The sequence below is a fragment of the Schistocerca cancellata genome, chromosome 2, assembly GCF_023864275.1.
Source record: "Schistocerca cancellata isolate TAMUIC-IGC-003103 chromosome 2, iqSchCanc2.1, whole genome shotgun sequence".
Classification (NCBI taxonomy): Eukaryota; Metazoa; Arthropoda; class Insecta; order Orthoptera; family Acrididae; genus Schistocerca; species Schistocerca cancellata.
Genome location: NC_064627.1, coordinates 608,132,207 through 608,276,385, shown reverse-complemented (window position 1 = coordinate 608,276,385; position 144,179 = coordinate 608,132,207). Strand labels below are relative to the sequence as shown.

The following is a 144,179-nucleotide window of genomic DNA, read 5'->3' as shown; positions in this document are numbered from 1 at the left end:
AAACCGTGCTAAATTAATTGGAGAACCAATTATTGAACGTCATCTAATACGAGTCCTAATTAGTGGATTACCGTATTATGTAAAGGAAAGGAAAATGTTATTCTACGAATTATAGGTGAGCCTTTACTAGCTGCTCTACCTTGGCCACCAGTAAATGAGATCCAACAATGCATCCCAGACGAAAAAGTTTGTGAACAGATTGTTAAGAATGCCGAACGGAGAATTAAAAGTTATAATCAACATGCGATAGAACACTCATTTCAGGTAGGAGATCTTGTGCTAGTACGATCTCATCCTAAAAGTTCTAAGATCGGTAAGGAATGTAGAAAATTCTTCTTTATCTTTGAAGGTCCATATGTTGTACATAAGATTGTACATCCCAAAGCGTTACTTCTTATGGAACCTTCATCAGGTGTAATTAAAGGATTATATAGTGTTGATCAAATGAAACCCTTCATTCCTAAATAGGTTAATATTTAGTATGTGTTACACACGGAAGAGCATTCATAGTTTATTCATGTGAAGTTTTCGTGATAGATACGTGTTATTTTAAAGAAATAACAGAAAGCTTAAACAAGTGTTCTACAATAATCTACTGGTACTTCAAAAAGAGAAAGATAACCAAAAGGGGGATTTATATGGAAGAAATTTTGCTATTAGGTCAAGAGGAATTTTGTATATTTTATATTTACTCGGATAGTAGGAACCAAAGGGGATGGTCAATAATTTTAGGGACCATGGGCGTCCAGAGCTATATGGCTCACGGGAACATAGCAGAGTGAATTTAATAGAGGTTTGTAATAGTGTTAATATAGAACACACCAAACGGGGCTCTCTTGCATGTTTCTCCTAAATAAATTGCCATTACCCAACAAGGTGTCCGAAGGTAAAGAAAGCCATGCCGAGATTCTAAAGAAAGTTTTGCTTGATTTCTTCTTGACCTCAGGCATAAATAAGGCATTAGGGAAAGAATGAAGTAAAGTAAGTAGTACTATTAGTTATTGTGAGAAACTTATTAGTAATGTACATTTTTGGAAAGAGTAACTCTAGGAAATGAATAAAACTGAAACTAATTTATCACAATTTGAACGCTCTGTCCTAATGTAAACACGTGAAAGAACGTACTAAATTATTATTTACTAGCAACTATTAAATGAAGAGGAGTAATCTCCATATATTCAGTTATGAATTACCATAATAGCACAATTAAGAGTAAATGACAAATAGTCACAACAATATCGTATTAAAAGGATTAAATCTATCTGAGAACAAGGACTCTAGATTACGTAAAATATGAGGAAAATGTATTAACAGTTAAATATGGTATATAGAAAAGGTCTTATTTTCGGTTAAAACCTGACAAACTGAGCTTGTGGGTGGGGTATGTAGTGGGACGCGAAATTGAAGCGTCACCCATCCACCAGTGTCAGCCCAGTTTGCAGGTGAATATAAGTTTAATTTAGTTTTGTTTATGTATTTTTGTAATATTTTTGTAATAACTGTGAATTATCTAAAGTTTTTGTATTTTTTTGTATGTTTCATGTACGGAGAGGGCGGCGCAACAAACGGAGACAGCATCTTCGCTGCCGCGACCAGAGAGGAAATTGCTGGCCACTATACATCGCGGGTCGACAGCCAAAGAGCAACAGAAGATCCTGGAACCGAGTTGTTGCGTCGTGCTTCTAAAAATTGAAAATGAAATTTTGTACTCTTTTTGTATAACAATGACGTCATAGAGAGCTTAATCTTATTGAAAATGTCAGTCCTGTCGTATCAACGTTCAAGTTCACAACTGTATGTAGGAAGCTAATAAAATAGTGGATGTTACTAAAGTTGAAACACGTGTTCTGAGGATTTATTTATGAAGAATTATGTGAATTGATTAATAGTATATTTGACAAGATTATTGAATTTTGACAGTGGTCATCGCAACTTTGAATCTAAAAAGTTTAGTCAATGTGTGATTCTGATATTGATTAAGTCAAGATAACGTGTGTCAATATAAGTTCTGAGGAGAAACAAACGAAATTTAAATTTAAAAAGTTTACGAAAACCAATTGGCCCAAGTGACGAAATTCTTTGCTTACGACTCAACTGATGTTTTACAGTTTCGTTCAAGAACCATTCTGTGACAATTTAAAAAGAATATAAATCATTTTGAAGTGGGTTGTAACTGACGTAGGTGACAAAGTCTGCACATGGTCATATATCAAAAGAAAACCATTTATAAACAAACCTATATGTCGTTACACTACACCAAGAGTGCCTACTAGCTCTGCGGGTGATGAAGAGACTGAGGGTGTGTGATGAGATAAAAGAACTTATTCTGTAACTTAAAGCCAACAAAAATTTAACTGTGGCTGAGGACTGGAATTCAGAAGTAAGGAAAAGGAAGACAAGGAAAAATTTCAGAAGAGATGGACTGGGGGAAACAAATGAGAGAGGTAGCTGTCTTGTAAAGTTTTGCTCAGAGCACAATTCAATTATTAAAAACACTTGATTTAAGACTGAAAGATTATTCTTTTAATTATAAGCTTGAAGTTTATTAATTTAGTTAACTTCGGTCCTTAGAACAATGAAATTAAGGTTGATATTGAAATTAATCCTATTGTTGAAATTATAACTCTTATAAAAAGAATGAATCTAGATTTTTGAGACTTCATTTTTATTGATCATGAGTTCTCAATGTATGATATAATAAGTGCTGAAAATCTAATTTGTATGTTATAATAAAGTGTAATTCATGACAGAAGGGAACATTTGTAAAGGAAACATGGAGACTGGAAGGCTTTCAGATAGATTAGTTTCTGGTAAGACAGTAATTTAGAACCAGGATGTTAAACAGTGATATAATTCCAGGAGAAAATGTGGACTCCGAATATAACTGATTAGTTATGAAATGCATTTTAAGCTGAAGAAATTGCAGAAAGGTGGGAAATAAGGAGATGGGACATAAGCTGAAACAATCAGAGGTTACTGAGAGTTTCAAAGAGAGCATAGGCAATAACTGACAATACTGTATGCAAAAGAAATACAATGAGACTCATGTATATACATGGGAGGATAACAATCCAAGAAGTGCTGAATTAATTCAAAAGTAAAAGTTTGCCAACCAGTCTGACAAATAAAACTAAGAATTCAATAGCAGGAATGATATCATCATCTATTCAATTGTTCAGTGACTATACTGACATGAAAATGGAAAAAAGACCAAAGTACTCAACCTAACATTCAAAGATTGTTTCATCACAGAGGATCATAATAGGGTTGTTCTTCTATGGTCATATGAACACTGCAATAGTAAATATCAGTTGAAATCACTCAACAGTGGAAAGGCATCTGCAGCAGATGAGATACATATGGAATTCTAGAGAGATTATGAAAAAGCACTTGCTTCCCTTCTAGCAGCAATTTATTGTAGTTTTCTGGAGCAACAAAGGGTACCAAGCAATTGGGGAAAAACTCAAGTATTATGACATTTTCAGAGAACAAAAATCTCTTCTATGAAAATCAACATTGATTTGTAAGCAGAGATCTTCTGAAACATTCTCTGGTTTCTGCATGGCATTTGATACAGTTCAGCACTGTCAGTAACTGATCAAAATAGTAGTTTACCAGGTTTTGGTCCAACTACTCCAACCACTCCAACTACTCGTCTTCTTCAGTCCAAAGCCTGGTTTGCTGCTGTTCTCTACAGTACTTTATCCTGTGAATCCCTCTTCATCTCCAAATAACTATTGCAACCTACATCCATATAAAGGAGCTTCTGAGTTTATCCTCAAAACTTTTCTCTATGAGCAAACTGATGATTCCTTCAAGCTTCAAGCTATCAACAAGTCTCTTATTTTAATCATGTTGTGCCAAAAATTTCTTTTCTTCCAGTTAGGTTCAGTACCTCCTCATTAGTTACTCAAGCCACCCATCTAATCTCCAGCAGTTGTTGCTTTTCTTTTCTGAACTAGCTGTCATTCATCTTTCACTTAAATTGACAAGGTTGACTGAGTAATGATAATTTTGAGATTTGTTGTCTATGGAAAGGCTGCAATCACTAGAAGACTTTACTAAAATGCAGGAAGACCTGGAGATGGGGGACTGATTTGGAATCTTTAGCTAATGTAAGGATTACCATGAGAGTTTCTTTCAATTACAGGCTGCATCCTGTGCATATGCATTATCTGTCTTTAATGCAGTCGTTGCCACTGCATTCCACTGATCCATTGATCATTGCTGATTTCACCTTTTAGTGGCAGTTTCCTCACCCCAAGGACAAGAGGGTGCCCCCAATCTCTGCCCAATCCTCTGCCCTCTTTGACAAGGCTGTTGGTAGTATGAGGATGGGTCCTTATACTGGGAATGTTTGGCCACTGTTGCTTATGACTTCCATTTGAATTGAAACAGTTGCTGGGATCAAACATGGCACCTAGGACTTCAGTCAAAGACTCTACCCATAGACAGTTATGAGAACTTACAAGGTAGAAAATGGAAAGGACACACAGTAGATGAGAACTTTAATTCTTTTGAAAAATTGTCTTACAACATTCAGGCTTAAAGACTTTGTAACAAACTCTAAGAAGTCAACCTTGCCTACTGGACGAGTCATAAGTGGCAGATAGTGAATGTTTCATCAGATATAGTGGACAGCTGTGAATACAGAATAAGCAGTCCTGGACCAAGGCAAAACAAAACAAGATCCACTTTGTGTCTGTCTTGTAGCACATGGGAAACTGGTCAGTGTCTGTTCACCAGTGGTGCAGCTGAAATTTATATTCTGAAACTAACCCTTCCTGTCTTAAGACTCTGAGTTCACTCAATGAGTCTATCCAACCCCATCTGAATCCAGGTACAATCATTGTGGACCACTTTGATGATCACAATATTACGCCAGGTGGTCAATCCACTGCCAATATTACTGTTGCAACTGCTCTTTTGGATTCTGGGGCAGCTAGGTTAAAATGCAGTGTGATTCAACAGAGGAAGCTAGAGTCCTCTGGCTAACTTAAAACCAAAACAAATACTTTTTTTGCAATACTTAACATACAAACACTTTTGAAACCAAGTAAACTTCATAAATTGGGAGATACATCCCAAGAACAGAAGATTCAAATTTTGGCACTTTAAGAAACACAAATTATGGACAATAACATCATGGATATCACAATTATTGTCTTTTTAAAGTAAAACTGATAAAAAGAGTAGTTAATAATACATCACAGCTGGGAGTTGCTTTTGGAATTTAAACCCATTAATAATAGACTAATGACAATTTCTCTTCCATGTGCAAATAAAGCATACACTTTAATTAAAGGACACACAGTAGATGAGAACTTTAATTCTTTTGAAAAATTGTCTTACAACATTCAGGCTTAAAGACTTTGTAACAACCTTGCCTACTGGACGAGTCATAAGTGGCAGATAGTGAATGTTTCATCAGATATAGTGGACAGCTGTGAATACAGAATAAGCAGTCCCGGACCAAGGCAAAACAAAACAAGATCCACTTTGTGTCTGTCTTGTAGCACATGGGAAACTGGTCATACACCAGTCAATGAGGATAACCATAAAAAACCTGAAGAAGTTAATGAAGCTTAGGAAACATTAGAAAGCATCTTCTCGAAAATTTCCTCAAACCATATTAAAATTTTAAATGGTGATTTTGAGGCTCAATTAGGTAAAGAGAAAAAATATAAGAAAAGAGTGGGTGTATTTCCTGTGCATAAATGGACAAACCAAAATGGTCAAAGACTTGTTAAAATGTGCAAAAATTTTGATCTTAAAATCATGTCAACACATTTTAAAAAGAACTGCTGTGAACAAAAAGCTTGGTGGGCACCCAATACACTTACTGGAGAATTTCAAATCAATTGTGTAGAAATTTCATGCCCTAACTACAAATAAATTTTAAATTTCCATATTAGGAAAGGGGCTAGCATTGATTCTGACCATTATTTAAACATGAATAAAAGTAAAACTTCAAACCTCAAAACCTCTTCAAAATAAAAAAATGTTATCCCAAAATCTGACATTGTCAACATAACCTCAACTCTAACAAGTGAAGTTGACAAAAAATTCCAGCAATTGACAAAGTCTAAAAGAAAAGTTCATCAAAACACAAAATTTAATTCCGCAAAGAAACAAAAACACCCTTGATAAAAAGTGGATTGTGAAACAGCAATAAAGTCTAGGCATTAGGCATTCAAAAATTGGAATAGGAACAAAACTGAAAATGTGTACAATACCTTAACTACAAGAAAAGAAACATCTAAATTAATCCAACAGACTAAAAGAAACTATGAAAATGCCCTACTTTTAGAAATTGGAAAAGACATCTAAAAGAGCAACACAAGAAAGTTGCAGAAAACATTCAAAACAAAACTAACCATTTACCAACCTCAAATTTCAAAAATTAAAATGGTTGTTTGGCTCTTAACAACCAGAAAATTGTAAGGTATTTGTAAATTATTTTGAAAATCTGTCAGACTCTCCAGAACCAGCAAATAAATTCCAGCCACAGCAAAGTAATAATATAAACCCTGACTCTAAAGAACCTGACAGAATCAAAATAACTATACAAATTAAGAGACTTATAAACAATAAAGCAACTGGAGAAGACAGTCTAACTGCAAAACTACTAAAATCAGCTGGCCCTAACATGATAAGAGAGATCACTCAACTAATAGGACATATCTGGCAAACTGAGAAAATACCTGATGACTGGACACCTGCCCTAATTCATCCACTGCATAAAAATGGGATAGAATCAATGTTAATAATTAATGATCAATCTCTCTTCTCCATGTCACACACTATTCTCTTGCAATGTTTACTTTATCAGGACTTAGAACAGTTAAAACCTAAAATTGGTGAATACCCAGCGGGCTTTAACCAAACAGATCATGTCCAGAAGAAATCCTTCATTTAAAACTAATCCTTAGGCAGCAAAAGATTTCTAGTAACAATATTGTATGTACATTTGTGGATTCTAAAAAGGCCTACAACTGTTGATCATGAATCTATTTTCCAAATTTTAGAGGAACAAGGGCTAGGTAATACAGTTCTAACACTGATTAACGAAACATTAACTGACACTAGCTCTAAAGTTAAATTCATGGGAGAAATTTCTGAACCATTTGATATAAAACTGTTTAACCGTGTCTTAGAAAAGGTAATAACAGAATGACGAGAGCAAAAGTTGAGTCAAAATATAGATCAATGAATCAAGTTAGGTAGAAGTAATACTAGAGTAGATTGCCTTGCCTTTGCAGATGGTTTGGCAGTTTTAAGTAGGGATACTAAAACAGCTCGAAAACAAATTGAAATTGTCAAAGAAGTGGTAAAAAAAGTAGGAGAACAAATATCATTTGAAAAAATGGAATATATGACATGCAACAAACAAGCACCAAAGTTATTGAACATGAAATATGGAAAAATAATAAGGGGCTCTCAATTTAGATGCTTGGGAGAAATCATGACAAGAAACTGGTCTATATGACATGCAACAAACAAGCACCAAAGTTATTGAACATGAAATATGGAAAAATAATAAGGGGCTCTCAATTTAAATGGTTGGGAGAAATCATGACAAGTAACTGGTCTGGAAAAAGCTGCAAACAAAGTACGCTGTAAAAAAAAAAAAAAAAAGAGAGAGAGAGAGAGAGAGAGAGAGAGAGAGAGAGAGAGAGAGAGAGGCACCTGCATTCAGATCAACACAAAATATTTATAATAAAAATTCACTTTCTAAATTCAGATAATTTATGCATTACAGCACTGTAATCAAATCTGAATGTGTTTATGGCGTAGAAACTTTAATTTTAAAGAGAAAGACAGATATTGAAGAAATTCAAAAGAAAGAAAGAAAGATCAGTATGAAAATATTAGGGCCCCAAAATTACTGATGGAGAAAATTATAGGCTGAGAAGTAATAGGGAAATAAAAGAATACACAGACATATATGATACCATGAGGAAACAAAGACTTAAATTTTGTGGGCACTTAAAAAGAATGGCAACCACCAGGTTGACAAAACAAACAGCAGAATTCTACGGAAACAGAATTAAGGCCCAAAACTGAGCCAATTAAATGGATTGCTGCAATTAAGGAGGATCTTAAAGTAGCTGGTATAACTCAGGCAGACGTTACAGACAGAAACACATTCAGACAAAAGATATTTGATTGGAAAGTCGGCCAGAGGGAAATTAGAAAACGGACTGGAACACTGTAGTCTGATGAAAGAGAGAGACTTTATTCTGAAAAGATGAAAAATTTGGACACAAAGGAAGGCCAACCATCAAAAGTGACATTGATTGATTGATTGATTGAGCCTTGTGTGGTCCCACTGGATCCACATATAAATGTGGGTAATAATAATAATAATAATAATAATAATAATAATAATAAACCCCGTGGAGGCCCGGGAAAAGAATAGGTCTCCGGTATGTTCTGCCAGTTGTAAAAGGCGATGAAAAGAACAAACCACTAATAGGGCTAACCCCCCTTTTAGTGTGATTAGTTGGTTCAGGACAGAACTAATGAAGCCTCGGACAAGTGCTGTCATGGTCGGGGATGATGATTGAACCCTATGCCCGTCCACAATGGTAACGACACTGCTAGCCACTCTAGAAGGAAAACAAAGACAGAGGATGAGATGATCAGATGAAGTTAACCGACACCTCATGTTCTGTTATTATGAAGCAACAAACTTAGGAACCAACACAACATTTATTACCAGATACCCAGAATTAAAATTTTTACAGAACAATGACTAGCTGATCAGATTCGTGTACAAAAAAAAAAAAACAAAAAAAAAAAAAAAAAAACAGGATACCCCAGTCAGAATTAGAAAACATCAAACAACAAGTACAACAAATACTGGAACAAAATAATGTGCAATCAGAAGAAGAAGAAAATACATTAATGGACATCCCAGAGCAAACAAACAAAGAACAACACGCGTCAATTAAACAATCAGAGGAAAACGAAATCTTAAGACAGCCACCAGAACAAGCACAAATAGAACATGAAGTGACACATGTTAGATACAGAAGAAAAATTTCAGTTGACATATATAGAATACAAACACACAAATACAGACATTAGACCATTCTTGCATAGACCACCAAATAACCCACAAGTCGAAACAACAATAACAACTATCAACACAATCATACACAACAAAATAAATGAAAATACAACTATGGAAGAGTTACAACTACTACTTTATATAGGAGAACTCACTACACTAAATATACACACTAGGCAGAGATCAGAACCAACCAACACACAGAAGAAACCCACAAAACCATCATGGCAACACAGGCTACAGATCAGAATAGAAAAACTGAGAAAAGACATAGGATAGCTAACACAATTTATAAGAAATGAAATATCGGACAAAAAACGAAAAAGGTTAGGTAAAATCTCACAACAAGAAGCAGTAGAGCAAGTACATGAAAAGAAGCAGAAATTGCAAGCATTGGCCAAACAACTTAGAAGATACAAAAGAAGTGAAAATAGAAGGAAACAAAACCAAACATTCAACACAAACCAAAAGAAATTTTACCAGACAATAGATAACACACATTAAAATAGACAATCCACCAAACATAACAGACATGGAACACTTCTGGAGCAACATCTGGTCAAACCCGGTACAACATAACAGACATGCACGGCGGATACAAGCAGAAACAGACACATACAAGATGATACCACAAATGCCTGAAGTGATAATTTTGCAACATGAAGTCACCCGAGCAATTAATTCTACGCACAATTGGAAAGCCCCTGGAAATGATAAAATAGCAAATTTCTGGCTAAAGAAGTTCACCTCAACACATTCACATCTAACTAAATTATTTAACAGTTACATTGCAGACACATACACATTCCCTGATACACTTACATATGGAATAACTTATCTGAAACCAAAAGATCAAGCAGACACAGCAAATCCAGCAAAATATCGCCCCATAACATGCCTACCAACAATCTACAAAATATTAACTTCGGTCATTACACAGAAATTAATGACACATACAACACAGAACAAAATTATAAATGAATGACAAAAAGGCTGCTGCAAAGGAGCCCCAGGATGTAAAGAGCAACTGATAATAGATACAGAGGTGACATATCAAGCTAAAACTAAACAAAGGTCGCTGCACTACGCATACATTGATTACCAAAAAGCTTTTGATAGTGTACCCCACTCATGGTTACTACAGATATTGGAAATATACAAAGTAGATCCTAAATTAATACAGTTCCTAAGCATAGTAATGAAAAATTGGAAAACCACACTTAATATCCAAACAAATTCAGATAATATCACATCACAGCCAATACAGATTAAGCGTGGAATATACCAAGGAGACTCATTAAGTCCTTTCTGGTTCTGCCTTGCTCTGAACCTACTATCCCACCTGCTAAATAATACAAATTATGGCTATAATATTACTGGAACATACCCACACAAAATCACACATTTGCTATACATGGATGATCTAAAACTACTGGCAGCAACAAATCAACAACTCAACCAATTACTAAAGATAACAGAAGTATTCAGCAATGATATAAATATGGCTTTTGGAACAGACAAATGTAAGAAAAATAGCATTGTCAAGGGAAAACACACTAAACAAGAAGATTACATGTTGGATAACCACAGTGACTGCATAGAAGCCATGGAAAAAACAGATGCCTATAAATATCTAGGATACAGACAAAAAATAGGAATAGATAATACAAATATTAAAGAAGAACTAAAAGAAAAATATAGACAAAGACTAACAAAAATACTGAAAACAGAATTGACAGCAAGAAACGAGACAAAAGCTATACATACTTATGCTATACCAATATTGACCTACTCATTTGGAGTAGTGAAATGGAGTAACACAGACCTAGAAGCACTCAATACACTTACATGATCACAATGCCACAAATATAGAATACATCACTTACATTCAGCAACGGAAAGAATCACATTAAGCAGAAAGGAAGGAGGAAGGGGATTTATCGACATAAAAAAACCTACATTATGGACAGGTAGACAATTTAAGAAAATTCTTTATAGAACGAGCAGAAACTAGCAAAATACACAAAGCAATCACTCATATAAATACATCGGCTACACCATTGCAATATCATAACCACTTCTACAACCCTTTAGATCACATAACATCAACAGATACGAAGAAAGTAAACTGGAAAAAGAAAACACTACATGGTAAGCACCCGTATCACCTAACACAGCCACACATTGATCAAGATGCATCCAACACATGGCTAAGAAAAGGCAATATATACAGTGAGACGGAAGGATTCATGATTGCAATACAGGATCAAACAATAAACACCAGATATTACAGCAAGCATATTATTAAAGGTCCCAATACCACAACAGATAAATGCAGACTTTACAAGCAACAAATAGAAACAGTAGATCACATCAGAAGTGGATGTACAATACTAGCAAATACAAAACACTCCAGAAGACATGATAATGTAGCAAAAATAATACATCAACAACTTGCCATACAACATAAACTGATAAAACAACATGTTCCCACATACGAGTATGCACCACAAAATGTACTGGAGAATGATGAATACAAATTATACTGGAACAAAACCATTATAACATATAAAACAACACCATATAACAAACCTGACATCATACTCACCAATGAAAAGAAGAAATTAACACAACTAATCGAAATATCCATACCCAGTACAACAAATATACAGAAGAAAACAGGAGAAAAATTTGAAAAATACATCCAACTGGCTGAGGAAGTCTAGGACATGTGGCATCAGGATAAAGTTGACATTATACCAATTACACTATCAACTACAGGAGTCATACCACACAATATCCACCAGAACATCAATGCAATACAGCTACATCCAAATGTATATATACAACTACAGAAATCTGTAATTATTGATACATGTTCAAGTACCCGAAAGTTCCTAAATGCAATGTAACATATACCGTACAGTTAAAAGGAAGTCACGCTTGATCAATGTCTGCGTCACTTTCCATTTTTAACCAGACATAACATCTGAGAAAGGAAAGAAATAATAATACAATAATAATAGAACAATAGAATAATAAAATAATAATAACAATAACAATTCTTATGTTATGAATTCAGTTATCCCTCACAAGAAGTCAGGAACATTTATAGTGTGTGACATTGCAAGTTAGAATTATTCCATCTGTCATGGCTTCAGTCCCTGTTAATAACTAAACTTTTTTTTCTTTTCATATTTTTCAAATCTTCTACATTTCTAAATAGTGTACTGGTATTTGTGGAGGGTGTTCAAATATGTCAAAATGTCAACTAAACAGTTTCCCACTGGATTCATTACTCAAGGTAATTTTTTTTGATTTGTCGATTCTAATGTTGCACTTAGTTTTACTGGGAAATCAGTCAATTAGATATTATATCTAACTGAAGATTCTAGTACATGAGGTAATAAGAAAAAAATTGTGAGTTAACATGTATTTCTGAGCATAGTGGCACCATCTGCTACAGAGATTGATAGTTCAACTTTTAGACATGGTATTCCAAATTCTGTGAAACTAATTAATTTATGAGTTCATTAATATCTAGTTTCAGAAGAAGCTACACCTTCCATTGCAGATTTTGCCTATGGAGTTGTTAAATTCTGAACTTTGCCATTATGCTTTTGTAGATCTGAATTTTATGCACTGGATCACATCTTTCTTTAATTGATTAAGTCATTAATTAACATTTTTGCATAATTTACAATAATTTTCAATGTGGCACTTGTACTGGCAAGGAAGATATTTCAAATGCAAAAGCTTACAGTGATTCCAAAAACTTTTTTAAATTTCTAGATATTCACTTTTTAACCAAATTTTCATTAATACTTACAGCCTATTCTGACTACTAGAAAAATTTAACATAGCTATTTTTCAAATAATTGTGGAGTTTCTGAAATAACAATTTTTTCATATGCTTGTCTTTAAACAGTCCGGCATCACTCAAAGTTTGGAGTCTGCATCCAGTCCTGGTTGAGCTAACAAGCATGTAACACGTATGTTGAATGTGCTCCTGGTGCATGCTCATGCAATAACTATAAGCTATTTATTGAAGGAAATTCATTTCTGAATACTTTCAAGTGTGAAAGTTTTTAGAAATTGATGTTACTGTTTCCACATACGTCAGTACATGAATTTCCATCAATAAATAGCTCATAGCTACTGCGTGAGCAAGTACCAGGAGCATATTCAACATATACGTTACATGCCTGTTTTTGTGACTCAAATTAATGAATAATTTGTCTGAAATGTGTTGTGGTTGGTAGGAGGCTTGCACTGTCAGTAATTTGAAAGAGCTACTGCTGAGCATGGCGTTTGCATTAGTGACTGAGCTAGTAAATTATTGCAGTGTGCTTTTGCCTGATGGACTGCTAGAAGACAATACTATGTGACCTATGATGTTTACTGTAAACATGAACTGTGTTCTGTGCCACATCTGAATATTTGGTTGGTGATATTTTAGGCCTACTAATGTTGCTGTAGGACAGTGGTAAGTGAAAAAAAAATTTGTACTTAGGGAGGATAAAAAGTGAAAACATTGTGTGTGGTATGAATGAAACAAAACTGAATACAAATGACAATAATGAAATTAATAATGATACTGTGTAGACAACTATAAACAGATGCTGTCATGGAGAGGACTGCAGCTGACGTGTGACAAGGAGACTGATGTCATTCATGACTGAGAGGCAGCCAATGAGATCCAGCTTGGAATCTAGTAGTAAACATTACAGACCAGTGCAGAAGTACAAATGAGGTGACACGGGAGTTAAAAGGAGGAGCAGTAAGCACAACTACAGAGATCAGAAACTATAGCAGAGACAGTTTAAAGGTAAAGTCTTCTTGTTATTGAGTGTATTAAGTGGATGATGAAGAAAGAAAAGACCGTTTGTTTAATAATGAGAGATGTGGAGCAAAAATCTGGAGTGAATCTGATGATGACAGTATGTTTGAAGATAAGGGGGGGGGGGGGGGGGAAGAGAGTCAAATTTGTAGTGATTACTGTAATGTGAATGAAGAAGAGGATAATTCTCAGCTGTTGGAAAAAGGTTGACATTAAATAGAAGTTGCTTGAAGAAATCAGAGGTTACAGGAAGAGTTGGTAAATGAGGACTTTTGGACATGGTTCATGAAATTTATGAATGAGAATATGTGTGGTGACATTAGTGGTTTAAGGGAAGAAATGAATGAAAGGGTAGTGAAATTAGAAAGGAATTTAAAAATCTGAGCAAAAAAGTAAACTCTTTATAAATTAGGAAAAAGAGAAAACAGATGAGTCAGCAGAAAATATAGGATCATCTTAATATGCCTGCATTCAGAATCGCCAAGATGGTGGAAATGAGCTTGGGGAACTACATAATGAGGAGAAGGAAGTTGTCAATTTTTGTTAGAATTATCTAACAGATGTAGTGCAAAACTACTCTTGCAATGATAGTGATGAAATGCTTTTCAATGCAAAGCAAGTGCATGATGTTGGCATTTGGGATCTACGAGTTGAGAAGGAAGTTGTTAATGTAAATACCGATGCATTTGAGGGTCTTGATACAGGGTGTGAGTGAACTGATTGATAATGTAGGAAATGATAGATTGCTACTTACCACAAAGATGACAAGTTGCAGACAGGCACAATGAAAAGACAATTACACAAAAGTTTTGGCCACAGCCTTCATCAGAAAAAGAGAAACACACTCCATTCATTCACACAAACAAGCACATCTCAAGCACACATGACTGCCAAAGCCAACAGCTCGGGCCAGAGTGCAACTAGCATGCAGGATGGAAGAAGCATTCTGGAGGGGATTGGGAAGGAATAGTTGTGTGTAGATGGTGAGAGAGATGAATGCTGTCTAGCAGGATGTGCAGGGACTAGAATGCCAACATGCAGAGCATCAGGAGGTGGTGGGGCAGGGAGGGGGGGAAGAATAGGGTGAAAGGAGAGGAGTGGGCTGGATGGGTTGGTAGGGGTTAGAAACTGTTGGGTGGAGAATGTGGGGACAGTATATTACCATAGGTTGATGCCAGGATAATTACAGGAGTGAAAAATGAGTTGTAAAGGTAACTCCCATCTGTGCAGGTCAGGAAAGCTGGTGGTGGAAGAGAGAATCCAAGTGACTCAGGTAGTAAAGCAGCCGTTGAAATCCATCTGGATCCTCCCCTCCACCACCAGCTTTTCTGAATTGTGCAGATGGGAGTTATACTTACAATACATTCTCTGCTCCTGTAATTTTCTCGACCTCTAACATACTGCCCCATGCCCCCCACCCAACAGTTTCCACCCTCTGTCCTATCACCTCCACCCCATTCTTGTCTCCTGCCCTCTTTGTTTTCCTCCTACCAATGGACGCACCCCACCTTTCCCCCCTGTTTTTCTCCTTTCCGCTTCATTCTTCCCCACCTCCCTTCCCCTCACACTCCTAATACTGCACCTGTTGGTGTTATAGTCCCTGTGCACTCCACCAGACAGCACTCCTCTCCACCCTCCACCCCCACCCATACACTGCTATCCCTTTCCCTGCCCCACCCCCTCCAGTTTGCTGCTTCCATTCCACGTGACAGTTGCATTCTGGCCTGAGTTGCTGTAGTTGGTGCTCATGTGTGCATGAGGTGTGCTTGCTTGTGTGGATGAATGTCATCTTTACGATAAGAAGCAATCTACCATTTCCTGCATTGTCAATATTCCTACCTGGAATTTCCATTGTTCGAACTTATGGATAAAGAGGATGACAGCATGGATGAGTGTATGTTAGAAAGAGACTAAGTCATTAGTAACTAGTAGCAATAGTAATGAGATGCAATTAATAAAAGCTAATGTAAGTAATGTTAACATGAAATGTGGACAGGCAAAGAAGGTGGGAGATGAGCCAGGTAGAGGATGAGGTGCTGACATAAGTAAAGATGTGACAATGGCTTATATGTTGTGTTCAGTACCTCAACTGGTAGCTTGTGAAAGGCAATGGTCCCTGGTTTGAGTTCCAGTCAGTTTATTTACCGGTAAGTTTTAAAGCAAAATTATCAGCAGTTGCTAGAAGTTGTGGTATTTTCAAAGATTTTGTGTGTTTTACATTGGAATGGCAAGTATTTTGAATAACAGAAGTGATGCAAATTTAGATGAAAGGGCAGGGCCTCAATGTAACAGTGAACCTACCAGTAGGTAGGGGTTCAATGCACTTTAATGAATACATTATGTGGTGACTAATGCCTCCTCAGTATGTGCAATTCTATTCTTCCTTTCATATATCGCTTGATCCTCTGTCTATCTTATCAGTAGAAAATAAGGAAATGTTATTATTTCTAAATAAATCTGCTGAATACAAATATTTTATCATTGGCTTTAAGTATGGTTGTATTACTTATTAATGACATGTGAAAATTTGCGATGGACATGCAAATACGTATTACATGCCCAGGTGAGCAAAAGATGATAGTACCATTGGTCATGATTCCTCATAGTGTCATTCTCCCTGGCACAGGACCCCGCAGTAATGCTGCAAGCATCAAGTGTAACTTGATACTCACAGCATTGCTCTTGATTCTCACACCAATGAGAATGAGACTATGAGGAATCACAACCAATGTAGGAGACTATAGTACACGGATGAACACTGCGTGACATATGGAAGTTTGGATAATCTTGGAGGCATGCAGGGATAGACGGAGTGATTTATGTGATCAATCGCTATAAGCCTTAAACCTAGGTTTGAGTCCTTTTCCAGCACAAATTTTCACACGTCACTAAGAGGAAGTATAACTATTCTGTAATACAGCCAATGCCAAGATATTCACATCCAGCTAATTTATTTAGAATTAATTTCCTGTGGCTGTCATTCATCAGTACAAGTAAATATAACCATATTATACTTTGCTCATTTCTCAGGTTTACTGTTTCAATGATTGATCTTTTTGTGTGTCAGAAAATGCAAGTAGTATGTAAGAGATGGGGGCTGAAACAGTTAATATAATGTCAGCAAAAATTTCATGAAAAATATTCTGTGTTTGGATTCAATGATGTTGAGAAATTTGTGTAAGTAGTTTCAGATTTTCTGATCTCAAGGTGCAATTTGTGAGGTCAGGGGCGGGGGGTGTTTGGCGACAGGTCTCAGTTCGAGGGTAATTTCAGTACCCCAACTCTTAGTTAACAAGATAGTTGTAATGTCAGATATAATAATAATAATAATAATAATAATAATAATAATAATCATGATCTCTATCTTGTGAATGATGTAATATGTAAATGTTTATGAAATACGAACATATCAAACTTATGAAACTCCGTCAATAGGTAGGAACATATGTAATTGTATTTGTTTTAACTAAGATATAATCAAAACGTGTTATACCATACAAATAATTTTTTTGTTTTGTCCCCCAAAACACTTTAAGCAATGTTTGGAGTAACATGAGAACTGCTTTTATTCAGGCTTTGTATCTAATGTATGTAACAAAATTTACCAAATTTCGAAATAATTATGAGACTGCGAAATAATAAAACCCAATACAAATTTTCGAAAGATAGTTACTGTTAATACTGGCCAAAAACTCGAATTAAAAGTATGCCAAAAACATGGTAGGAACTACTAGAGTACACGGTAGGGATCACTTGCAAGCGGGCTGTGAGCTGCGACAGTAATTCGACTCCCCACATTGCATTGAAGCTTATAGACACATGGTGCATACAAGTTTAATTCATACGCAGATATGAATATAATCGAAATTTCCCATGATTTAGTGTGTTATTATTATTCTCTATATTACGCTTCTATTATTTATTCCTTGCTTTTCTTCTCATTTCCTTTTGGTAATAAAACAAATTCACGGGTTATTTTTTTCTTGTTCTTTTTATTTCTCATGAAAGCTAACAACGTCTTTTTTGAATTCTATTAATAGCTTTCAGATTCCAAAACACTGAGTCTTCAAAACCTGCGGATAGCTAAACTGCCCGAGGCATCTTTTAATAGTGCTTTTACTAGGAAGACGATGTTTCAATACGTTCCTGTCATAAGACAACGCTTCTTAAGTTACGGAACGTGAAGTCGCAGCCTTTGCAGTATCTTCAGATGACGAGTTAGTACACTGTCCTTTCATAACCACCTTTCGTGGACAGTAATTAAAAGAGCCCTGAATCACTTTTTGGAAATGTTTCGATTTCAGTAACTCAGCGCTACATCGCTCATGCAAATCTTCGGTTTCCATTATTTCTAATTGTAGGCGTATGCACGTATTGCCAGCAGTGTGTTTTTTCACGGTTAAAGTTTTTTCGAGTAGTAATTTCTTCATTGGTTTCTAATATATTTATCCGTAAAATATCTTCTACCTTTTTTTATGGTAGCTTCGTTTTCTCGTCCGAATATTTTTGCCTTTATTAGGCTCATTACCACGCCATGAATCAGCACTGGAGGATGTTAGATTTATAGTTGGAGCAACATCAGTCTTCAGCTTGCGTTTGGAAGTAATATTCGATAGTGCACTTTCGAACTCCCTTTCATCACCAAAATCAGTCAAATGAGTTGAGCAGACATGAGCATTTTCAACTTAAAACGGATCTGCTCTTTTTAAAAGCATTTATCCATTTTCATTTTGTCTCATTTTTAAGAAATATATGAAACTAAGTTCCTGACTTGACTGTTGGGGCTAGTAAAACTGGGGATCATGCAGCAAACCATTATTTTTCACTTAGAAACTTTCTCTAAAAAATCCCTCAACACAATGATACATACTCTGTGCTCAATCGCCAGTCACTGAAAAATTCCCACTGCCGTAAACAACCTTACTTTCGCTCGTAAACGCAATTACAACGTAATACATTATGGCAGTTGCACACTACTGAGCGCTTGTTGGGTTCACTCTGACGTCAGCGGCGCGGTTTGCTGCTGGACATACACCTAGTGATTCCTAGGTGTATTCTGCTACCTGTGATAGGAACACTGTGCTAAATTTTGTTATTGTATAATTATTGAAACTGTAAAGATTGTACATTCCGCATATTTGACGTAAACCTAATAGAGAACATTGTTTTCTGGCTGATTTGTAGGTATGAAGTGAATAACAGTAATTGTTACATTTATACACACATATCAATTTCTCTTCATGATATATTTTTAATAGTCATATCAAAAAATTGTAATATCAAAAATGAAGTAATTTGCTCGAAAGTGTATATGTAAGTTGGCTGAGTTAGTAGAGAGATTTATGGACAGACTGTTGGTGTGTGTGTGTGGTTGATAGTGCTGTTAAGAGCCTGTAACAAATTGTGGTGGAACGAGGACCACTGACCACTAATAAATATGCCACATCTGGTCATAACGAACAGAGCCTCATATCATTGCCTTCCACATGTCTCTACAAATACCACAGTTCTCCCTTCTCTGAATTCAGTTGGGAGTTAAGATCGATGGCGTTCATGCTGAAGCAGCTCGACTGAATGGTTATAACAGTGTAGTTGCATCCATATATTAGATGTTCCAACACTTCTTGTGAACACACTGCTTGCCATTCCTGAGCTGACAACATACAAGTAACTATGCCATGCTGCTCGTCGGGACTTTGCACGTACCAAATCACTGATGAGGAGACTGAGGGTCTTCAAACGCCAGTACATCTTGCCCGTCACCACCACCAACTGCTTGTTTAATGGCCTTGGCTACCAGCATAGCCTAGCCGACAACAGAAGTCGGTGGAATTCCTCTGTGTCATTGGCATGAGGCATCAGTCGAGGCTGGCGAGAAGACATGGAACTGTGAATCTGAATGAATAAATAAATATTAACTTGCAAACCATGTTTTATTAGGGCCAAAAGACGCTCTGGAAGTTGCCGAAGACCATCCTGACAACATAGACGTGTCTCCGCTTAGCAGTCCTACAGCAGTCTCGCTCCAGTTCTTAATTGTCACCATTTTCTGATGATTCAAGTGATACATTTATGCCAACAGATTTTGTAGGCGTCCAAAATACTTTCACGGTACAATCTGATTCATATACCATTGCCTTAACACCCCTGCAGAAATGCACTCTGTGTCACAAAGTTCGCCAATAAAAACCTATGGAGATTTTGAACAACAGTGAGGAATGATCCAGGTATTATTTCAAAGGTGCAGACACGTGAATTGTGATACTTATGCCTGCTTTCTCGATTATCAGAAGGCTTCCGACAGAATAAAACACCAGAAGATTGTTGACATTTTAGGAAGCATTGTTTTGGATGATAAAGACTTACGTATAATTGTGAACCTATATTGGAACCAGTCGACTCCTGTGAGGCTGGACAAAGAAAATACAGAAGATAGACATTCTACGAGGTGTAAGGCAGGGCTGTATATTATCCCCACTGATTTTCAACATCTATTCATAACACATCTTTAAGGAAACTCTTGATGAAGTAGAGATGGGAGGGCTCCTAAACGGAAAATATATCAACGTCCGATATGCTGACGACACAGTAATATTTTCTGATAGGGAGGATAGTTTGCAGTACCTTGTCGATAGACCTACACCAAATAAATCTGAATTATGGTCTAGATGTCACCCTTCAAGAAACGAAAACAATGATAATAAAAACAGAGTCCCTGCATGTCACATTAAGATAGGCCAAAATCACACAGAGCAAGTACAAAAATACACTTACCTTGGCTCTATAATAAATGACCAGTGGGATGTTTCTGATGAGATGAGAACTTTAATTGGAAAAGCCAGGGCTGTCTTCAGTAAGACGTGTAACCTATTCAAGAATCGTGGCTTAGCAATGACGACGAAGATCAGACTTCTATGCTGCTACGTATTTTCCACCCTCTTCTATGGTGTTGAAATATGGACTCTGACAGAATCGTTGGGTAAGCGACTGGAGGCTTTTGAGATGTGGCTGTACAAGAGAATGTTAAGAATACCGTGGACAGCGCATGTCACGAATGTCGAGGTTCTACGTAGAATGACGAAAGAGAAAGAAGTTCTGGCCACCGTGAAAGCAAGGAAGATCCAGTACCTGGGCACAGCATGCGGAACTACAGCCGATACCATCTCCTCCAGACAATCCTGCAACGAAAAATATCAGGGAAGAGAAACGTTGGTCGGAGAAGAATATCCTGGCTTAACACCAGAACGTGGTCCTCTAAAACATCTACAGAACTATTTAGAGCTGCAAGTGACAGGAAAAGCACTGCCAAGATGGCTGCCAACAGCCGGAACGGATAGGAACCAGAAGAAGAAGAAGAAGAAGAAGGAGGAGGAGGAGGAGGCATGATCGTCATTTCAAGGTGCGGGGAGACTACAAATTTCTATGCACCAGTGTCTAAGAAGCAGAGGATGATTAATGCAATGTAAGTCAGAATGGAACAGAAATATTTTTGTGTGATATAATTACATTTTAACTAGTTTTGGATTTTTTTTCTTTATTTGCACTGTGAAAAGTAGCTTCTTGTCAAGTTTCGTGATTGTAGGTCAACGGAAAATACCCTTCAGGTTCTGATGAGTTAGTTTGCGAGTAAGAAGATGTGTGACGTAAATAACCTTATGTTTTGGTTGCACTGACCTAGAAGCTTAAATGTTTTGCATTACCATTGGGACGTAGACTTCAGTATATGACATAAATTTGAACTTGATGCGCCAAGCAGTTGCTGAGAGAAAGTGTTCTTACAGTCGGACACACGCACAGACAGACAACAAAGCGATCCTAAATGGTGTCTGGTTTTACCAACTGAGGTACGGGACCCTAAAAATCGTCAAATACTTGCGAATTCTTACTTAAAAAGAAAAAAAAGGTTCAAATGGCCCTGAGCACTGTGGGACTTAACAGCTGAGCTCATCAGTCCCCTAGAACTTAGAACTACTTAAACCTAACTAACCTAAGGACATCACACACACCCATGCCCGAGGCAGGATTCGAACCTGCGACCGTAGCGATCGCGCGGTTGCAGACTGAAGCGCCTAGAGCCGCTCGGCCACAATTCTTACTAAAGACAGTGTAAATGTCACATCGTTCTCTTGTGAAGTAATATATACATTAGGAGGTATTACTTTTTGAAAGATTACTAAGCAAATGCCGATGCTCCATTTGGAATACAGTGCTGTGCACGGTGTGTTGTGTAATACTTGTGCGCTGGACGGCGCTGTACGCTGTGTCCACGCCTGCTTCACGACCTTTAATGAGGCACGACACGCAGCGCCGTGTCGCGCGCTGTTAATTGCAGCGTCATTCATCAAGTCTGGACAGATACTAACGACGCCGGCACGCTGGCATCTGACTGCCTCGCTGCTTCTGCCACTTTCGCTCCCAGTCATCAGGGCTGCGACGTTAGCCCTTCGTCAAACTCACAGCAATCCACAACTTTCCCTCCCAACCCCCCCCCCCCCCCCCCCCCCCCCCCCCGCGGTCTGCACGTGTAGTCTGTGGGATGATTCCTCTGAACCCGTGTGGTCTGTTACATACTTTTCGAACCACATGTCGCGCCCAGAATGTGATCTAAGTGGGCTCTTTCGCGTTGTCGTTTTACATTGGACTTGGCTCTTAACAGTTCGTTTCATGCACACATTTCGTCTTTTTTTATGTTAAGCCTAGTTTACACGACGACATTGGGTTGCGCCACTCGTTGCGTAGAATGAGTTGCGTTTCATATTTGACTGTAGACACGGCGAAACCAGTATACACTTCAGTTTCGTCGTTTTGTGGTTTCTGAGTCGTGTCTGAAATGAAAATTTTGGCAGCTGTACGTCGCACGAGTTGTGATGGAGTTAAAGTTTGTTGCGTGGAATCACTGCATAAAATAAAAAAAAATAAAAAATGAAAAAATAAAAAAAGACGTGTTTCGATTCCCGACTGGGTGAAGAAAAGACGTCAACCCGGTTGCTCAGCATCCTTGCAGAAATAATTTGTAATGGAAGACCCAAGAAGTTCTTTTAATTATCTTAGAATGTCACCAGAACTGTTAACGTTTCTTCTAGAGTTAATTATGCATTATGCGATAAGGAATAAAGATATTGTATTGCATGAAGCACTGTCGCCAGATCTGAAATTACATATCACATTGCATCGGGAACACTCGGCATGCTGTAAGATGCGGTTTTAGTTGGTGATGACGCTTTTTCATTAACACCAACAATTATTAACAGTAATATTTATTAACATTAACTGCAGTAATTATTGGAAGCAGGCTGCATTAAGAAGAGAATGGTTTGCAAACTACTCTCTTTAAGATAGAATTGTAGTGGCAATAGCTTCAGTCTGGAACCGAGCGACCGCTACGGTCGCAGGTTCGAATCCTGCCTCCGGCATGGATGTGTGTGGATGCCCTTAGGTTAGTTAGGTTTAACTAGTTCTAAGTTCTAGGGGATTGATGACCTCAGATGTTAAGTCCCATAGTGCTCAGAGCCATTTAAACCATTTTTGTAGTGGCAGTATTTCAAAATTCAAACATATGTGAATGGAGAGCACTGCTGCGACGTTTTAAATAGATGAATATTGAATAAGGAATATAGCTTCTTGATTTGTGTAGCCTTCCCTCCTGTCAACAATTTTTTTTTTTTTTTTTTTTTTTACGTAAAAGTCGGCTAATTCGAACGATGGGATTTTGGTCTTGTAGACAGACCATTTCTACATCTAGAATGACTTTTCTTAATTCGGTTGTATGTGTGCTCCTAATTCAATAAATTTTCCCCCGCAGCTCAGATATTATCAAACTATCTACGCTCTAATCGCACGTGACGGTCTCAGGAGCAGGAGCTTATTTTTGTAATTAGCATCACTGAAATCTCACAAACACCTATGTAAAGCATAGATATCCAAAAGCGAATTTTATTTTCCGTTCCCCACTTCATATTTCAGTTTGTCTACACTCTAAGAACACAGGTAACCTCAAAAGTCATGCAACTAGTGTCGCCAAAGTTGGCACATGCCGAAACTGTTTAATTTCACCGACGAGTTGCGCAACCGCGCGGCGCGGATGCACCGTGGCCGGTAGCGCAGTTGCCTGTAACCTGGTGTCGTCGTGTAAACTAGGCTTTACTTGTGGGTCTGAGGAAACTGAGTTGAGCCAGAAAAACTAGCTGAAAAATATTACTGTGTTTTGTACTTCTACAGAGTTACATAAGATTTTCGCGGCTGTCCAGATGAGCGTATCCCCAGAAATCTAACTGTAGTGCCTAGAACACGCCTGGCTTTGAAGAGATCGAAACTGGCCGCTGAGACGGGGCTTTCGGTGATGATCATAAATCGGCATAAATATGTTCACGGCTGTCCGGAAGTGGAAAAACGTTCGTATTTCTTGATTGTATACATTTTCAAAACTATCTACAGAACAAAGCAAAGCAGCCGGCCGAGGTGGCCGAGCGGTTCTAGGCGCTACAGTCTGGAACCGCGCGACCGCTACGGTCGCAGTTTCGAATCCTGCCTCGGGCGTGGATGTGTGTGATGTCCTTTGCTTAGTTAGGTTTAAGTAGTTCTAAGTTCTAGGGGACTGATGACCACAGATGTTAAGTCCCATAGTGCTCAGAGCCATTTGAACCATTTTTGAACAAAGCAAAGCTTCACGAAGCATTCGGCAAACATCAGCGTACAAAACGTTTAATTACGTAAGTTCTGAAACCGATACTACACTTAAAAAGTAATAACTCTGGAAAAATGTCTTTCACGGATAGGGATTCTATGAGAGTGAATCAGGGGCTGTGAGGAAAGCCAGGAAAGAAGACAAGCATCTGTGATGATGTGCTATAGAAGGATGTTGAAAACTGAGTGGACTGATGAACAATCCTTACAATTGGTCTGATGTAAGAAAGCCGGCGAGAGAAAGAAGAATTCCCAACGACCAGGAGACTTAACAATAGAATCCACAGCCGACATCAAACTAAGTCAGATCACTGCTGGCGGATACGGAACTAATGGAAGTCACTAGCCATCCTCCTGCCGGTACAACATCTCAAGGACTTGCTCTCGAACGACACCAATAGCCATCTACGCTTGCCAATAAAATACCTCGGATCACAGCCCAGTACTTTGGACGCTGCCTGTCGCTGAACTCAGAATTGAAGAAACACGTTAGTGGACCTATCAAGGCGATATTCAAGGGCGATACAGTCAAGTATCATTTTGAGTCACTAGCAGATCAGTGTACTGGACTACGACTCTTTCAGGAGACCATAATTCCGTTTTCCACTCACCATTAGAAAAAAAACACAAAGTAGTTGTTAAGTTCTTTCCAGCTGGGATAACCGCTGAGGAAGTTGAAAATGAACTCCGAACCAAGGGATTCACACACGCCTTCGTTCATCAACTCAGTTCAAACGACAAACGAAACAGAAATCTAAAGGCGCCAACTGTGAACTGCATTTCACTTCTACCTGGAACAGCTAACCACTCTATTTACGACGTTCGTCACCTCTTGAACACTGGACACCAAGATCCAGGTCGAAATGTATCGTCCGAAAGATGGACCACCACAATGCATTGCCACCACTTCTTTTGTACGGCCAACTATTGCTCACTGCAGCCTGGATGCATCAAATGCACCAACCACCCGCCCAAAAACTGCACACAAGCTGAAGTGAGTGAACTGTGATGGCGGCCATCTCATCACTTTGAGAGGATGTCCCACTTTGCAACAGGCGCTCAAAACTTACACTGCACAAGGACAAGCTGCTTAAGCACGCCAGTAACAACCAGTCACCGCTCCTCTGTGACCAAAAGTTGACAACCAGGAGTATTGTCCTACGTTACCTAGCAGGACATCAGCACAACGTATTGGACGACCTTCAGCCCGAACTAGTGGCTACGATCCATCTACTATCTCATCTTCAACACAGGAATCGTCCGACTTAGCGACATCGCTCACATGTTCTCTAGCATATCGGAATTAATAACACCACCCCGCCAGAACAACATCTTTGCCATCTTTAAGATGCACCAGACAAACTCTCAGAATTACCTATGCTCTTGGAATGTGCTATCATCTTCAACACCAATAATAGCCCATAGACCTTCACAGCTACAAGATCTCTCACCCTGTATATTTGACGCCAATGGTGTTAGCACTAAGAAGCACGAACCAGAAGACTCTCACTCGACGTAAGGTGGCCATCATGTGCTTAACAGAAACTCGATTGCGACCAAGTGAAACATTTAAATTTAGGAAGACGATTGGCTACAGAACAGACCGAGTGAATGGCCAGAGGTTGGTATGGGCGTATTTCTTTACAAAGCCATCACGCAGGTAGCACTAGCGCTTCTTCAGTTCACGTCTCTCGAGGCTGTAGCACCTATTTTCGACCTAATTTGTGTCCGTATCGATATTTCTATGTCAATTTGTAGTGTTGCTTATGTAGAGTGTTGTATCTGTCATGGATATTCTTTGAATATGTATGCATAGTTCAGTTATGTGAATTTTTTTGAAAGATGGTGTTTAAACCGTGCTTGTGGATTTAAATAATACTGGAATGATTGTTATATGATGCACTGCAAAATGACTTGGTCCATAGTTAGGGAACGCGGGATTGGCTGTAAAAGGTGTAGGGAAAGCCCCGCAGTTACGGAAGTAGCTTGGCGGAGTGGAAAAGGTGTGGTTGGTGCTCAAGTGGCAACTCGTCCTTTGTGACTGGTAAGGAGTCTGAGCTGAGCTGAGCAGTGCTGTGGTTAACATCTCGCTAGCAGTAGCGGATCATTGTGGCTCATGTTCTTGGAGTTTTGAGGTCAGAGAACTTTAAGGGCAGTAGTTGTGGGCCTCGGATGCTGCATTTGGTGATATTATTATCAGGGCTTTTTTCTTTGGCCCTATAAAGGTATAATTCTGACACCAAGATCTGTAATTTGACGAGGCCAACAGTACTGCTATGACTGCATCGCCGCCAGTACCACCAACCTTCCACTAAATTTTTTATATTTGGCACTCTGTAAATGGACGAGGTATTTGTGAAATTTGGTTGATTGTTGTGGTGTCACCGCCAGACACCACACTTGCTAGGTGGTAGCTTTTAAATCGGCCGCGGTCCGCTAGTATACGACGGACCCGCGTGTCGCCACTGTCAGTAATTGCAGACCGAGCGCCACCACACGGCAGGTCTAGAGAGACGTACTAGCACTCGCCCCAGTTGTACAGCCGACTTTGCAAGGAACGGTTCACTGAGAATTACGCTCTCATTTGCCGAGACGATAGTTAACATAGCCTTCAGCTACATTTGCTACGACCTAGCAAGGCGCCATTACCAGTATAGATATTGAGATTCTATTAATGTATCATCAAGAGCGATGTTCTACAAATGTGGATTAAAGTTAAGTATTCCAGAAGCTACATACTTTTCTTTATAGCATTCATTACGTATCCTGTTTCAGACCTCACGCCAGCCTGCGTGAGTTTAAGCGCGTGCCTTTCGGCTTCCTCTCATTGTGTCTAGGCTGTCTTGTCTAGACACAACAATTGTAATAATAATCCATGGTGTTGCTAAAAACTATCTTACAGCCGTGATTACCAGAAATCACAAACCTGGACAGGAATCCTATCCTAGTGAGTTGAATTCCGAGTGCCCTAATTTATTATGGAGAGAATTATTCGGCAGCTGTAAAAAAGTTGTGCTTTCTAATGTGCGGAGTTATAGCGTTTAAAGTCCAGTTTTATAGTTTGAGAAATACTCCACTTACAGTGCAGTTTTAAATCAATTTTCAGTCTTTTCTTAAATAATTTGTCTTACTTGGAAAGCTGCCTGAAAATTGTAAAGTTGATCTGAAGTGAAAGAGATTATTAATTGTTGCATTTATGCACTTGATCAAAATTACAAAGTTTTATCCGCATTCATTTCATGAGGAAGTGTTTGAACTTGAATTTAATGTTGCGTTCGCATCTGCACAACCAAATATATTTTGAGGTTAAAAGAATGCTTATCAAAGCAAATTTGTTATTTAAAGAGTTATAGCTTTTGTGTTTTACTTAATAATTATTAATGAGAATACTTACCATTTCTCATAAGCACTTGTGTAGTTTTGTTAATGAGCATGGTTCCTCAAACCATGAAATTTTAATGGCCCTCATGTACTAGAAAAGCAAAAAGCAAAAAGGCAAAAAGGCAAAAAGGCAAAAAGGCAAAAAGGCAAAAAGGCAAAAAGGCAAAAAGGCAAAAAGGCAAAAAGGCAAAAAGGCAAAAAGGCAAAAAGGCAAAAAGGCAAAAAGGCAAAAAGGCAAAAAGGCAAAAAGGCAAAAAGGCAAAAAGGCAAAAAGGCAAAAAGGCAAAAAGGCAAAAAGGCAAAAAGGCAAAAAGGCAAAAAGGCAAAAAGGCAAAAAGGCAAAAAGGCAAAAAGGCAAAAGCTCCTTTCAGAGCCAGTGTAGTTAGATTTACATTCTGTTTAATTGCTTCAAACCGAGTTTAAGAAAGAAATATTTACTGAGTTAGCTATTCTAATGCAAGTTGGTTAAAGCACAGGCAGAGACCCTGTACTAAGCAATGATGTTATAGAGTATGATCATTAACAGCTCCTCTGATTTAAATCAGTATCATTTCATGCCCTTGGCTGTTTAGTATTGCTACTAGTTTTGTGTGTATTGGTGATTGGTTCTATAAACTGCTGCATTTAGTTCATTTAAGGTATGTGTTGCTGAGAGGCATATGTTACTGTTTGCTACATCATTGGCCATTTGCTTGTCTGACTTCCAAGTTAGTAGTGCATTTATCTGCAAGGTTTGGTTACTGTGTTTTAGTGTGAACAGATCTAAAGAAAGATTTGTGTGTGTGTGTGTGTGTGTGTGTGTGTGTGTGTGTGTGTGTGTGTGTGTGTGTGAGAGAGAGAGAGAGAGAGAGAGAGAGAGAGAGAGAGAGAGAGAGAGAGAGAGTGTCTCAAGGTAGGTTAGCCTTAGTGCCTTCTGCTTCTTTATATTGCTTGACACAAGACTGCGTAATTAGGCTGGCGACTGATGTTAATATGTAATGTTACGACTTAGTTCTGTGCTGGGAGAACGTCTGGTCCTGACCCACCTGTTTACTGTTGGTTATAATCTTCTGGAGTGTTTCGGAAACGAATCCCAGTTTGATTGTTCTCCTCCCATTAGGTTATCTCACGGTCACAACTTTCTCAAAAATTCCTCGCAGAGGTTTAACATTAGCATCGATTGTCGTTTGGCGATCGCGGTGGCCGTGCGGTTCTAGGCGCTTCAGTCCGGAACTGCGGGACTGCTACGGTCGCAGGTTCGAATCCTGCCTCGGGCATGGATGTATGTGATGTCCTTAGGTTAGTTAGGTTTAAGTAGTTCTAAGTTCTAGGCGACTGATGACCTGAGATGATAAGTCCCATAGCGCTCAGAGCCATTTGAACCATTTTTTTGATTGCCGTTTAAGGTGGTGGGTGTTACCGTTACAAGGCAGTGTCTCCATTTCTCATGGCATTGCCACGATAGTATCTGCATGCTTAAGCCCACAACGACAGTTCGACGAATAAGACCTTGGCGCAACAACCCAAGAGGAATAAAACTCTTCGACCTTGAAGAATGGTTAGAAGCCATTACCTTAGGACCTGAAGACCGACGACCCAACTAACCCAAACCATCAGCCAGATGTCCTGGATGTTTTAGTATTGAAAAACCTATGACCAGATCTATAGCTCACCATTGTTATGATCTAACTTTGGGTCATCACCCTGTCATTGGCTCCGTCCAGGAGGCTTTTGCTTACCTTCGTCAACCTACAATTCTCGCAACAAACTGGGCTCAGTTCAGTTCATGGCTGAATAAAAATGTTCATTGAGCGACAGATGTCTCCACCACGCCAGTCATTTATGAAGACATCTCAGTTCTAACCAGCAAAATCAACAGGACATAACAAGTAAGCCTCCATACAAGCAAGCCACGAAGTGCACCAATACGAGGCATTTTCGCCATTACTTCTTCAAGATCTCAAGACATTTAAGACCAGCGCTAGTAAATGGTGGCAAACGACCGCAGTTTAGTGGATCACAGAGTGAGGTACCTTTCGAGAGAGGTGGACTTCCAAGCCATAAAACACTGAATAGAGCACTGGGAAGACATGGCCACCTTAATCTTGCAATCGAGGAACGAATGGAGCCTCGTGAGGACGTTGCAGATCCTAAAGGACCCTGCTGGCTACTGATATGTCTTACTGAGGAAGTCTAAATCTTTACCAGTATATACGAGGCACGAAACAACTTGTCACTGGATGAGAACAATGAGAAAGAATCACGGATCAGACTCAGGCACAAGACATTCCAGAGTTACGCAAGCATCTGACACCCGAGCTCACTGCACTGGCGGAGGTCAAGAAGTTCATCAGCCGATTATGAAATCATTCCGCCCCTGGTCTGGATGGGATAAGTAACGAGCAGCTGAAGCGCTCCCGAAGAAGTCACTTTTATTGCTTACCCGCATCTACAGCCTCTGCACGTTGCTACGGCACTTTCCATATTAATGGAAGACAGCTCAGGTTGTACCATTGCCTAAAGCAGGCAATGACCTCACACAATCTGTCAATTACCGACCAGTTAGTCTGCTGTCAACAGTATCCAAGATCATAGAACGAATCATACGCCAGCGAATCAGGCCACCAATTCTGGAAAATATTTGCCCTAACCAGTATGCGTTCAGCCTGCATTATCGGCTGAGCTGCAGTTGCTCCATGTCTCAGAACATATATAGCAGCTTACAATTTACGCTACTCCAGCTGCATTGCAACAGTATTCCTGGATGTGGAGAAAACCTATGAGAGAGTCTGGATGGATAAATTACTGCTCAGGCTTCAGAACCTACGAAATTTACCAGATAACTGTCTACTGCTCATTTATAGTTCCTTCAACATCAGAGAATTTTAGGAAAAATTTATGGACAACGTTTTGATCTCGTACAGGCGTCAGTCACCTCACCACTGCTCTTCATTGCGTACTTGAACGATCTCTCGGGCTTCATACAGATGTTATTCACTCAGTTCGCCGATAACACAGCGCTTCTCACCGGCAGTCGACGAGTGACTGCAGTTATCACGTACTAACAACGGCAACTATCAGTCACTGAGCGATGGGTAAAAGAAAATTTGAACTCTCTCAAACAGGGGCAGTAAAGTTCGCTCGGAAGCATCCACCGCTACGCGACTGACTGATCCTCAGTGTCTGAGAAATCTTCTGGGCCAACCATGTCAAGTAATTAGGTGTCATACTGGATACTAAAATACTGTTCAACCTTCACATTCAGGATAAAAGGCAGAAGATTTTACGGCTCATCGTCCAACTCAACCCTACTAGCCAGGACAAACATGCAAGCGAGCACTAAGCTTCGCTTCACCAAGCAACGGTCCTCCCGGCAGTACTGAGTGGATATTCAACTTCAGAGGAGGAGGGGGGACCACTACCTCAAACCTCAAGCCCATTCAGACGGTACAAAACCGCTCCCTCTGCCTATTTTCAGGGGCATCTAGATTGGTAAGAGGTCGCGACTCGCGACCTTCACGACGAACTAAATCAAGCAAACGATTCAGGACTCCGTCGCCCGCTCCACGCAAACTTACCGATAAAATCGAGGCTTCATGTCCCATATCCCATCATGTAGAATACACAGGCTCTGTCTGGCCTGATTGCTGGAACTGGGTTCAAGTGTCTTATGTTATCATGGAAATTCTGCAGTGTCATGACACCTAAAGAAGAACCAACATAATATTATGGCTCCAGGATGTCGGGAAACAGCCTCTAATTGGCCTACAAAAGCGACATCATGAACAGCACATGTGCGCCGCTCGAGATTTTCAGCATATTCTCGCTCTCTTAACGATACGGCCTAGTCGGCTACTGCATTAACATGATTAACTTCAGCTTTTCCGTGAAGGTGATGAAAGAAAAAACACTATTGTACATATTGTGCAAAAACGAAGTTTCAAATTTAATGCTTACAAGAGCAGTATTTTCATAGTAAAAAGACTAGCCAAACAAAATGATTTAATTGTTTATGTTGTTGAAATTCACAATATTTTGAGGTATAATTTACATAAACGTCAGTTGTACATTTTTTAATTGCGAGATCAAGGGGCTGTGATATTGAACCAGTTAGAGGGCATTTCTCGACATAATAGACCGCAATTCTCCTACACCAAATTTTTCCGTCTCTAATTCTCTAAACCATTTCGCTATGTTGTAAACAGTTATCGTTTACACCCTGTTTATAGTGCCGAATGTCTGGATACGGCCCTAACGCTCTGATCCTCCGACACCCACCGTATTGGGAAAATATAGCTTCTGGAACTGCTGTAAGCTCCGTATCAGTTGTCTTCCAGTCACCGTCGTATGTGACGCATGGAGTAATTTCCCTAGGCCGATGCCTAGCAGGAACGTTTCCTCTGTTTTGGAACCGTCGCCACAGTCTGGAAGTTACATTCTGTGGCAGATTCAACGCTGCTCGGCGAGCTCTGGTCGGCTAAACAGGGTGCAGACGATGTTTTTATGAGAACAATCTTGTTGGAAGAACAATCCTGTTCTGCGCTCATAGGCAGCACACTTCGCCTCGTACACACAGTGCTCGGGGACCACAGCACAGCTACGATACCTGAAGATGGGCTTATAACAGTCCGAAACAGGCTGTGTTGAAATAAAGAAATATACAGCTGAAGCGGTATTTGTCAACATCTGCTGTGATCTCTTTATGGTATTACTCGTAGTGTAAACATCACTCTGGCAACAAAGTGCATTCAAACTGAACATTATGGGTGTTATGGACTGATCTTCGCTATTTTCTATCATATGCCTGTTCATAGCAAGTAGTGTTCCTTTTATGCAGAGACAACGTAATTCCGGGTTGTCGGACACTATTTACAGTGATAGCTTATCTTTTTCATTCTCCATTTCCTCTATCCCCGACTGTATTTAATTTTAGATTTAGTCTGTACGGCATCTATCTTACATCTTAACAGTGGTGACTCATGCTTAATACAAAAGGTTCAAATGGCTCTGAGCACTATGGGACTTAACATCTGAGGTCATCAGTCCTCTAGAACTTAGAACTACTTAAACCTAACTAACCTAAGGACATCACACACATCCATGCCCGAGGCAGGATTCGAACCTGCAACTGTAGCGGTCGCGCGGTTCCAGACTGTAGCGCCTAGAACCCCTCGGCCACTCCGGCCGGCGGTTAATACAACTTACGGTTGTATTAACTTACGGTTGTATTAACTTACGGTTCACATGCAAATTCACAGTCGCCCATGCTTATGCAAGTCATTACAAAACTTACATAATTCACAGTTTTATTAAATAGACAACAACAAGTAAATTACACTCTTGGAAATGGAAAAAAGAACACATTGACACCGGTGTGTCAGACCGACCATACTTGCTCCGGACACTGCGAGAGGGCTGTACAAGCAATGATCACACGCACGGCACAGCGGACACACCAGGAACCGCGGTGTTGGCCGTCGAATGGCGCTAGCTGCGCAGCATTTGTGCACCGCCGCCGTCAGTGTCAGCCAGTTTGCCGTGGCATACGGAGCTCCATCGCAGTCTTTAACACTGGTAGCATGCCGCGACAGCGTGGACGTGAACCGTATGTGCAGTTGACGGACTTTGAGCGAGGGCGTATAGTGGGCATGCGGGAGGCCGGGTGGACGTACCGCCGAATTGCTCAACACGTGGGGCGTGAGGTCTCCACAGTACATCGATGTTGTCGCCAGTGGTCGGCGGAAGGTGCACGTGCCCGTCGACCTGGGACCGGACCGCAGCGACGCACGGATGCACGCCAAGACCGTAGGATCCTACGCAGTGCCGTAGGGGACCGCACCGCCACTTCCCAGCAAATTAGGGACACTGTTGCTCCTGGGGTATCGGCGAGGACCATTTGCAACCGTCTCCATGAAGCTGGGCTACGGTCCCGCACACCGTTAGGCCGTCTTCCGCTCACGCCCCAACATCGTGCAGCCCGCCTCCAGTGGTGTCGCGACAGGCGTGAATGGAGGGACGAATGGAGACGTGTCGTCTTCAGCGATGAGAGTCGCTTCTGCCTTGGTGCCAATGATGGTCGTATGCGTGTTTGGCGCCGTGCAGGTGAGCGCCACAATCAGGACTGCATACGACCGAGGCACACAGGGCCAACACCCGGCATCATGGTGTGGGGAGCGATCTCCTACACTGGCCGTACACCACTGGTGATCGTCGAGGGGACACTGAATAGTGCACGGTACATCCAAACCGTCATCGAACCCATCGTTCTACCATTCCTAGACCGGCAAGGGAACTTGCTGTTCCAACAGGACAATGCACGTCCGCATGTATCCCGTGCCACCCAACGTGCTCTAGAAGGTGTAAGTCAACTACCCTGGCCAGCAAGATCTCCGGATCTGTCCCCCATTGAGCATGTTTGGGACTGGATGAAGCGTCGTCTCACGCGGTCTGCACGTCCAGCACGAACGCTGGTCCAACTGAGGCTCCAGGTGGAAATGGCATGGCAAGCCGTTCCACAGGACTACATCCAGCATCTCTACGATCGTCTCCATGGGAGAATAGCAGCCTGCATTGCTGCGAAAGGTGGATATACACTGTACTAGTGCCGACATTGTGCATGCTCTGTTGCCTGTGTCTATGTGCCTGTGGTTCTGTCAGTGTGATCATGTGATGTATCTGACCCCAGGAATGTGTCAATAAAGTTTCCCCTTCCTGGGACAATGAATTCACGGTGTTCTTATTTCAATTTCCAGGAGTGTATATTGACCAAAAGTGAAATCAGTATAATCTGTCTACGATAGAGAAACATACATACATACATTTGATACTGGAGTGCAGTTTTTGTACACTAAGTCCACTGTGTGTGTCTTTGAATCAAGCAAGTCAGTTGAGCTCTCGCTGAAATTAAATATCTACTGAATCATGCCTTCTGTGCTGAGAACATACCTAAGGCACACAGTTTAGTCGAAATCGCTGTGTTTCTTAAGAAATGTCTATCTCCCTCAGATTTGGGAAGTACACTGAGGTGACAAATCATGGGTTAGCGATATGCACGTATGCAGATGGCGGTAGTATCGCGCACACAAACGCCAGTGTATTAGCGGAGCTATCATTTGTACTCAGGTGATTCGTGTGTAAAGGTTTCCGACCTGATTATGGCCGCAAGCGGGATGGTAGTTGGAGTGAGACGCATGGGGCATTCCATTTCGGAAATAGTTAAGGAATTCAGTATTCAGAGTTCCACAGTGCAAAAGTGTTCCGGGAATACCAAAATTTCAGGGATTACCTCTCACCACAGACAACGCAGTGGCCGACGGCCTTCACTGAACTGTGGAGAGCAGCGGCTTTTGCGTGGAGTTATCGGTGCTAATAGACAAGCAACACTGTGTGAAATCATCGCAGAAATTTATACGAGACGTACGACGAACGTATCCGTTAGGACAGCGTGGCGAAATTTGGCATTAAGGGACTATGGAGCAGACGACCGACGTGCCTTAGCTAACAGCACGACTTCGCCTTAGCGCTTCTCCTGGGCTCGTGACCGTATTGATTTGGTCCTAGACGACTGGAAAACTGTTGTCCCGATTTCAGTTGGTGAGAGCTGATGGTAGGATTCGACTGTGGCGTGGACTCAGTTTGTCAACAAAGCACTGTGCAAGCTGGTGGTGGCTCTGTAATGGCGTAGGCTGTTTTGGCATAGAATGGATTGGGTCCTCTGGGTAAAGTGAAGCGATCATTGACTCTAAATGGTTATGTTCGGCTACCTAGAGACAATTTGCAACCATTCATGGACTTCATGCTCCTTAACAACGATAGAATTACACGGATGACAATGCGCAATGTCGCCGGGCCACAATTGTTTGCAGCTTGTTTGAAGAACATTGTGGACAATACGAGTGAATGATTTGGCCACCCAGTTCGCCTGACATGAATCCCATGGAACATTTATCGGACATAACTCAGAGGTTAGTTCGTGCACAAAATCCTGCACCAGCTACACTTTCGCGATTATGGACGGCTATAGGGGCACCATGGCTCAGTATTTCCTCAAGAGACTTTCAACGACTTGCAGAGTCCATGCCACGTCGAGCTTCTGCGTTACACCGGCCGAAAGGAGGCCCGACACCATGTCAGGTGGTGTCCCTCAGCCTTAGCGGTAATCACAGGTATCGAGCAGAGCATTGCTAGAACGTTGTTTCCAGTTCTGAACTGAAGAAGCTCGTTAGTGCCTTTCATTATTTTGAATTCTTACCATCTGTAGATAACTACTTGCTCAGTTTTCTTCTCCTAGATATGTCTATGCGTCCATTGCCAAAGAAATCCACTTAACAGAAAGCTTCCCTTATTTATCAAAGATCTCTGCTTCAAAAGCGGATCAAGCAGATTTGGACAATATTCGTATTTAAGAAGCCAGCTCGTTAAAGTAGCTCACTTCACAGCCATAGCACAACTGTGGTTGTAATATTGCTGGAGTTTCTACGAGCTCGTGTTGGAAGAAGGAAGTCCAGCGGCTTCTATGACGGTCACTCCAAAAGAAATGCACACTTTTTGTAAAATACAGTTGTCATTCTGCATGTGTGAAAGTTTTACAGTGTGAAGAAACATCCTTCCCGCTTGTTTACAAACTTAGTTCAACCTGTTCCCGTGAGTGGCGCCGTCTCAGCATGTCTTCAAGATGGCTGCTACAGTTGAAGTTCGTAAGAAGCAACGTACTGTCATAGAATACCTGTGCTGTGAAAACGAGACAGTGGGAAACATCCACAAGATGTTTAAAAAGGTGTATGGAGATGCTGCTGTCGATCGTAGTTCGGTTAGTCGGTTGTCAAGCAGGTTACGTGATGAAAGTGGGCACGGCAATATTGAGGATTGTCCTCGCACCGGCAGGCCTCGTACTGCACACACTCCAGACAATGTGCAGAGAGTTAACGAATTGGTGACTGCTGACAGACGCATCACAGTGAATGAATTGTCACGCTACGTTGGGATAGGAGAAGGAAGTGTTTGCAGAATACTGAAAGTGTTGGCGTTAAAAAAGGTTTGTGCCATGTGGGTTCCCAGGATGTTGACAGTGGCTCACAAAGAAATAAGAGAAACGGTATACAGCGAACTTTTGGAACAGCACAAGAATGGTGGAGATGAATTTCATGGAAGAATTGTGACAGGTGATGAAACATGGCTCCATCATTTTTCACTAGAGACGAAGAGGCAATCAATGCAGTGGCATCAAGAAAAAAATTCAAAACCACACCTTCTGCTGGAAAAGTTATGGCTATGGTGTTTTTCGATTACGAAGGACTCTTGCTTGTGGACATCATGCCAAGTGAAACCAGCATAAATTCTGATGCCTTTGTGACGACACTGAAGAAACTTCAAGCTCGACTGAGTCGTGTTTGACCACATCGGCAAAGGCAGGATGTTTTGCTGTTGCACTACAATGCACGGCCACATGTCAGTCAAAAAACCATGGAAGCGATCACAAAACTCGGATGGACAACACTGAAACACCCGCCTTACAGTCCTGACCTGGCTCCATGTGACTATCATTTCTTTGGGAAACCGAAAGAGACTCATCGTGGAACAAGGTTTGAAGATGATGACTCCCTTGTGCCTTGTGCACGCTGCCAAACAGTGGCTCCAATAGGTTGGTCCAGAATTTTACCGTGCGGATATGCAGGCGCTGGTTCCAAGATGGCGTAAGGCAGTTGAGAGGGATGGAAATTACGTGGAGAAATGAAAATATTGTTCCTAAAGGATGTATCTACACACTGTAAAACTTTCAAACATGTAGAATAAAAGATGGATTAAAAAAAATAGTGTGCATTTCTTTTGGAGTGACCCTCGTAATACTCCCTCTGAAACTTCCCACAACATCTGCTTATTTAAACTTATCCACTTCCCATCTTCTAAATTGTCTATCTTTTTGTGATTTCTGCTGTTTGCATTTTATATCCAGTAAAGGATGGTCAGAGTCCTCATCTGTCCCTGGAAATATCTTTCAGTTTGAAATCTGGTTTCGAAATCTGTCTTACCACTGTATAACCTGTCTGAAACCTGCCCATGTCCCGAGATCTCTTCCACATATAAAACTTTCTTTCATAATTTTCGAACTAAGTGGTAGCAATGATTAAATTATGTTTGTGCAAAATTCTATTTGGCAGCTTCTTCACATTCCTTTCTCCCAGTCCATGTTCTCCCATTATTTGTCCCTCTCTTCCTACTGCCAAGTCCTGTCACCCATCACAAATTTTCATCTCCTTTACGTAGCTGAATAATTTCCTTTCAATCCCTTCGTCCGCAGGGCTAGTTGGCAAATTAACTTGTTTGCAGTACGGTGGGGCGGGGGGGAGCGGGGGGGGGGGGGGTGCGGTGTTGGCTATGCGTCAGTCTTAGCTATTCTTGCCACCTCACTTCACTAATTCCCACTGTAACGAACTTCAATCTACCCACTTATCTTTTTAAATTCTCTGGGTAGTAGAGTAGTAGAAAGGTTTTGTGGGCGCACGACAGCAAGGTCTTCAGCGCCCGTTCAGTATCATAGTGAGACGGGTGTCAAGAAAAAAACTCAGAACATTTACATCAAACGGAACATAAAACACGGAACAATCATGGAAAAATATGTGCTCACCCACACCGAAGCGTGGGATGAAGCAGGGCGTCAGCAGTAAAACATGGACGACACAGGAAGAAACAGGTAGAGGGAGCTAAAACAATGGAGCAGATGGAAGTGGCTGGCTGACCGCAAGGAAAAAAGGGAGGAGTCAGCCACTCTGCCATACACTAAAACCGCCAGCCTAAAAGTTTAGGCCAGAGTCCAGACACATCACAAAACTTAGAAACCCTAGACACACATGTCTCATCGTTAGCTAAAACACAGGGCAGATCCCCATCAACTTGTGCTTCTGCCCTTGCATCACGGTATAAAACGCAGTCTGTTAAAATGTGCCGGACAGAGATGTGCACACCACAAGCATCACAAAACGGAGGATCCTCCCCCCGTAATAAATAGCTATGTGTCAGAGGACAGTGCCCGATCCGAAGACGTGTGAGCGCCACCTCTTCCCGCCTGAGCAGCCGGCAGGAGGAACGCCATGGCCGAGTGGTTGACTTTACCGACCGCAGTTTATTGGCCGTCACCGCCAGCCATTCGTCCTCCCACAACTCCATGCACTTCCTGTGGAGTGCAGCGATGACTGCAAGGGGATAGGACACTGGACCACATCCTGCTCTCTGCAGGCCTCCTTGGCAGCCCGATCAGCCTGTTCATTGCCCCATATGCCGACATGACCAGGCACCCAGCAGAAGGATATCTCTTTACCCCGCCGTTGGAGCAAGTACAGTTGGTCAGTATCAGCTGGACCATCTCTTCAGTCGGGTACAGGTTCTGCAGTGACTGTAAGGCACTAAGAGAATCGGAGCAGAGAAGAAATCGATCGCCCCGAACACGATGCATCTGCTTCAGTGCCGTCAGGATCGCGTGGAGCTCCGCTGCGAAAACGGTATATTCAGCAGGGAGGCGAATCCGGGTAACATGATCAGGGAACACCACAGAACAGCCAAGGAAAGTCTCCTGTTTGGAGCCATCAGTATAAACGACAGTGAAACCGTGATGCCACCTAAAATGTTAAAAAACAGAGATTGGAACGTAAAATCTGGTGTGCCAGCTTTCTTAAAATTAGTCAAATCTAAAATAAGTTTGGGTCTCCGGAGGAGCCAAGGTGGAGATCTGCTCCAACCGCGACGTAAAACACGAAGACCAGCCATAGACATCGCACCGAGGCAATCCTGTGCGCGAATCCCATAGGGCTGCGTCGCACGTTGCCGGTTATGAAACAATCGTGCCAGAGGAGGCTGAGCAACGGTATGGTATGCAGGGGTGTATGGTGTGGACAAAGTTTTATACGCCTGGCGCACTGTAAGTAGCCGTCGCCGCATATGAAGTGGCGGTTCACCAGCCTCTGCACAGAGGCTGGGTATGGGGCTAGTTCGGAATGCCCCAGTGGCCAACCGAAGCCCTTCATGGTGCACAACGTCCAACATTTTTAAGTAAGAAGGCCTCGCAGACCCATACACCGTGCACCCATAATCGAGCCGAGACCGCACAAACGCCCTGTAAAACTGGAGCAGACAAGTCCTGTCAGGTCCCCATGTACTGTGGCTGAGACATTTTAAAATACTTAAAGCCGTAAGTGACCGCCGTTTCAGGTCTTTAAGATGAGGTAACCACGTGAGCTTCGAGTCAAAAATGAGCCCCAGAAATCTCACCGTGTCTTTAAAAGTAAGAATAGCGTCCCTCATCCTCAACTCAGGAAAGGTTAAAATCGAACGAGAACGGTTAAAAAGAACACATACAGACTTCTCGGTGGAAAACTTAAAACCACTCTTCTGCGCCCAGTCATCCAAACGCCTAATCGAAAGTTGCAACTGACGAGTTGTCGTCGCAAGGCTTGCAGAAGAGTAAAACAAGGAGAAATCATCCACAAACAAAGAACACTGGACAGGACTTTTCACTATGGACGTAATGCTATTAATAGCGATGGCAAAGAGAGTCACACTTAAAACGCTACCCTGAGGGACACCATTCTCCTGCTCAAAGCGATCAGACAGGACGTCACCAATCCGGTATCTAAAATATCGTGGCGAGAGGAAAGACTGAATAAAAAGAGGAAGACAACCACGAAAACCCCATTCGTGAAGCTGCTCCAGGATGAGACGCCTCCAAGTAGTATCGTAGGCCTTCTCGAAGTCGAAAAATACACCTAGAAGGTGATGACGGCGTAGGAAAGCTTGTTGTATAGCCGCCTCCAGGAGGGCAAGGTTATCGAAGGTGGAACGAAACCTCCTGAACGCACACTGAAAGCGACTAAGGAGTTGCCGGGATTCTAACATCCAGACAAGGCGGCGGTTGACCATCCGCTCCAAGGTCTTCCCTATGCAACTAGTGAGGGCAATACTACGGTAGCTACTTGGGCTCGTGCGGTCTTTCCCAGGTTTTAAAAAAGGGATTAAAACTGCCTCACGCCACGCGTCAGGAAAGTGACCCGACGCCCAAATGGCATTAAAAAGTGCGAGGAGGATTTCTCTGTTGCGCATTGTGAGGTGCCATAGCATACTGTAATGGATACTGTCGTGACCAGGGGATGTGTCACGAGCCCCAGACAATGCAGAATCCAGCTCCCACATAGAAAATGGGCAGTTGTAAACTTCATGAGAGGTGGACTGGAAGTTCAGATTACATCTCTCAGCAACCGCTCTATGGCACTGGAAACCGGGATCCTGACTGGTTGTCGTAGTAACTGTGGCAAAATACGCTGCCATAGTCTGGGCAATGTCTCGCGGATCCGTATGGAGAGTGCCATTAGTCATTACAGCAGCTATGGGGCACCTCCCTCCTCTGCCAGAAATTCTCCTTATGGTCTCCCACAGAATGGAACTTTTGGTGGAACGATTAATTGTGTTCAGGAACGTTTTGCCACGACCTCCTCTTGCTCTCACGAATAATGCGGCGACATCTTGCCCTCGCCACCCGAAAGGCTACAAGATTCTCAGCAGTCGGCCGACACTAGAACCGACGCAGAGCCGCATGCCTGGTCCTGATCGCAGAGCGGCATTCGGCACTCCACCAAGGCACAGGTGGCCTCTTCCGGTGGCCTGTGGACTGTGGAATGGATGCTGCAGCGGCGTGGTGGACCGTTTTGGTAATATGATCCACCCACACCTCAACAGTCGCACAGTGTTCGAATTGGGCCAACTGGCTATAAAGTGTCCAGTCAGCTCCACTGAGCACCCATCGTGGTGGTCTCCTTTCGGAGCCCACGCCATCTGGCAGGTGAATCCAGATTGGGAAATGATCACTGCCGTGCAAGTCAGCGACCACTTCCCAGTGAGCACTGGCGGCAAGAGCTGGAGAGCAAAGCGAGAGATCAATGGCAGAGAACGACCCAGTCGCTGTGGAGAAATGAGTACTCTGTCCTCCATTGAGCAAGTAGGCACAGGATGACAGGAGAAGCCTCTCAATTGCTCTACCCCTGGGGCAGGTAATTGCAGAGCCCCAAAGCACATTGTGGGCATTAAAATCACCACAAATAATGAATGGCTGGGGGAGCTGGGTAAGAAGGTCACTGAGGGCCGCTTCATCAAGAGCATCATTTGGGGGCAAGTAAAGTGAACATACAGTCAATGGATGACGCACGTGCACGGACACAGCGACGGCCTGTAAAGTCGTCGTAAGGGAGAAAGGCGAGGAGTGGTAGTTCGTCCTGACGAAAATACCTACGCCTCCTCTAGCTCTCTCTCCACGCAGGTCGTCCTTTTTGTGGAGTGTGTAGCCTCGTATCTCAGGGGAGTATGATGGATGGAAATACGTCTCCTGGAGACAGAGACACAGTGGTCTACCCTGAGAGAGTAGACGAAGTTCCTCCACATGCGTCCTGAACCCTTGCAAGTTCCACTGGAGTATGGGAGCCATCTATGTTGGGGGTAGCACCTTCGTCCTGTCTCTCCGACGGGGCGGGGAGACCGCAGCAGGTGGAGGGGCAGGCGTGGGACGAGATGATTGCCCCACACATACATCATACTCCATCAACTCTGGGGAAGAGTCAGATGAAGCCTCACGTAAAACAACATCCGCATGGTCAGATGGTTTACCACGGGATTTGACGCGCTGTTGCTGCTGTACAGTAGCTTTCTGTGGTTTGGTGGACTTTGGGGGAGCTGATGTGGGAGTGGTAATTGGCGCACTGGGCTTGGGAACAGCCTCAGCTGTTGGAGGCGCCAGGGGCTGGCCCAAGTTCGCCACTGTACCTTTGTCTGTCGTTCGAGTAGGGGCTACTGGCTCTGAAACACCGGCTGCGTTGCAAGTGCACTGACAGCTGCATGTATTAGTGCCAACACTCACCACCTCTGTTTGTGTCGAGGCATCGACTTTTGGAGTAGGCTTCTGAACCAGGGAGGCAAAAGATGTAGCAAATGTGGGAGGTTGCATTGACTTAAAGATCTTCTTGGCCTCACCATAGGGGATACGCTTAGATGTTTTTATTTCCTGGACTTTGCGTTCCTCTAAAAATATTCGGCAGTCCCTACTCCAAACAGGGTGGCTCCCAGAGCAATTGATACATTTGGCTGGAGAGGAGCAACCAACTCCTTCATGAGCAGCTTTACCACAGTTGCCACAAGTCGCGTCGGCTTTGCATCCTAAGGTGGTATGCCCAAAACGCCGGCATTTGAAACAGCGCTTTGGGGTTGGGAAATAAGGCCTCACACTAAGGCGAAGAAAGCCAGCTTTCACATGTTCAGGAAGTTTCGTACTACTGAAGGTTATAATAAAGGAGTCGGATTTGACAAGATTGCCATCAACCCTCCTCATGATATGTTTAACATCAACGATACCTGCCGGAGCCCACTCACGTTGCAGTTCTTCCTTGGGAATGTCAACTAGATCCCGGCACGTCACAACACCTTTGCTGCAGTTCAAGGTGCTGTGCAGTTCAGTGTCTATGGCAGACTCTCCAAGGCATTTAGCAGACTGAAGTTTAGTCGCTTGCTGGGAAGTGGAAGTTTCCACTAGCAAGGTCCCATTACGTAAGCGCTTTACCGATTTTAAGGAGCCACAGATTCCCTCCAATCCCTTTTGTATATAGAAGGGCGAAACCTTCTCGAAACTACCCTCCTTCCGTTTCACAATGAGAAACACATTCGGATTATCAGAATGCATTCTGTTACCTAAGACTGGACTTTTCAAAGAAGCGCCGGAGTCAGGGGGACTGACTGCACGGGCCCTCGTAAGAGACTGGGTGTTAGAACCTTCCAACGGACCACCCTTTCCACTGGGAGGAAGAAAAGAGGATTTCGAAGGATCCATCTCGGTCCCACGAGCAGCTAGGGAACTAGAAGTCCACCTAGAGAGAGCCCCGCGTGGCTAGGTAAGCCTTATACAACTGAGGTGCGGCAGGTTCCCCAGAGGTTGCCCGCTATCGACTGTTCCACCTCAACAGCCATGCATCTCATCAGCGCGCAGCACACCTTGAGACTGAGGGTTTTTTTTTATAGAGGTTTATTCCATCCTCGCGATCTGGGCGGTCAAGCCAAGATCCCCATTCCCTGAGACACACAACGTTCCACCGCCGCGCCGCACGGTGGTCGCTGAAGTATGCTCAGAGCTTACGGTGAAAAGGGACTGGTGGCGCGTACCAGTCCCCAGCTCAGGAACCCCGGGGTCGCCAAGCCCGTACCCAGTAAATGAATGCGGAGCCCCTGGGGGCTTTAAATTCTCTAACCTACCTACTCAATTAAGATAGAGATCCGAATGGTTCACTATTTTACCTCCGAATGTTTTAGCCAAGAGGATGCCATCATCTAGCCATATGGTAGAGCTCCACGTCCTCATGAAATATATGGTTTTAACTTCCCCTAGCTTTCAGCCATTAGGCGCACCAGAATAGCAAGGCCACATTGGCCAATGTTACAAGGCCAGATCGGTCTATCATCCAGACTGTTCGCCCTGCGACTACCGATTAAGCTGTGCTCCTCTCCAGGAATAAAGGTTTTGCCTGGCCCCTCAACAGATACGCCTCCGTTGTCGTTGCACCTAAAGTACGGCTATGTATCGTTGAGGCACGAAAGTCACCCCACCTCGGCAAAGCCCACGATTCATGAGGTGGGCGGGAGAGTTTCCTCCCTACACTTCGTTATTACACGACGCCGAAAGAGAATGTATCGCAACAGATGATATTAAACCCATCAGTAGAATGCAATCAAAATATTGTTAGTGTCAACTTACTGCTTTTCTTAATGTCTCATTGAGGCTCACACTGTTCTGCTTTCTTAAATTACATGACCTCCAATAACACAATCTAAATAACTGTAACTCAACAATACATCCCATGAATAACGTTAACTATTAAAATGAAACTTTTGTTCAGTGTTAATGATTGTACAATAACCTTCCATCTGATGGTTGTCGCTATTTGGGCTTTATAATTGTTGAATTCACTGTTAATGAATGAGCCTTCCAAGTTATTAAGACTTCACAGAGCTGGAATTTTCATTGTCCAATGCCTAATACTGTTACAGCTCAATCTTGAGCTAAGCATTTGGTTATGAAATAGTACTCGAAACTTAAATTTTATTACCAACATTGGGAAGCTTCAAGTAAAAAACAATGGAATACAGCAACAACGAAGGAAATAGTTTGTGCAGTTAAGTTTTTAGTTCTTTTTATACCACCACGATTTAATTCCTGAAACAACCATTTCATTACTGGAAAAACTATGCCGACTAGCAACACACTGTTACTTGGGCGGACGTTGGAACAATATTCTCTGTGGGCCAAGAATCTTTTCATAAACAGCACAATACTCTACCAATGCTGAGGCTACATCATTTTCGGGCCTTTACCCTCACCTTCCTCACATGTTCCACACTTATCACATAAGGCAATTTTTCGGCACAGCGGAATTTTTCACTGCGAGACAGAATTTACCAAAGAAAATAATTTAATGATCGCACGTTGTTTAAAAATTGCTAAACAAGGTTATACAACTATAATGGTAAGATAGATATTCCGAAGCCAGACTCTAAACTGAAAGATATTTCCAGAGGCAGATGTGGTGTGTAACGATACTTTATTTTTTATGAAATGTAATGAGCAGAAATTTAAAAAAATAGGAAAATAAGGAGATGATATTCAGAAGAAGACGAATGTGTAGTTTTGAGAGATGAAATAGGGAAAACAGCAGTTGATCTCACATATATAAGACGACAAGGTCATGTAGAAATCCCTGGATAACTTAGGAGAAATGAATTTAATGACTAACGGAGAAAATTTAAAAATGCGGGAAGTGATTCAAACAAAAGGAAATATAGATGCCTATGCCTAAAAAAGATGTCACGAAGTGCAAAATGGCTAAGAAATAATGTAGGCTATTGGAAAATTATAGGCCTTTGGAGATAAGAGAAGCAACTGTTTGAATATCAAGAGCATAGATGAAAGGTCAGTACTAAGCAAAGAAAGTAGAAGAGAAAGTTGAAGGAACATAGAACGGTTTATGTAAAGGGAACAAACTTGAGAACAATATTATTTAAAGCGAAAAGGAAGTTGGTGATGACCACATGGGAGGTATGATATTGCGAGAAAAATTTGACATAGCAGTGAAAGACCTAAGTGAAAATAAGGCCCATGGAGTGGACGGTATTCCATCAGAATTATTGGTATTTTTGGCTGAGAAAGCCATGACAAAACTATATCACTTGGTGCGCAAGATTATGAGACAGGCTAAATACACTCAGATTTCAGTAAGAAATAATGATTCCGATTCCAAAGAAGGCAGTTGCTGGTAGGTAAGAATACTACCCAACCAAGAGTTTAATAATCATGTCTGAAAATACTGACACGAATTATATACAGCAAAATGGACATGCTGCTAAAGGCCGATCTTGGAGAAGATTAGTTTAGATTCTGAAGAAATGTTGGAACTCTCAAGGCAAAGATGACCCAACGACTCATCTTAGAAAATAGGTCGAAGAAAGGCAAACCTACGTTTGTAAATTTAGAGAGATCTTCTGATACTGTTGACTGCATTATACTAAAATTTTGAAGGTAACAGGGAGAGAGCGAAAGATTATTTACAACTTGTACAGAAACCAGACAGCTGTTAGAGTCGAGGGGCGTGAAAGGTACGCCATTGTTGAGAAGGGAGTGAGACAAGGGTGTAGTCTATCCCCGATGGTATTCAATCTGTACATGGAACAAGCTTTGAAGGAAACCATGGAAAAATTTTGAGGAGGAGTTGAAGTTCAGGGAGCAGAAATAAAAACTGTCGCTTTCCATTGGCATTATAATTCTGTCAGAGGCGGCAAAGCACTTTTAAGAGAACTGTAACGCTGTGGGTAGTGTTCTGAAAAGACAATATGAGATAAACAAGAACAGAATCAAATAAAGGTAATGGAACGTAGTCGGATTAAATCAGGCAACGATGAGGGAACCGGATTAGGAAATGAGACGCAAAGTAGTACATGAGTTTTGCTGTTTGGGCAGCAAAGTAACTATTGATGGCCAAAATAGAGCGTATATAAAATGCAGTCTGCAGTAGTAAGGTAAGAATTTATGAAAAACAGTGTGACGGAACATCCTCCTCTAGCATTACTTTTCCGCAACAGTTGTTGTAGATACCAGTATTATTTTTCGAATTTTGGGCAGGTCTCTATTATCTCAATTGATTTTCTGAAAACTTCATTTGAGTTTATACACTGTATGTTGTATTTAAAGCAAAAATTTATGGGAAGTAATAACTTCATAAAATACTTTAGTTTCGTTGTTGTAATCAGTAAGTATTATTTCTGATTGTTCATTTCAATTATTTGTTTTAGAAACATTTGAAGTTACGAAATATTTGCACACTTAAAATTTCTTTTATTGATTATGCAATCCTGTACTGTTTATTATGTTTATTTATGGATTAATTTATGAAATAATAATGGAAAATAATAATGTAACAAAAATAGTAGTTCATTTGTTAAGAAAAATTGTAAACCCTTTGGAATATTATTTTCGCATAGTGCAGGGAGTAGTAAGCTTGCCTCTGATGTGATCGGGCTACTTTTGTATAATAGATGCGAACAATGTAATTTCTGCTTTGTTGATGTGAAAAATAAAAGTTTTGCGCGATATACTAAAATGTGATAGAATCAGTGGAAAATATATTTACGTAAAAAAATTCTGCACCAACACACTTCAAATTTATTTAGTTCAAACGACCCGTGAGGACGTGATGTTATAATTTCAGCTTCAAGAATATGACCCGTAGACAAGGAGAACTGGAGCCATCTCAACATGACAAGCTAAGTACTCTAAGTTTATTGTAATCTTCGCCCCTCTCAAATCTCCATTAAAGATTGTGCTTATTAATTACTTCGACTGGGCACTGTTTAATGTGGACAATAGGGGGAAGAAGGAAGGAGGAGGGAGATGACAAGAGGTATTTTTTATTTGTTTCTGAATTTAACAAACTATGAACCGCTAAGAACTTAAGACTCCTTGGCTTTTCTTCTCTTCTCCTCCCAGAACCTGTTCATTCTTTCACTTCTTTTTCTCCTCTCCTACACAGAAATAATCCATTTGGACCTACTGTTTGGTGGTTTCTCTTGAAATAATTTTATATTTTTTACTCTGCTTCTGAACACACCTCTATTGTGAACCATCTATTGCGTAATTTCAACTGTCCTTGCATTCTTCTTCGTATCATCTACCCATCTAGATGTGGCCTTCAACCACACTTTTGGTCAGTCTGCACTCATTCATCCAATCCTCTTTCGTAGGTGACCGTAGAACTTCAACCTCCACTTCCTCATTGTGTCCGTGATCTTTCCAGAGTATCCGTGTTCGTTTTCCGTCTCCTTCCAAGCCCCGCCAGTAGTCTTCTGCAGTCCGGGTATTTTCCTCAGAATCTTCCTTTCTTCCTTTTCGAGTTCTTGAAGCTCCATTTTTGGTTTAAAACAACAGACTCCGAAACGTACCATTCTTCAGGCTGTATTACCGATTTACAATGCCTGATTTTGGCCTTGTATGATTAGGCCCATTTGTTTTATTTGTTCTGTGTTAGCTTGTAGGCCGGGTCTAGTTTCCTGGCTTTGCCTTTGTTTGCCTCATTCAGTCCGCTGAGCTGGATCCATTTTCCCAGGTAATCGTACTTAAAATTCTGTGTCCTCTTAACCTTCCGAATATTTACTTCTGTACATCTCTCACTTCGGTGACCGTACTCCATATGTTCTGTCTTGTTATAGGAAAGCACTATTTTTTCTGCGATTTGATGAAGCCTCACGCATTTATGAATATCAAATATAAATTTAGCTGTTAGGAAGGGTTTTCTGGAGATATTTCTGTGGAATGTAGGCTAGTGCAGAAGTGAAACCCGGTCTATAAGTCATGTAATCACGATGTAATGACTTGTACATTGTTAACCTTAAGGCTGATGGAAGCCACCAAGGCCACTCCAAGACAGGAAATCAGAGACATAATGAATAGAGCAGGCAAAAGTGGAAGCGTTTATGTTACCAGAGGAGCCCTGTGAATTTCAGACCCCCTGGGCAGCTGTCCCAGGCGAGAAGTTTCACTTCGGCGAATCGACTGGTAATTCCACCACCTACCACCCTATTGTAAGGGCTCACAGTAGAAAATGGCCACAAGAAGACACGTCTTAACAGACGTAGCAAGCTTGATACGTGCCCATGAGAACCGGAACGTCCGTAGGTTGACTCTGGTTAGAGTGCTACAACAGCGGTCCAAACTCATGAAAGGCCTCTGGGCAAAGCCGAGTGACGTCAAACATGTTGCTTGCCATAAGAGGGAGGGCAGTGACGTCTAGCTTTCGGCTGAATTCAGTTGCTACCAAACTTACAGTTCGTTAATTTTTTTTTTGCTTTAGACCGCAAAAACAACCGAGGCCTTAAGCGCCCACATCATAAACTTAGAACACCAATAAGTGAAAGAAGTTACTAGTAAAAGTGACTATTCGCTAAGCCCAATCAACAGAAGGGAAGAGAGCTAAAAACATGGACTTCCCCTTGGAGAAAGGTCCTCAAATTAAGCTGCAGAGACAGCGGAGGTCCCTAACCAAAGATTAAATGCCCTTCACTATATAGTTACAAAAGATAAAAAGTAAAACGCTATCGACGACCCGTGCATCGTTCGCTAAAACGGAAAGGCGGACAACTCAGATGGTTAACATACACTGAAACGTAAGTGGTTAAAAAAAGGGCATTGTGTCAACAAATGGCGAACCGTCAAAGGTTGATGACAATGAGTACAAAATGGTGGGAAAACATTTAACAAATGGCGATGGCAAAAACGACAGTATCCAATATGCAACCTATTTAAATTGATCTCATCTCGACGAGAGGGCCGAGAAGAGGCCGGCCAAGCCGTTGGGAGAGGTTTAATTCCCTGGAGCTTGTTGCCGTGAAGAGAAGACCAGTAGTGATGCCAAAGTGACTCCGTCTGCCGACAGACGGCAACACGATCTTACGAAAGAATGGAAGAGCTAGCAGGCCGAGGTAGGAGACTGCAGCTTTGGCAGCAGCGCCAGCAGTCTTGTTTCCCGTCAGACCGACGGGACCAGGAACCCACTTAAACATTATCGTGGCCCTCTCAACAGCGAGCAAGTGGAAGCTTTCTTTAACCCAGTGCACTAAGGTACGGACTATGTACACAGAGGCTCTGAAGGGCACAGAGAGAATCGGAGCTTATGACAATTAAAAAGCCCGTGTCGCCTGACGTACAGGGTGGCCCGATAGAGGGCGAAGAGCTTTGCTGTAAAAACTGAGCCGTCTTCTGGAAGCCGATGCCGAAAATGGTCGGTGCCAATCACGAAGACACCATTGTAGAGCCATCAGTGTACGCGAAGGCGCTATTGCTAAGTTACGTGCGAAGGTCGAGAAAGTTACAGCAGTGGATCAAACCCGGAGTAATGTCCTTGGGAAGCGAATGAAGTCCAAGACGGACACGGGCCGCTAAACCAGGCCAAGGCGGTGAAGGATACACACCCGTCGGGAAAGTGGCAGGTAGCGTGAAGTTAAGCTGCGGAGCAGTAGCCGAAAGGAAACTCGTGGAGTTAAGAGAAGTGTGCCCCCTGTACTGGCGGTCAAGGATGTCATCAAGAAAGGGGGGGTGTAGGATTGGTGGCTGAGCATGGAAGACAAACGGCATGCGTAACCACTGGAAATGACACCACGCTGGTATGACAGTGGCCTTTCGGCAGCTTCTACATAGAAACTCTCAACCAGGCTAGTGTAAAAGGCACCAGTGGCTACGATGGCAGATTGTGCAAAGACTGCGTAAGATTGACGGACGTGCAGATGAATGAACGAAACGCACATAGCCTAGTTTCGAATGGACAACATATTGTTATAAATGGAGGAGAGTGGTCCGATCCACACCCCAGGAAGTATCGCTTAGGATAAGTAGGACACTGAGGGATCGAATGCAACGTGTGTTCAGAATAGACACGTGGGAGGACCACGAAATTTTCCTATCAAGCATGAGCCCCAGGAATTTCGTAGTGTCAGCTAACAGAAGAGCAGCATGTCCAAGGTGTAAAGACCGTGGAAGAAACCCATTGCGCCGCCAGAATTTCACACAATCGGTACTGTCAGTGGAAAAGTGAAAGCCATTGTAGCTGCTCCACGACTAAAGACTGTCGAGACATCGTTGAAGACGCCGCTAAGGGAGCCGTAATAGATCGCAAAGTCGTCGAAGAAAAGGGAGCCGGAGATGCATGGCGGCAGACAGGCCATAATGGTGTTAATGGCTATAGCAAAGAGGACGACACTCACGGCGAAGCCTTGAGGCAATTCTCCTGTATAAACATGTCCGGCAAGGCCAAATCCGCATGTACCTTGAAAACTCTGTCTTTTAAAAATTCTTGAAGGAAATGGGGCAGGCGCCCTTGGAAGCCCCACGTGCATAAAGTACATGCTCCAGCAGGTGCGTAGGCTTTCTCCAAATCAAAAAACACGGCCGCAGTCTGGTATTTCTGCAGAAAACAGTCCATGAAATGGGCTGACAAAGTGACGAGATAGTCAACTGCAGAACGGCGTGTAAGAAAGCCACATTGTGCAGTGGTTAGTAGATTGCAAGACTTGAGCCAACATACCAGCCGGCCATGAATCATATGTTCCATCACCTTGCAAACACAGCTGTTGAGGGATATGGGGCATTATCTAGAAGGAAGGTGTTTGTCCTTAGAGTGCTTAGGTGTGGATATGACTGGCCTTACGCCAGAGTCTGGGAAACGTGCCATCTGCTTAAATGTGATTGTACATATGAAGGAGAAAGTGCTTGCCTGCAAGACAGAAGTGTTGCAATGTTTGAATGTGATCATCATCCAGCCCTGGGCGGAACATCGGGATGAGGTGAGGACACGGTCAAGTTCCATCATAGTAAAGGCGGCATTGTAGCATTCACTATCATGAGAGGAGAAGGATATCATCCGTGCCTCCTCCATTCGTTTCTGAGGGAGGAAGGTGGATGATGGTGGGTGAGGCTCAAAATCTTCGAAAAATAGAGGCCCAAAGTGATTGACATAGAAAGAGTCCACAATGACATCATCTGCTATGGTCAGGCCAGAAATCAGGGAATGAACCTTGGTCCCAGAGAGCAAATGGGGGTTGCCCCACACGACGGAAGAGGGAGTAAAACTGAGGCAAGAACTAGTAAAGGGAGCCCAGCTAGATTTTCTGCTATCCTGAATAAAGTGACGACAATGTGCATGCAACTGTTTGTAACAAATACATTTTGCCATTTTAGGATGATGGTTAAGAACGCACAGAGTACGTCTCAATGCGTGAATCACGTCGCGGCACGCCACAGTCCACCAAGAGACCGGAACATGGCGTGGTGTAGTAGTAGTGTGAGGTATGAAACATTCTGCAGTTGTAAGGATAAAGTTCGTAAGATACTCTACCTGATAATCACAACTGGGGAAATTTTGTTCGTCAAATGTTGCCAGGGAGGCGTAAAACCTCCAGTCAGCCTTAAAAGCTACCGATTGGGTTAGACACAGGTGGGGTGGAAGTCAGCAAATGGCTAATGCACAGGAAATTGTATCTCGAGTAGATATTGGAGAGAGTGAACTACACAAGACGACAGGCGAGCTGGGCAGTAAGTAACAAGGTGTCCATAAGGGAATAGGTGTGTGTGGAGTCTGGAAGTTATGTGAGTGCTCCCGTGTTAAGACAGACGAGGCTGATTGACAGAGTAGATCAGCCAAGGAGGAACGTCTCTGACAGATTTTCAAGAGCCCCAAAGGGAATTAGTGGGCATTAAAATCGCTGAGCAGCAAAAAGGGAAAAGGTGTGAGGGAGCTGACCAATAATCTGGAGAATATCTGCCCTGAGGACAGTGAATGACGAAGGGCCGGGGGATCACGGGCCGGGCGAGAAAAGGAAAATATGGAAAGCAACAGCTTATAGCTGTGGTTGATGAGATGGCTTGGCTATGGACGTCATCCCGAATGATCAGCGTGACTCCACTATGAGATGTAATGTCGTCTTCAAGGATGGGAAGGTCAAAATGTATCTGAAGGAACCGCTAGAGGTCAAAGCAGTCGTGAGAACGCAATTTTGTTTCGTGGAGGAAAAAACAACCGGTCGCTGCAATTCCAAGAGCAGCTGTAATTCCTCCTTTTTGGATCTAACATTTCATTGGTTCTGACATTTTATTGGAGAAGAGTTTTAAAGGGAAATGGGAAGGAGAAAAAAAACAAACGAAGGGCAGTCGCCTCCGCAGCTGCCGAATCCGTCTTTGAAGACTTACTGCTATAGAATCCAAGGGCTGGAGGATCCAGTTCCATGTGATTTACACAGACTTTGGCTTTCTCCCTGGATTGGCCTGCAGACTCCAGGGCAGAAAAACGGTTGGCAGTGCACATTGGCGAAATGGAGGTTCAAAAAATGGTTCAAATGGCTCTGAGCGCTATGGGACTTTACTTCTAATGTCATCAGTCCCCTAGAACTCAGAACTAATTAAACCTAACTAACCTAAGGACATCACACACATCCATGCCCGAGGCAGGATTCGATCCTGCGACCGTAGCGGTCGCGCGGTTCCAGACTGTAGCGCCTAGAACCGCTCGGCCACCCCGGCCGGCGAAATGGAGGTTGACCGGGCCAAGGGGATCACACAGTGGTGCAGTTGAAGTGGATATCTGAGTCGGGGAAGGAGAAGACCATTTACCTTTGTTCGATTTCTGAGAGCCTTTACAGTTGGTAGAAGAAGACTGTTTTTTGGCTGGAGGGAAGCAAAATGTCTTCACAGGAGTGTTAATTTTGTCCTTTCTGACCTGCCGGTAGTGCAGCAGGGGATTTCACCGCCGAGGGCGAAGATCTGGTGGCTTGTTGTGCTGCTGTAGGAGGAGGAGATGGGGATGCTACCGTGATACTGGATGATTTCACAACTGCATTACTGAACTGCACGTCGCAAGTCTGCGTGGCCATGACTTGCGCGGAGCGAGGCGTACCAAGAGCAGTGCTTTAAGTGATAGATGGTAAAATGCAGGGCTTTCGACTAGCCAACAACTTGTTAATATCAGGATAAGGCACTCTCCTGAACGGCCCGCTCATCGAGATATACGGGACACTCACAGGAAGCGGTGGCGTAGTCCTCATTACAGTTCATCCAGTGTGGAGAAGCAGGCGGGCAGTCGCCCTCAAGAGCACCTCTACCACAAGTAACACGTTTGGCCACGTTTTGACAGGACGTGCGAGTGCGGTTATAACGTTGACACTGGCAGCAGTGCAACGGGTTTGGAACGTAGGGTTCGACTGTGATGACTTCATAGCCTGCCTTAATCTTCGATGCAAGCACTACTCGCTCAAATGTGAGGAAAGTGCGCGCATAGGCATTAAGTTTGTGTCAACATTTTTCATTACCCAATGGACCACAGTGACGCCCAGATCCGAGAGATAGTGTTGGATTTCCCCCCTCCATCAGACCGTCAAGCAGCCGAGTGTAAATAACATTATGCAAAGAACATAGCATATCCAGCAGGATATTTGTGGGGGAGTGAAGCTGCAAGCATTTGCTGTGCTTGAAAATCACAGTTGGTCTCGTGAAACTAAGTATCATTACGAGCGAGAGCAGGACTTCACAGGGTCTGCAACTGCATCGAACATGAGTAATAAACGGATTAACTGTAGTAAAAGACTGATCTCCTTCGGTATGTGACACCATGAGGAATTGTTATGCAACTGGGAGAGTCATTGAATCTGCAGCCTCATTCCATTTACTGTTATTAGACGTAGACTGAGAAGATTATTGGCTCATTGCGAAAAAATCTCTCATGGTTGTCAGCGTCTCCGATGACGCGCTGCTTCCGACTGTGGGCTCCCTCAGCGGGGGCTCACCTGCCTTAGGTGACAGTTCGTACCTTAGGTTTCACCTCCCAAACTCCGGACAGAGGAACAAGCTGGCTATTGGGAAGGTAACAGTTCAGGCAGTCACCTCTCTTTGGCCATGGCCTGTACCAGAGTACGTGTGAACCCTACCTATCGACACGGGGTTAGAAATTACGTTTTACCCAGCCACCTGTTACGCGTCAAACGCTTAGGTCGGCCTTCAGGAGCACGCAGGATGGACGAAGAATGAAAGACAGATCTCGAACGTCGAAGCAGAGGAAGGCTAAGAGACGGAGAATGCAGAAAGAAGGAAAACACAGGTGAAGGAGTGTTCTGTTGCTGGGCTACCCAAACTTTAGAACGCATTCTCGAAAATACCAAATATATGTTCCCCGAGGGAGTGGAAAAAGAATAGCAGGATGATAGACATGCAGCAGGAAGAGGAGGAAGAGATGCAAAGGCTTGGGCCCCTTGGTAGCCAAGTACGATCTCACCAAAGAGTGGTGAGCCCCCTAAGGGGGAGGGGGAGGGAGGTTGTTAATGTAAAGTCCAGATAAATCCCTACCTACCGAGTAGGAAAAGGAGAAGATTCTGAATGTGGTTGGTCAGAGGTGCCCAACCACATGTTAGATTGGATGAAGCCTATGAAGTGCTCATGGATTGCTGGGCCGATTCTACGAATGGAGAAGTAGTGCCACGCCACAGTCCTTTAAAAACCAACGTTTTTATCTTCAGAGAGAGTTCTCAGTCAGATCATCGGTTCACCAACCCCGTATCGCTCTTTGCCAGGTTCGCTAACTTCCGGTAAGATTGTGTGTCTCATTTTTTGTGATGCTCTCAACGTCTGTATTTGCAATTCTACTAGTGTTCGCTGCTTCTGTCATCTCTCACTCTACAGGGTTAGACACTGACTTCTGTTGTGCAACCAGTTGCGCCATTTACTGTTCAAATGTTTAGAATTAGCCTTCAGTATAGTCGTTAGTTTGGTTGCAAATAAACCGTGTTAATGAGCAGATCCCGAGTATCGTTGAGTCTCCTACCGCGAGCATCTTGTCGAGTCTTAAAATCCGTGCCTCTCGTAGGTGCTTTGTGACAGTATTAGGTGCTCCTGAAAACAATCAACCTGTCTTCACTGGAAGTTTGTTTTGTGTATTTGCTCCCAACAGCTCGAAAATTGCCGGCTGACCGGTAACAACTCCCTGTCTTCCCTCTGTGTTGGGACACGACATATATGCATTTCAGGCAAGAAGGGAACAGAAGATTTTGAAATGTGATTCTGTAGAATTCTTAAGATTAGATGGGTAGATCAGGTGACAAATGATGAGGTACTGCATCAAATTGAGTAAAAACTTAATCTATGGTATATCTTGACCAAAAGAAACGATTGGTTGGAAAGACTCAGTCTGAGATATCAAGCAATTGTCAATTTGGCAATGGAAGGAAGTGTGGGAGCGTAAAAATTTTAGAGGGAGACCTATAAGCAGGTTTAAATGGCTGTTGATTGCGGAGGACAGCAGAAGATATAGTTGCATGGAAAGTTGCACCAAACCGGTATTCGGACTGGATAAGGGGACAAAGCTATGGCGAATACTGCAGGCTCTATAGCACTGGGAATAGCATGAAGTGGCACGAAAAAGGTAGGTGTTGAGGACGACAAACTGACCGAGAAGACACGGGCTGTGGAGAGCAGAAGTGATTAGCGAGTAGCGAGGCCGAAAGCATGTTTAATCGTAAAAAAAAAATTAAAATGCTGGAGTCGTGGAAGGCCATAATTACACCTCGGTTTCACGGCAGTTCCACGAGTGATAGATGGGTCTCAACTACCATTAAACAGCACAGTCATCACCACATGGAGCACACACCCTTACACAGCTGCTTCCTATTGCAAGGTAACCCCACCACCGTTCACCCCACCACCGTTCCCACAGGACTTGCCTCCTGCTGTTTGATAAGCTCTCCTGGCCGCGTAAGTGGAGCTAAGCGAGATGTAAGCATATTTTTAACTGTTTCATAGACTAGGGAATATTTCATTTGCCAACCATCGCATACTCAGATAATAGTTTATAAGAATGATGCTAAGCAACAATGAGCCGTGGCATTGGGCTAACTGTGAAATCACGAGTGAATTTGCACCAACTATGAAACTGGAACTGTGTGTTAGCATTTGATCATGTGAACCAAATTTAACGTTGTCTGGTTGTCTTTACTGAAAAATGTCTGGTATACGAGGAAATAAAAATCAGATAGTGCATGGTAATTGTAACAAGCGAAACGAAGATAACCTTGTGTTCTATCTGTGTACACATCTGAAATTACGTTACAAGCTGAAGGCGCTAACTTCATGAGAAAGGAATAGAAATAATTGATTTATAAGAATACATCGATTTACTATCAACTTAAATCAGAAACCTGCACCAATGCTTCGTTGATACTTAAATACTTACACGTCAGAAACGGTTCTTAACACTGATTAATTTTTCACCCGCCGTTCCTCTGACGAGTCTCGTCTCTAAACACTTATTTTCTGGCCTCCTGCGTTGTTGTAACTTCAAACATTAAAATCTGTAATAATGCTCATAGGACAATTTAAATTCAACAAAGTAATTTACTTCCTTTTTATTGCAGCCAAAGCATACAATACTACTCTTTTATATATTTCTACCGACATTTGTGGTTGCGTACACATAGTAGCAGTAACTGATTAAGAGAAACGATGTGTTATTTTGCATAGTTGCTACTGACAACTTCAGTAGAATAGTTCACTAGTTTTGAATACTGTAACTGAGATCTTCGGCGCAAAGATATTTGTTGTTTCGTAAACACATACAGCTTCCTGTGCAGTTTGTTTTCCGATTCAGTTGGAATAACATTATCTTGGAAAGAGGTCGTGTGCAGAGCGACGGAATTAATTTAAAATTTGTAGGTAATTTCTGCAACAATTTATTAATGAGGTAGATAAATATAACATGTATACAAATAAAATTTATGTAATTTTGACGTTCTTTTACAAATGGACAGTGACAATGTGAGAGACGTCAGCTTATGCAAATGCACATTTTTGTAACTTAATGAATCGTATGGACTCTTCAGGGAACATGCTTCTGATGAAAAAAAAGGGATTAAGAAGAACAAAAAATGGCTCAGGAACTTCTGAAATGTTTTTACTATTCGAAGTAAGACAATTCCAGGAAGATGGCAGCTCTCTGCATCGAACATGCACCACATAGCAATTACAGGAACCACATTTCAGGATCAACTGTTACTTCATGCTCAGCATGCTTACAACACTACAAAATGTCGGTAATTGATGCTAATTTCTGCTGCTCAGTGAAAGTCAGTGTCCCAAATGGAGTAACCGTCGAGGCATTGTAATTGCAACTTCAGTTAAAAATTCAGCAATTGTCAGTTCACTCCAAGAATGAGAAGACGTCGGGATACGTTCCAGCAAGGCGAAGACTGAGTCCACAAGCAAATTGTTGAATTAGCACCATCCCTCGTCTCACTGACAGTTGACGTTTCTGGTGTTTCTTTCCGTAAATCTTTTGTAGTTGGTGGAGCCACATCGGGTTCCTGAATTAATGGAATGTGTGTCTACATGTCACGCGAGACGGATGTTCGTGAAGTGTCGAAAACTTAGGCTTTTTGTACAGTTGAAAGTTCACAACTATAACGCCTTTACTGCCTCACATGCGGTATTCGAAATAAGAACGATCTTTGCTGTCGAATCCGTGTGTGATGAACTGTGGTCGAGGGCAGAGACAGGTTGAAATGGAAGTGGGTGTATCCACTGCGACAGTCTGCACCACCGTCGTTACGAGCCGCACGCGGAATCCGCGCCCCTCCTGCGCGCCGTCGCCGTCGTCGTCAGGCGCACGTGTCCGTAGTGTCGACGCCGAGCGTGGCGCTGAGCGTGGCGAGGCCTCGCCTGCGCATGCGCCTCTCGTGCTTGCTGAGCAGCTTGGCGCACGCAAAGTGGCCCGTCTGCTGCGCCAGGTCGCGCGCCGACCGCCCGTCCGCCATGCGCAGCGCGACGTCAGCGCCCGCGGCCAACAGCTCTCGCAGCACGCCGGCGCGCCCCCACGCGGCCGCCACGTGGAGCGCTGAGCAGCCGTCGGCGTCCTGGGCGTTCACGTGGGACCCCATCGAGAAGAGCAGCCGCTGCGTCGCGCCCTCTTTGCCTTCCTGCGCTGCCGAATGAAGCGCCGTCCACCCCGTGTCTGTTACCTACGAACACATTTTTACCAGCCTGCTACAGATACACAGAAATCCAAGTGTGGAAATACAGGGTGAGCACAAAGTCTTGCCCTGGTTATAAAAATTTATAACTGAATAACCGTCTGACATAATAAGTTACATTTGATACCCGCCAGAGTAGCCGAGATCGCTAATGCGCTGCTCCCTGGACTCGGGTAGGCGCGCCGGCCCCGGATCGAATCCGCCCGGCGGATTAACGACGAGGGCCGGTATTCTGGCCAGCCTGCATGTGGTTTTTAGGCGGTTTTCCACATTCCGCTAGGTGAAGACCGGGCTGGTCGCCAAGTTCCGCCTCGGTTACACGACTCACAGACATGTGAAAACGTTCGCACTATTTCATGACTTACACTAGACGCAGACAGCTGGGGTACACTAATTCCGTCCTGGGGGATACGGGGTGGCAGCAGGAAGAGCATCCGGCCATACTTTGCCATTAACACTGCCGAATCCGTCATAACAAAGCCGACCCCGCGTTGGAGCGGGACACAGGCCCGAGAAAGAAAGAAAGAAAATAATAAGTTACGTTTGATGCCGTCACATAGGTTGATGTTATTAGTTGTGACCAGTGGATGGCGCTAGTGCTCCACAACACCGACGCTGTCTGTTAGATCATGTTAGTTGTGGAGAAATGGCGTCGAAGCAGGAAAGCCCAAGTGTGGTTTGGTTTCACGAAACGAAATCGCCCATCAGTGTTCAGCGTAAATTTCGGGCTTCTTATGGACGCAGCCCTATTGACGTAAAATCAATAAAGCGATGGTATGCAAAGTTTAACGAAACAGGCAGCGTTGAAGATCGTCCTCGAAGTGGCAGGGCTCCTGTGAGTGATGCAACAGTTGACCGTGTTCGGCAATCGTTTCAACGGAGTCCGTCTAAATCAAGTCGTCAAGCATCACGTGAACTTCAAGTACCGCAAGCAAGTCTGGTGAAGATTCTTCATGAAAGGCTTAGGTTGCATGCTTACAAAGTGCAAAAAGTGCAAGCCTTGCAATCGAATGATTTGCTGACACTTGCTGAATTTGCAACTGAGATTCTCAACATGATTGATGGCGCTAACGATAGCTAAAATAGCATATGCCTCACCAATGACTCCACCTTTTATGCCAGTGGAATGCTAAGTAGGCATAATGTCCGTAAATGAGGTTCAGAGTCTCCACATGCTACTGTACAGTTACAGTGATACAGCGAAAAAGTGAATGTTTGGTGCGGCTTCATGCATAACAAGGTTTTTGGACAGTTTTTTAAAATGGTTCAAATGGCTCTGAGCACCATGGCACTTAACAGCTGAGGTCATCAGTCCCCTAAAACTTAGAACTACTTAAACCTAACTAATCTAAGGGCATCACACACATCCATGCCCGAGGCAGGATTCGAACCTGTGACCGTAGCGGTCGTGCGGTTCCAGACTGAAGCGCCTAGAACCACTCGGCCACACTGGCCGGCATCGTTTTTCGTTCGATGAAAAATCCATTACCTCTAACATTTACTTAGACGTTTTGCAATATTTCATTGGGCCACAGTTAGAAGAATGTCAACTATGGATGCTTTTTCTGCTCAGTCTATTTCTCCAAGCACCCTGATCATTATGATTTTAAAACTCCAGATTGGTCCTTGAAAATATCAGAGGTTTGAGGAAACACTGTTTAATCGAAATGGGGTCACCCATCATGTACAATAGTCAAAACATTTGCAATGAACACTTATCAGTTATCACAAACGCAGGTTAGTGACAAACACAGTAACTGAAATTCAGTCGGCAACGTGACATAACATGGAGCCTATGATGTTAGTCAATATGAATTGGGAAACATTTGTACAAATTAAAAAAAATACAATTGCATTCCAGCTTGACAGTAGCACCCACACAGACATGTATTATTGTCCATATCACAATATGCCTTACTGCACATTTTAACAAAATTTGTAGGACATCTGCAACCAAATTCTGCAGCCATACAACAGGTTCCCAGAGAGAAAAGAATACAACAGTTCATTTGATGCAATTTATCTTTATTTTATACAAGCTGAACTCAGCCAATGCTGGGTCAATATTCTGGCAGCGAGCTTATTTGACAAGTCCAAATGCTTGCCAGGTCGATGCCCTGTGTAATGGCAGATGTTTCCTTTCTGATGGCTCGATAGGGAAGACCGTGCTTGCAAAGCGACACCATCTGAAATGAGTGCCAGAGGGCCCCACCAGTTGCAGCCGGTGCGTATACTTCTCTGGCGGCAGGTGCATGATTCGCTCGAGCCGTTAGGCGGGTTTCAGACGGTTTAGTGACGTGACAGAATTGAACCATCACAGTTCCTCTCGACCGAGTTTTACTATCTGGACATAAATTTTCAAGTAAACAGCATTTTGTGACGGGCAGAGCGTGATGAACTGGCATCCTCTCAGTTCGTTAAGGTGCGACTGGAGACCCTTGGACGGAAAGTTATTTTTGATGTACAAGGAATGTGAAACTCTCACAGGACATAGGCGACAAAATCCAAGAGGAAAATTGACAAAGGAAAGGAGAGATGAGAGGGATTATTGGGCACAGATCAAGAACCCCGCTAATCTTTATGACTCTTACCAAAGCTCTCGTACCACCGGAGGAGAGGATGAGGAAAAGAAGTTTTTAGATGGACATAGGCATGAGGTTTTGGAACATTCTCCCATATGTCGTGGACTTGAGGAGTCTTTAGTCTGAGGCTGATGCAGACACCTCTGAGCCAGCCGTGAAGGCAGCGACAGCCGCTCACACAGTGTACACACGCCAGAGGCCAATTGAAGACAGCAGATATAATGTTTGTTTTCCGACGAAGCATTGATGCAGTGAGCTGGAAAAAGGACCAGATCGGTAGTTGTGAGCAGGCGGTGTTAAGTACTGGAGATGTAGCTTTTTTTGTTTTGGTTTTAGGGCGCAAAACTGCTATGGTCATTAGCGTCCGGTCCGTGACTTAGCAAACAGTAAAAAACCGAAAATGGAAACCAGCAGCAATGGGAACGAAACTCAAAAAATTGGAGAAACTAAAAGCAGAAGGAAGGCTTAAACATCTGCTACAGAAAGGGGTTGGTTGTCCCCAAAAAAGGCTTCAAATGACTGACATCATTTCACTGGCACTAATAAACTCGAGAACGCGATCGGCCGAGCGCGTGTCATCTGCTAAAATTGACGATATATCAGGCGACAGCTGTAGACGGGCGCGTAACGGAGTAAAAAAGGGGCACTCAATTAAAAGGTGTCTTACCGTCCACAGCTGAGAGCAGTGGGGACAGAGTGGGGGAGGATCGCCGCTTAATAGATGTCGATGACTAAAAAGACAGTGCCCTATCCGGAGTCTAGTTAAAATTACCTCCTCCCGACGACGCGTTCGGGAGGAAGAGGTGCAAGGAAGAGCTTTCACGTTCCGCAATTTATTACGGGGAAGTGTCGACCAATGTGCATGCCATAAAAGAACAACACGACGACATAAAACGCTCCGTAGATCAGCGAAGGGAATCGATTGAATAGCTAGCCGAAGAAGAGAGACTGCAGCCTTGGCCGCTATATCGGCCGCCTCATTTCCACAGATACCAACGTGTCCCGGGAGCCAGAGGAACGCCACCGAGACGCCCCCCAGGTAGAGCAAGCGCAGACAGTCCTGAATCCGGTGGACCAGAGGGTGGACAGGGTAAAGAGCTTGGAGACTGAGGAGAGAGCTGAGAGAATCTCAACAGATAACATACTGTATCCGCTGATGGCGGCGGATGTAGTGGACAGCCTGGAGAACAGCGTAAAGCTCCGCAGTATAAACCGAACACTGGTCGGGAAATTGATTTGGGGTGTCGCCAACAATATAGGCACTCCATACACCAAACGATGGTTTTGAGCCATCAGTGTAAATAAATGTGGCTTCCTTCATTTGTGCACATAGAGCAGAAAATGTCCGACGATAAACAAGTGAAGGGGTACCATCCTTGGGAAACTGACAAAGGTCACGGAGCAGGCAGATCCGGGGACGGAGCCAAGGCAGTGCTGTACCCCAAGTTGTCAAGAAGGTTTTAGGAAAGCGGAAGGAAAGAGAATGTAGCAGTTGACGGAAGCGGACTCCCGGTGGTGGTAGGGAGGAGGGGCGGCCTGCATACCCTACATCAAAGGAGGCGTCGAAAAAAATGTCATGGGCTGGATTAGCAGGCATCGAAGACAGATGGCTAGCATAACGACTCAGAAGGACTGCTCGCCGATTGGACAGCGGAGGTTCAGTAGTCTCAGAATAAAGGCTTTCCACAGGACTGGTGTAAAAAGCTCCAGACACTAAACGTTATCCACGGTGGTGGATAGAGTCGAGACGCCGAAGAATAGAATGCCGAGCAGAGGAGTAGACTATGCTTCCATAGTCCAATTTCGAGCGCACTAAGGCGCGATAGAGGCGGAGAAGGACCACTCGGTCCGCTCCCCAGGAGGTACCATTCAGGACACGGAGGGTGTTGAGGGATCGCAGACAGCGAGCCGAAAGATAGGAAACGTGGGAGGACCATCACAGTTTTCTGTCAAACATAAGACCCAAGAATTTAGCGACGTCCGAAAATGGAAGGTTGACAGGCCCTAGATGTAAGGAGGGTGGAAGAAACTCCTTACGTCGCCAAAAATTAACACAAACGGTCTTACTGGGAGAAAAACGGAAGCCGGTTTCTATGCTCCAAGAGTGGAGGATCGAGACATCCTTGAAGACGTCGTTCAAGAAGGCTGGTCCGTTGAGAGCTGTAGTAGATCGCAAAATCGTCCACAAAGAGGGAGCCCGAGACATCAGGAAGGAGACAATCCATAATTGGATTTATGGCAATGGCAAACAGTACAACACTCAGCACGTAGCCCTGGGGTACCCCGTTTTCTTGGGAGAAAGTACGGGAGAGAGTAGTGTTCACCCGCACTCTCAATGTGCGCTCTGCTATAAATTCGCGAAGAAAAAGGGGCAGCCGACCTCGAAAGCCCCAAGAGAACAGTGTGCGGAGGATGCCTGTCTTGGTGTCTGACTTTTGGGCTCGAGATTTAGCAGAACCCGATGAAGGGTGAGACAGAGTGGGCAGGCGAAAGTGGTAAGATTGAACGGGCGATCATTGCGCTGGCAGATCTGACGACCGTGGCACTAAAGGTGAGGTCGCAAGTCTGCGTGGCCGCCTCCTTTGTTGGCCGAGGAGAAGCAAGGACAGTGTTGTATTTTCCTGTCTGAGGCACGGTGGGCTGTCGACCGGCAAATAATTTTCGAGCAGCAAAGGTCGACACCTTTTCCTTCACTCTGATTTCCTGGATGAGCTTTTCGTCTTTAAAAACGGGGCAATCTCGAGAGGAAGCAGCGCGGTCACCCATACAGTTGATGCAGCGAGGGGATGGAGGTGGACAAGCACCCTCATGGGCATCCTTGCCACATTAACACATTTGGCCGGATTGGAACAGGACTGGCTGGTGTGATTGAACCGCTGACACCGATAGCAATGCGTAGGGTTTGGGACGTAAGAGCGAACTGAAATTATCTCATAGCCTGCTTTGATTTTCGATGTGAGTTGTCAAGAAGACAGTGCGTGTTGGAATGATGTTCGTGTCAACCCTTTTCATAACTCTATGAACAGCCGTTACGCCCTGGTCAGACAGGTAGTGCAGAATTTCTTCGTCAGACAATCCATCGAGGGAGCTTGTGTAAACGACTCCACGCGAGGAATTTAAAGTGCGGTGCGCTTCAGCCCGGACAGGGAAGGTGTGGAGCAGTGAAGTACGCAGCAATTTTTGTGCCTGGAGGGCACTGACTGTTTCTAACAACAAGGTGCCATTCTGTAATCTGGAACAAGACTTTACAGGACCTGCAATTGCGTCGACACCTTTCTGAATGATGAAAAGGTTGACCGTGGAGAAGTCGTGACCTCCGTCAGACCGAGAAACAACAAGGATCTGTGGCAACGATGGAAGAACTGTCTGTGGCTGAGACTCAGTGAACTTACGCTTGTGAGCAGACATAGTGGAAGGTGAGGAAACCATTGCAGAAGAATCCCCCATGATTACCGGCGTCTCCGATGGCGCGCTCCTCCCTTGTGGGGGCCCTCTCTGAGGGCACTCCCGCCTTAGGTGATTGTTCACACCTCAGGTCACACCTCCCGACAAACGGACGGAGGGACCAATCGGCACTTTCGGAAGGTATCAGCTCGGGTAATCACCCCTCCCTGGGCCTGGCTGTTACTTGGGGGTACGTACGTGTCCTACCTGTCTACCCGGGGCGGGGAATTACGCGTTACCCCGTCACCGGCTACGCACAAAAATGCGTGGGTCGGCCTTCAGACACGCACAGAGAGGAAGAAAGGGAAAGGGAAAAACAAAGAAAGGGAAAGGAAAGAAGAGAGGTCTCAAACGCCGCAGCAGAGAAAAGGGTAAAGAGAAGAGGTAAGGAAAAGAGAAGGACAAAGGAAGGATGAAGACATACAAGCAGAGAAGGTGAAGAATGCGTTACATTTACGAGCGTCCGTCTCCGGATGTAGGCACAAACCATACTCCCAGAGGGGGAGAAAGGGAAAGAAAGAACCAGAGGTGAGGGGAGGAGGGGCGAAGATGGGGGATAGGGAAGGATGCGGAAAGGGAAGGTATGCAGCCCGGACAGGAAGGAAGGCCACATTAGCTCGGGGTCCCATGCTCGCTACGGACGTATTCACAAAAGAGTTGTGGACCCCCTGGGGGTGGAGGTGTGGCTGTAGTGTGGCAAAATTGTTGCGTTACGAACTGCAATGGAGCAACATCTCTAAATCAAGTATTCAAGATATTCTGCAGAATGTTTTGAAGAAAAGAGTGTGTGTGTGTGTGTGTGTGTGTGTGTGTGTGTGTGTGTGTGTGTGAGAGAGAGAGAGAGAGAGAGAGAGAGAGAGAGAGAGAGAGAGAGAGAGAGAGAGAGAGAGATGGATGGATTGATTAGGATCTATAAATCTGAGAAGCAGCACTCAATGGATTGTACCTCAGAGGGACTTCTAGCCGTAACACTCTCCTCCTTCCGCTTAGGGTTGGACAGTAAAGCTCTGGTTCATAAAACATTTTATCTGGGCCAGGCGGCAATCCGTCGTGAAGGCGGCCAGTTGGCAGAAAGTAGGTGGAGGAAGCCATTTAAGACAGACTGTTGTAAACTGAGCCTTTGTGCAAATGGTGGGAAGGTCATAAAACCCCCGTGCATTCTCATGTTAGAAGCTGTGACAATGTAGGCAGGGCAGCTTGTGCACATGTTTAGTGAAGGCAAGACTGACTACCCTGAGGCTGGGAAGTCACCAGGGTCTTTTAGCGTGCGGAAAAAAAAATTTCACGAGCATGACTGTCTAGGAAGCCTAACAGCCTTCTTTCAAAAATTGGAAATGGTCAGCCCAAAAAGATTAGGTCTTTCTGTAAATGAGGGACAGTAGTCCTCTCTAGGTAGACTTTTTTTGCCGAAACATGACCATGCTTACTGTGAGAACGACACCTTCATAGTATAAAATAATCTTTTTCAAACAAGAGAGATTTTAAGTCGCTGATTGTCTCCTCTCACGAAGTGGAGGCATGCTCCTCCAGCGTGGGAACACTAGTGCTCTGCGTGGATTATCTAACAGGCCAACAGAACATTCAATAGGGGAGATTCAATGAGTGGAGGGTAGTTCGATTGGTTTGTGCAATGTGGGGGCAGTTTCATTTTTGCTAATTCGGCTTCCATATCGACGCTTAGTGGAATGTGTCTCCTCAGTCTTCTGGTCCTCCCCTGACGGAGAACTTCAGGTCTTTCCGTAGTGTGCGAGACTTGTAGTCTGTATCTTGTGGTGGACTAAGAGACATGGCAGTTTCCAACTGTATCGACAGAGGAACTGCACATTATCTTGGACGTATCGTGTGTCATTAGGGTGAAGGTATTTGTCCTGAGTTGGCTGTATGATGTCTGACAATTCCAGCACACACCGTTGTGCCTGAGAGTTAAATTGCGTTGGCCAGATCAGCGAACGGGTGCACCTCACATTGAAATATGCCGGGATTTCAGTGCTCTGATAGGGAAGTTTACCGCATTCTGATAATCAGAACGCCAGACCGCGTAGTTTGCAAATGTTCGTGGATGCGTCAGAACATTACAGCTGCTGCAGTGTTTCGCTCCTCGCACACAGTGCGTCGTTGTCTGCTGCCGCGTGAATCAAGGTGAAAGGTCAAAATACTGCTGTACCAGCGTAGGATTGTTAAATGATATCCACAGATCCCTGTTCTCAGGTGAACCATAGTTTGTGGTATACTTGGTTGTTGTGTCCATTTGAATAGAGTTGGGCCTCACAGCGGATTCATACAGATTGCGTTGTAAAACGGATTAATACAAGGAAGATTTTTGTACATCTACCACCACAATGTATTCTTTGACAATCAGACACCACAGCTTTTCTGACACGGTAAACATTCACGCGTTCCATGCTGACCTCAAAAGAGGCTGACAATGACTACCGGAAAACGTGCCTGTTTTTAGATGACGCTACGTTGCTCACCTATGGACAAGTGAAACTCTTCAACGTCAGGATTTTTGGCTTATAAAACCCACACCATGCACGTGAATAGGTCCGTGATAGTTCTAAGCTTAATGTTTAGCGTGGAATAATCCACGATAAGGTGACAGTTTCATTTTTTTTCGCAGAGAAAACGATAAAGAGAATGTTTCTCTGGGCCAGCTCGAACAGTTTCTGCTATCACAGCTGGAAGAGATGCACCTTCTAGTCATGTTACGTGCTGAACGACATTTCCTGAGAGGTGGGTGGGTCGTGATGGTCACATCGCATGGCTTTCTCACTCTCCCGATGTAACGCCATTGCACGTCTTCTTGTGGGGTTACGACACCGTTAACGTGTACACGATAACAGCCAATAATGTTGCTACCCTTCATGCACGAATCAATGAAGCAATCAGAACTGTCAATGCTGCAATACTGCCCCGCAAAGGGGCTGAACTCAAACATCGCCTTGATTTATGAGCAATGAGTAGGGCGCACACTGAAGTACAGCTGGACAGGGGACAGGGGGAACTTTGAGGGCTGTTAAAAGCTTAACAACAAATCACGATACTCTCTCTCCAACATTCGTAGATCCAAAGTTAAGATTTTTAGTAATGATAGCACGACTTTATCGTCATCCCATATATTATGAGTTTATACACACAATTACAGCGACTGGTAGGCAGTCCTACCTGCTTGGGGTCTGCGCCGGCGGTGAGCAGCAGCTGCACGATGAGCACGTGGCCGTCCTCGGCCGCGACGTGCAGCGGCGTGTAGCCGCCGGGCCCCGGGGTCCCGGGTTTGGCGCCCGCCTGCAGCAGCGTGCGCACCGCGCCCACGTGGCTCTCCTGCACGGCCGTGTAGAGCGCAGTGAAGCCCAGGTCGTTTTGCACCTCCAGCGGCGCGTCCCTCGCCGACGCCAGCAGCTGCACGCACTTGATGTTGCCTGCCCAAAGTCGAAACGCAGGTCACACTCGCTTCCTCTCCGTCCCACTTAACGAGTATATTTACCTGCTCTTAATCAAATACATTCTTAGTTGGAAAAAGCACTTTTTTCCGATGTGGTCTCTATTTTGTCCAGTATTTTTCCACTCAGTAGAATGCATATTTTAAGAGTGGGCCTGGAAAATCTGCTAAATGGCGACCTGCAGCTTCGATGACTTCATTAGATTCAAAACATTTTGTAGCCACTATTTCATTTATTTGATCTATATTCAAAAGACGATTGTGTCCGTATGTCGGTGAAGTTGAAGCAAACAAACGTCAGCATAGAATGGATGAATACCCGAGAATACTACACGGTCCAGTCAGAATGTGACCACCGCCTATGTTCGACGTCAGCATGCAGTGCTCACACTCACACGGCAGGTGGCAAGTAGCAATACTATCGGCGGAGGATATATAAAGCATGTTGAGGGAACGCGGAAAATAGTGCAGTCGTTGTCGAAATGCGGGAACGGAGCAATTTATCTCATGCCCTAAAGGGAATGATCATTGGCTCTCGGTGGAAGCTTTTCCTGAACGGCTTAGTTTATAAAATGTGTGCGTGCCGCCGTGGTTGAAGTACACCGTGAATGGCGAAATGGCGCTAAACAAAACTGGCACCGAGGCAACTGTAGTGTATGTACCATGGGCCATAGAGGACAGGAGTGAACGACGGCTGTGGAGATGTGTACAGGTGAGCTGACGGGCAACTGTTGAGCAGCTGACCGCCCAGATGAAAACCAAGGGCCTACCTACAGTGTCTCCTGAACTAACGTTCAGCGAACGTTTCTGTTTATGGGCCTCCGTAGCTGGCGCCTAGTTCATGCACCAACGCTGACTGCTGTTCTTCGGCGACGAAGGCTAGAATTTGCACTCCAGTACCGCAACTGGACGTTGTAAGGTGCCTCTCACGCGAGGAAGACATTTTTACCAGTTTTAATAAATTATTGTCTCTTATTGATGTATTCACGATAGTTAGGAAGTGCTGTAGTCAGTAGCCGGCCATGAGTCGAAGAGCATTTCCCACGCTGGCTGGTTAGGTGACGGAGCGACCATAATGTCGTGCGTAGTGGGGTGGGGCTCGGCGCTGGACCGTAGCAACAAGCGTCGGCCTGGGAAATAGTACATGACGGGAAGTACCACCATCTTGGCGCCAAAGTCACCGATTTTGTTTATTTATATTTAATAATTAAAGTCATTTATGACAACGTGAGTACTAGGAGGAGCCTCTGGATGTTTAAAACTATTTATCATAATTTTGCCTCGTTAAAAATCACACCCGTTCATTAACAAATGCGTATCTTAGTAAGTACGAACTTGATTGGAAATCCACGAGCTATGACGAAACTAGTAAGAGATATGGACTGCGCGCCGAAGTCGGCAGTCGGCGTTAAGAGCTCTTCCTGTCTTGTTCGATGGTAGCTGTGCTCTCGGTTATGAGTAGTTTGTGACACGAGTGTTTCATTATTGATCTAATAGGAATAAAAGTGATATTACGGCATTCTGAATGTTAATTTCGAGTAAATAGATACCCCAAAGTTGATCGACAGCAGTTTCAGATAATTAGCTTCCACCGACAAAGACATCCAATGCGCCAATGAAGAATCTGCACGGGACGACATTTACGAGAGCTGCACCACGCACAGGTAGGAGGACAATAGAGATTTGGAAAAATCTCACTGAAGTTGAGGGGGTGACTTACATGGTAAAAAAATAAGCCTTTTAAAATAATTTAATTCCTCAACTGAAATGAAAGACAATGTCATATCCATAGAAAAATGCGGAAAATACTATAAAGAACTTTCCCAACAAACGTTACAACATAAAATGTGATCAGTTGTTGAATTTCTTCAAGTAACAGCCGAGAGACATGGCCCATGTATAGTACTTGTACCTGTACACCAAGTCATGGAAGCACTAAAAGGGTTTATTAATATCAAGTCACCAGATAGAGACTATTAACGAAGAACTGGGAAAATACTGTTCCAAACTTATTATATCGGCAGTATCACGGGTGATAGCAATTAAGTCCTTCTTATAGGAGTATTTAAAAAAATGAGAAATAATTTTTATAATTATCGAAATATTAACTTACTTAAACCGTGATTATACACTCCTGGAAATTGAAATAAGAACACCGTGAATTCATTGTCCCAGGAAGGGGAAATTTTATTGACACATTCATGGGGTCAGATACATCACATGATCACACTGACAGAACAACAGGCACATAGACACAGGCAACAGAGCATGCACAATGTCGGCACAAGTACAGTGTATATCCACCTTTCGCAGCAATGTAGGCTGCTATTCTCCCATGGAGACGATCGTAGAGATGCTGGATGTAGTCCTGTGGAACGGCTTGCCATGCCATTTCCACCTGGCGCCTCAGTTGGACCAGCGTTCGTGCTGGACGTGCAGACCGCGTGAGACGACGCTTCATCCAGTCCCAAACATGCTCAATGGGGGACAGATCCGGAGATCTTGCTGGCCAGGGTAGTTGACTTACACCTTCTAGAGCACGTTGGGTGGCACGGGATACATGCGGACGTGCATTGTCCTGTTGGAACAGCAAGTTCCCTTGCCGGTCTAGGAATGGTAGAACGATGGGTTCGATGACGGTTTGGATGTACCGTGCGCTATTCAGTGTCCCCTCGACGATCACCAGTGGTGTACGGCCAGTGTAGGAGATGGCTCCCCACACCATGATGCCGGGTGTTGGCCCTGTGTGCCTCGGTCGTATGCAGTCCTGATTGTGGCGCTCACCTGCACGGCGCCAAACACGCATACGACCATCATTGGCACCAAGGCAGAAGCGACTCTCATCGCTGAAGACGACACGTCTCCATTCGTCCCTCCCTTCACGCCTGTCGCGACACCACTGGAGGCGGGCTGCACGATGTTGGGGCGTGAGCGGAAGACGGCCTAACGGTGTGCGGGACCGTAGCCCAGCTTCATGGAGACGGTTGCGAATGGTCCTCGCCGATACCCCAGGAGCAACGGTGTCCCTAATTTGCTGGGAAGTGGCGGTGCGTAGGATCCTACGGTCTTGGCGTGCATCCGTGCGTCGCTGCGGTCCGGTCCCAGGTCGACGGGCACGTGCACCTTCCGCCGACCACTGGCGACAACATCGATGTACTGTGGAGACCTCACGCCCCACGTGTTGAGCAATTCGGCGGTACGTCCACCCGGCCTCCCGCATGCCCACTATACGCCCTCGCTCGAAGTCCGTCAACTGCACATACGGTTCACGTCCACGCTGTCGCGGCATGCTACCAGTGTTAAAGACTGCGATGGAGCTCCGTATGCCACGGCAAACTGGCTGACACTGACGGCGGCGGTGCACAAATGCTGCGCAGCTAGCGCCATTCGACGGCCAACACCGCGGTTCCTGGTGTGTCCGCTGTGCCGTGCGTGTGATCATTGCTTGTACAGCCCTCTCGCAGTGTCCGGAGCAAGTATGGTGGGTCTGACACACCGGTGTCAATGTGTTCTTTTTCCATTTCCAGGAGTGTAGATATATAGCAATATATTAGCAGGAAGACTGAATTTTGTATCAGACAAGATAGTTTTAAAAAACCAACAAGACTTTGTAAGAGGATGATCCTGTACAGCTTGTGTAATTTGTTATGACACAATTATGTGAAAAAACAAAAAAATTTAACATATAATCGTAGCCCTGATAGATTATACTGAAGTTGATGACTGGGTGGTTCGACAGACAGTAGGAATTTACGAAAGAGAAAGGCGTTTCAGTCTACTTGCACATTGCCAAGTTTAGTGTTTTAGTGTCGTGGAGGTAAATGGAAAAAAAGGAAATAATTTTAAATCAGTCTATCATAAAAGGTATTCCTCACCACTTTCATCATTTAACTTCTATGAATATGGTATTTACAACTGGAAAAACGTATGGGCTCTGAAAGATAATAATAACTATCAAATATGAACTTACTCATAGCTGATGAACAAGTACTTAATAGAAAAACAATTTGAAGTTTATATGCATAAAACTGGGAAATCATTCACTGGATATCGGTTGATAAGAGCAAAAATCTTAATACGATGCAAACCTGTGGAACAGATTATGCTTTTTAAATATCTTTATCATAGTTTAAAGAATGCAATTCGAGTAACATGGAATCGAGAATTAATCCGTTCTCTATTATGAAAGTGAATTAAAAGAACCTTCATGGCAAAGCCAGTGTGGTGCCAGTGATAAAATTTTATTGAACAGTACACAATATTTTCTGGTGTTGTTTTGGATCTTGAAAAAAGAAACCAAAAAGAATCCAGAGATCAGAAATGAGGTTTCCACGATCAACTTTGAGATACGCAAGACCAATCACATCTGAAATGAAGATGTAAGACTCAGATTAGGTGTGAAGAGTACACTGGAAGAAAGTGAAACATTTCAGATGAAAGAATGACCGGCGACAGATATTCAAAAGTATTGTATAACTGCAAAGCCATATAAAAACGTATTAGAGGAAGACCAAAGAGGAGATGAAAATATGAATTTTTAGATCCTTGAAGATAGAATAAGACTTATACTTGACGATGTTGTTGTTGATGTAATTCCTTTGTATATTTAAACAGCTGAGCGTTGGAGTGAAACCTCTTGAATAGCTAGGATGCTCCAAGGATTCTCGTTTCAGAATTCATAGTTTTTCCATACCGTAGTGACACTATGGGCAGGCGTAAGGTCATGCTAGATAAGTTACGTTTTGTTTTGTGATTCACGACTCTTTCACCAATTTGTCCAAGATGACATTAGTAGTAATGATCACTTATTGTTTTCATCTTTATAAGGTAATCAGAAGACTCAGTCACGAATCTAAATAACATCAAGTACGGCCACTGTAGCCCGCGTGCTTAGCCGTGCGATCTAAACGCACTGCTTTCCGGGCGGAAAGGCGTGCCGGCCCCTGGCACGAATCCGCCCGGCCGATTCGGGTCGAAGTCAGGTGTGCCGGGCAATCTATGGGTGGTTTTTAAGGCGGTTTTCCATATGCCTCGTGAATGCGGGATGGTTTCCGTTATTCCGCCTCAGTTACACTATGTCGGCGATTGCTGCACAAACACTTTCTCCACTTACGCTTACACCATAATTACTCTACCACGCATACATTGGGGTTACACTCGTCTGGTGTGAGATGTTCCCAGGGGGTCCACTGGGGGCCGAACTGCACAATAACCCTGGGTTCGGTGTGGGTCGGCGGTGAGGTAACTGAACTGCTGTAGCCTGTTGTTGGGTTGTGAACCACTGAGGGCTACGGCAGGGACGAAGCCTCTCCATCGTTTGTAGGTCCCCAGTTCCATACAATACAATACAATACAATACAATAAAAACGCGCGCGCGTGTGCGTGTGCGTTTTGGTACTTACGGGCGCTCAACGTCGAGGTCATCAGCGCCCTGATACACATTAAAGGAAACAGGAAAACGAAGTGGACAAACTTAGTAAAATGGAAGCATACACGCACAGAAAGCGGAAAAAGAAGAAAAATGCCGAATAAGAAAATAAAAGATAAGGAAAACGAGAAAGGAGCGCCAAGAAAGCCACAGGAACTTGTCATTGGCTGGCCACTTACACAAAATATGGGCATGCCGATCACCCTGTGAACAAATTAAGACCCTCTCCCTAAAATCTTTGTAAAAACATTTGACAGGTCACAAAACTTTAAAACATTAACCTCATTCATTTGAGTATTTCCTGAAAGAGATGGCCGATCCGCCAGCGTATGGTCTGAGTGCTGCTTCAGTCATGAAAGAGGGGGGGGGGGGGAGTGAACTCACCTGCCATCCACGAAAGAAATAGTCACACTTACATATACACTGACGGAAAAATATCGCAACACAAAAAATAATTAATACAGAGTAATGAAATTTCGGGAATATATTTAACGTATTCAAGTGGCTAACGTTGCAAGATCACAAGTTAATGTAAGTGCGAGTTAGGCGAATACGTATGTGAAACGCTGGTACATTAATAACCCTTGTAAACGTCCGAAGTGGAAGGGACGCATGCAAACGTACATGCATCGTTTGGTACAGGTGTCGGATTGTCGGTTTGCGGGATGGAGTTCCATGCCTGTTGCACTGGTCAATCAATACAGGGCCAGTTAATGCGGTTTGTGGATGGCAATGGAGTTGTCGTCCGGTGATGTCCTTCATGTGCTCATCTAGAGACGGATCTGGTGATGGAGCAGGCCAAGGTAACATGTCGACACACTGTACAGTATGTTGGGTTACAACAGCGGTATGTGGGCGAGAGTTATCCTGTTGGAAAAATTTCCTGGAGTGTTATTCACGAATGGCAACACAAAAGGTCTAATCACCAGACTGACGTACAAACCTGCCGTCGGATAACCACAAGTATGCTCCTGTTGTCATACGAAATCTCACACCAGATCATAACAGTGCGTCTAGAACACGGACAGGTTGGTTGCAAATCCTCAACTGGCCTCCTCTTAACCACCACACGGCCGTCACTGGTACAGGGGCAGAACCATCTTTCATTAGAAAACACAACAGACCTCCACCATGCCCTCCATGGTGTCAAGCGAAAGATCATTGAAGACGTTTAAGTGGCGGATCTGGGGTCGGTGGAATGCACGATACAGGGCTTCAGGCTCGGAGCTGTCTTTGAAGTAACCAGTTCTTAACAGTTCGTTGTGTCAGTTTAGTGCCAACTGCTACTCACTTTGTTGCTCCAGATGCAGTACGATGCGCCAGATCCATACGACGAACACGATGGTCTCTGCTCTCGCTGGGGACACGTGGCCATCCAGAGCCAGGTCTTCTTGCAATTGAACATTTGCGTCACCACCGCTGCCAGCAACGTGTGCAGTGGCTGCATTCTTGCCAAGTCTTTCTGTAATACTGCAGCAGGAACATCCAGCTCCTCATAGCCCTATTATAAAGCGACCTCGTTCAAACTCAATGAGGTGTTGATAATAGCATTTTTGTCGCCTCAAAGGCATTCTTAAGTAAGAGCAACTTACAACCTTCAGTCTTAAAGGTAACTCGACAGTTGCATCATGTATTTGAAGCGAACCAGATTTTTATCCTCATGGAGGCCCTTCTAGCGCCCCTCTTGTGTGACTGGCACAGAAACTGAAGAGAGATCTTTCAGATGTAGAAAAACGCTTGCCAACTTTCGTTTAAGTCGCACAACAACTCCTTGGTGTTTCAGTTCTTTTCTGTCAGAGTTGTAAGGTGTCAGGCAAATCCAACACCTATGAAAACCCTGACATGATAGCAAATCCGGCAATATGTCACATAGCTCCGAATAAATCCTGACATTAAATTAACCAAAGTAATACGATCAACGAGTGAGCAAATGGAATACCACAGATTAACACAAGAATGCCTAAATGCGTGTCATACCTTCCCACCGTGAAACAGACGCAGTTCCGAGGGGAGAAACGAGAACAGAAGCCGAGAGCAGAGCCGTGTAGGCTAGAAGACCCTATGATAAGAGCGGGGCAATGGGACACCCACATTGCCGGCTGACCACCGGGAGGTCCATCTCCAGCCCATGTTAAAAGATAGAGCCCTCCAGAAGAACAGTATAGATCTTACGATAACACTAAAAGGGCCACACCAGCTGCAAGTTTTAGCGTGAGACTATACGCGTCTCTGTTACGCAGCAAACATTAAAAACATTGCCCCACCACGAAAAGTATAACGTTACTCATTGGATAGACAGAATTTTTGTAGGCGGAGCTTACGGTTAACATTGAGACGCTGATTGGTCAGTTGATAACACAGGCAGATACCTTTTTCTTAAATCAACTTCGGTAAATAGTAGTAAGAAGAAGTTCGAGAGAGTTGCTACCGAGACGGCGAGGTGTGTGGAGCTGCGCTACCCGCCACCCCTGACGGTGCCTAACCACCGACAAGGTAATAAATGCACGCGATGCTGCGTAAGAGCGCATAAGGCTTCACTCAGAACTGCAGAAGTCTCATCTGTTACATCCCCTTTTTATGTAATACTGGCGTCGATCATCAATTAAACTTCGTGGTATTCACATTTGCTACTTGAAGTTAAAATCTGAAACGCAATGATTTTTCTGTAATACGATTATTGAGAAGCGTCATCAGCCACTGTAATTTACAACAAGTTAAATAAGTAATTAAAGGTAATTGAGGGTCACTGTAGACAATTTTTGATAGTTTTCTCTTTTATGAAACTTAATTTAAACCTAGATTATAGATGTGATATGGCATAGGTCATCCTTCGATCCATTATAGAACTTTGAAACCCATTCAGGGAATATTCGTTCACATTTTTGTTGAACGCAGTTGGTTTTTATCATCCTGTATTAAAATATTTCCTTTTATCAATAGTACAATTTATAAACAATGTTTTGTGAGTAGAATAAAAATTCTAGTGGTAAACTTAGCTGCTTTTTCGACGTTATTTTAGCAGCTAACTAAAAATAGGAAAGCCTTGAACCCCTTCCACTGAATTTAGTTAGTATTAATATTCTTTTACAGGGAGTGCAGTGGAGGTGACGCTGAAATCATTAAGTATTTGATTACATTATCGCTAGTCTCACTGAACTCTTCTGAACTCTACATGTCGTGTGTGGTCTGGCGTCTCCTTACCAGCAACAGGTCCCAGGTTCAAACTAGTGAGTTCCCTAAAAAACACGCTCAGAGCGTCGTTGCGCGAAAGTGGTAGGGAGACACGACTTAGGACAGACGCACACCACGCAGTATGTTAGAGTAGAGTATGTAGTTGCCGACTACCAATACGAGAATGTTGTTAAAAAAATATTGTGTGTGTGTGAGTGAGAGAGAGAGAGAGAGAGAGAGAGAGAGAGAGAGAGAGTGAGTGAGTGAGTGAGTGAGTGAGTGAGTGAGTGAGAGAGAGAGAGAGAGAGAGAGAGAAATAAGATTGCGAAATATGTTAGGCAGATGTATCCACCTTCTTCTCTTCTGCTCCCTAGCAATCAGCATCCCGCGAACAGGAGGGCTCTGCTTGTCACTCCGGTGTACAGTGTACAGCACTTCGTTCTGGCTGATGTGCGGCTGGGCGGGTGAAAACAGACGGTGAGCGCGGAAGCTTAAATACTGTACTTTTAGAAGGTCATAACTGCGTACTATCGGAATTATGGCCCAAATTGATTGATGGGTCCGATATCTTGCACGAGTGCTTCTTTTTCTCCTTAAATATGAAGTCCAGATTTCGACGTTTCCTTGTCAATCAGTCGCACGCGTGACGCGCAGTTCATCCATTCGTAACGACATTCACTGAAGCTCTGCTGTCATAGTCTGCCTGAAATGGTTTGTTTGCCCGATAACAAGCATAACAAACCTAAGATAAACGTCCCTCAGAGACTACTTATCATAATTACAACATTGTCTTCTTATTTCAATTGCAGTGATGGAAATCTATTGCTTTGTCATCGTTATTCAGTTATTAGATTGCCATACTCAAGGGCCATAATCTCATAACTGACAAATGCAATCGATATTAATTAATGTGCTTCAAAAAGTAGGGCCATTAACTGCAATCCAACGCGACATAATTGACGTCCAAAGAGGAAGAGTAACTGAAAATCCATCACTTCACTTCATACCTGGCAACCAGAGTTTGCGCGTTAACCTAATTGTGTAACTATGTAATACGTACATGCCCTACGTGAGGCTTGAGCAAAATATGTTACTTTAACCACAGATCACTCAACACACATTGTGCAGTTTCTTTATTTTCGGTTATCTATACTGTTTTGATACTCTTAGCATTGATCACCTGCAACATGAGTACGGCTTCTTTGAAATCAGCCAAACATTCCTTAGCTGCTGAAACTGAAGGAGCGGGCTCCTGATAAACTTATTCTGTCACACATACCTACTTTAAGAAGTTGTATAAAGTTATTCCGTAGATAAAGTTGACACTTGTCTTACGGTATTGTCCTACAAGACCCATCACGGCGGAAATGAAACATTCATTCATATCAAAAACCATCTAGATGGCACGCCAGAAAATTCTTTCCCTTTCTTCGTATTATTTGCTTGAAAACCTGCAGCTGATTTTCTTTTTTACATAGTCATGTTACAAACACACTGTGGATAACATTGTGGAAGCTACGACTGACCTCTGTTACATGGACAGAAATGTTGCAATAGAAATAACACACTTCACTTGGCTGTCACGTAATATAAGTTGCACATCGCACTAGAAGTAATTCAGTGCGTCTTGTGATGCGTATATAGCGAGGTAAAGACGACACACATTCGTATGTCGAGGTAAACAGTAAAATGCTTACCACTTGCTCCCTTAGCGAGTGGGAATTAAAATATTACAGGTAAAAGTGGTAAGAATCTCTGCCAGGCACGGTAAAGTGGTCTTTGGTAAGTATGTAGATGGTGGCCCTCTCTGATACTAAAATTGTTGCCTGTGGCCCCAAATCCGAAACTAAGCTATCTTCGCGGCGTTTTAAAAAATTTAGCCAGTTCGTCTGGCTGGAGTGATAAGACAGTTAATAAGTAATCATCATCATCGTTGTTGTTGTTGTTGTTGTTCCAGTTACCACACATAAAAAATGAAAGCTGCTAGAATGGCAGGTCAATGAAGGCGACGTTCAGGAAACTTGGGCCAGACGAATATTTCCATCCAATTAATGAATGCATATGGAATATGAAAAGGATTCTAAAGTGGTAACACGGGTTGCGTTTAAAATCTCCATCTGCACTCTGCGAGCCACCGCGTGGTGTGTACACTGTTAAACTGGTACATCGTACCAGTTTAACTCACCTCCCTTCCCCTGCCCCTTACGCCATCCACAAATTGTACGGGAATAAAGATTCTTGGCACTCCTCTCTTCTAATTTTCTAGCTTTAACATTGTCACTATGCAAGACACATGTTGGAGAAAGTGAAATGTTTTTTGACTGCAACGGGGATATGCGCTCTCGCAATGCACAGCGCCTTTGTTGTAGTTTGCAATACACGCCGCGTGACAAAAGAAGTGAAACCCCTAGAACGGGAGGAGGGAGCGAAATGAAACTTCACTGGTTGAGAGGGCACGTGCTGCTACTTCAGTGGTTACGAAACTGAATCAAATCCACAATGAACTTGGCAGCATAAGCCCGCTTGCCAGTATGATTAGGTTATAAAAGGTGTCCGACGTTAATGCTCCCCTGAGGCACTTCGGTCCACAACTGTTGTATCTCTACTTTTATTTTGGATACTGGCACTAAGATGAAGTTTACATCCGAGCTGGTCCCGCATATATTCTGTCGGGAATAAATCTGGGGATCTTTCTGGTCACAGGAGTACCTTAACATCTTGCAGACAGTTCATAGACAGATATGCCGTGTGTGGACGAGCATTGTTCTGGTGAAAAATGACAGCACAATACTGTCTCATGAGAGCCATCACATGAGAACACAGGATGTCTGTAACGTGTCACTGTCTCGTCAGCTTTGCCTCAGTCGCTCATACCAGAGGGCTTCCCTCACTATGACACCAAGCCTAACACCGCTGTGCCTCTCTGGAACACTGGAAGAAAGGGTTCTCTCACCAAGTCGCCACCATACTCACCGACCGTGGTCACCCGGGGTAGTGCAGAATCACGATTTATCACTGAACACAGTGCGACGGTACTCAACAGTCAATGCTGCCCAACCATGGCACGATTCCAAGCGCAGTCGTTTGTGTTGTCTTGATGGTAATTCCTTAATCCAGCTGCTACTAGTCACTGACAAATTGTGTGGAATGACACAATGTTGCAGTAAGCCCATTATTTGTTTTCGGATGGCAGGCGCAGATGTGACGCGGTTAAGATGTGTTTGCCGCACAATAACGTGTTTCCAGTTCACGGTGGTCAGACGCGGTCGTCCGGAACATTGACGACGAATATTCCTGCCATTACGTTCCCGTGCAGTCCTTCGTTTATACATGAGCCCACTCAAACGCCTCACAAATCTGGTTAATGCATGCTTCAGCCAGCTGGCGAAGTGTACACGCAATGAGATCCCTCTCAAACAGTCAGATGCCGAAACTTTGTCTCGCGTTAGTGTATGGCTTCTCCGTGTCCTTTTCAGGGACCACTCAAGACCTGATGCTGTTCGCACTCCTTACACAGGGTGACTTTCCGACGTGTACAAACTCCAGGGATTGCTCGATGAGAGGATACGGAACAAAAAAGTAATGAACTTACGTCCGGAAATGCATTGTTTCCAATCTAGAGACCATTTTTTCAATTATACTTTGTTACAGAGACTGCGGTTTAATGCGCGCTATACCATGCAGTCATAGTTACAGTAACCTTGATTTCCTCCAAGAGAGTGGTACTGTTCCTCATACGTCATGCCCTCACGCCCTCTCTTACCATAGTAATTGGTAATGTCGTGTCTGATTCACTTCTCTTGCTGACTCATCTTGTAGTGGATGTGATACGGCGTTGTAAACAATGGTTCCGTATTCGAATCGAGAGCTTACCGACATGGTGTTTACTTACGGAAAGGCAAATGGCAAAGGGCGCCGGGCAGCAAGGTTGTATCAGGAAACCTATCCCCACGACAACAGCTACAGGATTCAATGTTTGAAATACGTTTTTCGCCGTTTGTCTGAGACAGGCTCGTTTCAAGAAGCAGGAAATCATGAAGGTCGTACCCGAAATACTCGGACACCAGACTTGGAGGAAAATGTGATTAACACTGTGGAAGGCGTCTGCCGTGTCAGTACCAGGCAGTGGTCTCGCCAGTACAGGGTAAGCCAGACGACCGCGTGGAGTACATTCTCCATGACAATTTTTACTTCCCCTATCACTTACAGTGTGTGCAGGGGTTACTAGCGACAGACTTTCCACATCGGGAGCAGTTTTTTCATTGGTTTCTTCCTCAGGCAACTACGATTCCGGGATTTGTGTCATCCATCCTATTGACAGACGAGGTCACCTTTACGCGGTTTGGTATCTTCATCCTTCATAGGTCATCCGTGCGATATTATGCAGAACCCCGATCGTATGGTGACAGGTAATCGTCAGCATCGGTGCGGCCGGAATCTATGGGCCGGGATGATTGGCGATCGAATTTTGGGACCGGTCTTTCTTCCACGTCGCCAACAGCCGGAACTATCGGCGTTTTTTGCGGGTGACTTTGCTCCCCCTGCTGGAAGAAGTACCACTGATGATTTGAAGGGTCATGCGTCTCCTACATGATGGTGCTCCAGCCCACTTTGCCATTGACGACCGACCGCATCTCAATCGTGTCTTTCCTGGTCGATGGATTGGATGAGGGGGTTCAGTTGCATGGCTTGCTCGTTCACCGGATCTCAACCTTTGCTATTTATGGTTATGGGGCCATCTCGAAAGTATGGTGTATTCAGAGCCATTCCAGATGTGGAGACACATGAGCAGCCTATTCAAGCTGCCTCTGACACTGTTCGCATGCAGCCTGGCGGATGTACACGTGCTATGGCGCGCACACCCTTGCGTTGAGGCACATGGGGACCATTTTTAACGTACACTGCATCTGTCTCTGCGTGGTACAGTCTCTGCAACAAGGTATGACTGAATAAATGGCCTCTAGCATGGAAACCATGCATTTCGGGAGTTAAGTTCATTATACCTTTTTTGTCCTGTATCCTCTCATCGATCAATCCTTAGAGTTTGCACACGGTGGAGAAAATCATCCTGTATACCCTAACAGGCCCTTTAAAAACACTGAACATTAAAAACCTTAATGCACTCTGCTGACCATTCTATCGGTCACAGAGAATTGCAACTCTAATCATTTACATTACCGCCGATGGAGCGTATCTTATGTTACAGTGACTCCGCCCATGTCTTACAGATGCTTCACTTTTCTCTCAGACAGTATATTTAACATTTCTGTGACCTACACACATGGACTAAATAAATGCGTGATGAAGTGCGAAGCTGTTCTCTCTCTCTCTCTCTCTCTCTCTCTCTCTCTCTCTCTCTCTCTAATCGTACCCTCCACCTCCACCTCCCCCCCCCCCCCCCACAACGAGATGTGAGGGGATGTCGTCGCAAATATTAATTATATCATTTCAGTCGACACATAAGGAAAAATGTGTCAATAGTGAGAGGCTGATGCAGTGAAGTTTTGATACCGTGTAGTATGAGGGCGTCCTCTACGGACTTCTATTCCTCCGTCCTCGTGTCACACGTCCAACTACTCCAGTCATACCTGCAGGGGCAATCCTTCCATGTGGCACTGGATCAGGACTGTCTGCACGTCGTCACATCCGAACAGGTGTCCCACAGGGATCTTTACTAAGCCCAGCGTTATATGTCCTCTTCACGAGTGACATGCCCCTGGCCAGAACAGCTCAGCTGGAGCTATATGCCAGTATATAAAACTCCGGAGTAAGGGCAGTAGCCCCTGAATGCTTCAATGACAACTGCAACGAGTATAGGACGAATTCACCGCCTAGGCCACCACAGACTATTTGGTTTACTACCCAGGTCAAAATAGAGGCCATCCTCTTTACTCACTGCTCTGTCCTAATCGCCGTACGCCAACTTGACGTCCATAGTACACCAGGACCGTGGATAAAGATGATCAGGTACATGGGCGCCACGTTAGACGCCTGTCTCGTTTGGTGCATCACGTCTGTGACATTCGCTGGTGGGCTATGGCATGCTCGTGGCAACTTTACCCAATTCTCAATCTAAGGTGAACAGCGCCACTAGGCATAAGTCTCGTCATTGACACAATGATCCTGCAGCCATTCATTTGTTATGTAACTGTAGTTTCGTGCAATGTCGTATAACATTTCGCCAGTCAGCACCAGTGTCCTAAATTGGCTTTTTAGGCTGGCACAACACTTACCACCAAACTATTCCTACCTGTACCTATGTGATAACTGGAGCACAATGTTATGGGCCTTATTCGAGAGATCAGACGACTCCCAGAACAACTGCATGCGAGTGTTGGGCCGTAAAAATCACAGGCACATCAATATACCGAGGGGTAGCGAGACTGGCCCACATCAAGGGAACATACAGAGAGGGTGTGGGGCTCAAAAACTTAAATTTATCGCGAGAGGTATGCGAGTTCTCCTACTCTACTTCTGCTTATGAGGAGTTTCGTTTGGTCCGCAACTGAAGAAACACTGTTGTCACTGTGTAATTTCTTGCTAGTAGCGTACTGCCGAATAGACGTTTATCGCTAATATGGGGTATGTGGTAACAGAGCGCTTGGTTTAACAGAGCACTTGGTTCACACAGTTGTCAGTTACACAACTCACTCATGTACAACAAAAGACCACTCGCTTCTACTTCGCTATGGTATTATAGATATCAATGATTGGCGAGCGGGTGCAGAAGCAAATATGCTATTTCACCGACGGCTTGTGATTCTTACCAATTTCTGCTGACTAAGAGCTGCGGTGAGATAAATGCACTGACAGCGAGCAAGAAATTTATTTGCCTATCAAATCTGTTATTTGTGACGAATCATGCTAATAGCAGTGTAAATAGGTGCCATATACACTGATACATTGTATATTTTATTCTCAAAACTTTTAAAGCAAGGTTATGGAATTCATAATTTATTTGCTTTGATACATTCAATTTTTATGCAGTTTTTTCACCAGTATAGTGATTTAAGGAATATCTCTCAGTGATTTATGTTGATTAAACCCACTTATCAAGTTATAAAATCCGAGAAACCTCCACAGCTTTGCCACCTGCGAGAGGTGCAGGATCGCTGTAGTATATCTGTGCAGCGATACCCACTGCATGCATATAGCATAAGCAAGTATAGGGTAGAACGAAAGAAAACTAAGAGAACCAAAATGACAGCCACGCATGAAGTGAAAGAAAGAATGACCAGAAGATGGGAGGAACGGGCAAAAGGTGTGCCCTGCATTTTACTCTTGGAAAAAGTAACCCAGAAAATAGCGCTAGGCTGGATCGGCTAGCTGACTGCTGCGAGACTAACTTCGCGAAGCCGCCGCGCGAGAGCATAGTGTAGTGGTTCCCAACATTTCTTAGACCATTTCCCCTAAGTGTAATCAGACATTAGCTTGTACCCCCACCTTCCCCCATCTCCTCCTGCCGCATGTCAACCACCTCCCCCCACACCCCCACATTATCGCCAATTTTAGTACCTAACTAATCTGTAGAATGAAAGACTTTTCTTGGATCACTTATTTTTAAAGTGATGAAAGATGTGAAAGATCAATGATATTTAATGTGTGTGCCTCTTAGAATTGTAGTGTCGCGGAATAGTAAAGAGTTGGAAACATGGAATATTGTCAAAGTTTCGTTGCCTATGCCGAGAGCCAGAGACAGTAAGTTAGCGAAGAGGTAAGAGGGTTGCGCGTGTATCGGAATGTGTCGTCACACAGGGGCAATGGCTTGGTTACACACAACAGGCGAGAGAGAATTGCTTAGCACGCGGGTTTGTGTTAGACGGAGACTTTCGTAGAGTGTAAGACAGAGGTATAGCGTCAGCTGTACTGCATTTCACAACTTCGCGTAAATCTGTCGTAAAAACACGTAACTCAGTCGCAAGAACACCTAAGGGGCGAGTACGACAGATGAATCAGCAGTATAAGTGGAACGAATGCGTTCATTACAAACGAGCATGACGTCAGGACGTCGCTCGTGCTTCCTTTAAATACGCCAGCTTTGATAGCAACGAGGCACTCGCAGTTAGACTTGCAGTTAGTGTGTACTGGGTCGCTGAGTAGCGCTCAGCTCGGTGATCGACATGTTAATCTTTATTTAGGAGATGTTGCAGTAAGGGCGGCCCATCCAGCAGCAGACGTGAGGGGACAGTACCAGCTCTGGTCCTCTCTTCTGCCGCTGTCAATCATCAACCCAGGATTAGCAGACATCGCGGCAGACTCGCTAGCCGCCAATGCTGACCACATCAGTGAGCCGTCGTTGAGATCGTGCGGGGCCTAGGCCCTGTGCATCTGCCGTCACAACCGGGTGAGCCGACAACGCTGGGGGATTGCAGCCCGTTCCGCCTGTCCGCTGCGGACGAGCCACCAGGAGGAGCAGGGAAGAAGACGGGGTGGGATAGAGTACACTCCGCACTACGAGAACGCCTCTCATGCCGAAAGCGCCGGGACTCCAACCCGGACCCTCCTACATGCAGCGGCCTGCTGTCCGCAACCGGGCGCCACCAGCCACGCGCGGCCGAAGTAAGGGCATTCCACGCTACGTCACAGCACACGGCGCTGCGCTAGCAAGACTGGTGGGGCCCGGAGCTGGTGTCATCGCTACGAGTCAGCGAGGACTCGGCGAAGGTTGTTGATATCACCAAGCTCAGCTAGCCTGTGTTACGCGAGCCACATTGTACTCGGCAGGAATAAAGGTGTTAAGAATTAATAATGTTTCTTTGGCGCTTCTGATGCGTCCACAGTCATTTCCTAGCCTCCTGACAACTGGAGAGGTCACCGCTCGGCTTCCAGCCCACTGTAGGCGACCGGAACCACCGGGGCGCCTACAGAATGAACGATGAAAGCAATTTTGGGTCCATCACAAGTGGTACTCGCAAGTCTTCCTCAGATAAGAAAGCTGAGTAACCACAGTGAGGGTAGATACTGACTACAAAACATACTTCCCCTGTGTTACTCCTCTCCATTGTGGCAATTTCTTGAACCACATCCTGCAATCCCATAAAAATCAAAAAGTTCAGGTGTATGCACGGTAATTACTGTTTGTGAATTACTTTATTGCTGGACCACTTGCTTCTGAACTGGCACAAATTGGACGACTTCAGATTGTTAATGCTTTGTGTCTAACCAGTCTAATAATAATAATAATAATAATAATAATAATAATAATAATAATATGAACAAGTTTATGTAATTACTGCTGTGTCATGCTGTCAATTAATTCATTTATCTGTTTCGAAGCGAGTAATGAAGCATTTTCTGGACGACTGCAGATACTATCTGTAACTTGAGGAAGACATTTTTTGAGATATATAGCATTTGTTATGTACAGGGTGACAATTATTGAACTATATGAAAAAAAACGTAAATTAGTTACAAACTCCGGCGTGCACACACTTTATTCAACATGCAAACGTCACTACAGATATTCGGGTTTAGGCCTGTAAAACATGCTCGAGATGCCAGCCATCATTGGCGATGATGTGCTGCATGCGAATAACGAAATACTGTATGATCCGCTAAAGTGTCAGAATATCGACGCTGTCTAAGACCTCCTCAATGGCTATTTTCAACTCAGCAATGATTTAGGGTTTATTGCAGTACACCTTGTGTTTAGTATAGCTCCACAAAAAGGAGTCACATGTGATTAGATCCGGAGAATATTGCGGCCAATCGAGCCCCATGCCATAACCTCTGGGTACCTCAGATCCAGAATGCCGCCCCCATAGTGCTCCTCCAGAACATCAAACGCTCTCCTGCTTCGATGGAGAAGAGCTCCATCGTGCACGAACCACATCTAATCGAAATCTGGGTCACTTGGGTTAACTGGGATGAAATCAGCTTCCAAAACATTCACGTACCGTTCGGTAGTCACCGTGCCATCAAGGAATATCGCGCTAATGGTTCCGCGACGAACATTGCAACCCACACAGTCACCCGTTGAGGGTGAAGAGACTTCTGATCGCGAAAAGCGCATTCTCAATCCACCAAATGGGAGAATTTTGCTTACTGACGAACTCATCGAAACGAACGTGGGCTTCGTCACTAAACCAAACCATACTAATTACCATAATGCCTCTCGGCCAACCGTACAGTTTGAAGGACGTAACGCAAACCGTTCTGGAGTTACGACGATTGTATTCCATATAACTCAATAAATGTCACCCTGTTTATGTCTCACTTTTATCATCAAAAATGTACGGGTAAAGAATAACGTATGTTTTTATTGGGTGGACTGTATGAAGAAGCTGTAACCACCAGATTAACGCTACTAACGGAGAAAAAGTAATTATTAGTAACTTACAGACAAGCGCCAAAGAAACTGGTATAGACATGCGTATTCAAATACAGAGATATGTAAACAGTCAGAATACGGCGCTGCCTTCGGCACCGCCTGTATAAGACAAGTGTCTTGCGCAGCTGTTAGATCGGTTACTGCTGCTAAAGTGGCAGGTTAGCAAGATTTGAGTTTGATCGTGATGTTACACACTGCGCACGAGCGACGGGACACAGCATCCTCCCAGGTAGCGATGAAGTGGTGATTTTCCCGTACGACCATTTCACGAGTGAACCATGAATATCAGGAATCCGGTAAAACGTTAAATCTCCAACATCGGTGCAACAGGAAAAAGATCCTGCAAGAACGGGAACAACGACGACTAAATAGAATCGTTCAACGTGACAGAAGTGCAACCCTTCCGCAAATTGCTGCAGATTTCAATGCTGGACCATCAAGAAGTGTCAGCGTGGGAACCATTGAACAAACATCATCGATATGACTTTTGGAGCCGAAGAGCCACTCGTACACCATTGACGACTGCACGACGTACGCCTAGTCTGAGCCTGTTAACACCGAAATTGGACTGTTGATGACTGGAAACATGTTGCCTGGTCGGACGAGCCTCGTTTCAAGTTGTATCGAGTGCTTGGATGTGTACGGGTATGGAGACAATCTCAATAATCTATGTACCCTGCATGTCAGCAGGGTATGTTAAAGTTGGTGGAGGCTCTAATCTACATCTACATGGATACTCTGCAAATCACATTTAAGTGCCTGCCAGAAGGTTCATCGAAGCACCTTCACAATTCTCTATTATTCCAATCTCGTATAGCGCGCGGAAAGAATGAACGCCTATATCTTTCCGTGTGAACTTCGAATTCCGTTATTTTATCGTGGTGATCGTTCTTCCCTATGTAGGTCGGTGTCAAAGTATTTTCGCATCGGAGGAGAAAGCTGGTGATTGGAATTTCATGAAGATTCCGTCGCAACGGAAAACGCCTCTTAACTATTTCCAGCCCAAATTCTGTATCATTTCTGTGACACTCTCTCCCATATTTCGCGATAGTACAAAATGTGCTGACGTTTTTTGAACTTTTTCGATGTACTCCGTCAGTTGTATCTGGCAAGGATCCCAAACCGCGCAGCAGTATTCTAAAAGAGGACGAACAAGCGTAGTGTAGGCAGTGTCCGTAGTAGGTCTGTTACATTTTCTAAGTGTTCAACCAATCCCTTTGGTTAGCCTTCCCACAACATTTTGTGTGTGTTCCTTCCAATTTAAGTTGTTCGTTATTGTAATACCTAGGTATTTGGTTGAATTTACGGCTTTTAGATTAGACTTATTTATCGTATAACCGAAGTTTAACGAGTTCCTTTTAGCACTCATGTGGGTGACCTCACACTTTTCGTTATTCAGGGTCAACTGCCATTTTCGCACCATTTAGGTATTGTTTCTAAATCGTTTTGCAGTTTGTTTTGATGATCTGATGACTTTATTAGTCGATAAACGACAGCGTCATCTGCAAACAACCGAAGACTGCTGTTCAGATTGTCTCCCAAATCGTTTATATAGATAATGATCAGCAGAGGGCCTGTAAACTACCTTGGGGAACGACAGAAATCACTTCTGTTTTACGCGATGACTTTCAGTCAGTTACTAGGAACTGTGACTTCTGTTACAGGAAATCACAAATCCAGTCATAACTGAGACGATATTCCACAAGCACGCAATTTCAATACGAGCCGCTAGTTTGGTAGAGTGTCAAAAGCCTTCTGGGAATCCAGAAATACCGAATCGATCTGAAATCCCTTGTCAATAGCACTCAACACTTCATGTGAATAAGGAGCTAGTTGTGTTTCACAGGAACGATGTTTTCTAATGGTGTGTGCAGTTGCGGTGATATGGGACCCCTGATACATCTCGATACGACTCTGACAGGTGAGAAGCACGTAAGCATCCTGTCTGATGACTTGCATCCAATCATGTCCATCGTGCATTCTGACGGACTTGGGCAATTCAAACAGGACAATGCGACACCCCAACACGTCCAGAATTACTACAGAGTGGCTCCAGGAGCACTCTTCTGGGCTTGGACACTTCTGCTGGCCACCAGACTCCCCAGACAAGAATATTACTGAGCGTATCAGGGATACCTTGCAATGTGCTGTTCAGAAGATATCTCCACCCTGTCGTGCTCTTTACGGATTTATGGACAGCGCTGCAAGGTTCATGGTGTCAATTTCCTCCAGCACTACTGCAGACATTAGTCGAGTCAATGCCACGTCGTGTTGCAGCACTTCTGCATGCTCGCGAGGGCCCTACATGATAAGCATTTGTATCAGTTTCTTTGGCGCTTCATATGAACATTATTGGAATGTTACAAAATTTTGATAATATTAATGATCTTTAGAAAATAATTTAGTTTTGTCACGAACAGAATAGAATCATTTAGTTTTACCCATCACGGAGTAATTCCCCCCAGGTGGGGAGAGCGAGTGTTCATCGGAGGTGAGGGTATCATCTGGAGTGTCCCAGGGAAGTGTGGTAGGTCCGCTGTTGATTTCTATCTACATAAATGATCTTTTGGATAGGGTGGATAGCAATGTGCGGCTGTTTGGTGATGATGCTGTGGTGTACGGGAAGGTGTCGTCGTTGATTGACTGTAGGAGGATACAAGATGACTTGGACAGGATTTGTGATTGGTGTAAAGAATGGCGGATAACTCTAAATATAGATAAATGTAAATTAATGCAGATCAATAGGAAAAAGAATCCTGTAACGTTTGAATACTCCATTAGTAGCGTAGCGCTTGACACAGTAACGTCGATTAAATATTTGGGCGTAACATTGCAGAGCGATATGAAGTGGGACAGGCATGTAATGGCAGTTGTGGGGAAGGCGGATAGTCGTCTTCAGTTCATTGGTAGAATTTTGGGAAGATGTGGTTCATCTGTGAAGGAGACTGCTTATAAAACACTAATACGACCTATTCTTGAGTACTGCTCGAGCGTTTGGGGTCCCTATCAGGTCGGATTGAGGGGGGACATAGAAGCAATTCAGAGGCGGGCTGCTAGATTTGTTACTGGTAGGTTTGATCATCACGCGAGTGTTACGGAAATGCTTCAGGAACTTTGGTGGGAGTCTCTAGAGGAAAGGAGGCGTTCTTTTCGTGAATCTCTGCTGAGGAAATTTAGAGAACCAGCATTTGAGGCTGAGTGCAGTACAATGTTTCTGCCTCCAACTTACATTTCGCGGAAAGACCGCAAAGATAAGAGAGATTAGGGCTCGTACAGAGGCATATAGGCAGTCATTTTTCCCTCGTTCTGTTTGGGAGTGGAACAGGGAGAGAAGATGCTAGTTGTGGTACGAGGTACCCTCCGCTACGTACCGTATGGTGGATTGCGGAGTATGTATGTAGATGTAAAAGCACTGGCGTAGTGTAAGCTGACTTTTAAGAGGGGGACGTGAGTGTCGCGGCCGATGGCGAACGTACCTTCCTGCGCGGCGATGTGCAGCGCGGTGTTGCCGCCGGTGTTGCGCAGCGAGGCGCGGGCGCCGTGGCGCAGCAGCACCTCGACCACCTGGTGGTGTCCGCGCTGCGCCGCCATGTAGAGCGGCGAGAAGCCGGCGGCGTCGCGGCGGTCGAGCAGCGCGCCGTGCCTGGCCAGCAGCCGCGCGCACTCCGCGTGGCCCGCCTGCGCCGACAGGTGCAGCGCCGAAGACCCGCCGGGCGCCGTCAGCGCGTCCGCGTCCGCGCCGCGGCTCAGCAGCGCGTCCACGCATCTGCAGCAAAGGACCAGCTGTCTTCAGGAGGAGGGTGTGAGGCACCCGCTTCAGCCCTAGACAGCGCTGGCTCGCGCTAATTTTGTACGATCGGTCCCTCTACATCTACACCCTGCACACCACCGTACTGTGATGCTGCAGTCTCGGAATATGCACCTCCGACATATCTGCGCTGCTTCCGGGTCGTTCATAGCAAGATTTTACAAATCGTACGCAGTGCTCCACGGTACACGCCCACTGTGGACACGCGCGATGAATTTCACCTCGAGACCATCCTTGGAGGTATCCTAGAAACCAAACAAACGACTGTTCACGAACTCGACACATTCGAATAACGCCTTCATCCTCAACGTGGGAAATTACTGTCACAACCCCACAGTTGCCAAAGACGCTCATTAGCAGGCGAAACTGATCCTCTGTGGCAAGTTCAAACTTAAAAAACACACAGAACACTAGGTCGGTGAAACCCTGCACCTGCCAGCCGCGGTGGCCGAGCGGTTCTAGGCGCTTTAGTCCGGAACCGCGTGACTGCTACGGTCGCAGGTTCGAATCGTGCCTCGGGCATGGATGTGTGTGATGTCCTTAGGTTAGTTACGTTTAAGTAGTCCTAAGTCTAGGGGACTGATGACCTCAGCAGTTAAGTCCCATAGTGCTCAGAGCCATTTGAACCGTTTGAACCCTGCACCTGGCTTTGTCAGCTACATTTAAACACCCGGACGAGTGTGTGCCACAGGAATGGTGGTAAGAAGTATCACAAACAAATCACACACAACATTTTGCACTGAGCGCCTCATTTTATAATCAAACTAGCTTAGCGCCCCCTGCTGCACTCCCGTACACTGTATGCAGCTTTTTTTTCTTTACTCGAACTTGTGTATTGCTAAGACATTCCTCATGTATACATCCACACACTATAAAAGAGTAAATGGCCCTTTACCTGTCTGCCAGTCTTCGCATAATTAAAATCTTCCAACGGATTTAATTTAATTTCATATAGCGATTTGAAAGAGAGAGAAATCGTTTAACTGGTTCTATAGTTATTATCGCCAGTTTTACACCCGGTACTAAATTCTCTTATCTCAGACTGATATTCCTGTACATTGAATAGCGTTTAAAAATGCTACCTATTTTATCATCAATAATTATTAGTCTGCGTAGCAATTACAAAAAATAATGTAGTATACATATTAGGTCTGCTGGAAAGTTAATGTATTAAAGATCCATCTCTTTTTATATGCAGTTCTTACGAAGCCGACGTCTCGCGGTGACTTAAGTAGCTGTCCTTAATTTAGTTCACGAGCTGCAAGAGCTAAACTTTTCACACTAATTAAGGCCATAAAAGCATGGTGTTTTCCGAACGTACTTCTCACCAAAAAGCGATTCTGATTTCATAGTGAAATATTTACATTAAACTGTTCATCCCTGTTTCACCGCCGGCCGGGGTGTCGGAGCGGTTCTAGGCGCTACAGTCTGGAACCGCGCGACCGCTACGGTCGCAGGTTCGAATCCTGCTTTGGGCATGGATGTGTGTGGTGTCCATAAGTTAGTTAGCTTTAAGTAGTTCTAAGTTCTAGGGGACTGATGACCTCCGAAGTAAAGTCCCATACTGCTCAGAGCCATTTTTGAACCTGTTTCACCCTTTCAGGGGTTGAATTACCCAAACAACTCTAACACGTATTTTTTATTTCTACACGAGAGGTCAAATACCATTTTCACTCACATAGCTTCAAGATCGCTTTAGTAGTTCTTTAACAATGATTTATTTAAAAAAACTTTCATCCACTACTTCACTCCCTTAGGGATTGAATTAATTTCTGGCCGAGAAACCAAATACCAATTTTCGTAGTTTTAGCTTCAGAATTGCTTTAATAGCAATATATTTTCAGAAAAACCTTTTCCTTAGGGGTAGAATTAAAAAAAAAATGCCTTCTTAACCCTCCGTTACTCGCGCAAAAATTCGTGACATGGTCACTCGCGTGGATGACAGGTGTCATCCACAAAGCAAGCGGTCTATTTGTATACTTTGAATGGTTTTTATGAACGATTTTTTATTAAACCTAAATACAATACATTTAATATTCGTACACAGTATATTATATTCTAACGTTTGAAACAGTTCGACCATTCGAAGAACAATATCTTCCGGTGAATTTCTGGCATTACATGGTCCCCTCTGGTTGCTTACCAACGTACGGTTCTAAATTTAAACTGTAAGCTGTTTTTACATCAACCAAAGCAAACACTTTTAACCCATACTTTGCTGATTTGCTAGGGATATGTTGCCTGCATGGAATGGGCAGTTTCCTCTACATGCCAGAAGCTGTTCGTCAACAGTAAGATATTCACTACGTGAAAATTTTTTTTGGCAATTGTTCGTGAATAGTTCAAGTACCTCTCTGATAGGAGCCAACTTGTCAAATGGCTCTGAGCACTATGGGACTTAACATATATGGTCATCAGTCCCCTAGAACTTAGAACTACTTAAACCTAACTAACCAAAGGACATCACACAACATCCAGTCATCACGAGGCCTGACCCCGCCGGGAATTGAACCCGGGAACCCGGGCGCGGGAAGCGAGAACGCTATCGCAAGACCACGAGCTGCGGACAGCCAACTCTTCGGTCTCTCTGCGAACACCTCTATCACGGATATTATCAAACCTAAGACATCTCAATAGAAATCTTAATCGGTTTTCACTTATGCATAAACAACATGATTGAAGTCCGTTTCCCTTTGAGTTATCCCACAATTTCGATATACTCTTCCTAGAACATCTCAAAGATCTACACAGATATAACAAACCAATGAAAGCTCTGATCTCTATGCATCTGTTTCTTTAGCATCCCTTTCCCTAGAAAAGTTGCCACGAACTTCACTGATGGGTATATTAGTGCTTGTTGCGATAACGCTTATTATGTTTTCATCCAAGAACTAATTCCGTATTTCTATTTCTGTCTTTTTTTTATACGAGCTTAATGTTTTGGTCCAGGCAAATGCGTAATAATATTACAAGATCTGCTTCTAACAATGGTAGGATATTTATTTTTCCTCCGTTTAGTTATCCCATCTTTCCCTAAAAGTAAAGCATCCTGTTGAGTTACTTCTTCCTGTGACTCACATTCATCATTCTCTGGCACTTCTTGTTCCGTTCCTGAATCATGACCGCTTTTATGAACACAGTCCTCAGTCTCTGAGTCAGCGCTATCATTGTGAGCAACTTCATCACTCAGCTCGTTGAACTATTCCAACGATGCATTAGGATCTCTACTAATCTCTGTCAGAGGTTTTTTTGCTTTTGACATTTCTTCCACAATCTAAAAATAAAGAGAATGGTAGGGTAACACGGAAGGTAACTGCAGCCAGTTTCAATTAGTCAACGTTTAAGCACGTGAAAGATCGATTGAATCTAGGAAAGCAATAAAGTACTACAGGCTTACTTTGTCTCTGATTGTGGCAGGAGAGTTCGCGCGGATGACTGGTGTCTTCCAGACTGTAATAATGTTTCATAAACAATGTATCTTTCGAAACTGGAAGCCGACAATGATTGGAGCTAACTGCTGGATAGTTAACAGAAAGGTACTGAAAATGGCGCGATCTCAATCCTGCCCTGTCAGGCAAAATTGAGCGGGAAAGTCATGTGGATGACTAGTGTCATCCGCGCGAGCGACGGAGGGTACGACGCCTACAGTGTAAGATTAACACTCCCTAATTTGAACTTTGTTCTTTGCGGTGACGACGACGACATTTGGTTTGTGGGGCGCTCAACTGCGTAGTTATCAGCGCCCGTACAAATTCCCAATCCATCCACTGTCCAGTCTCGCCTCCTTTTCCGAATGATGATGAAACGATGAAGATAACACAAACATTCACTCGCAGGACGGAGAAAATCCCGAGTGATGACGTATCAGCAGATCAGTCAGGACGTTTTATTTTATACAGGTAGACTGGTTTCTGCAATGACTACTTTGACATGTTACAAAATAAACCCACAGCGGTTGGCTAAAGAGACACCCAGGCCGAGCAACAACAGTAGCTTCCCAGCTACTAACAACGGTGCATGGAACGTCGCTGCTAGCAGCATAATTATGCCAATAGGTCTACCAACCGCCCAGACTGTCGCAGAAGACTTTGTCAAGCATATCCCCTCCGCCCTAAATAAAAAGTATGTGTGCTGTGTCCTATATGGGACAATATTAATGGGTCTTCATACCCAGACGTATAGACATCACTGCAGACACGCGTCTTGCGAATGCTGACAAACACTGACCCTTTAGTAAACGTGACACTAGCGCTTTTTATGATGCCGCAGTAGGGGACTAATTCTCTTCAGTACATGGCTGTCCAGTATCTTTGCAATTCGAGTCACGGATGGTATGTGCGAAGAAAACTGTCGGTATATCTCCGCGCGCGTCTGTACTACTTCAGCTTTAGCGATACCGTATGTGTGTTGAGCCATGTAACTTATTTCGTGACTCGTTTTGGAATGAAGTTTCTTAGAACGTTAAAGGTGACGCATTGAAAGGTATATACACAGGGTAAAATTTTGTAAGAAAATTTTATATTGAACCAGAGATGACCAAATGTAGTATCGATCGTGTAGTAGCATCTCCGCTCAACAGCGATCCCTGGTTTAAGGTGTTTTGGGTAATGTTTTAGAGTAACTTTAGATAGGGACATGTATGGAGGGCTCTAGTGTAAAGCCGTATTGTATCTGATGTGTGCTGGGTGATATACTTATTCGCTGCGGGCAGTAATGAGTTTTTATTCGTAAGATACCATACTGGAAATGATTAAAGTAAAGGAAGTTCTTTTGTTACCAATGTAATGCGCGTATTCGTAAGTGATTATTGAGACCATGTATAACACTCATATCCAATGATTTTGTAAAGCTAATTGCTAATTTACAATCAGTTTACTGTTTGTTAATTGTGAGCGTTATTAATTTTCAAAGAGTCAAAATACAAGTTTTAAAGTTAGTGCCATATTGATTGTTACGCACAAGTCTACATCTACCTCTACATCCATACTCCGCAAGCCACCTGACGGTGTGTGGCGGAGGGTACCTTGAGTACCTCTATCGGTTCTCCCTTCTATTTCAGTCTAGTATTGTTCATGGGAAGAAAGATTGTCGGTATGCCTCTGTGTGGGCTCTAATCTCTCCGATTTTATCCTCATGGTCTCTTCGCGAGATATACGTAGGAGGGAGCAATACACTGCTTGACTCCTCGGTGAAGGTGTGTTCTCGAAACTTCAACAAAAGCCCGTACCGAGCTACTGAGCGTCTCTCCTGCAGTCATACCATTTCCCAGACCTATGTCATTTTTGATTAACTATTTTCCTCAAGAAGTTATTTTCTTGGTCATATTCGACTTAATTAAAATGTACGCTAAGAAACAGCCTTGCACAACAGCTGTATGCTAACTATACAGTTTAAAGTACTAACAGAGAGCAGTGCGAAGAGCGTTACCATTGCGCAAATAAAGGTAAGAAATTTTATTATTTCAGGCATAGCATTTATTAAGCAAAGGGACCATTATTTTCAAATTCATAAATTTTTGTTTTATCATCAGGGCCAATTTCAAATCAATAGTGTTGCATCAGATTCAGTTTCTTATGTTACGTAAATTTATGCTATTTAGGTTTGGTTTGAAGTTATTGACAGTTTGCTTCTTGCAGCTAAATTAAATTTCCATTCTCTCAGAAAAGTTCAGTACAGAGAAAAGCGCATAAGCGACAAGATAAAATACGCGTTCACCCGCCATTCCCATTCTGATAGATGTATTGCAGCCTACTGTCAGTTACATTACTTCATACGTACATGTTTCACTAACTTCAAACGTACGTGTTTCAACACACACATATATATATATATATATATATATATATATATATATATATTTTCTCAGTTTCTTAGAACGTTAAATATATATGCTGAAACAACAAAACATATTGTTTGTAATTCACATAAATTTACAGTTTTATTCCGATATTGATGAAATGTTGCATCTTCAATAGAAGAGGAATATTATATATATATGAAACGCTGAGCTGCTACAATAGAAGACGAATTCTCGCAAAAACGCGATGAGATACTTATCGCAAAATGTAAGGACAGCGCCTCGGCTGAGAAAAACAATGTTCAAAACATTACAACAGACTTCTCTTCCTACTGCACAAACCATGTATGAGCAGAAATCACAGTCGGGAAAAAAAATCAAAGATTCTACAGGATAACCTGCAGATCTATTGATCTACCGTATTTTTCATGTCATGATTAAACATCATCAAGCTATACTTTTTGGGAAGGTTAATTAATGGATTCCAGTCTTATTTTACGAGATGGAACGCATTTAGTACTACGTGAACACCAAACATCAGTCTCAGGAGTTATTCTTTGCCGAGAGGGCTGATCTGACATAGTTCTTTCAAAAGATGTAAGATATATCAGCTTCTGTGCGGAGCTTTCTTGAGAGCATACACTGACTGGATGTTTAGTTTGTAACCACAGGAAGCCGATAGGAAAGGCCGATGCTTCCCAGGACCACTGAAGGAACAGAACAGCACAGCACGCTGCCTCTGGCATACTCGTCGGTAAGTGCTCCACTCGGAGTTCAAGCTGCAGGTATTTAGTCTGCTGATTACCATGAGTTAGTAACAATTTAGTACGTGCGGCGTTTGAGTCTTTTCCGGGTGCGCTCTCGTTCACCGACGGAATCTGCCTCTCAGTCGATCGGGGAATTTCCGAGGTACACCGTCAGAGAAATAGTGTTAAAGCAAAGGTGAGTCTTGAATCCATCACTACTACATTTTTTATTTAACAGCCCTCCATGATATGTTTGACTTGGAAACCGCATCATCGAATGACATTATTTGTGGTTTTTGGCAGTTTATATTTCTGTACATATGGACGTTCGAAGCGTGAAGAATCCGGAACGTCTCCAAACAATACATTAACGCGTTAAGATCCCATTCTCCTCAGTCAGCCTGTAACAAACGATTTTTACGATATTTTGGAAAAACTAATGAAGCAATCAACGTGAATCTTTTTGTATATTATTTGTTGATTCTTGCACCAAACGTTCTGATTTTTTTAAAGAAAACTAGTCAACATTAAACTCTTCACCCGCAAAGTTAAAGTAGTTCTGTCCTGCAGTCTGCAAATCTTATCTAAAAGTCAAGAAAATTTTATTAATGCATAGAATGTTGCGCTCGGAGAAATAGTACCCTTTTTTTTAAGTTTGACAATATAATAAAATGGTGGACGTTGGAAACGAACTTGTAGTTTTGTCACGTGTTTTTGGTAACGATTATTATAGCAATCAATGAATAAATTAAAATAAAAAAACGCCTGTTACACCCTGCAAACATTCCCGAGGAGGTATTCAGCCAAATTTCAGGAAGATATCTTAATTAGTGTGCCCGTTAAAGATGATGAATTTTTTTAAAAATCAGAAAATTTTATCGAAGAGTCAGTAAATAATATGCAAAAAGAGTTACGAAAAGATCGGTTATTTTGTAGGCTGACTGAAAAGAACAGACTTAAGTGGATCTCAACAGGTTGCAGCCTCATTTTTACGATAACACTGCTACCATAATTATACGGAAATATTAATGACAAATTCTGGGATATTTTCGTGACCGAAGACTGAAAGCTACAACCGGAGCATAAGTGAAATCCACTCTTGTACTTGGGTCCTCCATTTCTTGCTTGAAGCTGCCAGTAGAGCGTGCTGCAACAGATCTCTAGTGTTCGCAGCCTATGATAGTGACACAGGAGTAATATGGAAGGTATGCGTCCTAAAATCGAAATGTATCTCTTTTTTTGGCAGAGTAATACTGTCGCACGATAAAAAGCATTCGCTCCGCGTCTGATATAGTGTGCGAGACAGACAGACAGACAGACAGACAGAGAGAGAGAGAGAGAGAGAGAGAGAGAGAGAGAGAGAGAGAGAGGGAGGGGGTGGGGGGGGGTGGTTGTGCGAGATTGAGAGCACCACTTTTGTAGATAAATTAAGATGCGATTTTAGTTTTAACAGGACAGGGTATGCCCCAAAGGAGTCCACTACATGTGCCGAGACAATACACACAGAAAAATTTCTTCAAAGAGTACGAACGATGAAAATGTTTACGTAAAGCGAAACACCTTCCGAGCACGAATACAAAAGAGTTCTTTCTGTCCTTGAATCGAAGGCCGCAATGCAGGCAGAAATAGTAAGGTAGGAGGGTAATCCCAAAAGTAAGGTCTCCTATTTCTTTATAAGTACATAGACCTGTTTATTTCTACAATGGCTTACATCAGTTTACAGCTTCAACATTTAGCTATTTTTCGACATAATCACCATTTCTGTCGTAGCATTTTTGTAGACGCTGTGGCAGTTTTTGTATGCCCATGTCATACCAGCTGTTGTTGAGCAGATTTTCCCCAAATTTCTTTTTTGGATGTAGATTTCTAGTTCTTCATGCAGACACATCTTGTGTCCTTTGTGGAATGTGTGTAATATTTTAAGATTGCGTTTTACACTGTCAAATGGATGTCCTATACCTTTTTTAATTGGGGGGGGGGGGGGGAGGGGCTATTGCAGGTGCGTTTGGTGTGTTATATAGGTAGGCGTTGATGTGTTCTTTGAATCTGATGAAGTTACGCCTTGTTTGAGGTATGTACTAGACGTGATTTTATATACGTTAGAGGATGAAAATTTATCGTGGCAGGTTTTCAGGTTGTGATGTACCCTATGGCAAATTGTATTGTTTATTTGGAATGCGTTTCTTATTTTATGTCGTTTGAAGATATTGAAATGTTTTGGGAGATATTACCAAGGGAGTGGATGCCTGTTAGTGTATTTTCCTGGCTCTTGATGGCTGGTTTGTTAATTTGCTATTTACTGTTTTAGACAAATTGACTGAGTGTGTTTATACCCATTAGCTGCAGTTATTTGTTTTATGATTATAATTTCATTTCGGACGTTCTTCTCTGTGCGATGTTTTACACCTCTATGAATCACTGAGTGGTTTGCTGCTGCAGTAGTTTGTGCACGTTGGGGTGGCAGGAGAAAGCATTTGTGTTTACGTACGTAGCGCTTCGTTTCCTGTAAAGTTGGAGGACATATTTGTCGTCTTGGTTGCAGATGGTTAAATCAAGGAAGTTAATAGCACTGTAATATCTGATGACTAATTGAGGTGCAGAGATCACCACGTGGCGCCAATAAAACAGCCTGAAATTTTATATCACTTTACTTGTATTGTATTGTATTGAGCTGGGGACCTAGAAGCGACGGAGAGGCTTCGTCCCCACCGTAGCCCTCAGTGGTTCACGACTCCACAACAGGCTACAGCATTACACTCACCCCACCGCCGCCCCACACCGAACACAATGTTATTGTGCAGTTCGGCCCCTAATGGACCCCCCGGGAACATCTCACACCAGCCAAGTGTAACCCCAATGTTTGCGTGATAGAGTAATTATGGTGTACGCGTACGTGGAAAAAGTGTTTGCGCAGTAATCCCCGACATAGCGTAACTAAGGGGGAATAAGGGGAACCAGCCGAGGCAGATGGAAAACCGCCTTAAAAACCATCCACAGACTGGCTGGCACACCAGACCTCGACACTAATCTGCCGGGCGGATTCGTGCCGGGGACCGGCACGCCTTCCCGCCCAGAAAGCAGTGCATTAGATCGCACGGCTAACCAGGCGGGCTTCTATATCACTTTATTACTGCTCGCCGCCGTGGATCAGCACAGGAAGCGGTAGTGTGACAGACATCCATCGGTCTCCTGTGTGCTGTCGTCCTGCAGTGTGTGTGTGTGTGTGTGTGTGTGTGTGTGTGTGTGTGTGTGTGTGTGTTTGTTCCTAAGTTTCTAAGGGACCAAACTGCTGAGGTCATCGGTCCCTAGACTGACACACTACTTTAACGTATGCTAAGAACAACACACACACACACACACACACACACACACACACCCACCCATGCCCAAGGGGGGACTAACCTCCGACGGGAGTGGCCGCGTAATCGGTGCATGGCGGTCCTAACCGCACGGCCACTCCACGCGGGGCCCTGCAATGCTGACAAATGGTTAGAGACCTTTCTGTTTATCCAGGTGAACCGTCATTCGGGTAAATATACTAGTTCATAGCGATACAAATTTTTTGGTGTACCAACGGCGGATGTTTCCGCCTACTCGATGTAGGGCAAGCATGCTGTATAGCGTGAGCAGTAAGTATGCTCTACAGGGTGAACCAGAATTCTACCGACAAATTTTCAGGGTCTGTTCAGGACTACCATCGGTATATTTTGGTAAAAGGGACTCAAAGGCTCCGGCGTCTCATTACAGAGTTGCTGCATTTACTTTTGTTTCTCGCCCCCAGTTAACTTGTACTCCTTGTTACTTAAAGTAGTACACAACTGCGTGTCTTGTTTCCATTCACGGTATCCGCTGCTGACCACAGCAGTATCTATTTCACTCTCCCACCTTCAGATTTGCCTCCAGCGCTGCTCGGTTCTGCCGTGGGTTTATTTACTCGTATTCCAACTGTGTTAGTTGTACGCTAACAGTGATACACAGCTGTAGAGGTAGGTTTGCTGATGAAGAGTCGACCGATGTGCACCTCCTGTAAGAGTTCACAGAACGCAAGGGTGACCGCCACAAGGGCGGTGTGCAGAGTTCTTTCCGAAGTGCCACGCCACTGCACACTGTTTCGCATGAGGGTTACTGCATTACTCTGTGTTGTGTGTTGCACGTGTTGGTTACTGCATATGACATACTTATTCTCAGAAACAAGTGAGACTGCGGTAACAAACTGAGTAAACTGTTGTTACATTGTCACTGTGTAATGTGACTGTGGAAACCGTACGTACGTTACACCAAAATACTCCAAAAGCGCATATCTGAATAACCTGGACAAAATGAATTTTTCAAGACGGTTATGTTGATGTTATCAGTTCATGTTCCAGTCACCATAAAGTACACAATTATTAGCACTACTTAAAGTTTTTGAGTGCGTGAAGCTGATGTATTCTTGCTGTTAATAAACCAAATTCAGGTGAATTGAAGATAAAAAAGCAATAAGTGAGTTGTACATATTACTTTACTCATATATGGAGGAGTTAATTTTTATAATTTGTCTTTATCAAAGCTTTAGCAACTGTATCCTTATAGAGTGCACCAGGAGGAATCGTCAATATTCAGGAATATGACAGGAACGTTAATTTGAAGTAACTTCATATGGAAATATGACGTATTCCGAGTGGTTTCGAAGGCAGAACACTTCAAATGTCACTTTTTTTACGTTTTTCTTTAATAACAAAATCCGCGGCCTCTAGCGAAAACGCGACGCAGCACAAAAACTACATTACAAAAAAGCGTCATATATATATTATCTCTGGACTTAGTCGTTTGGCCAACGACCCTGCCCCAGTGGTAACACTGTAAGTAGGCTGTTTATGTTTTCTTATTGGCAACGTTACGTAGCGCTCTGTATGAAAATCACTGGCTGTGCTGTGTTCAGTCTGTGGCTAGTTTGCATTGTTGTCTGCCATTGTAGTGTTGGGCAGTTGGCTGTTAACAGCGCGTAGCGTTGCGCAGTTGGAGGTGAGTCGCCAGCAGTGGTGGATGTGGGGAGAGAAATGGCGGAGTTCTGAAATTTGTAAGACTGGATATCATGAACTGCTATGCATATTATGATTTTTCAACACTATTAAGGTAAATACATTGTTTGTTCTCTATCAAAATCTTTCATTTGCTAACTATGCCTATCAGTAGTTAGTGCCTTCAGTAGTTTGAATCTTTTATTTAGCTGGCAGTAGTGGCGCTCACTGTATTGCAGTAGTTCGAGTAACGAAGATTTTTGGTGAGGTATGTGATTTGTGAAAGGTATAGGTTAATGTTAGTCAGGGCCATTCTTTTGTAGGGATTTTTGAAAGTCAGATTGCGTTGCGCTAAAAATATTGTGTCTCAGTTTAAGGACAGTCATGTATAATTTTTCTAAGGGGACCTTTCAACACCGGTCCCTGTCACATCATAGAAGTTAAGCAATATCGGGCTGGGCTGGCACTTGGATGGGTGACCATCCAGTAAGCCGAGCGCTGTTGGCAAGCACTCAGCCCTTGTGAGGCAAGGATTGAGAAGTCTCGTGAACTGACATACGGCCGGGAGAGCTGTGTGCTGACCCCGTGCCCCTCCATGTCCTCGTCCAGTGACGACTGTGAGCTGAGGATGACACTGCGGCCGATCCGTACCGTTGGGCCTTCATAGCCTGTTTGGGTGGAGTTTAGCTTAGTTTTTACTAGTCGTTTGTGCAAAGAGAGCGAGGGAATGTGATTATGTAGACTTTCCTGGCGTATCAGTTGCAAAGCGATTTAGAAAAGATTTCTGGATGGTGTGGCAGGTGGTAGTTGACGCTAAATAACGAAAAGTGTGAGGTGATCCACATGAGTTCCAAAAGAAATCCGTTGGAATTCGATTACTCGATAGATAGTACAATTCTCAAGGCTGTCAATTCAACTAAGTACCTGGGTGTTAAAATTACGAACAACTTCAGTTGCAAAGATCACATAGATAATATTGTGGGAAAGGCGAGCCAAAGGTTGCGTTTCATTGGCAGGACACTTAGAAGATGCAACAAGTCCACTAAAGAGACAGCTTACACTACACTCGTTCGTCCTGTTAGAATATTGCTGCGCGATGTGGGATCCTTACCAGGTGGGATTGACAGAGGACATCGAAAGGGTGCAAAAAAGGGCAGCTCGTTTTGTATTATCACGTAATAGGGGAGAGAGTGTGGCAGATATGATACGCGAGTTGGGATGGAAGTCATTAAAGCAAAGACGTTTTTCGTCGCGGCGAGATCTATTTACGAAATTTCAGTCACGAACTTTCTCTTCCGAATGCGAAAATATTTTGTTGAGCCCTACCTGCATAGGTAGGGATGATTATCAAAATAAAATAAGAGAAATCAGAGCTCGAACAGAAAGGTTTAGGTGTTCGTTTTTCCCGCGCGCTGTTCGGGAGTGGAATGGTAGAGAGATAGTATGATTGTGGTTCGATGAACCCTCTGCCAAGCACTTAAATGTGAATTGCAGAGGAGTCATGTAGATGTAGATGTAGATGTATATGTATTAGTATATCAAATTTTTGTCGGGTTTCCAGCCGGATCAAACTGTCATCTGAACGGTTCACGGGAAACCGACTCATACCGACAGGTACTTACATGCTACCAGTTGCCATTCACCTTTTTAATGCAGAGGAGTCCTTCGGATCTTGGTTGAACGAGCATATTCTGTCTCGGGGAGCGAGCGAGGTGGCGCAGTGGCTAGCACACTGGACTCGCATTCGGGAGGACGACAGTTTAATCCCGCGTCCGGCCTTTTCCCCGCCCTCCCCTAATCCGATGAGACCGATGACCTCGCTGTCTGGTCTCCTCCCCCAAAACAACCCAACTGCTGTCTCAGATGCTGAGAACGGACCTTGGTTAAACGAGCATATGCTGTCTCGGATGCTGATAATTTACCACACGGGCTGCAACATCTTAAGGACGTGTTCAATAATAACGGCTATAGATCGACGAAATATGTTGTAACTGAGTAGTAAGTGATTTAAAGAATACTGTAATCTGCTTTTGGAAATTATTATTTAATTTCACTTAAAACGAAGTACGTTAAAGTGGAAAGCATTTATTTTCGACTCAGATGAAATCCAGTGTATTTAGGTGAGTGGTATATTAAACACAATCGCTGGGTGTGTAAACAATGCAAACGAACAACTATACTACAACGACTTAAATTCAAAATTTTTTAACAAGCAATCATTTCTCCCGCCCCTATTCTACTTTAAGAAACAAGGACCTGCAAGCCAATCAATATAGTGGTGATGTGCGCGAGGCAGCGCACGGTAAAAATAGTTTAATATATCATCAGTCGCAACGAAATACCAATGCTGTGTGTAATACCCGTTACATCTGGTCCCGGGATTATTTTTTCAGGTTACGGGTAGTGTTTACTCACTCGGTGAAGCCGTGCGCGGCGGCGGCGTGCAGCGGGGTCCTCTGGTTGTCAGCGGTGCGGACGGACACGTGCGCGCCCACGTGGAGCAGCTGGTGCAGCGAGTCGGCGCTGCCCGCCTGCGCGGCCACGAACAGCGCCGTCTGGCCGGCAGAGGTGAGCGCCTCCAGCAGCCGCGGCCGCTGCCGACCGTTCTTCGCCGCCAGCAGCAGCCGCGTGCTCTCCACGTGGTCCTCCAGTGCCGACACGTGCAGCGCCGTCCACCCTGCACAACCCACACGTGTACACGACACCATTTTCCTCGCAAGTGACTGGGTTCTGGCTTTTCACTCGCAGTACGAGCTCTAACTTGCAATATCTACATACATACTCCGCAGGCAACCGTACGGTTAGTGGCGGAGGGTACTGCGTACCACTACTAGTTCAAATGGCTCTGCGCACTATGGGACTTAACATCTGAGGTCATCAGTCCCCTAGAATTTAGAACTACTTAAACCTAACTAAACTAAGGACATCACACACATCCATGCCCGAGGCAGGATTCGAACCTGCTACCGTAGCAGTCGCACGGTTCCGGACTGAAGCGCCTAGAACCGCTCGGCCACCAAGGCCGGCGTACCACTATTAGTCACTTCATATCCTGCTTCACTCGCGAACAGAGCGACGGAAAAATTAATATCTACACCACTGGCCATTAAAATTACTACACCACGAAGATGACGTTGTAGGGAAGCAGCCTACTCACGCCGTATAAAATTCACATCAGTCTTTCCATTGTGTGCCAGCCTAGTCCGCTGTAACTAGCTCTGACGTCATAAATGTTGCGCAATACTTTAAAAATCAAGTAAATAACCTGAAACGTTTCTAGCATGTCAGGAGTAATACTAAATCAATATGTGTTGAAATTCAGTTCAATAACTTTAACCATTTTCGAAATTTGCACGTTTTTCTGTAAAAATCATTGGCGCAACACAAATTTAGTAGAAACAGTATTCTGGATCTCACAAATTAAAATTTTTGTTGAAATTCATGATTTTCTGGTTTTTGTCTTAGAAATTAAGGAAGCAAGTAGATTAAGTAGGCTAATAAATAAGGCTAGGATGTTTAAATTTAAGTAGAAGGGAGATCCGCTATAATCATAAAGATGTGAAGTTTCAACAGAATAACTATAAAACTATAGCGATAGCGTATCTCCAAAGAGCAAGTTCAGAGCTCGTCTACTGCGTGTAGTGTAAATAAATTAATTCTCTCGCCCAAAATATTTGACTTAGCCACGTCAGACTTTTATTATGATTACTTACCTGTGTGCTGAATGCACATTTAAATTGAGAGCTTCATCGGCCATCAGCAAAGGAAGCGATGATTTATTCAATAACTTAAAGTGGTGCATTACTAGCACAGTGGCTAGTCGGGAGAGCAATTTTGATCAGGCGTTCCCTTAGCCGTCCGCACCACAGCTTTATATATAAGAACGCTGCGCGAGAGAAAAAGGCCCCAGTTATCCCCAGACACTGAATAGCACACCACCTGTGCCGGGAGTCGCGTCGCGTCGGTATCATTGCTATAAACAGCCTCGGATGCCGTAATAAGTTACTCGGGATATGCGTAACCATGAAATCTTTTTCGAGTGAAGTGTTAATTCTGGGATGACTTTAATGATCTATCTTCAGTTTGCGTATGTCGTATTTTCACGTGCCGTCGCGGGACAGAAATTCTACCATTATTTAGCGTGGTGTTTGATGAACATTATCATCAAATTATAGTGAGCATTCACTTAAACATTTAATTTGAACTATTATAGTTGCATCAACGCATTAGACTCTGAACTGCTCTGTTAGTTGGATTGTGTGGATTCTTTTTGGTCTGTGACTTTCAGAATATAGTGAATATTTTTAGAGAATCTTTTTTGATTATGAACCCCAGACAATCTCCTAATTCCTCAGAGCTATAAGCTTTAGCTATAAATGTATTTCTCAGATGAAGTGGGCACTAGGAATTCTAATTACAGGCTTCACGTTTTGTTAATCACTTTCTGGTTGCCAATATTGTAGTTAGAGAGCCAGTGTTGAGAACGGCAAAAGACTGCATAAATAATAGGAACATTTAACAACAATTAATTCCACCGGCCGCCCCACATATGGTTAATCGGCCGGGAAATATATCTTTTCTACATAACATTCTACATATATATTAACAATTAAATTCAACCCGCCGCCCCACAACATGCTACAGACCCGAAATTTAACCGACAGGAAGAAGATGCTGTGATATGCAAATGAAGTTTTTCGGAGCATTCACACAAGGTTGGCGCCGGTAGCGACACCTACAACGTGCTGACATGAGGAAAGTTTCCAACCGATTTCTCATACACAAACAGCAGTCGACCGGCGTTGCCTGGTGAAACGTTGTTGTGGAGCCTCGTGTAAGGAGGAGAAATGCGTACCATCACGTTTCCGACTTTCATAAACGTCGTCTATCGCGATTGCGGTTTATCGAATCGCGACATTGCTGCTCGCGTTGGTCGAAATCCAATGACTGTTAGCAGAATATGTAATCGGTGGGTTCAGGAGGGTAATACGGAACGCCGTGCTGGATCCCAAAGGCCTCATATCACTAGCAGTCGAGATGACAGGCATCTTATCCTCATGGCTGTAACTGATCGTGCAGCCACGTCTCGATCCCTGACTCAAAAGATGGGGACGTTTGCAAGACAATCCAGAATCCAGGTTCTGTTTACAGCATCATGATGGTCGCATCCGTGTTTGGTGACATCGCGGTGAACGCACATTGAAAGTGTGTATTCGTCATCGCCATACTGGCGTATCACCCGGCGTGATGGTATGGGGTGCCATTGGTTACACGTCTCTGTCACCTCTTGTTCGCACTGACGGCACTTTGAACAGTGGACGTTACATTTCAGTTGTGTTACGACCCGTGGCTCTACCCCTCATTCGATCCCTGCGAAACCGTACATTTCAGGAGGATAATACACGACCGCATGTTGCATGTCCTATACGGGCCTTTCTGGAGACGGAAAATGTTCGACTGCTGCCCTGGTCAGCACATTCTCCAGATCTCTCACCAATTGAAAACGTCTGGTGAATGGTGGCCGAGCAACTGGCTCGTCACAATACGCCAGTCACTACTCTTTATGAACTGTGGTATCGTGTTGAAGCTGCATGGGCGGCTGTAACTCTACGCGCCATCCAAGCTCTGTTTGACTCAATGCCCAGGGTACAAGGCCGTTATTACGACCAGAGGTGGTTGTTCTGGGTACTGATTTCTCAGGATCTGTGCACCCAAATTGCGTGAAAATGTAATCACATGTCAGTTCTAGTATAATATATTTGTCCAATGAATACCCGTTTATCATCTGCATTTCTTCTTGGTGTAGCAATTTTAATGGCCAGTAGTGTATATGCCTCCGTACGAGCCTTAATTTCTCTTATCTTCGTGGCAAAAGATACGTTAGCTGCAATAGAATCGTTGTGCCGTCAGTTTCAAATGCTGGTTCTCTGAACTTTGTCAGTAATGTTCCTTGAAAAGACCGTAACCTTCCCTGAGATTCCCATTTGAATTGTCGAAGCATTTCGAATTACTTGCGTGTTATTCGAAACCTATTGGTAACAACTCTAGTTGCTCGTCTCTGAATTTCTCCGATGTTTTCCTATACTGTGGTCCCCTTTACATTTAATTCACGTTCCCCTAAAATTCTCCCTGTATACCGGTTTCGAGTATTTGCTTTTCCTACTACAGTCCTCTCATGCTTGTTCCATTTCATAACACTTTGCAAAATTACGCCTGGACAGTAATCGACACGACTGTGTGAAGAAGCACTGTATTAATGCTGTATCCGAACGTTACAGGAATGTTTTTTCGATTCGTCTGCAATGACTTACATTTAAAGCTAGCTGCCATCCGTCACACTAATTGGCGGTTGCGTCTACGTTATCTTGTATCCTCCTGCAGTCACTCAAGATGACACCTTCCCGTTCACGGCAACATCGTCAGCCAAAATAAGCAAATTGCTGCTCACCATGTCCGCCAGATCATTTATGTACACTCCTGGAAACGGAAAAAAGAACACATTGACACCAGTGTGTCAGACCCACCATACTTGCTCCGGACACTGCGAGAGGGCTGTACAAGCAATGATCACACGCACGGCACAGCGGACACACCAGGAACCGCGGTGTTGGCCGTCGAATGGCGCTAGCTGCGCAGCATTTGTGCACCGCCGCCGTCAGTGTCAGCCAGTTTGCCGTGGCATACGGAGCTCCATCGCAGTCTTTAACACTGGTAGCATGCCGCGACAGCGTGGACGTGAACCGTATGTGCAGTTGACGGACTTTGAGCGAGGGCGTATAGTGGGCATGCGGGAGGCCGGGTGGACGTACCGCCGAATTGCTCGACACGTGGGGCGTGAGGTCTCCACAGTACATCGATGTTGTCGCCAGTGGTCGGCGGAAGGTGCACGTGCCCGTCGACCTGGGACCGGACCGCAGCGACGCACGGATGCACGCTAAGACCGTAGGATCCTACGCAGTGCCGTAGGGGACCGCACCGCCACTTCCCAGCAAATTAGGGACACTGTTGCTCCTGGGGTATCGGCGAGGACCATTCGCAACCGTCTCCATGAAGCTGGGCTACGGTCCCGCACACCGTTAGGCCGTCTTCCGCTCACGCCCCAACATCGTGCAGCCCGCCTCCAGTGGTGTCGCGACAGGCGTGAATGGAGGGACGAATGGAGACGTGTCGTCTTCAGCGATGAGAGTCGCTTCTGCCTTGGTGCCAATGATGGTCATATGCGTGTTTGGCGCCGTGCAGGTGAGCGCCACAATCAGGACTGCATACGACAGAGGCACACAGGGCCAACACCCGGTGTGGGGAGCGATCTCCTACACTGGCCGTACACCACTGGTGATCGTCGAGGGGACACTGAATAGTGCACGGTACATCCAAACCGTCATCGAACCCATCGTTCTACCATTCCTAGACCGGCAAGGGAACTTGCTGTTCCAACAGGACAATGCACGTCCGCATGTATCCCGTGCCACCCAACGTGCTCCAGAAGGTGTAAGTCAACTACCCTGGCCAGCAAGATCTCCGGATCTGTCCCCCATTGAGCATGTTTGGGACTGGATGAAGCGTCGTCTCACGCGGTCTGCACGTCCAGCACGAACGCTGGTCCAACTGAGGCGCCAGGTGGAAATGGCATGGCAAACCGTTCCACAGGACTACATCCAGCATCTCTACGATCGTCTCCATGGGAGAATAGCAGCCTGCATTGCTGCGAAAGGTGGATATACACTGTACTAGTGCCGACATTGTGCATGCTCTGTTGCCTGTGTATGTGCCTGTGGTTCTGTCAGTGTGATCATGTGATGTATCTGACCCCAGGAATGTGTCAATAAAGTTTCCCCTTCCTGGGACAATGAATTCACGGTGTTCTTATTTCAATTTCCAGGAGTGTATATATAAAATAAAAGCTGACCCTTCACATTTCCTGGAGGCACTCCTGATAACACACTTGTTTGTTATGAAAACAGAAGACAACCTACTGGTTTCTATTACTTAAGAGCCCTGCGAGATACAAATCTGAGAACCTATTCCGCTTGCTCGCACCTTCATTAACAGGCTACAGTGGGACACCGTGTCAGTCACTTTTCAGAAATACAGGAATACGAAATCTGCTTGTTGCCCTTCATCCATAGATCGCAGGATATCGTGTGAAAAAAAGGGGGAAGGTGACTTTGGCGTGACCGAAAGCTTCTAAAACCGTGCTGCTTCGTGGACAGACTTTTCTGTCTCAAGGAAATTTGTTATATTCGAACTTTGAATATGTTCAAGAACTCTGCAGTGAACCGATGTCAAGGACATTGGTCTGTAATTTTGCGCGTCCGTTCTTTTATCCTTCTTATGTACAGGAGTCACTTGCGCTTCTTTCCAGTCGTTTGGGACTTTGCGCTGGGCGAGAGATTCGCGATAACTGCAGTCTAAGTAATGGGCCGATGCCGTGGAGTTCCATTCGGACCTGGTGAATTACTTCCTTGCAACGCTTTCAGCTGTTTCTCTATAACAGCGATGCTTATTACTATGTCGTCCTTACAGAAATCTGTGCGATGGTCAAACGAAGACTTGTTTGCACGATTCTCCTACGTGAACGATTTTTCAAGTACGAAATTTAAAACTTCGGCTTTATTTTTGCTATCCACATCGATATTCTGCAAATCAAACTTAAGTGCCTGGCAGAGAGTTCATCGAACCACCTTCACAATAATCATGTATCATTCCAATCTCGAACAGCGCGCGAGGGGAAAAAAATAGACCACATATATCTTTCCGTGCGAGCTCTGATGTCTCTTATTTTATCGTAATGATCGTTTCTCCCTATGTAGCACGGCGTCAACAAAATTTTTTCGCATTCGGAGGAGAAAATTTGCGACAAGTTTTGTGAGAAGATGCTGCTTCAATGAAAAACCCCTTTGTTTTAATGGTATCCACGCTAATTCCTGTATAATATCGGTGACACATTCCCTCTATTTTGCGATAGTACAAAACGTGGTGCTCGTCTTTGAACTTTTTCTGTGTACTCCGTCATTCCTATCTGGTAAGGGTCCCAGGCCGCGCAGCAGTACTTCAAAAGAGGACGGATAAGAGTTGTTCGTAATCGTAATTCCTAGGTATTTAGTTGAATTTACGGCCTTTAGATATGACTGATTTATCGTGTAACCGAAGTTTAACGGATGCCTTTTAGTACTTGTGTGGATGACCTCACTTTTCATGATTTGCAATTTGTTTTGGTCTTATGATGACTACTAGTCGACAAGCGACAGCATCATCAACAAACAACCTAAGATGGCTGCTCATATTGTCTCCTAAATCGTTTATCTATATAATGAACAGCAGAGGGCCTATAACACTACCTTGGGGAACGCCAGAAATCACTTCTGTTTTACTTGATGACTTTCTGTCAGTTATTAACAACTGTGCTCTCTGACAGGAAATTAAAATCCAGTCACTTAACAGACGATATTCCATAAGCATGCAGTTTCACTACAAGCCGCTTGAGAGGTACATGGTCAAAAACCTTCCGAAAGTCTAGAAATACGGAATCAATTTGAAATCTCTTGTCAATAGCGCTCTAACTTTCGTGTGGGTAAAGATTTAGTCGTGTTTCACAAGAACGATGTTTTCTTCTTCTGCCGTACCAGACTCCTCAACGAGAGATTAGATACACGCTCTTAGCGATTTTACGTAAGACCAAAGTTTTATCAGGTTCTCGGCGAGCTCTGTTGCGAATGAATGACGGTGGTAGTATTTGTCGGCTTCGCGCGTCGATCTTTTTACACACGCACAAATTTATGCTTTTTGCCTGTCGTCATTTGAGGGTTCTCTTTTGAACCGGGAATGCAGCAGCCTTTGCTTCCTCAGCAGTTTCCGAATTTTGTTATTCAGTCAGTATTGTGTGGTATAATTACGAAGTGACCTACTGGAAACCGACGACTTTTGATTGGCTCTGATAGACTGCTGTCAATGGTTCGAGGGAGATGGTGCCTCCGTCACTCATTTCTATACTGTCCGCCATTTCAGTAGCACTCGAAGAATGGATGGTACAGCATCGCGTGTTCGCATACCACAGCTTTGTCAAATACTGAGTTGCAACCGGGCAGATGTCTCGCCTCCATCTTAATCGCACAGCTCCAAGTCGTAATACGAGTCTACGAATGATTATTGCCTTCGGAACAACAGCAGACATTCGTAAAAAGCAGCAGCTTGGGCCCCATAAGGAAACGAGAGACACTGAAAACATTGACATTGTGTGAGGGGCGATCTTAAGGAACCCCAGACAAATCGCACATCGACATTCATACTGTCTACGGATGAACTGTGATGTAACATCCACGAGATATATTTTAGCTACAGTGCGACGAGAGGAAATTATGCCTCTAACAGTTGTAAACATTATCTATTCGACATATGAAAAAACAGTGAAAACGATGATAAATCTTAATTATTTATATAATACTTTATGATATTGGACATATCGATGTGTATCATACAAAGACAATGATAATTGTAAATTCCTTTTATGATCTGCGTTTGTCTTCGTTTTTACCTTTTGTTGGTTGGCTTTTGTAGGTTCAGGACGCAAGATGCATATCAAACTGAGGTCTGTTAAGAAATTGTAATTATTTAATTATTACTTGAGAATAGAGTTCATTATTATTATAAATATGAGTGAATAATTATTTGTAACTTTAATTCCTCTCTCAATAAGCATTATCTGTGTGAATTATTTCTTTCCGCTGCAAAGAGCGCAGCCATTGATGACAGCTATTTGTAGCGCGTTTTTGTCTGTTTTCCTTAGGAAGTCGAAATAGTGGACAATACGAAAGTTTAATAAGCATTTCAAATACTTATCCTATTTGCTCTAACAATAGAAAGTCTATCAATTGTCTGCCGCCATCTTAACAATTATCTCAGCGTCAAATTCAAATTACACAACTCTGCAGACATAAATGCCGAAGGTAATAAAAATGTGTAAAAATAAATGTGCACTGGTGGTCCCGAACTCATTTAAATGAAAATAATTCGAATCAGATTGGTTCTTTAAAAACAGTGCTCATAGCACGATCCTTATAACAAACTTTTCTAGCTGATGTATGGAGCCGAAAATAATTACGCACGAGTTGCGAAGAATATTGTTTCAGGTAACATACGTCAGTGTTGTGGGCGGCTGATATTCGGTGGTTTTAATGATCATTTTGCTGAAGATAACTGTTTCCATCATAATCAATAGTTGTATAGAATATGTTGTATTAACTGTGATTTCGTGACACTTACACAACTTACAGACAACACTTTAACACAACGTTAACTTGGAGTTCTTTAGCAACTTGACCAAATCTTTAGCCGGGAGAAAAACTATTTAGTGATTACTCACTGTAATAAAATAAGATTATCATTTTCATTTACAAATTAGTTACATACCAAGCCACTGAATAACACAGCGAACGCCACACTATGAGCGTGTAAATCAAATAGAAGATATTAATCTTTAATTTTGTATAAATAAAAGTTTTTATTAAAAATCACCATACTATTGTTCGTTTCCCGTAGATCATCCTGGAAGAAGGACTTTGTGATGACATAGTAAAACTATGGCCAAACGCACAACTTGCGTGGGAAAAGTTAAGGACAAAAGTAGAACTCAGGGAATCTAAGGAGTCTTCGATGGATCAAGCTATGTGCGAGACTAGACTACAAAATAAGTGACAATCTAAGAAGAACAGATCCTTTGCCGAAAATGAAAAAAAGAAAATGAGGATTATGGGCGATGTAAGCGCCATAGAAATTGCAGGGTGTCGGGATACGTTGTTAGGCCCCATTGCCGGCCATCTTTGCCCAGTAATGTACGCAGCAACACGTTTCAGGGACGGAAGTGTTTGCACAGGTCACAATATTACCGTGAAATGGACGAAAACTAACTAGTGGGAAATAAGTGGGACTCGTGACCCGTTCTTTTTTTGGCAACCAAATTCCGCAACTAACTTGTGAACTGATGGTGGATACATAGCGTTTCCAGAACTTCTCCAAAATTCCGAAACATTTTTGAATATATCGCAAAAGCAATTGGCCCGACAACTGGTAATATTCATATCAACATGGGAGACTATTTACCAGCTGCAACCAGACTGTCAATCAGACTTCGGACTTTGGCTACTTGTGATTCATAAAGATATTTAATGTGACTTTTTAAAGGGCGTTTCTCGGTTATATGCCTCTTCGTGAAAGATGTTTGTTGGAAGAACTCAAGGAAAGAAAGTTTAACAATCAAATATTTATGTTAATATTCCATTGTGTTTCACCAATACAGTGTTAGAAAAATGGATTTCATAACTGCGATGCATTTGCATTACATGCGACAACTGGAGTAATGCATGCCAAGACTGCTATTAAAAGGATATTTTGGCTATTTATGCCCATGAGTGCGGTAACAGGTGTGATGAAGCTTACCAAGACTTTTGTAATTCTTAGAAACTGTGTAGAATACAATTAAGGCATACTGCAGCTGACACTCTAATATAACGGTTGCAGCGAGAGCCTTTTTCAGCTTGAGGTTTTTGCGTACATAACTTTCTATACCCCATAGAGGTGATCATAGATGTATAGCATTTATGTAATTTATGATTCTTTTCTTTGTCCACTTCGTCATCCGCGTCGACAAAACATCGAGCGCTTCTACGTAAGCCCGTAAACTTTAGAATTGAAGGAAAATCATTTTTTCAGTAATCACATCATGGTACTCGGAAGTCTAGCGCTGTCCACGTGACGAAGAGGAAAGAAGACAGGGTGACAGGAAGCATTTGCAAAGACAGAGGCGGGTACAGACCAGCAAACGAAGCATTCTCCATGCCAGGCAGACAACACCGGCAATCCCAGGCCACATCTCGGCAAATACCTGCCACAGACTATCCACTCAGGAATATTGCCGAGCCATACGGCAATATTGCCATGTATTACAGTTACATTGCAGGAATGTTGGCGGCGACACTATTGTGAATCCACATTCCCGGAAAACACACACTGTGTAAACGCAGCTTTAGGGATCGACGATAAAATTTTCTTAATGCTAGCTGCAGACGATGTTGTCTATAAAGTCGACGTCGACAAAACGAAGGCACTGATGACTATAGCGTCATGGTTGAAATGTGCCTTCTTGTTAGAGAAAATCACACAAAGGAAAAAAACCCTCCTGCAAAGCGACATAGAGAAACTCCGAATAATTTGTAAGTTTCGCTTTCATACGTTGTCGCAAGAGAGCACGCTCCAACGGCGATGGAATTATTTCTCATTCTTACAGTTTCTCTGAATAGCACCTGTAAGGGAATTCAGTTATCTGAGAGGCAAAAAGACTTATTCGGCTTCTCCCATCGCCCTTTACCGAAAACTGATGGATGTTCAGGTCAATGCGTTGTGGTTGTCTACTGTCATTGTTCAGTGACTCCTGGACGTGAAAGACTAATAAAATTCTTACGCTGCATAAATATTAAAATTAATAGAGTGGTACTTCGATACTGACGAAGATAGGTTCTTTCTCCAGTTAAAGAAAGAATGACGAAAGGGACAACAATGCGCTCTAATCGTTTTATCATTGAACAAAGCGGTCACAATCTTTTTTAATACTGTCTCTAAAAAAAGCTAATTACAGATTTGGTTCATTAATAACTTTTTAAGACTGGAATGAAGGCATTTCACGTATTACTATGGAGTAAACATTTTCGCAAATTAATACGTAATTATTCAGTAAGCAGACTACGGATCACAACGTACATCATGCTAAGCAAGAAATTAGGCAAGTCTTCAAGCAACAAGGGAAGAATAAAGATATAATTGTTAAAAATAAATGATAAATCGCGTAACGATCTTCTCATCCTGTTTATACAAATTTTTGATTTCTGAAATTTTTAAATATTTCTTAAATAATTCTAAGATATTTATTTTCTTGGATTTAAAGAAAGTAATGTTACGTGGCGGTCATCATCATCATCCTCATATCGCTGTCACCGCAGTCATTCTCCTCTGTGTAGGGTCAAGTCATTTTAAGACGTCCTACATAATTGGGCAGGCGTTGACTTGCGATAGAAAACCGTAACACTATCTTCCTTTAATTCTTCATCTAAGCATAATTTTCTACAAAGCGCCACGAACAAACGTTTCACATCAAACTGCACTGAGAGGAGCGTGTATAGATTTCTTTGTCAGCAACGGCAGGTGTGTGTGTGTGTTTTTTTTTTAAACACCAAAACACTGAGCAACTAAAATTTATGCAAGTTTAAGCTATAAAGCTAATTTGACGAATCATGGACGACGACGATGATTTTGCTGCAACAGTTGCAGCTGCAAAATCTAATATATACGTGAGTTAAAGGAAAGAAAGACGTACGGAACATTCAGACTTATTTCGCTTCTCACGTTCTGCGAAAGTTATTGTCTTATACTCAGAATGCTCTGTAAAGAATTGGTGAATTATTTTGGACAGAAAACGTTTCTCTTTTAAACAGAATAAAAAAGAGAATCGTGTTGGCGTCTTCGAACTTACTCCGCTGCTATCAAACCTTTCCCATACTTTGACGAGTCCGACTTGTGGAAGCAAACGCGGACCAAACCAATCATCAGTCGTACTTGCGGGAACGGAAGTCGGGTCAAACAACTTTTTTAAGTGTCGGATATGGCTCTGTTCAATATGTACTTTACCCAAAAAATAACACGTTCGTTGAATGGAAACATATTGATTACCAATAAATATAGCAAAGGTGAGGTCAGAAAATGTCCAACTGCCGGAGTGCAAAAAGCGTGGACAACCTTCGCTAGCTGAAACACGTTTCTTTTACTCCAAGCACAATACTGGACCCATTTGCCAAAACATGTCGATGAGACGCCTGAAAAACACCAACAAGGATGTCCAAAGTTTGCATGAAGCACAAAGTAAGAAGTGAAACGACGTGGTAAAGCACGGAATGTAAAGCGGCGTTGCATCTACCTAAATGTTTTCGAAACTACCATGTAATTCGTAACTACGGAGTTTCATAGTTTTAGATATTTTCCTCCTGGAGATTCGATCAAGGGGAGCATTTCTTCTTGTAATTTCATTTTTTGTTGACAATATCTACGTTTAGGTGTCGTGTTATTACATTCATTCTGAAGAAGTCGCTCCTGAAGATTATAATTTCTATGAAAGTATGTTTTTGTGTAAAACTTTATATGTATGTATTGAACTGTTGTTTGGAATATACATTAAATAAAATTAGTGTTAAAGTCTACAAGAGCAGTATCACGTGGAACAAGCGTGTAGCTACGGAACAGGTATCCTGATGTATGCTTGTATTGAGACTGTCTCGCGCATCGCGCTGGCCCGGTTCGCGGCGTCGCCTCCAGTTGCTTAGGCAGGGATTTAGTCTAACTAAATGATGTGGCAAGGTGTTAGCCTGGAAACTGTCAGCAGTGGGTATGACTTGATGGCAGGGTGAACTACAAACAAAAATCTGTTTCGAATTTTAGTTGCTCCTAGGATTTCTCCCAATCCTCAAAGCGCGTTTAAACTCTTGCAATGCTAGGTTTACAAGAAAAAGAACTCGTGTCGTAGACCGTATTTCGAGATAAATTGCAGGTCCCCTATGACTCACTTGGGGAGCCGATATTTAAATAAACCTTCCAGTTGGTGACACCTTTTCCTTGTTGTCAATATTTGTGCCCTCCGGATTGTTCTAAATGGTGAAGACTGTGGGAACAATATTGGTCTTGACAGGGTGCGGGTTTGGGGCACCTGGGAGTTCGGTATCAAAAGATTGGTCGCCGCTTCAAGTTCGCTGGTACTACTAGGAACCGCAGGCACCTTGCAGCGGTGGATCACAGAATTGTCCTTGGATGGCTAAGAGCTAAAGCCAAACAGCAATCTTTGGGACACCTGTAACAAATCCTGTTATTTTCTACCTGTATAAGGCTTACTGAGTTAAGGCAACCTCTGCCGGACCGACCTTTTTCTCTGTCTCGTAGAACCTAAATGAAACTTACTTTCGTCTTTCCTGGCTTTTATGCTGTATCTTCACGGAGTCGTCATGTTAATTATTGGATTTGGCAATGTTGGTGGTGGAGGGTGGCAGGACGCTTTTTTGCGGTTCCTGTCGCCACACCAGCCGAAGTTCAGGAATTTTAAATTGGTGTGCTTTCACTAGAACAGCATCTTACTCATGAAACTTAGCCAATTAGTTCGACTGCTTCAACGACGGTAACGAAAAGAAATTTATCTCTGCCCCATTTTGCTTGATGTAAGCCGTCTGAGCAAACTATTTTGTTTTACAAGATTGAAATTTCACCCTATGTTTTATATGTTGTACATTTTTGAGAAACAACACGTAGTTAAGTTATAAATGTCGTTAAGCTCTTTCAGTGACAGCACCCCTCACGGGGCACTAAAAAGACGTTTCGTACGACAAACATCGTAACTTACGAGGAGATGTCATGCATTTGGCTTGAAGAAAGCGGGGTTTCAGAAATACTTATTCTTAATCTGCAGAGTGTTATTTACATTGGGTATAAATTTTATCTTGTTAGAAGTAATGGAATGTCTTACTGGAGCGTAAGAGTAAACCGCTCGTCGACTGCCACCGAGTTTGTCGGTATCTACAATGCTTGTAATAGCGCGAGGAAACAGTTCAAGGGCGCAGTTAATACTCTTTAACAAATAGTTCCTTTCTAATGTGAGGAGATTCTTTTTGTCGTTACGATATGAAATTGCTTATAGAGGCAATAGCTATAGTGAATTTTAGAAAACACCAATACGAAGGAAAAAAGAAGTTACGTGGGGAGTAACGCAGCGATCCTTGGTGGTTCCTGTTTTGATCAAGGAATACTACTGGGGAAAAATCTATAGATGATTGGTGGCATCAAAATGCAAGACGAAGATTTGGACATACAGCGATATGGCGATAAAAGAGCTCTATAAGAGTCACAGAATCTACACTTTCACTCCACAATAATGTGCGGTTAATAAAATACAGATCAACACCTTGCTGTGGGGAGTGAATAATAACAAAAGGAAGGATAGAGGATTACGGTTTAACTTCCCGTCAATATTGGGGCTGTTAAGGCACTGTGGCGCGGGGATTTCAGACATGTACCTGCAAATGAAACAGTTATTACGTAACTATTTTTGAGGTGATAATTCAAAGTTTACTTCTATCCCTCGCATCTGAAGATGGAGTTACCGAAATGCGTAATCCACTGATTTTAATTACAAATAAAAAAGTGAAATCAATGTAAAAATCCATAACTGATGCATCTATTTACTTAGGAACATTATTATATGAGGTGATACGACTGGAAACTACATTATCTGCTATGTGAACCTGATCAATTAAATCTTTTGCAGAAGAGATTTAAAAAAAAAAAAAACAGCATTTACAGCATTGAAAGCAGCTCGTGAATACTGTTAATGTTTCTGTACGGTTATGCAGCAGGAACCGTAGGACAAATGCGAATTGAGGCACGACGCTGCAGGAGGATGTTATTGACATCAAGTCCATAAGGATTGTAATTCAGGTAGTTTACAGAAAATCCATGGAGGAGGAGGAGGACACTACGTCCCGTAAGACACAGGGGCCTACTGAACACTGCAGACAACGCAGATGAGAAGTAGTGTGATAGAGGCCTGGTGTAGAATACAGCATTCAAACGGGCTAAGAATATAGGACGCGTAACTTCCACGAAACTACAAAAGACCAAAGAGAGTGACGATTTTTTTAAGAATGTCAGCATCGTCCGCGAACAGTAATAACGCGTAATCGATGTCTGCTAAGTAACAATCAAATAAAGGAACTATTCTGTCACATTCTACTTAGGTGTAATCAACGCCATCACATCTCATTAGGTGCCCTTTGCTCTGTATCGGTGAAAAATATATTTTTTGCCAACCCGTTTCGGTGTTGTGCAGGAATATGCATTCTGTCGGTTTTAGTATGTCTTGTGTACAGAAAGAGCAATGATGATTATTATACACAACATGAAATGATCTACAATTCTACAGATGACTGAAGTCGGAGGTATGTGCCAGTGCTGCTACCCAGAAACTCACCATGCTGATGTATGTTTCGCAACAATCGCTTTAAAACTCTTCTTGTTTGGGTTGTAGCCATTTCACTTCTGGAAGAATTTAGCGACTGCTGTAACAAAAAAGGGAATACATTGTTATAACAATCGTTACCGTCTACTACGGACATGGAAACACCGAGGATGGAATACTGAGGAGTCCCCTATGATTTATGTATGAGAAAACTAAACAAAGGAAGCAAACGTACAGCGAAATTTTATTGAATTTATCCAACAGAAAATATTTCTCTGAATATGTTACGTTTCTGAACATTTTCCGGCTGAAGTAAAGGAGAGAGTTTAATTTTTTAAGTTAGTAGGAACAAACGAATTACAGATTTATATAAAAAAAATAATCAAAATTGAAAAAAGAGAAGTGAATAGCTACCTAATGAACGTTCAGGAAAGATGACGGGATCACGACTTGTGCAAGAAGCAGCCCAAATCGCTAGCTCTTATCTTGAGGCCACGAAAGTGACTGTGGCTATGTACATAATGACAACCGAATGCCAGATGGAGCCCGTGAAGGATACTATCTGCACGCCAACTGCATTGAAACTTTGATGATACAGCATAGAATATTTGCAACGAAGATTAAATTTATCGCTTAGCACGCATTTTGGTATAATGATAATATTAGAGAACATAGATTAAGAAGGAAGATTTTGAGTTACGTTAGCCACTTGAACGAGACCACAAAAGTACCGAAATAAGTTACACATGCACAAATTTTCGACAGAAGGGAAGGACTTTTGGAATAAACAGATGTTTCAATTCGCTAATTGAAAGGCTTCAAGAAAAGAGAATTATAAAGGGCAACACCATCAGATTAGGAACCAGGAAGAATTCTAGCGAAAGAATGATGAATGTTTTGCGGAAGAAAGGGAAACTAACAAATATTGTTCCCTGTATCCTACGTCAGGCTAAATCGGTAATAGATTTCATCTAGAACTAGAACCTAATTGATTCAACGGCTTTATTTTCCCTGGGTCCAGAAACAATATTTTTGTAAATCAGATGGTCTTAATGTTGAATAGCTTATGTTTTCGCTGGTGCTTCGTGATCGTCTAAAGAACGATGTGGTAGTAATTCCATGTCAGTACGCAGCTGATACAGTTCAGTGAGTTCAATATAATTTCAAGTCATCACTGTGTAAAATAATGTAATTCAAGAAAGACTTTTCGAGGTGGTGTTTCACTACACACCATTGAAAATTTTCGGAAATACTGTTCACGAAAGAGATTCCCCAACTTTAATTGCGATTTTTATTAGAGGAAAGTAAATCAAGTTATACTGAATCGACGACAATCTAAGGTGCATTTCGTATCTGGAAACTGTGACTACTACTTTCTTTGTAAATGAAATCCTAATGGCATGAGATGAGCGAATGTGAAAAAAAAAATCGCCCGTCCCTCGAAGCTTCTTTGGCGTCTTGAGAATTCACAGTAGCGGCCAGATTCCATGCACCCTTAGCGATATGCGTAGTGAAAGACCAATAACGCGAGGTAGAGCTCCGCAGATGTAACTGGATACCTTTATTAGCAGATCGGAATTAATTGTCTGCACTGCTACACTGACAAACCAACATAAATAAGGGTCACCTCCGTTTAACCCTGAAGACAGGTTTCAGCTTGACAGCCCAAATGTCAGCAGTTAAAAACCCAGTAGCTGGAACTAGTTTCAGAAGATATTCCAAGATCAGAGTCCTAGACTGGAAAGGTTCACCAGTAACAGTTCAGTACATAACCTTCAGTTGGCTACTCTTAATTGTCGTTGCTGACCACCACAACAAGGAAACAAACGCAGTTAAAAATCTATAGGGTAAGATCACGCAAAAAATAAATTTGAACGGAAACAAATTTAGTTTATTGGTATCAATTAGCTACAGCCAAGTCGGTCACTTACCTAGCAACAACGGCAGCTACAGGTAGCTATTGTCTCCCCACTCTGCTGTGAGGTCTCTTCTTATCGAACAAGTCAACCCTCACGAATCTCCAACTCTCGCAGAGAGCCGTGCCTGAACAGAAATCTACGCCGGAGCACGGGAACCCATTTTCGAATGCTTGCTAGCATATTGGAGGCCGTGGTCTAGGGGTGGAGTCTTCGATTCATTTCATAAACGTCCTCCGTCCTCGGTTCATAACTCGCCACCGCTTAAATTTTGATTACTAATCAGCACTGACGGTCGAAGACTTCCGGCATAAGAAGTCACCCTCATTCTGCACAACGGCCTTGTCAGAGGGCGGAGGAGCGGACAAAGGTTCAGGGCACTCTTTTGGGGTGGGAAACTGTCCCTAAAGGCGGAAGAATCAGCAATGATAAAATGGTTCAAATGGCTCTAAGCACTATGGGACTTAACATCTGAGGTCATCAGTCCCCTAGATTCAGAACTACTTAAAACTAATCACACACATCGATGCCCGAGGCAGGATTCGAACCTGCGACCGTAGCAACAGCGCGGTTCCGGACTGAAGCGCCTAGAACCGCTCGGCCTCAGCGGCCAGCAGCAATGATCAACGGCGTATGCAGAAGGCAACGGAAACCACTGCATTAAAGACACACAATATGTATCCACAGACATGTGGCCTGTAATTGAAAAAGTGGCATGATGATCTCTCTATTGGCAAAATATTCCGGAATAATCCCCCATTCGGATCTCCGGGAGGGAGTGCCAAGGGGGAGGTGACCATGAGAAAAGGATATAATAACCAACGGATGGATAACGTTCTACGAGTCTGGGTGTGGAACGTCAGAAGCTTGAATGTGGTAGGGCAGCTAGAAAATATGACAAGGGAAATGCAAAAGCGCAATCAAGATATAGTAGGGGTCAGTGAAGTTGAAGGGAAAGAAGATAAGGATTTCTGGTCAGATGAGTGTAGGGTAATATCAACAGTAGCAGAAGAAAGTGTAACGTGAGTAGGGTTCGTTATGAATAGGAAGGTAGGGCAGAGAGAGTGTTACTGTGAACAGTTCAGTGATAGGGTTATTCTTATCAGAATCGACAGCAAACCGACACCGATAGTTCAGGTATACATGCCGACGCCGCAAGCTGAAAATGGAGAGAGAAAGAAAGAGAGAGAGAGAGAGAGAGAGAGAGAGAGAGAGAGAGAGAGAGAGTATACGAGGATATTGGAAGGGTAATACAGTACGCGAAGGGAGATGAGAATCTAATAGTCATGGGGGACTGTAATGCAATTGTAGGGGAAGGTGTAGAAGAAAAGCTTACAGGAGAATATGGGGTTGGGGCAATAAATGACAGAGGAGAAAGACTGAGTTCTGTAGTTAATTTCAGCTAGTAATAGCGAGTAACTCTGTTCAAGAATACAAGAGGACGAGGTATACTTGGAAAAGGCCGGGTGATAAGGGAAGATTTCAGTTAGATTACATCATGGTCAGGCAGATTCCGAAATCAGATACTGGACTGTGAGGCGTACCAAGGAGCAGATATAGACTCAGATCACAATGTAGTAGTGATGAAGAGTAGGCTGAAGTTTAAGACATTATGTAGGAAGAATCAATTCGCTAGGAAGCGGGCAGTACAGTTGAAGAGGAATGGACATCTCTAAAAAGGGCAATCACAGGAGATGGTAAGAAAAACATAGGTACCGGGAAAGTAACTTTAAAGAAACCATGGGTAACAGAAGAAATGCTTCAGCTGGTCGATGAAAAAAGGAAGTACAAAAATGTTCAGGGATTCAGGAATACAGAAATATAAGTCACTGAGGAATGAAATAAATAGGAAGAGCAGGGAAGGTAAGACTAAATGGCTGCATGAGAAATGCGAAGAGATTGAAAGAGAGATGACAGCTGGAAGGACTGACTCGGCATATAGGAAAGTCAAACCAACCTTCGATGAAATTAAAAGCAAGGGTGGTAACGTTAAGAATGCAAGCGGAATTTCATTGTTAAATGCAGAGGAGAGAGCGGATGGGTTGAAAGAGTACAATGACGTCCTCTATGAGGGGGAAGAATAAACAGGAGTCTATGTAGAAGAGAGAGGGGATCCAGAGTTAGAATCAGAATTTAAGAACGCTTTGGAGGACTTAGGATCAGATAATACCGAGGGGACCGATAAAATTCGATTAGAATTTCTAAAATTATTGGGGGAAGCGGCAACAACACGACTATTCACGTTGATGTGTAGAATGAATGAGTCATTCAATATACCGTCTGACTTTCGGAAAAATATCGTCCGAAGACTACTAGAGCTGAGAAGTGCGAGAATCATCGCACAATCAGCTTAACAGCTCATGCATCCAAGTTGCTGACAAGAATAATATACAGAAGAATGGAAAAGAAATTGATGATGTATTAGATGATCAGTTTGGCTTTAGGCAAGGGAAAGACATCATCAGATGGGTAATTCTAACGTTGCGGTTGATAATGGAAGAAACAATAAAGAAAAATCAAGACACTTTCATAGAATTTGTCGGCCAGAAAAAGCGTTTGACAATGTAAAATGGTGCAAGATGTTACAAATTATGAGAAAAATAGGGGGTAAACTATAGGGAGAGACGGGTAATGTACAAGAACCAAGAGGGAATAAGAGCGGACGATCAAGAACGAAATGCTCGGATTAAAAAGAGTATAAGACAGGGACGTAGTCTTCTGCCCCTACTTTTCAATTTGTACATAGAAGAAGGAATGATGAAACAAAAGAAAGGTTCAGGAGTGGAACTGAAATTCAAAGTGAAAGGATATCAATGATACGATTCGCTGATGACATTGCTATCCTGAGTGAAAGTCAAGAAGAGTTACAGGATCTGATGAATGGAATGGACGGTATAATGAGTACAGAATTTGGATTGAGAGTAAAGAGAGTAAACCGAAGAAAGACGAGAACGTTATGAGATGTAGCAGAAATGAAAACAGCGAGAAACTTATCAGGATTGATGGTCACGAAGTAGATGGAATTAAGGAGTTCTGCTTCTTTGGCAGCAAAGTAACCAATGACTGACGGAACAAGGAGAACATCAAAAGCGGACTAGCGGTGGCTAAAAGAACATTCCTGGCCAAGAGAAATCTACTAGTATCAAGCATAGGCTTGAATTTGAGGAAGGAATTTCTGAGAATAAATGTCTGGAGCACAGAATTGTATGGTAGTGAAACATCGACTGTGGGAAAACCGGAACAGAAGAGAATCGAAGCATTTGAGATATGATGCTACAGACGAATGTTTAAAATAAATTGGATTCATAAGGAATGAGATGGTTCTGCGTAGAATCGGAGAGAGAAGGAATATGTGGGAAACACTGACAAGCAGAAGGGACGGGATGATAGGACACCTGTTAAGACATCAGGGACTGTCTTCCATCGTACTAGAGGGAGCTGCAGAGGGCAAAAACTGTAGAGGAAGACAGAGACTGGAATACATTCAACAAATAATTGCGGACGTAGGCTATAAGTGCTGCTGTGAGATAAAGAGGTTGCTAAAGGAGAGAAATTTGTCGCAGTCCGTATCAAACCAGTCAGAAGACTGATGAGAGAGGAAAAAAAAATTGCATCTTCGCTTCCCACGTGGTGCTGTGTGTTGTCAGTTATATATGATAAAAATGTTAGAGGGATGAACGTATTTTTCTGCTGGTGGAATTGAAAAGGGTAGACTTTCCGTACCGGAAAAATAGCTTCATTGATCACGAAGGATCAGACGCCCAAATTCTAAAAATTTGGGAACGCTGACTCCTCCCCAGAACCCACGACTTCCCATCTCAACCTCGCGAGGGCTGCAGACCAATTCCTCGATTTTGCGAGATCCAAACAGCTCCACGAAATTATTAACATATAGGCCTTTCAGTCAGACGCAGTGGCTGCATGCAGGCTGTTTCAATTATTAGTTCTCTTTTGTGTTAATATCGGTTCTGTGAAGTGCTGCTTTTTACCAGAGTACTTTAAGATTTTCTTCTGCGAGTGTTGGAAACACAGGCCATCACAGGAAATACTCGCCTCTTTCAGATGAGTCTTTTTGTCCCCGGGTTGATACCGATTGTGCTCGGAAGGATTGTTTGCCCAAGAGCGGGCGACCAGTTTCAGCATTACCTCAGCAAACAGGTCGACAGCGCGAGTGTGTTTTGTTTGCTGCTTGATAATGTTTGTACTGAACTGTTGGTAGCACTTATAATGCCTCTTTTCTCTGAGTGCTGTGGTGTGAGCGCCACTTCCTACTCATCGCAGACCTGGTGGAGGAAAATTGGGGCGTTAGGGCTATCTTCCGGTTATAAACAAAATGACACTGCTATTGGTAAATGGTTACAATGGGAGTTTTTTTTGTTTTAATCCCTCCCGACGAAGCTGAGGGTGCTTTTTTTGAGGGTTGAATGAGGATTAAACTTAAAAATGAAAATATTACATACTTGTTGCAGATTATTTGACAACGAACTTCGTATCATAGAATGTGGGTTTCTGCCCGAAATTTGGGTCTCCAATACTATCAGTTCTAAAAGACCAAGCAATCCTAGTGGGATTTCCAGATGGCACATGCACATAGATATTTTGTAGACGCTGTCGTTCAAACTCAGATGAATAGCTACATTAAAATGAGTGATACAGATAGGCCTCACCGAGCTAACAAACGTGAAAAGCGTGCACAATATTTTAAAGTACTGAAATGGCATTTTTTAAAAATGATTTTCTTATTATTGTCATAAGGAATGAAAATAGTTACCGTGTCTCCAAACACCTTGACGAGCGCCCTTTAGGGCCATGAGTATTTTATCAAGCATTTTTTACTGTACCTATTACTGGTTCTGCTTAGCAGTCACAGGGAGTCTTAAATCTCTGAAAATGGGAAGGAAAAATGCTGTCGTGGCAACTTGTGTTTTCCTCCGCGTGCAGTTGACCTGACTCAAAAACTCACCACCATGCACAGTTGACGAATTTCTAAAAGTGACCGTGCGCGCAGTTGACCTTTCCAAGAGCTGGTAAAATGACAACTACCCACTTAGGAGCATTAGGGACAACCCAGCCCATTATCGTCACCCGAACAGCACCCGCCTACCCCTTTCCCTGCAAACTGAGAATAACTGAGGCGACCAGTAGCGAACAGGACTAACCTACATGGGTGGCCAGGAAATGATATGTTACAAATGGACATGCTCTATCTCAAAGTCACAATTTGTGTCGTTTTCTTAGAAATGTGTTCGTGAAATACAATGGTGCTTTTATATAATAAGCAGATGCCAACAGGTGTGAATATTACCGAACTGTCAACTTAATAAATCATGGTTGCGAAAAACTAACGCGAAATATTTAGAGAAGAATGCAAAAACTGGAAGAAACCGACCTCGGAGAAGACAGGTTAAGGAAAGGCAACCCTACATTTATAGCTCCTTTTTAGGTTTGAAAAAAGCTTTTGACCATGTCGACTAAGGTACACTCTTTTAAATTCTGACGATAGCAGGGCTAAAATGCAGGGAGTAAAAGGCTATTTACAACTTGTACAGACACCAGACGGTAGTTATAATAGCTGAAGAGCATGAAAGGGAAGCAATGGTTGAGAAGGGAGTGAGGCAGGATTATGACCCCTCTAATGATATTCGATCTGTACATTGAGCAAGCGGCATAGGAAACCAAGGAAAAATTTGGAGTACGAATGAAAGTTCAGGGAGAAGAAATAAAAACTTTGAGGTCTGCCTATGACATTGTAATTATGTCAGAAACAGCTGCGGACTTGGAAGAATAGCTGAATGGAATGGACAGTGTATTGAAAGAAGGTGATTAGATGAGCATCAACAAATGCAAAACCAGGGTAATTGAGCGTAGTCGAATTAAATCAGGTGATTCTGAGGAAATTAGATTAGGAAGTAAGACACTTAAAGTTGTAGATGAGTTTTGCTATTTGGACAGCAAAATAACTGATGATTGCCGAAGTATTGAGGATGGAGACTGGGAATAGTAACGAAGGCGTTTCTGAAGGAGTGAAAACTAAACATCGAATATAAACTTAAGTCTTAGCAAGTCTTTTCTCAAGGCATTTGTCTAGTGCGCAGCTGTTGGATTCTCTTTAGCCGCTTTCATGTCTTCTCGTCATCTCGGTAGAGCTGTACAATGGGAAGCAGTAAGAGGATGTTAGTTGGTGGCCAGATTCCTCGTTCTCTAACACAAACTGCACACAATTAATAACTGAGTTCATTATTCGTAAACAAAGAGCTACTTGAGTTTCCATGTGCTGTGGTACAAGCTCTCTTCTGTATAGTCCACATAGCGTGAATGCTGTTTAAGTCTGCTATGTTCACTATATGGTTGCCATGTGCTGCCTGTCTCTGTGATAGAGGCTAAGTCTGCGGCTCTGTCTAGGTGATACGCTGGAACTCTCACGGAGCACAGACTTACTAAATGGCTAAAACTGGCCCTCCGGTCCGCGGCGGCGATCCTAAATACTGGCGGCTGAGAGGGTGTTGGCAGAGTGTTTCCCGCGAGTATTGCCGTTGACCTCTATTGATACTCTCGTAACCCCTATGCCGCATGGTGTGCTGGCGCCAGAGTATGCTAGCACAATAGCCTTATATGAAAATGAGAGGTGGATGACGAACAGTTCAGACAAGAAGAGAATAGAAGGTTTTGTAATATGGACCTGTAAAAGAATGCTGAAGATGGGTCAGTCACGTAACCAATGAGGAGGTATTGAATGGAAATGGGGAGAATAGAAATTTGTAGCCTAACTTGACTAAAAGAAGGAATCTGTTGATAGAACACTTTCTGAGACATCAAGGAATCACTAATATAGTCCTGGATGGAAGAAAACCGTAGGGACACCAAAACATGAATACAAGCAGCAAGTTCAAAGGAGATATAGTGTACGTTGCACAGGTTAGCGTAACATGGAGAGCTGCATCAAAGCAGTCTTCGGACTGAAAACCATAACATCGTACACGAAATGATGAAAACATCAACTTCATCTTTGTTATTTTATAATGTGTAACTTTTAATGTACCGTTTTCAATTTTGTAACTTTTGGTCGACTGCAGATATACCAGTACCAATCCTTAAACGGAAATCCGCATGTGAAATGCTCTGTTTCTGAGATCGTAAGATCCAGTAATAAGTTTCTGTGCTGCTGTGATTTATTGAAAAGTTATACAATGCCGCACATTTACAGTACAAGGTTACTCAGCGAGGAGAACGCAATACTCTAACACTCTACTTAATATATAAGGCGCTTTGTGTTTCGTAAGGATTGTTGATAATAGAGGCGTGGAACCCTGTATAGCCAATGAATAAAACTGAGTGAGCATTGGCTGATACAGACTTGATAGGCAAAGATAATGAGCTCAGACAGTCTCCGCAAAGAACACAATTGTGGACAAATCTCTGCTTAAAATTAGGTCATATGCTATTTGAAGTACTGACCAATGGACAGAATTTTTCTGGATTTTGAGACGTTTGAAATCTGTGGTGTTGAGAGGTTCCATGCCCTTTTTTGCATGTCACCTCATTTTCATCAATTTTATTAATGTTCTATGTCATTGCAAGGTAGTAACAGACCGAATAAGGTTACTGCAATGAGAGTATTTGTACTGAGAGCTCAAAAAATACTTTTCACTTGATTCCTAAACATGTTTTACTTCCTTGGGTGGCCTGTGCGAGGTGAGCATCTGAGGATGCGGCACACTGTGTTTCCGATTAGGGGCTGCACTTCCCTGAATTCTGTGGGGTTCGTACAGTAGGCTTAAGCGCCTGGCGGAACGACTGACGTCGGTCGAGTTTCGGCTATTGTATGCAGGACAAAATGACCTGCGAGACGTCTGAATGTCGCCACAGTGTGTGTTAACCGTTCCGGCGCGTCCACGACGAAGATTCCTGGCACCGACTGACTGCATTGTCCTACTGATTCTGAGAATACTTGTGGACTGTGTCCTGCCGAGTCGACTGTCTGGCACCGGATGGCCGGTGGTCTAGGCAGGTTGTTTTCTTAGCCGGTCAAACGGCAAGTTCAGTGCCCTCAGCTGAATAGCAGAGACATGACTGGTCAACTTAAACTGAGGCTAGTTGACGTGATAAAGTCCTGTTAGAAATTGGAGGGAATGGTCACTATTGGCACAAGTGATGTTCCGAGACAGTGTGGGGGAATTTTGGAATCAGCACTGAATGCTGATTCGCGGTTTTCGAGGAGAGTAGGGGGTTGAGTAATGTTGGCTTCGCTCTTGCATTGCATCACAAGGGGATTCGGGATCTGATCTTCCTTGGAGTCGGATGGTCTTGCGACTTGGTCGCTCGTTTTCGGAAGAACTCAGAATTCTCGGACAGCCTTCGCGGCCAGGAGTTGGCACAGAGTTGCTGCACAGCAGAAGTCGGCGCCTACATCATCAGAACGCTGCCTACCGACGACGTGCTGCAGATTTCAGTACTGGTACAGTATTTTGCGGCTCCGGCATTGTAGGACCTTATCAATTTTATACTGAATCCCTCAGCAGCCAGCACGCGCGTTCGCTTTGCTACAAGTCCACCTTGCTTGTTTCTCCATGTGATCCCACTTGAGCTCTCACTACTAATTGCGATACTGCTATATAGTCGGGACATTAATATTTGATTCATTAGGGCCTCCAGTCATTATCGTCAATCTTTTGCACCACAGAGAGTAGGAGCCCCTTGTTCTCGAGCCAACTCTTATTCTCATAATATTTCAGTATACTCTGTCCTTTAACTCAGTGTTTGTGTCGATAATCATGTACATTTATGTTGTGATGTATAATAAATCTCGTTGTAATATTTAATCTTCATATAATTTCGTAGATATATGCAGAATCCCATTTAATGTTGTTTATTATGATAAAGTTCTATTTTTTCTGAGTAGATTACGATTTTTATTAAATTATTGTGAGTGTGCAGTCCTTATTTTACCAACTAGAAGGGTCCACCATTTTCATCCGTTACCGCTGCGCACATTATCAATTAGGTGGTATGTAAGGAGGGGGTCGAGTGCATGTCCAGTTCTAATGCAAAATTCGTCCGAATCAAAGAGGTACAAACTCTTCTCCACCCCGGCACCTCGCAGGGTGACTTTCCATTCTTCTTCTATGGACTGTGAAGATCTGGGATAGGGTAGGAGACATGAGTCAGGATAATGTTAAACTCCATTGCTTAAAGTTTCAAAATGTGTTTCAGCATTAACAGATATTTTATACACATCTGTTAGTTTTATAAAGCAGAGTAGCCCACTCGACGAAAAGTAAGAAAAACCAAAATATTTTAAATGCACACTCCATCAGATAGCATCATAATGTAGATGTAGGTTCGCCAGATAGATATCCCTCATAGTAAAAAAACAGGTTAAAATTATTTCATACCAGTCAGTCAAGGAAAATAGAAAATTTGTGGGAATGTAACCTCGGTAGATAGATGTATGACTTAGAACTGTTCATTTGTTTGTCGCATTATTTATTTCGCAGTTCCGCAACACACTGCCTGGATACGAATTAAATTATCGTAACTAAAATTATCACTTCCTTCGCTGCAGGCTTAGTTTTCTGTCTATGTTGCATTAACTGTCCTTCACTTTCACTTCACTCTCCTTTCTTTCTTTCATTTTTACATTTTTTTGTTGCTAAGGCTGCAGAAATTTGCTGTAGATGTTTAATACTATGTATTCAATGCCATATTGAAAGAAATATGTAATATATAGAATATATCAATCTCCCTTAGAACCACAAATCGACAGAGTCCGATGTAACACCAAAAATTGAAAAAATTAAAAACTAAATAAGTTCAAATATATTCCACATTTTTTGTCTTTACAACGAAACAAAACCGAAGCAAAAATACAGAGCCTTACTCGAACATGATAAACGTTCCCACGTCATTAAGTCCTCCACATGACATCGTATGCTGGATAAAAAGACACTTAGACTTTTCTATGAGTTACATGCTCCAGCCATATGCATTCATGCCTTCCATTTAGCAGCCATTTCGATCGTACGTCCTCTTTGAATCCAGTCACATGACTGCATGATCTACCCATCTCTTTTGTTTTCGTTGCCTCTAATATTACATAGTTCTTCCCGAACTGTGCATCTGTGTTCCTGTCTCTCAGTAAATCTCAACATCGCTCGCTGAGCGACTCAACTTTTGAGTAGATTTTTTTACATCTGAAGTCCATATCTTCTATAGTCAAAACTGAAAATACGCCCTCATTGTAAACCATTTTTTTAGAAACCTCAGAAGTTTAATTTTGAAAACCTTGTTTAGTTTACCAAATGCTCTTCTGACTACCTTTAGTGTTCGGTATGTTGATTATAAATTGTTGTAGTAATACTGTAAATAACTTCCGGGCTAACACAGTTTTAGTGATTTTAAAAACACTTTCATTAGGTTTCATGAAATTTGGACAAAGTATTTGGTAAGTAATCATTATTATATGCTTTAAAATGCGTCAACTCTAATTTATAAAGTTTATAGCTTAAAGCTACTTGCCTACTTTATAAATCACCATTACAGTGAAACTAGTGAATGGTCAGAGAATTTTACTACTAACAGAGATAGGAAAGTGGGTGGTCGTTTACCGGCACTAGAGGTAAACTATAAAAGTCAGCAATAAAATTAAGGTGGTGCAGATGCATTCCATTAATACAGATTCTTTGCTTATTTCCAAAGTTAAGAATCTGAATATTTAGGACTAACAATGGAAGTACCCTAGTTTACATGGATAAAGCTGATTAAAAATGGTTTTAGAATATGGAGACATTTGTTCCACTACTCACCAAGGTTACTTATATGTAAAATCGTGAAATTTATGTTCAAGCTTCTGTAGGTTTCTCGAATAGCTTCTATAGTATCTAGTCTAGCTTCTGTGACTGTAGGTATCACGCTTATGAACATTAGATTCACACAAAGTGAGCATTGTCTGGAAAAAAAGATGAACATCTGTTTGAAAATATACATACGTCAACAGATGCGGTATTGAGAGTCATATTCCCCAGAACAGAATATCTTTTATTATTGTACGTTGTTCTCTTATTGGCCATCGAAGTGGCAATGTGAAGTTTTAATTAAATGATTAACTCATAGCGGAGTTGAATAGTATTGTACAGGAACGGTGAGGGGTATAGGCTGGTGGGCATCTATGTGAGTTGCTTTCTCTTTTAGAAATAAGACGTCCGAATCTCGTAAAAGTCAATCCGTAAAATGGTTTATTCAGAATATGGGAATACAGGAGGCCCACCTAAGGAACTCCGTCATCTGTTTGCAGGTGGTCGCTGTGGCCAAAGTCAACGCCACCTACTTTAGGAAAGGCCTGTGCGCCGCCTGCGAACAGCATGACGGGAATACCAACAGTAGTCTTAGCATCGTAACAACAGAAAACCACTCGTGTTATGTAGCACTGTCCTGAGCTTCTGTATACGTGAATGTTGCACAGTGTGACTCTTTGAATGTTTTTAATTTTATTTATATGATGCACATCTCAAATTTGTGTGAGTAACAGACAAAATGCGCTACAGATGTTGTGAAATTGTATATAAGGGAAATTGTACAACAGAGCCGGAAGTGTTAGTTTTGTACTTCCGAAGGAAGAACATTTGTTAAAAAAATGGAAACGGGCTACGGCAAGGGATAATTTAACTGTCATCAAAACAAGAAATGTGAGTCATTTAAGTTCCTTTATGATTATACTGTAGCATGAAGTTAATAAATTTACACATAAATTAGCACTTACGGTACTATGTTACTGTTGGCAGTATTATTATTATTACCGTTATCAATAAATCTTAAATTTTGTAATGAGAGTTTAAAAATGCACACCGTGCGCGAAGCTTGCCCACTATTCTAGATCAATTCTGTATAGGAATATAATCCCTGCTGATTCGCAATTATGATTTTATACTAATGTTTTAATACGTTGTCGTTGAATTCACAGAAGTTACACAACGGTAAACCCCAGTTTCTTGTTTGATTATAACGTTATGCCTGCGAAATTTTACGTACGTGCTATTTTAGTTGTTTGCTTGCCGCGAAAGTGAGGCCCGATTCGAAACATCTACGCTTACATGGATACTCTGCAATTCACATTTAAGTGCCTGGCAGGGAGTATCGCCGTGTGCTTTGGAGCGCTCCTCGTGACGTGTGTATAGAAATAGTTTTGTCATTAATTTAGAGCACTGCATATTTAGGTGTTATTACTATGTCAATTGAGCTACTCATGGAAATTTAACAAGGCGTTTTGTTTAGCAGGTGCTGGGTTAGTGGTTCAGCATACAAACGGCATGCTTCTCGAATCTCAGTTGAAAGGAAGGCAGAAAGAGAATAGGTTTTCGTCTTGTCACCAAGTGATTAGAAAAGGGGCTCTATTTTGGTGTTTTCTTCTGGTTGTTTCAGATTAACACACCTGATTTTTGAGTAATGTTGACTGGGAAAGAACAGGTAACCTAATATGAAAGGTCTGACATCTAGGTCGTTAAGACAACTCAACTAATAGTCGTAAATATCTACCAGAAACAGTTGTAAAATATTCGTCATGTACAAATTTGAAATTAAAAAAAAAAAAAAGAATCATGTCTCTAGGCCACCCGCACTCGTGATCCCACGTGACTCCCCCTGCACCCCTATTGGTCAAAGTAGGCTATGAACGTTTTTCCAAGGCGTCTCTGTCATGTGTCCTCACTGTGAGCACCATGCTGAATCCAGCATCATGTGATGGATCCGTGGGTGGGCTGTGAAAGGAAACTCAGCGAACAATTCGAAGTTAGCTGCTGCACGCGGAAAATGAAATATTAAAATAGATATTGTTCCTACTCCACATGCAAGTGGATCTTGCACTGCAGTCATTGGCTGTGCGGCTGATCCCGGCGGAGATTCGAGTCCTCCCTCGGGCATGTGTGTGTGTGTGTGTGTGTGTGTGTGTGTGTGTGTGTGTGTGTGTGTGTGTGTGTCCTTAGGATAATTTAGGTTAATTAGTGTGTAAGCTTAGGGACTGATGACCTTAGCAGTTAAGTCCCATAAGATTTCACACACATTTGATCTTTCACAGTACGCGCGCTTGGCAAAGGCAGTATGTGGACATCGTTCTCTCTGTATCCACACTACAGTAATCTGATATCAAAAGCCACAGTGACCACACTATACAAATCTTTGGCACCAGATATTCCATTCCATTGAGTTTCAATCGCTTCATTGAAACTCCATTTCTGCTCATAGTTGTCTGTTACATGATACTGTGTTGTCAGAGACTTTTGCTTCTGTGCTCTTTAGATTCTTTGATCTTCAAGCATAGATTCCACACACATGCAGAATTTTACTGATAAATGATCTTTATGGGCAGTAGAACAAACATCTCCCCATGTACAAATAACTTTTACTCGTTTTTATCAGTTCGAGCTTGGGTACTTCGCTGCGAAAATAGTTTTGGGATATGGAATATACTGGCTACACTCCTCGTCGATTTTGATTTTTGACTATCTTCATTAAGTCTAATGGAATTTGTAACATTGGAAGGAAGTATCATACAATGTATTTGCAAGCAGTTCCTTCATTCTCAAGCACCGACGGTATAGATTTCCTTGAGATTGAGTCAAGCTGCCAGATAAATAGTTAATTCATACTCAGAGCTCAGCTCCATTATTTCATAACATGTAATTGATCCATTGTACTTACAAAGCCACCTCGTTATCTAATGCTCCACCAATGTAAAAAATTATTTCCCTAAATGTACTTAGTACAATAAACACGAGAGAATATAAAAAGTGGCTGTCATAGAAAAGTTTATTCAGAATGGAATTAGCCCGTGGCAGGGAAAGTCATAGCTTCACAACAACCGTTTTATAACGAATAGGTAAACTTGCAGTTCATAGACGACATAGCCCTTCTCACGGAAGTGACTAAGTCTTACTAAATGAGATAAATAACTTGTTTGGTACATATTTTGTGTTAGGTACAAATAGAACAACGGCGAAAGACATGAAGAAAATTGCAATGGAGATCCACGGTTTGCTTATCATTAGAACTGGGGGAATACGAGGTATGGAAATATGAAACCGGAAATTCCCTATGGATGGTGCTAACCGTCATTGTAGGGCCCATGAGACACACAGTAACCCGAGTTCCATACGTCGATATCTGTTACAAACCATTAAACATGACGACTTTTGTGCCTACGAACTACGTTTTACGGAAAGCATTGGTTTTCTGTTATCATTTGAAGGGAACTACTGCAGAACCGCATCGAATGCTTGTCGAAGCTTTCGGCCAATATGCTCTTGGGGAAAACAGTGTTTCTAAAAATTCAAAAGTGGTTATTTTCACGTGAGAAACGACGAGCGCGTGAAGCTACTGAAAAAGTTCGAAGACAACGAATTGCAGGCATTATTGTATGGTTGAAATAGCTCTGAGCACTATGGGACTTAACATCTATGGTCATCAGTCCCTTAGAACTTAGAACTACTTAAACCTAACTAAACTAAGGACATCACACAACACCCAGTCATCACGAGGCAGAGAAAATCCCTGACCCCGCCGGGAATCGAACCCGGGAGCATTATTGTATGAAGACCTACTCAAACTCAAAAGGAACTCGCGGAACAATGTGAAGCAGAAAGCCATTTCTCTTCGGTTGAAAGATATGGGAAAGGTGCAGGAAGTGGAAAAATGGGTTCTGCACGAACTGAATGAAAGACAGCAAGCAAATCGGAAGACCACTTGTGAAATGCTGCTCGCCAGATACAAAAGAAAGTCGTTTCTCCCGCGAATAGTGACAGGTGATGAAAATCTATATATTTTGAGAATTGTAAGCGGCGTAAATCACGGGTGAATACAGGCAAACCACTGACATCCACTGAAAGATCGTATAGCTTTGGAAAGAAGACAATGATCTGTGTTTGGTGGGATCAGATGGGTGTCTTCTATTATGTGCTAGAACCTGGTGAAACCGTGAACACTGATCGCTACCAACAGGAAATGATCGATTTAAATCGAGCGTTACGTGAAAAACAACCGGAATATGGAAAAAGGCAACACGAAGTCATATTGCTCCATGATAACGCCCTATCACACACAGTAAAACGGGACAGGGAAACGATCGAGGCGTTCAGATGGTAAATACTTTGGCATGCGGCTTATTCTCCAGACTTGGCTTTCTCCAATCATCATCTATTTGCATCACTGGGACACGCTTCCGCTGAACAACGCTTCAATTCGTATGAAAATTTACGAAAATGGTTCGCTGACTAGTTCGCTTCAGAAGAACTATTTTTTTGACGTGGCGTTCATAGCCTGCCGGAGAGGTGAGAGAAATGTATAAACAGAATGGAGACTATTATTAACAAAACTTTTTTTCAGTTCCACAATACAGACGTGTAGTTATTGCAACCAAATTGCGGTTTCGTACTTCTACACCTGATAATTAGAAGTGGAACAATGTTGTTGTGCTTGGGACAAAATTGTACACGACGACCGGAGCAAACGAAAATTTGACAGGGAGCACGGTCACAAGCAAAGAAGCTATCGTCAACAAAACAACTCTGCTAGTAACAAATTAAAACAAATAACAAAAGACGTTTCTTAGATTGTCTATCTAAAGCAAAACATTGCATGGAATTAAAATGTGAACCTTTAGAGTTCTGGAGGAGGATAAATTGGAAGTTTTCGAAATGTGGTGCCATGAGACATGTTAAAAATTAAGTGAAGAACTGAACAGCGAAAGGAAGATATGCTAGAAAGAAATGATGTAAGTAGTCTGTGGCAAATCTTTTAATAAAGATAAGGACGTTAGAGTGGATCCTCTGTGAAATTAACTTTACCAGAAACGGTTAATGGGAGGTGTAGACGTAGACAAAGCCTAGAAAACGCAGTGTAGATTAGTGAGGATATTTGGGGTAGAATGTATGTGGAGCTTATAAGATTAGCTGTTTGTTTTGATTCATTTTAGAGGGGGCAACCAATTGCAACAACTACTTTCGATTTTGCATGTTTTAATGTCCTCCGACTGATAGGCCACTGGTGGGAAATCTTTACTATCTTTCTTTTTTTAGCGGGTGCACCTACGTTATACTCGCTTGTTATGTAATCCGTTGAAATGAAGACGTCGGAAAATCAGAAACGTGCATGTAAATGTCGACAAGTCCTTATCAGTCATTTAGTTTACTGTGATTTCGATCTCCATCACGTCTGTCTGAGCCAAAAAAAAGTCGATGGGATGTGTCTTTCACAGAACGTCGACATGGTCGAAGAAAAACAAAAGTGAATTAGGTGGTGGTGGTGTGGGCGCGAGAAGTGTTTTATATAATTAATGATGTGAAAACTCACTTCTAGTTGGATACGTGCAGCGAACTCAGCGCAAGGTCGTCGCTCGCAGCACTTCAAGAATACAAGGCTCGTCATCGAAATATGAGGTCTGTTCAGAAAATAACCGAACTTTAAAGTCTAAACAAATAATTTTACAGATTGTCTTTGTCCAATGCCTCATTCACACACTTTTCCCAGCGGTGTTTCCCTTTCGCGAAGTGGTCCTGGATACCGTCATCTGGGACGGCCTTTAATGTCTCTAACTGATTTGCTTTGATGTCGTCAGTACTCTGATATGGGCGCCCTTTCGCCACTGATTTTAATCTCAGAGATATGACGGAATCTTCGGAAGCAAGGTCTCGTGTGTAAGCACGCTGCAGGTGGACAGTCGTCTGATTTTTGGCGCGGAGCTGAGCGTGTGGGCGATTGACGTGGTGTCTCGCCAGAAGTCTGGTCCCTTTTTACGGAAACGTTGCGGAACACCTTGCTAACAGACTCGGTTCCCTGTTTCATCTTGAGGCAAGAATTCAAAATGCAGAATTCCATTACAGCCAGAAAAAAAAACAGTAAGCACCGCCATCTACATCTAAGTGATTACTCTGCTATTCACAATAAAGAGTCTGGCAGAGGGTTCAATGAACCACCTTCATGCTGTCTTCTACCGTTCCACACTCTAACGGCACACGGGAAAAACGAGCACTTAAAATTTTCTGTGCGAGCCCTGATTTCTCTTATTTTATTGTGATGATCATTTCTCCCTATGTAGGTGGGTGCCAACAGAATGTTTTCGCAATCTGAGGAAAAAACTGGTAACTGAAATTTCATGAGAAGATCCCGTCGCAACGAAAAACGCTTTGTTTTAATGATTGCCACTCCAATTCACGTATCATGCCTGTGACACTATCTCCCCTGTTTCGCGATAATACAAAACGAGCTGCACTTATTTGTACTTTTTCGATGTCATCCGTCAGTCCCACCTGATGCGGATCCCACACCGCACCGCAATACTTCAGAATAGGGCGGACAAGTGTGGTAGACCTGTTGCACTTTCACTGCCAATGAATGGCAGTCTTTGGTTTGCTCTACCCACAATATTATCTATGTGATCGTTCCAATTTACGTTATTTGTAACTATAATACGTAAGCATTTAGCTGAATTTACAGCCCTCAGATTTGTGTGACTTATGGCGTAATCGAAATTTAGCTGATTTCTTTTAGTACTCATGTGAATAACTTCACACTTTTCTTTATTCAGTGTCAATTGCCACTTTTCGCACCATTCAGATATCTCATCTAAATCATTTTTCAATTCATTTTGGTTATCTGATAGCTTGACAAGATGGTAAATGACAGCATCATCTGCAAACAATCTAAGACGGCGACTCAGATTGTCTCCTATGTCGTTAATATAGATCAGGAACAATAGAGGGCCTGTAACACTTCCTTGGGGAACGCCGGATATTACTTCTGTTTTATTTTATTTATTTATTTATTGTTGCGTGGGATCAAATTAAGGAGAAGTCTCCATGGTCATGGAACGAGTCAATACATGAAATTATAACACGTTAGTAGAAACAGATAAAATGAAATACAAGAAACGTATTCAGGCGACAATTCGTAAGTTTAAATAAAGAAAATCAACAATGTAACACTGGAATTTGCTAAATTTTCAGCTCTTCCAGGAGCTCCTGGACAGAATAGGAGTGAGCCATGAGGAAACTCTTCAGTTTAGACTTAAAAGCGTCTGGGCTACTGCTAAGATTTTTGAGTTCTTGTGGTAGCTTATTGAAAATGGATGCAGCGGAATAGAGCACTCCTTTCTCCACAAGAGTCAAGGAACTTTACTCGATGACTTTCCGTCTATTACTACGAACTGTGACCTTTCTGACAGGAAATCACGAATACAGTGACACAACTGAGGCGATACTCCGTAGGCACGCAGTTTGGTTAGAAGACGCTTGTGAGGAACGGATCGAGATTGGGGCGTGGGGATGCTTTACGCTGAGTGCTTTACTATAATTAGCTTGTTCAAGGAGTTTTGGACTAATGTCCATTATTTTCTTCCTGTTTTGTCCTCAAACAAGGAACAAATTTGGTTGCAACTAGACATACGAGTATGTTCAATTCCACCATCAAAATTTCGTGGCACGACCCATTTGGGACGTTAACCTCTTCTGTAATTTCTGTAACATTCATCGGCGAATTTCTGAACGTGAGAGTCATATGCTGAAGTGGAAGGCCCTTCTGGTGGAGAGCCATCTTCAGCTGATTGACGACAACTTCTAAATCTTGACAAACCGTTTATAACACTGCGTACGACCCAGAGCACCATCTCCGTAAGTTTGCTTTGAAAACTTAACATTTCTGTAAAACTTTTCCCCAGTTTCACACAAAATTTCACGTTGCACCGTTGCGTCAGAAAATCGTACATTTAAAAAACTAGACTAAAACAGGTTCACTCAAACAACGATGTCACGAAAACTAAACCAGATATAAGTACCCCAAAACCACGTGGCTACAAACGACGTCACGCGCAAGGCAGTGTTGCCAATCGCAAATCAGAATATGCATGTAATTCAAAATGTATGGTTATTTTGTGAAAAAAGTATCGCCATCCCCTCTGTCAATCAATCTGACAACTGTGAGTGGAAATCGTTTTATTTATTAATTACATTGAGATACTGCATTGTATCCTCCGACTGAAGGTTTTCCTGTCATGCGCAGGACGATTCGTATAGTATTACCATTTGCCTCATTTATGTACATTTGAGTGTTTACATGGTATATCACGCCAAGCTCACAAATCGCTGCTTATTGAAAACGTTACTGGTACTGGACTGTTGCAAGAAGCAAAATTCCGTGGCATTAAACTGAATGTAAACGACAGTGAAGCATTTTATTGGGTAAAGAAAAAGTGGAACCTGTACGATTTCAGATGAACATGATAGCTTTTTAGAAAATGACTTGATAATTCCACGATTAACAGAGATCCATACTAGTAGTATAAATTATCGTCTGTGATTTGCACTCCGTAGTCTACACGAAACAAAACGACAGCAGGTCTTTTGCAAAACTCACTATAAAAGTGATCTGCTTTTTGTTCTCAGTTGGTAATGCCTAACCACTGTGGGCATACAGGAAACAAAATAAACAGCAGCCATCAGCATAAAACTGCAATAAATGGCAACAATAAGTGTGCATTATAAAGTGGTAAAGCTTTATGAGAGCGGTTTTAGTTTTATGCACGTGCTATGAAAGCCTAGGGACTTTTAAGCGTGTAAGTTGATAAGGTGAAAGGATGACCACTGACCGTGCGACTGCTACGGTCGCAGGTTCGAATCCTGCCTCGTGCATGGATGTGTGTGATGTCCTTAGGTTAGTTAGGTTTAAGTAGTTCTAAGTTCTAGGGGACTGATGACCACAGCTGTTTAGTCCCATAGTGCTCAGAGCCATTTTTGATGACCACTGGCTGCCAGAAGGTGAACAAGCGATTATCGACCATGGCTTAGAAACGGGACATGTGTATTTACGTTCTTGTAAAAACTGACTGAAAGGCTAGTGAATATAAGGCCAAAATTAGAACAAGAGTTCCAAGAAAAACTTCTGACACTGCTGAAAGAATGAACTGTGCGTACTTCCGCAACTACAAGCGTCACGCATATCTTTAAACGTTCGCCTCCGTCGTAGGGGAAGACAGATCATCTAACTAATGGGTAATGCACGGATATTTTTCATTACCACTAGCTTCTATCCAAGATGAACAGATTTCAGAGATCGTGGATCAGTGAACTCTCAACAGAATTTCTTTAACAATACGGTACGCATAAAAATTAATTTCTATTAACTGCATACAATCAATTGAAGCAGAACGTGATAAAAATGAAGATAATTTTAAAAATAAAAACGCAGTAGCTGGAAGAGAAAACTAAACAACACTAGCACGCGATGATTTAATTGTGAAGTTTAAAAGATAATATAGTAGAAACATAGAAGTATTGGACAGGAATGAACACATTTGGAGTGTGTATACTTAACTAGAAAAACAGTCATAGAATTTCCGCTGTAGTGTACTTTCGAATGTCTTCCGTCGCCTACTAGATGTTGACTGTCTATTCTACGAGTTCACACGATGACGGAGAGGAAGAGATGGTGGAAGGGGAACGTAGGGGGGTGAAGTGGAGGGGAGGAAAAACAAAAGAAGGAAAATGAGAGCACCAGCTAGTGCAAGCTCATTTTACCTGAGCAGTGGATCTATATCGAGTCTGAATGACTTGAGATTTGGTGACTTACAATGTATCCGTGCAATTTAGGAGAGCCGATCAGTAAGTAACAAAAATTTGAGTGGCGTCCAAGGTCGACACGACGAGATCAGGAGCCTACCTGGTGGTGCCCCCTGCTGTGTGGGTGTGGCAGCGCGACTGTTGGCGCCAGCTGGTACTGAGGCACCTGGCGTTATTGCCTCTCGCATGCCGCAATGTGCCAACTGACGGTAACGAGGTGTGTACTTCACAATTAACAGCCTCTCGTGAGCCCATAGTAGAAGCCCGTGGCCGCGGCGTACTACAAACCTGGGGTACCTGCCGTTCGAGATGTGTACGACTGCTGAGTGACAAGGGGAAAATTTCTTTACTGAGGCACTTTTCTAAGTCGTCAAGGACGTCAATACCCAGTAAAAATGAAAGAATTAGCTGTGCCTCGTGGAATGTAAAATGAGGTGTGCAGTTTGTCGGCAGAACGGGTAAGCAAAACGAGCAATTTACAGCGTGTATGGACACATCTAGTGTAGTTTTGCAAAACTGTCGTCTAGGTTCATAAAATTGCCACGCGCCGCTCGGGGTAGCCGCCCGGTCTAGGGCGTCTTGTCACGGTCCGTGCGGCTACCCCCGTCGGATGTTCGAGTCTTCCCCCAGCAGTTTGATCCCATAAGACCTTATCACAAATTTTCAAAAATTGCCACGCGAAATACTAGACAGCCTGCAGTTGTGTACCTTACGTGAGAAGTCTTCCACCGGTAGCGCTGAGGTGAATCGTCTTTTCTTCCTAATCATTTTATTCTCAATGACCACTCAGGAGTACAATTGCTTTTCCT

At 43.0% G+C, this 144,179-nt stretch overlaps 1 protein-coding gene across 1 annotated transcript; it reads right to left on the bottom strand.

The window, feature by feature from the left end:
• Positions 1-58,706: 58,706 nt before the first annotated feature.
• On the bottom strand, positions 58,707-143,558 carry LOC126157079 (ankyrin repeat domain-containing protein 29-like). Its single transcript, XM_049916351.1, has 6 exons — positions 143,471-143,558; positions 109,272-109,300; positions 105,239-105,417; positions 90,949-91,238; positions 68,270-68,523; positions 58,707-59,066 (listed from the first exon to the last, which is right to left on the bottom strand). Exons 1-6 carry the CDS (start codon positions 143,556-143,558, stop codon positions 58,707-58,709), a joined length of 1,200 nt encoding a protein of 399 aa, XP_049772308.1.
• Positions 143,559-144,179: the final 621 nt, after the last annotated feature.

Excerpts from the sequence above, each read along its gene's own strand:
- LOC126157079 (XM_049916351.1), bottom strand. The coding sequence starts at position 143,558 with ATGCGAGAGGCAATAACGCCAGGTGCCTCAGTACCAGCTGGCGCCAAC. Across the intron at positions 105,418-109,271 it reads TAAATGATCTGGCGGACATG|CGGCCGCGGCTGCTGGAGGC; the intron begins GTGAGCAGCAAT and ends AACGGTCGGCAG. Across the intron at positions 91,239-105,238 it reads GCCGCGCACGGCTTCACCGA|ATGCGTGGACGCGCTGCTGA; the intron begins GTGAGTAAACAC and ends CCTTTGCTGCAG.